A 144,179-nucleotide genomic window follows, 5' to 3' on the forward strand; every position below is an offset into this window, starting at 1 on the left:
AAAGTATATAAATTGTAACTTTTTTTTTTTTTTTTTTTTAGAAAATAACCGATCGTTTTGCTAGATAAGACCCTTTTGTCATTGGCTGTGATCGTTTAAAGCCATTTGAAGCTGCATTTTAGAAGTTCAAATTTGGGGGCACCATAGAAGTCCGTTATATGGAGAGAAATCCTGAAATGTTTTCCTCAAAAAATGTAATTTCCTTATGACTGAAGAAAGAAAGACATGAACATCTTGGATGACAAGGGGGTGAGTACATTATCTGTAATTTTAACTCAGAAGTTAACTAATTTTTTAAGGACCCATCAGCCTGCACCATCAGAGTTTTATATTTTTTTAACAAACCAATGCTTTTAAAGGCTACCATGTTAAACACAACACCAGAATCCTACAGTTAGAGTTTCAGTAGACTTACTGATATAGTTTATGATCTGCAAACTCTAAGAGTAAACATATTTAGCTGTGGTTGTGGGGTGTGTTTGACATGGAAAGTGACTGATTGGGCAGGTGGCTGATCTGGTATAAACATTCCCCTCTGCTTAACCTCTGACCTTCACTTAATCACTTCTGCTGCTCCCTCTACTGTATAGAAGCTATAGGACTCCAACACATACCGACATGAAATATTTAAAATATACATGGCATAGAAAAGTATTCAAAAAGCTCACTTTGTTGTTAGTGTTCCTGATCCCTAAGCAGTCAAGATAAAATAGCTTAAAGAGGCTATGAGTGATGTTGATGAAAGCTGCAAATGCCTTTGAAACCAAATCCCCCAAAACACAGGCCATGAAAGGACAGAGAGTCTGGGGAAATACAGGAACGGAGCCCTCTGTTCTACCATATTTGTTTCATTCAAGTCCCTCTCTCAACTCCCACAAAATAGTATTTCTTCCACATGACTAAAGCTGTATATTGAATTTTAAATGAGCATGTCTGCAACTCCTGATGAGATGCCAAAGTCATGTCTTTAAGAAAGTGTGCTCTAAAAGTTCACTTTCATTATTTAGTGACAGTTCACCCTGCCTCCATTACATATGATTTATGGAACCAAACATAATTAACAGATTTAATATCATCGCATTTCTTGCAAACAAGTTAGGACGTTTTTTTTTTTGCTGACACTACTGTGCCAATAAAAATGTGGGCAAATATACAAGTATAATTCTGAACTAGGACAATAACGCGTGCAATTGTTTTTCATGAAGGGTTTCCTAGAGGATATCAATCATGGAGATCAATATTACTGATATAGATGATGGCATAGTATAAAAACACATTGCTGTCTCAGCATTCATAATAAGCTGCTTTGGACAGTCATACATCATTTTGTCAGGCATACTCACATTCAACCAATGCTAAAATGATCTCATCTACATGATATACAAATGAGAACCATCATGGCTTAACAGATGAGGAGGGTTGTAACACGTCTTAGAAATGTACTATATCGGACCTTCAAATATTGCACAAAATTGAACGTAGTGTAGACTGCCTTTTATGAAAAATTACTAAAAGAAATTAACGGGTAGATTTTAAACATAGTGCATTTTCTGTGTTACAACCCCGGTAGTGTGGGAGGTGTAATCACAGCACTCGACACTTTACATTCATTTACACAGTTTACACACTAAAAATGAAGGGTTAAAAACAACCCAGCGCTGGGTGAAATATGATCAAATCCAGCGATGTTTAAATGTTTAACCCAACCGTCTGGGTAGTTTTATTTAACTCAACTATTGCTTAAAGATGACTATATTTCTTGCTTAAAATGAAGCAAAAATATGTTGGAAATTAACATTTATTAATATGTTCAATAAATTAACATTTATTAATTTAAATAAATAATACACTTTTTTTTAATATTGCTTATTAATAAAAGTTCTCCTTTTGATTATTGTTGATGCCTCCAGTAATTATGTCTGATTTTTAATTTACAACCTTCTTTGGGTTCATTTTAAGCCAGCCATAGTATTTTTAAGCAATAGTTGAGTTAAATAAAACTACCCAGAAGGTTGGGTTAAACATCTAACCCAAACGCTGGATTAAAACAAACCAGTCACTGGATTTGTCCATAGTTCACACCCAGTGCTGGGTTGTATTTAACCCAGCATTTTTTAAGACTGTACACTTTAAAAAATGCTGGGTTATTTTTTTAACCCAACTGCTGGATTCAGCCTGCTGAATTTCATTGGGTTGTTTTTAATATTTTTACCCAGGTGCTGGGTACTTCTGGGTTGAGCACAAGAATTAGCACTGTTTTGGTGAAAAGTGATTACAGAGAACGGTTGAATACACTTAAATTAAAATGCTGCTTTTACTTTTTTTTCTCAAAAAATGTGTGTTAAACGAGTTTAAATGTAAGTAATATTGTAAAGTATGCTGTATTCACCCAAATAAATATCTTATATTTTGTCCATGGGTGTTCTTGCTTAATAATAAAAGTTAATCTTCTGATATTTTCTCTTGCCTCTATAACTCTGTGTGATTTTTAATTTCCAGCCCATTGTAAGCCAGCAATATAATCATTTTTAAACAATAGTTGACTTAAAACTAGGGATGCACCGAAATGAAATTTCTTGGCCGAAACCGAAAAAGAGGAAGCCAAGGCCGAATACCGTAAACCGAAACACCGAAAGAATTATGCCAATTAATAGTACCATTGCATTTATGGCTATGACTGTGTACTAATCTTACTAAAATCAAGGCATTGCAATTGCATAAATTAATATTAAAGTTTCAAAGAATAAATCAATTATATTAATTTAAACAATTACTATCAATCAAGTATTATATTACTTAAATAACATATACATATTTTACACACATTTTACTGCCTCTGTTTAAATTTTTATAACACATTATCTTGTGGATCCATCAGTTCACATTTACAACTGTATGCGTTTCTCTTCCAGCAGTAGGCGCTGCCAGAATGGTACACAAAGCAGCGCAACAAATGACTTTGAAATGTGCAGTGCTCATATTTATTCAATGGATAGCCTTTTGAAGTTTCATCGCAATTCTTGTCTTTCAGTCCCCACATTTAAGACCACCTGAAATCATAATTAAGACTTTCTTAACCCCTAATAACACTGCAGCCATCAATGAAAATTAAGAGCTTTATTTTAGACTTTCACAAAACAACCCTTACACAAAATACGTTTATTTTTATTTTTTTTTCCCACCATGTTCGGGGCACAAGCAAAATATTAGGGGACTAAATTAATATCAGCATATGAAGTATAATCGTCTCTCGTTGTCTCTGAGAGAATGCACATCAGATGCTGAAAGCACTGTCAGTTTTTACTTTCACTTTAACATATTGCGCAGTTTTCACGTTGCTTGTGTGGTATCCATTGGCTCACCTCCATGGTTTAAAACATAAATATTTATAAAAATACAGTATATAGAAAAGACATATCTTTAAAATATTGCGACGTAACACCAACGTAAAGCCATTGTTTTTCACTCACTGAAAGCTACATCTGTGTCGATCTCTGCTCTCATCACTGAATGCACGACTGCAGACAACCCCTCTTGAAATTTCGGCATTACAAGTTTTTCAAGTCGCTATCCGTGGGTCTTTCTCAGATATACTGAAATACGTCCACACCGCAGACGTGTTGCTTCAGACAAGCACGTGCAGGCTGCGGTTTCTGTTTGCGTCAACATACTGTTTCGGCCCTGTTGTTTCGGTGATAAAAATCTTTTGGCCGAAAACCGAAAATGCACTTTTGGGCCATTTTCGGCTGAAAATTTTCAGTGGCAGAATATTCGGTGCATCCCTACTTAAAACAACCCAGCATGTTGGGTAAAAACATTTAACCCAATTAGCTGGGTCAAAATAACCCAGCATGTGTTCAGTCTAATGTGTTCAGTTTGCCAAATAACCCAAATAAATAATAAATAGCACAATGTTTAGCAGTTTCCTCTAATCATCAAAACCATATCAAACCAGCAAACATACCACATAGGCTAATAAGAAAATGAAGGGAAAATATGTATTTCATTATTATTAATATTTTATTTGGACTTTAAGACTCATTTACTCTTCATTATTGGTTATTTTTTTATGCTTAACAAATGGACCCTCATTAAAACAAAACATCTTAAACCAGCTTGCTGCTTGTTCAAACTGGTGCCCAACTGGTTTAAACGTTAGTCTCTCAGTCTGACCCAAAAAGTGCCCCAAATTCTTTTAAAACCAGCCAAAAGAGCAGCCTAGGAAACCCCTACAATAGCTTAGATCTTTTTTTTTTCCATCAGCAGGAGAGGGGGAATGTTTCAACCCATAGAGTAAACAATATCAGCTTTTTGTTAATATCCCTATTCTGTCACGTTATTCATTAATTCTACTAAGCACTATCCACCTTATTTTTCCAGTAAGAGCAGGCACGGCCATTTCTACATTTTATGGGTCTGGCTTCTGGTCTCTTCTGCGTCCAGCTATTATTGCTGCTTGATATTGCAAATTGGTATGTTACCATATTATTTTAATGTATTACCTTAATTATGAACACACTGGTACTGTTTACCGCACGTTGTTATTCTTTGTTACTTTCCTATAGCCGGAAGTCTTGCCCATAATTTATGCGTTAAAGAATAAGGTGTAAGTTCACATTGGAATGACACAACATTACAGACAGCAACTTATTTATAGACCAACGTGTAGCACCCACAAATAGAAACACCTGAGCTGGCAAATGTCTACATGATTTCTGTGCACTGCTTAATGTGTTTGTAAACCACATCAATCCTGTTCTGCAATGTAAGCGCGTGCTCGTCAGACAGAGAGCCCAGTTCGCGCGCCAACGGTTCCCTCGCGCGGTACAGTTCATACAGCAGCTTCGCGCTGTTCCCCGAGCGCTTCATCTCGGAAATACGCCGGACGGTACTTCTCCGAAATACACACGACCAACTCAGAAGTAGTCTGTGATATCGCTCCCAGAGGTCAAGCACTCTGTATCCGTGAACAAGCCCTGCCTCGTTGTCAATAAAAAGCAAATGTCCATTAATTGTTTTAAGAAGGTTATTAGTGGTCCTCTCCATCACGCGGGCGTCCCACTGGAGACTGAAAATGTGACTGACGATTCGGTCAAAGTTGGCTGTTAAATAATCAAATATGATTAGATCACTCCACTGCATTAATTCAACCAGATATGTCACAGTCATGTTGGATATAGCCTCAGCAGAGAGTTGCAGACCTCCTCCTTGCTGTTTCCGCAAATGTAATGGGATAAACACTCCAGTGACATTTGGGATGAACTCAGTGAGAGACACAATGGCATTTGGCGACCATTCTAACGCCTCGATGCTTTCCCGCACACTTGCCCACTGCTCACTGGACAGATTGAGCTTGGAAAGCGCCAAGGGCGGAAGGTTGGAAATCCCAAGCAGTTCCGCTAGATAATACGAGAGCGTTTCGCCCAGCACTTGATCCGCGTCTATGCCATATCGCACACATGCTCTTGTGCCGTCGGCGAAGGTCGCCAGACGGTTTGTGGGTCTGCCGCAGCCCGCTTCCAGTACAACCACCCGAGCGTCCCGAACCTGCTCTCTCCACTTCCTCTCATGCTCCACGCCAAAAACACGAGTGGAGAAACCGTCCAGCCATGCGCTCCAAAAGACCCGGTGCTCGATCACGTTATCCAAAATGACCGGGGAGCGAATATTAAAAGTTTTCCCATCGCGCAATCCCGCGTTTTCTGAAGCATGCCTTTTAGAAATATTTACCTGCTCGTTTGCAACAGAAAAAGCAATGTCTCGTTCGGTGTATTGTTGGACAAATACGGACCAGAGATGCAACTTCACATTTCCTATCCAGGTAACTATTCCAAGCCACATACAAAGTGACGCGCATAATTTCACCTTGCCGGGGTTCATGATTTCAAAACGCATTTTAGTCCATTTCGCTTTCCACGTACATGGGTCTTCTATGGCTGAAATATAATCATTATGAATTCTCCTCTCCTACGCGATGTTTCCTGCCTCTCCTCCCAAACTCTTTCAGCTTTCAGTACAGCTACAATCGCATGGACGCAAATCACGTGACCAAAATCAGATCATGAGACTTGACAAACAAATGTGGTCTCATATTTCTTCAGGGGGAATGCGAATGACGAAAATGTTAGGCGAGGATGTTTAGACTTTTCTGGAAATGCTTAGGAAACTATTCGGATTTGATATATTTACAAACACGTCTATCAACAGTAACTATTTATTTCTATAGTAAGTAAACGCGTTAGACCGAGATCTCTGGCGACCTATCAGATGGCGTGATGAGTTGGCTGGTTGTTATACTTAAAGGTGCACTAAGTAACTTTACTAACAGAGAAATGAACAGCACTTAAATAAATAAGCGGATGTACGTTCACATGAGCTGAAGGTTCCTATCAGAACCTATGAAAAAAGGATATTTTATTTAATATAAAGTGGGTTATTTCTCTTAAATGTGCCACCATATTCTCCTGACAACCACCAATGGAGTTTTGTCCTCTGTAGAGGATATTTCTTTCAGGGAATTTCTCAGATTTTACATGTCACAGTTTTAAGTCTGGACATCCTGTAAAGTGCACATCTATCTAACGTTATTTTTGTCACACTGTACAAGAATAATACTATTTTTGTATTATAGTAAGGGCTAAGTTAAGGGTTGGGGTAGGTGTAGACGTTAATAAAACAATCTAATAGGTAGAAAAATTAATTTTATTTTTAGTTTCCCTTCAGAGCTGTATCCCTTCTAGCCACAACTCATTTAGGGCGTTTTAGAGATACAGAGATTTGGTCTTTAAAAATGGCTGACATTAATTTTGTGATCAAATTTAACACCCTTATAGAAATATGATGATATTTTGTGATTATATCATTTAAATCTGACTAATTTTCCAATTGTTTGTCATAAATCGGCTTCTCGGGAAAATGTTATTGGGTTTCAAATCAAAGTATGACTATGAAAGATTACATGTCTACTATAGAGGACACTTAAAGCATGTTTGTTACACATTTTGGGAAACACGACAAGTAAATAGGGAAATAAATTATATATCAATATTCCTATGAAATATTACATATTATTATGAAAATCTTGCCAGTAATTATTCTCATTATTCATCACAAAGATATTGATGCCATATTACAGTGCCATTTAATTAAAAAAAATTGTGCTCTGCAGGTGGAGCCAGAAATATCATAATTGTGAGTTGCTAGAACATGAACAACCATGCAAAGTCATATTTACAGGTGGGAGACTCAGAATTCTAGGTTATGCGAATTGGAAAGCAAGCCTATGGTATATGGTGTAAAGTGAATCACTTAACTTTAAAAGTTTGCTTTATGCAACAAAAATGTTTAGTTGTGATAACAGGTCAGAAGTTTAATAGAGACTCATGAACAACTATCAAAGCTGTGGATTATTCAGGTAACAACACAGTATTGAGAATCAAGTGTATGTAAACTTTTGAACGGGGTTATTTTTATAAATTTAATTGTTATTTTCTCTTGTGGACTATATGTAAACATCTTTTATGTGAAATATCTTATTTAAAATCATACTACTACTACTTAGAATAAAGCATAAACATATAAAATAATCTAAAAAGTCATCAGATAAAATAATAAAGTATAAAATGTACATACAACTGACACATTATTGAGTCATCAGGATAGTCCAGAGTAATATGGATTGGTAAATGTGCAATCCACCAGATAGCCCAAACACAATGATTTTGTAAGAAAAATTAAACATCCAAACAAGCAGTCCCTACTGGAGTCATGAAACAAACTGCAATGATCTGCAGCTCTCACACCACAGATTGGGAATAAATGAGGGGACAACAAGCGCCAACCATAAACATGATGGTCACAGCTGCCGCACTGCAAAATGCATCCAACACAGCCACTGCAGAGAGACAACTCACAGCAGACCAGTAACAAAACATTTATTTATCTACAGCAGCACATTTAAAAAATTCACCTTTAAACAATGCATTTTATTCACCAATGGCATTTTCAACATTCATCTGCTGAATATTGGTTTGGTGTGGTAATATCACAACATTATGAGTTGTTTTGTCATGTGTGACCAGATCCTACTGTCATTCTGTTTTGACTTGTTACTTATTACTTGAATGCACTGCCAGACATACAGCTGGTCAGCCAGTGTTCCCAAAATGTCTGGCCAGGAGCATGAAAAAGCTGCAGGTGTTGTGCCTAAATCCTCCCCCTGCCACCATTCTGTCAATCTTCACATGAATACGCACACACTGATTTTGGAGCTTTGCACCTGCTGAGAAGACTAGGATATGTTGTGGTTTGGGTGATAGATGCAAGTTTGGTGGTCTCCAAAATGGGATGTTGGCATAGCAGAGGAGTCGGAGCTGGAGGTGGGAAATTAGCTATTAAGCAGCGCGAAGCTGGTGATAATACTGAAGGACCTTATATATATATGAGTGCTGTAATAGGTGTCACATCCCTATAGGTAGATGTAGATCAACTGAGTCAGCTTATGCGATCTTGACTAACATGACCTGCCAGAACTGACGCTAGATTTTAAACAGACATGTGGACTTAAAAAATGAAAGCATTTTTCGCAGTAAGCACCATGTGTGCATAAATGTGTAAGGGAACCCAGGAGTGTCACATGAACAACCTGATCTCATGACAAAAACATACCTGTAGAAACTTTTTCACAAGATGCGGAAAACGTGTACCATGTACATTTCGTGACATATTCAATGTGAAATATCCACTAAGTGGTGCTAAAAGAGATTTTATTTAAGAGAACAACACGGTCTGAAGTACTGTAGCTGCTAAATTAAACAATCTAACTGTAGACTACAAGGTACACTATTCATGCTATCTAAACATACAAGGAGTGATCAAAAGTTCAGAGACTATACCAATGATAAACAACAGAAAACAGACGCCTATTTGTGTAATGATGCAATATTAGCGCTCCTGACTTGACACACAGCTCTCATTAAACCCGTGAAGTGAAGGTAAAACCCGTCTCACTTTAAACATGTTTTTTTCTCAAAATTCTATTCCTGAAACTCATAGCTATCAGCCAACTTAAGATAACCATAACTTTTGTGTACGAAAATATAACTGTGTACGAAAATGATTACAAGTGCTCGCTGTTTTATCGCCTCTAGTGTTCGTTTCTGTTGGAAACTGCAGTAATATGTACTTACTGGTACATATTTTGCGAAGTTCCCACAAGTGCAATTTCGTCATGAGATCAGGTAGGACATAAAAGGGAAACCAGCTTGAATCAAACATCAAATAAAGCAAAATGACAAAGAACAAAAAATAATGAAGTAGTTATCAGCTGCCATGTTTGTTACAACAGCATCTCAGAGATATCAAATTGATGAATTAGTAGAAGCTATTACTCAGTCCTATATTGTTGAACCAACGTGGAATCGTACTGTGGTGTTTAAGCAGGGATTTACAACATTGTATGAGAAAACCCACCCCAGATCAAAATCTCAGAACTGTTACTTGTGTGAAGTTCTGCAAAAAATGAGTTTTTGAAATACATGAAATGTCCAGATCTTATATTTAATGAATATAGACTAACTGCAGATTTGTGAGAAAAAAAAGCTATAGCTTTGATTCTATGCCTTCAAGATAGCAAGTCTGCACTGAAATGTGCTGAAGTTAAGGTCAAAGAAAGCCAATTAAGCCTATCTGTTATGGAGATGTTGTGATGTTTTATGGCTGGAAGGGTTGACAAGGAGGCATGTCTTTGTTAGGTTGGGTTACAGGTGTTGTTCTTTCATCCTGGCCAATTTGTCTGAAAAGAGATCGGTGCATGCAGGGACGGTGAGCTGGTCTTTAAGAACAGGTTCTGTCTTGCTGAAGTTGCTGTATAAGCTCTGTGTCATTACATTAAAATGAATCAGACAAGTCCAGTAGAATGAGGACGGTTAATCTGGGGGCAGCTTAATTTCTTAATTTCTAATGTCTACTTTTGAACCCTGATGCAGGTTATTCTGTGGAAGAAAGATCTCAAAAATAAACCTGAATAAAATATTTAAAAGATTGTTTGTCTGCTCCAGGTGCTTCATCACAGACAATGGGCCTGCTCAAACATAACCAGCAGAATTACATTAATCACTAAGACAGGTATTCTAATTATGATTTAGCATAGCAAATAATATGAGGCTTATTGTAGTTTATTTTGGCAATTACTCTAAAAAACAATATACATCAATTTGTCATATATTAAAACTATTACTTCACTTTTTGTACACAAAACCTCACGTTATGCATACACTTCACTTCGCTTTCCATTCTGCTCTATTCAAATGCATTCAATGGTCCATTAATCTTTTACTTTGTGAATGCAACTAAGAATAGTGAAGCAGGTGGTATAAAAAAGGAGCAACATTAAAATACAGCGAGCAAATGTTGCAAAGCCGAACAGAGTGTCTGCCAAAGTGGCAAAGTACCAAAGTATCTGTTCCCTCGACGTTCCTTCTCATTGGAAATGCACGTTTCAGCGAACTTTGTCCAGAATGCCCATGAATATTTCAGAGAGAAGCCCTTTTTCCCCTTAGACTACCCTCGAGCAAGAGATGCTAAGTAGAACACACCATCAGCAATGGTTCTTGAATGTTTCTTACTTGCTAGTTGACTCTAACTCAAAACATCCAGAGGCAAGTCTAGGTTTTCAATAAGTGATTACAGTCTCCTGCTATCATAAGTTACACAGCTGTGCACAGATATAATCCAATATTGTTCAGACGTGATGGATTGTGACTCCCCCCAAACAGAAGTAAAAAGTTTGTGATAATCGAAACAATCGTTTATATGACTTTTTAAACTGCTGACGTGATTTATTAGTATTTGTCCAAGACAAACACTCTGTTGGAGATGTTTATTTGAAAAGATGTTTTAGTCTCTGTCTTTTCTGTGGAATGTTGTTTGTATGTAGCTGCACATCTGAAACAAATTAAATGTCAGAGTTGCATGTAAAACATCTCCGACAACCCCTTCAAAAAAAACAAAACAAACATGGATGTAGATACTTTTAGTATTATGCGTATATGCCTGGAGCTTCATTGATGCTATATGTCAATGTGAAATATGGTCGTAAAACTTCTAAACATTCTGAGGACATAAACATCTTAAAATTTGTTTTCAATATGCATTGCACACAATCATAAACATGCAAAGCTGTAGTGGTATATGCATTTGGGTTCAGATTTTACTGTTTGGAGAGAATGAAAAGAATTCCAAAAGGGTTTATATGGAAAATTAATACTGTATGGTGTAGAGAGAGTGGAAACAGGCAGTAATACAAAATCAACTGGAAAACAGTTTAAGCTTTTTGCAGAGATATTAAGATACAGAAGTTTCACTTAGACTACTTGTCTAATTATAAATATTAACAAGCGAGATCAGCTGTTGTTTACCAGCTGGATAAATATTTTAAAAAGTCATATTTTGTTCAGGTTTTAGAATGTGTTTGTGCTGTGTGTCTGACACATTTGTTAATCATCACAGTCATAAGAGCAGGGGGTTTTCTTCATTCAGACAGAATGAGTGTATTTGGGAACAGTTAAGAACATGGAAACTCAGTTTCTATGGGAACTCAAAACAAACGGGGAAATGTTTTCCTCTTTAGTTCATCCTGCTGAACCGTTCTACCAAATAACTCACATCTGTCTTTGTGACACCAGCCTAAGAAAACACAAATGTTGTTCTCATATCAAAAGTGAAAGTTGCAGCAGAAGGCCGAAAGTCAACATGTAAAGAAACTAATCCAAATGGATCAAGCAAATGGACAGACGGGGGAGGGGTTAGAGAGAGAGCAAAAAGAGAGCAAAAGAGAAAGTTCGGTCATTTGTATAATACTTCACATCTTATTATCTGCTTGAGCAGTGAAATGTTGTCTACATATTTATATATACAGTAGTCAACATTTGAAGTGGATCAAAAATGCTTACCAAAGTTGTCCTAAGACAAGAACGGGTATTGTTTTTTTGTTATAGGACAACTTTGATGAAAGGTTTTGATCCACTTCAAATGTTGACTACTGTATTTACTTCTAAAAGTGCATTGTCAATGCATAAACAAGTGCGTAGTAACCTACTGTAAATTATCATGATTAAAGACTCTACATTTACAAGTTTTTACATGTCCAATGTTTGTTCCAAGCTGCTGCAACAATTTGGCTTGTTGACAGATCATTATTAAGAGTAATATTTAGAAGTTACTTAGTAACTGTGTCTAACAAATATACAAACATGACATTGGTAGGGGAATGGGTTAAAGGCTTCCCCTTGCTCTGTATCAAACATCTTACGTCACAGCAACAGTTGAGCAGCGAAACTGCAACAGACTGTAAATTGAGGGGGAGAGAGAGAGAGGCAAGAGAATTTGTCTTGAGAGAGAGTGGGAGAGGAAAGACAGAAAGACCGGGGGGTTCTAATCACGGGCCTCATGTTGCAGGAGCTCATTTGACACAACAGAAGTCTTGGCAGAAGAATGCTCTTTCCCACAGGCCAGCTGGCTGTGAACGCAGGGATATGGATGTCCCCTATATGTGGATGCCATGCTGGTTCGCTCCCTATCTTTCTTTATCTTCTTCAGCTTTTAAGCACTGGAGCATCTTGGCCCAATGGTAAGAGTTTTGCAAGACCTTTCAAGAGTAATGGCTGTGTTTGTCTGACACAGACACTGTTATTGCAGTGAACTGTAATTTAAATACCACAGCCACTGCAAAAGTTTATATGACTGTATGTTTAGTCCTTTCACACCACTTAATGTTATTCTGCAGGTTACTGTACATTCCATTAAAGTGCATATGCTTTAAAGATCAGCAGTAGATGAGTGTTCCTTAAGTCCTAGTTGACTTTTTTCTGAGACTTGCTGAAAATTGTAAATCAGTTGCTTGTGAATTTAAGAGAGTTCTTTGCCATTGTTCAAAATACTGTATATAGAGGTTTAATTCATGGTCAGTTCTGTTTAGTGTTTTAAACCTGAATGCATGTGTTTGACGTCCATAAATCTCTTTGGACATTTTCTCACAAATGGGAAAAACAGACGTCAGATAAATGCGCCAGGAAATGACTATAGGAATTTTTTTGTAAACTCAAAGATAGCAAGACACAGATGGGAATCTTGCTGCCACAAAAACTGAAGCAGTGGGGTAGTTTATAATTATAGCACTGTTGCACAATTATCACTGTCACTCATCTTTCATCTATATTATGGTCACAGCTAAACTTTTGAGGGGCAATGAAAGCCCACAGACTATAATTACAAGACTGGTAATCAGATCTATGACAAAAGCATGACTTGAACCTGCCAGGACACGGTTGAGAACTTAAATGAATAGTTCACACTTAAAATGCAAATTTGCTGACTATGTATTTACCTCAGCCCATTTAAGATATCTACCTGATCTCAGGACGAAAACGTACCTGTGGGAACTTTTTCGCAAGATGTGAAATATGTACCATATCACTGCAGTTTCCAACATGAACACTAGAGGCAGTAAAACATCAAGCACTTGTAATCGTTTTTGTACACAGCTATGATTGCAGCTCCACATGTTTCACTTTCCGGATGTAACAAGCTTGCTCGGTAGCTCAGCTGGCACGGAATTGGCCTTAGGATGCGGGATTCTTGAGTTCACTTTAGTTCATACTATCGGGTGCAATGGCTCCTCTGTAGTGAATGGCTGCTGTAGGAGTGAAAGTTCAAACAGCTGATAAAAACTAATAACCCACAATAGTTTGCCATAACCATCCAGACCTAATGGTTAATGGTAAACAAACTTGACTTGCTGTCCTCAATGGAAGCAGAGTTCCCACTCTTTCATGGACATGGACTTTTAAGGACATTTTTAAGCACCATTTATTTTCTATCAAGCACCTATCAAATTCACACCCCAGCATATGTAGCTTACTGTACTGAACATTTCACTTGAACTTAACATTTACATTAAAAAAATGTCAGAGTAATAATGATGCTTTGAATAGGTTTCATAAATCAAGACTGTTTTAAACAGTCATGTTCAAAGGAATTTAATAAAATCCATTAAATTCAATACGGGTAATATTCAAATGCAATTATTCAAATGCATTAAACTGTTTTTTTATGTAGTTCTTGTACAAGATTTAAATGTATATATATGTGCTTTGAAGTCTTGTTCTGAATCAAATGATTTGCGATCTGACTGGAGTGCTTCAAAGCAGTGAATCACTTTGTGATGCAGTGGTTTACTGATTCGGAGTTTCAAAAAGCTCAGTTGATACTGTTCTTTGCTCGCTTTCTCAAATTATTCTTTGTTTGAAATGAAATCATTACAATTAATAGGGCTAACTTACTATGTTTTTTTATTAAATTGAGATCAAGTTAGACACATTTTAAGTCATATTAAAAACATTTCATGACATGACACTCCTTATCTGGTACTTGCCTAAAAAGATGGGTGTATAATGTGTGTTGTTAACAGATAACACTAACATTAGGTACCTAGGCTATAGCCTTACTGGAGTACGGTCAACCTCCGCCTATGGAGAGTGAAAAACATTTTTTAAAAGCACCCCCCCCCCCTCCAACATTAGAATGTTTGCGGTAACGGAGCACACACATTGTGGGAATGTCGGGAGGTAATGGTCAGAAATTCTGCGGGAGCGGGCTTAAGAAATCTGTCCCACACAGGGCTCAAGGCTGCGCAAGTGTTTTTTTCTCGCCACCCCATCTCCACCCCAAAAGCATTAGTGCTGTTTCATTCTGGTTTTGACAGCATCACACATAAGACAATTTTTAAAATAGCACCGTAAACAAAAATTATTTTAAAATTTAATTCAAGCACTTTCAAGGACCTATGTTTGTTTTTAAGTATTTCCAGGCCTTGAATCCATATGTCTGAAATTCAAGTACTTTCAAGAAGCGTGGGAACCCTGTGGAAGCTTAAACCCAAGTTCAACCCCTCCATTAAAGGTACTACATCAAGGGAGAATAACAGAAATAGAGGGGGAGATGGGGAGGTGGAGGGATGCTGGAAGAATTGACACTGGTATGGTGCAGTGGTTGCTGCTTATATAGGCTTGTAATGATGATTGACAGGACTGAATGATTAGGCTCCTCTCAAACATAACTTTGAGAATTCATTTAATCTACATGACTCTTAAATTCTTCAAGTCTATCAATTAACATCTTGTGAATAAACAAATTCATCAAGGCGATTTAACTTTAAATCTCTGCGAGTCTGTGACCTATAATAATGCTTCCTCCAGTGAGAATGTTAATCCTCTGTTGTCCTTTCACTTTAAAATCCACCAACGTATTTGTTTAGAACTGTTTTCACTTTCAAACAGTGCTTGATCTGTGCATATTTCTTTTCCAATCCAGTTTTTTACTGCAGAAATCAGTATTATGGATTATGGACACCGTTTTAAAGTTTTAAAAACATCTTGATAGGTTTGTTTATAAACACATTAAATGATGTTAAATGATGGACTGGAGTTGTGTGGATTACTATAGAGCAATGGTCTCAAACACAATTCTTGGAGGGCCACAGCTCAGCACAGTTTTGCACCAATTAAACACAACTGATCCAGCTAATCAAGGGCTTCAGAATTAGTAGGAACTTCCAAGCAGATATTGAAGCTGAAATTTAATTTGAGACCACTACTATAGAGGGTTTGCACTTACATCACAGGTTGGTCAGTTCTAACCGGCATGCATCTTGCGTTGATCACCGGTGATCGATTCTGCACAGATTTTGCCAAAGACTATAGAATACCCAAGACGTGTCACTCGTATAGTTTTGAATGGGAAAAAATGCAACGTTCATTATGGCCGCGAAGCCATAAAGACGTAAACATAAAGGCTTCTTAGTGAAAGAGCCAATCGTTGATTAGTAAAGTCAGTGCGTCACTGCAGCTGCCGTTAGAAGTCCCGGTTGCTATAGAAACAATCGACGCTCTAAGACGTTCGCTCAGTACTGCGCATGCGCACTGGCTCATTTAGCCTGAAAAATAAGCGTTTTTTAACGCTATTGGAGCACAAGGAATCATATTTATGAGGCAGTTCTTGTTGGATTTCATTGGAGATTTAAAATATGAAATTTAATCCTAAGCTTGGTGAACAGTTTTGGAGAAATTGATGTTTCCCCGTTCAAACAGATAGGAGCTGCACTTGCCTGCCCGAGTAGCGTTTCAAAGATGGCCGCCGAGTGACATGACTTGCCTTAAAGGGACTTTGATTTTGCTCATCTCAAACGAGCCTATTCTTATTCAAAAAGATACGCCTGAGCATTAGCATGACGTAATCGGTCACGAGACACACAAAAGCCAATAGAATTTCACAACCAAGGCTGACGTAATGCTTCTGCTGTCTGGCGGCATTTTTTTAATTCGCGCACGGACTGCGGCAAACAGGATGAGCTTTACAGCGGACGGAGCAGCGATCGCGTCTGTTCCTCTCACAAATCAATCGTTTTGCCTCGGAAGACTTGGAATATTCATCTTTTTTAAATAAACTGTGACTGTAGTTGTATCTGCCTGTTATATCAGTGTTTTATTGACAAATGGTTAGGTTTAGGGGCAGGGGTTGGGTTACGTGCTCGTAAATGTGTAAATAGTGTAATATAAATAAAACTGTTGTGACTGTTTGCATTGAAAAATCACACCCCAATACATATGCAATAATGGCAATATTATTACCCAATATATCATTTAATTATGACGATAAAATTCACAGTGCCTTTCGCGTCAGCTTATTGACGCTAAGGGTTTCTTATTTAAAGCAGTGGAGGACCCTGCACGTCCAAAAATGACGCTGAAGGGGTACCCTGTGGCTCAAAATGTGATGCCAAAGGGTCCTGACCAAACGTCAATATGTGACGACTTGGGAGTGAGACCGTGTTGGCCTAAACCACAGAAAAAATGTGTGGAATCTGCTAAATCATATAGAGAAGGATTTAGTAAGCAGGAAAGGGTGCTAAAACTAAAGTTAATAGGTGGTAAAAATACATACGAGCAGTATTAATTAAGATATCAGCCTAATATTTTACCTACCTGACCGGAAATGATAAGAACAAACACGAATGTTGTCAAGATTCTTGCCCTGGAAATCCTGGTTCAGTTTGGCCAACCACAAATGCCTTTTGATCCTCAGACAGTTTCTTGCACTCCATGATTTGTTATAACTTTTGGCAGTCTGTAGTACTTCAAATGTTCTTCCTGGTCCAACCGATTAGTACAGCCCAAAACATGACAATAATGAATCATTTTCAGCAGTAAAAATCAGCAAAATATGCGAGTTTCATTTGGTTCTGTGGCACTGTTTACGTTCAGTGCCGCCAATATGGCCGGTTGATTATGCGCCATGAAAACACTCTATTGTGATATTTTTATCAGCTGTTTAAACTCTAATTCTGACGGCACCCATTCACTGCAGAGGAACCGTTGGTGAGCAAGTTATGTAATGCTACATTTCAATTCTGTTTTGATTAAAAAAAAACTTATTTACATCTTGGATGGCCTGATGGTAAGTACATTTTTAGCAAATTTCAGTGTGGGTGAACTATCCCTTTAAAGATTTGTAACAGCTTTGTAACATTTGATATTTCTCTGCCACAATATTCCTTCACGAACCATCACATCAGCTTTCGCTGACTGTAAAAAATAATGATTTTTTTTCCTGACTGAATTGGAAGAAAAATTGACCTACTTTTCCTCTAAAATACCAAATGGAACACTTTATCTGAAGAAGGCACTATTCACTTAACATACGTCACATGAATTCTAGAAAACCATGCAAGGCATTACATCTCTGACTTGTAGTCGGCTTGATTTAGTTTATAGGTCGCAGGAGGATAAGTGTCCCGGCCCACAGTGGAACGCCATGTGCCGTACCTGCTGTGAGTATGAGCAGATTTCATGTAAGTGCCCATCTCAGGGAACGAAAGTGGGCTACGCTGTACCCTGCTGTCGAAACGTTCTGGATGAGTGTGACCCCTGCATCCTTCACCAGGGTAAGAGGGAACATAACTTTGTTATAAGTTCTGAACTTTAGATAACCTGCAAGTGTATTTTTTCAACTTGAGCAGTTCACAGTATGGATTTATATTGCATACACGTGTTAAATAGGTTTTAAAAAAAATATATGAGCATTCAGCATAATTCATTTGCCTATTAGTTATTTATGCTTGCCATTTGCAGTTTTCATAAACTTATAATTTCTGTATCTACTAAGGTTGCAACATTTTTGACAACTGCAAGACTTGCAACAATGGCACCTGGCAGGCCAAGGATGATTTCTACATCAGAGGCAGGTACTGCACATCATGTCGTCGTGGCTGGTCTGGTGGAGACTGTCTCAGTGAGTCTTTTCATCTTCCCTACACCTTTTAATACATGGCATTTAACTTAATTGCTTTTTATTGTCACAAATATATAAATAATTTTAGATACACATTTTTTTTAGCATGTGGAGAAGTTATACAGAGACCACATGGTCATGTGACTTTAGAAGGTTATCCAATCAATGCCAAATGTGAATGGACACTACAAGTTGGCAGAGGAGCAACAATGGAAGTCAGGTATCAATGCTACAAAGCTGATAATAATAATTCTTAGTTTAATCATTTCTCAATTGAATTAGCTTGAAGAATTTCTTATATTGCAAATGTTTTCTCAATACAATCTCTCAATGTTCACATGTGTTCAGGTTCTCAACTATTAGTCTGGAATCTGACCATAGTTGTCGATATGACTATGTAGAGGTGCGGGATGGAGACAGTCCAAAGTCGCCTGTGATTGGCAGATACTGTGGGGATGAAAGCCCTTCACCAATCAGAAGTTCTGGAAATTCGCTGCATATTCGTTTTGTGTCTGATGGATACAACAACTATGATGGGTTTTTTGCTACATTCCAGGAAGTCTCAGGTACAATCTCAAACAATTATTTTCCTTTATTTATTATAAATTATTTATATTATTTATTTAGGTTTTATTTATTATTTTATTTAGTATATTTTATTAGCAGTTCAATCATTTATAATAATTTGGTTATCAGATCCTGATAAAAATAATTTTATTTGTAAATGTATTTGTAAATGTTTTATTTGTATAATTTTGCATTTATTTGATATTTTTTAGGTATATTTTATTATCTATTTATCTGTGAGGATATTTTATTAGCAGTTCAATGATTTATAATAATTTAGTTATCAGATCCTAAAGCATACAGTTTACTTTATTAATTTATCTTACATTTAATTAATTAATTAATGTTTTTTATTGCATTATTTATTGTATTTATAATTTTATTTTTACATTTATTTATTTTATTTTGTATATATTATATTAGCAGTTCAATAATTTATAATAATTTAGTTATCAGATCCTGAAGCATACAGCTTAATTAATTAATTAATTGGTGTTTTATTTAAATTTATTTTTATTAGTACATTTTAATTGATTATTTATTTAAGAATATTTAATTTTTATTTTTATAAGTACAGTTAATTTAGTATTTTTGTAATTTTTATGTGCATTTTATTTATTTACATATTTTAATATACTGAATTAGCAGTTCAATCATTTTAATAATTTGGTTATCAGATCATGAAGCATACATCTTAGTTAATCAATTAGCATTTTATTTCAGTTGTATTTTTATATTTATATTAGTACATTTTATATATTATTTTTTTATTTTAATATATTAGATTAGCAGTTTAATCATTTTAATAATTTGGTTATAAGATCCTGATAAAAATAATTTTATTTGTACTAGGGGTGGGCATAGATTAATTTTTTTAATCTAGATTAATCTAGATTAAATCTTGGAATTAATCTAGATTAATCTAGATTAAAATGGCTAATTTGAATTCTGCTGAAGGCAATCAGAATATGCGTGCTACCCAAATAATGGAGGAATGACTAAAAGTAAGTATTCCAGAACGGGCCAGGTGGCGCATTAGACCAGGCGCTCATCTCCTGTTTCCAAAATGCATCACAAACTGCTTGACAATTGCATTTACAACATAAGTACCTATACAAACTTGTGTAACCAAGTACTTCTGCGCAAAAGGCTGCACGACGTGCACGTTGCCGTTAAATACAGACGCGCACGGGAAAGAATAGCCTATCTGCGTGCATAGTCTTCGATTAAACTGCGTTGCTTTTAGAAGCGTCAATTCAGTTGTTGCATATAGTTTAATGTCTTTATTTCGGGATTATCAAAGTAAATTATAACTCAAACTTGAGATTTTACTGGGGCACAGCAGATTTTCACTGGGGCGCGTGCCCCAGTAAAAAGGGTCTAGCAACTCACCTGCCCTGAAGCGGCTTCATAACTGCATTAGACGGTGGGCCGAGTGGAGATTTCGTGTTTTCAAACGATCTGTGGTGAGGGATAACCCAGTTTTTTATATGTAACCGCTACGCTTTTCAACAAAGTAAATAAAAATTGTTGCCACTCACACACTTTGTCCATTACTATAATATCGATAACTTTCTCTAGGTTATTTTCCCGGCGAATAGCGCAAGCAACTACGTGCGGGGTCCGACCTGCATGACGTATTTGATGCCTTCATCCAATAGCGTACATGGAAAGTGTCGGTGTTGGTGACGCGTTTGTGAACACACTGGCGCGCTTCGCGCCCAGGATTTAAGATTGTGTTATTTAAGATGAGAAATATTTTACCTAATTTTGCTACATATTCAGTTTGACACAAAATGAGTACGTAGAGGTAACGTTATCCATTTGTACTGTTTTTATTTTATGTAATCACCTTTTGTCATACGAGGTCCTGTCATTTATTTGTAATCTTTAATAAATACACCCTTCTGATTTAACACATTTGACAATGGTATTGCTTGGAAACACAACGTCATGAAAAACGAGACAGACAATACTCTTTTTCCGCCCATGTTTACTTGGAAGAAATGGCAAAACATGAAGTGCTGTATGCATATATTTGAGGGAAGTGGTGGACCCACCATTCCCTTCACAGACATAAGTTGGGAGAAATTTATTAAATCAGTGTTTCTGTGGAAAGACCTTGAGGGCAGAGAAGGTATCATTGCAGAAGAGGCAGTACAGTCGTACAAGTTACACAGCCATGAACCTACAAACCAGTTAGTCAAACCAGCTAACACTGGCTACCACAGGGAGTGCTACAGCCATTTCACAAATATCACGAAGATAAAACGAGCACAAAGGAGAAGAGAGAAGGCAGTATTAGTTGAAGAAACTGCAAAGGAAGGTTGGTATTATATTGTATAGACAGGCGGTGCAGTATTAGACACAGTACAGGTCTAAAGTTTGGAAACATTACTATTTTTAATGTTTTTGAAAGAAGTTTCTTCTGCTCATCAAGCCTGCATTTATTTGTTAAAAAAAATACAGAAAAAAATGTAACATTGTTATATATTATTACAATTTAAAATGATTGATTTTCAATTTATTATACTTTAAATTATTTCTGTGATTTAAAGCTGAATTTTTAGGATCATTATCACATGATCATTTAGAAATCATTCTAATATGATTCATTATCAAAGTTGGAAACAGTTCTGCTGCTATAAAATCAATACTTTTATTCAACAAGGATGTGTTCAATTGATAAAAAGTGATAGTAAAGATTTATATTATTAGAATTTTTTTATTTATTATTTTGAATAAATGCAGTTCTTTTTAACCTTTTATTCATCAAATATATTAGGCAGCAGAACTGTTTCCAACACTCATAATAAATCAGAATATTAGAATGATTTGTAAAGGATCATGTGATAGACTGGATGTCACATGTGACACTGAAGACTGGAGTAATTATGCTGAAAATTCAGCTTTGCATCACAGAAACAACTTTTTAAAGTATATTCAAATAGAAAACTATTATTTTAAATTGTAATAATATTTCACACTATTATTGTTTTTTCTGTATTTTTGATCAAATATATGCAGGCTTTATGAGCAGAAGAGACTTCTTTCAAAAACATTAAAAATAGTAATGTTTCCAAACTTTTGACCTGTACTGTACAGTGCAGTATGGACAGTAGTATACAGTTAAGATAGTATGGTTTACAATAATATAAATTAAATATATTATATATGAGCAAAATAGATATACAGTATGAACAACATATACAGATATATCTGTATATGTTGTTCATACTGTATATCTATTTTGCTCTTATATATAATATATTTAATTTATATTATTTTTTGTACTAATCTTATATTGTTACTGCAACTACACTGCACATATATGTGAAAAGGCCTAGCCCGAAAGTAAAATATGATAGTAAATATTAAATAGATATTAAATATGATATTCTACAACGGCTATGGCTACTACTAGTTCGCCAACTGAAACGTTACCCTACTAAAACGACACTAACGAGACGCTTACACACGTTTGAACAACACAGTGTACAAAACAAACATTTTATATAGATATCATATTCTAATTAAATGAATACTTCCAATCACACAATGAATGTCCTTGACGATGATCAATGCGCTGCTGCTTTTTTTTTTTTATTGCATTACTTGAACAATTAACATTCAATTCACAATGTATTACAATCATAAACACTGATTAATTTTTAGAAGAAAAAAAAAATTAAATGTGAAAAAAATTAACAATAATAAGAAAAAAAACAAGGGGATATACAAAATAATCATAACAAAGAGGAAGAGTTCAGTTTTTTTAAAATGGTTAAAGTTCTGATAGCTTTTCGGCTTGACAGTCCTTGAAGAGTTTCAAAATAATTTCTTAAGTCAATTTTGAAATGAGAAATACTGGGCTTAATTCCAGACCATTTACATTTGTGTATGTAAAACTTTCCCAATAATATAAGAAGATTTAACATAAAATTGTGACCGTTATCCATGTCTTTTTTATCACAAAAGAAAATAACATCTCTTTTACTTATATTAATTTTAGAACCACTCAACATTACAAGTAAACATTCAATGTCAATCCAGAAGTATTTCACATATATACATTCAAAAAAAAGATGCAAAATAGACTCAGCAGTTATTCCACAAAAAACACAAAATTCATCTAAATCATTTTTGAATCTCTTGAGAAACAGGTTAGTTGGATAAATCATGTGTATAATTTTAAAATAAGTTTCATTGACTTTGTTGGTGACACAAAATTTGTTATTATAGGTCCAAATCAGTTTCCAATTGATATTCTCAAAATGGTTATTCCAAAAGTATTTACATCGAAATGTTGCAGGACAATGAATCAAATATCTAAAAAGAGAATTATTGCATTTTTTATCTTTAATATTAATACCATTTAGTAAAATCTCTTTTTTGAAAGTTGACTGCATGGATTCATTACAACCTTGTAAAAGTCTCGTAAATCCCGCTGGTATTGCATCAATTACAATGCTATATTCACGAGGAGGGATTGGAATACCAAATTTCTTTAAAAATTCGCTATATGTAAGAAGATATCTTTCATTATTAAACAGCTGTGAAACCAACAGAATACCATTTTCAATCCAATTATTATAAAAAATGGTTTTGTTCTTATATTTAATATATTTATTATTCCATATTATCTGTCTATGGGGAGAAAAATTGTGTTTGTATATGCAATGCGCTGCTGCTGCTCGTGTCTGATAGCTAAATCATCCGTGTAACAGCTGTTCTAAATAAACTACATCTGATTGGTTAATAATAATCCCGTGTCAATATCTTGCCGCGCTATTGGCTCAACTGATATAGTAGGCAACCGCGTTTGCCTGCATATTTACGGGTCGCGAATTATGATTTCGTGGAAAATGTGCAATAAATGGGAGTGGCAACACTTTTCATATCGTTGAGAATAAAACAACCGTCCCAACTTTACAAATCCAGGTTCTCCCTCCATGGGGATCATCCATTTCGAAAAGTAAAGCAGATACGGACCCTCGGCCCACCGTCTACATCCATGTTTGCACATCTCATTTGATGTGGTAATTTCACAGAAGTTGAAGACTCGTTCTCGCCCCCTACAGTGCAATTCGACTAGGTATACGTCATCCGCGCTAAAATATCAAGGTGAAAGTCATCATATCTTGCGTAGTTTAGACCCAGCTCCCAACCCAACTTTGAGAATAGATTAGATAGATATTTTTTTTTAACGCCCGATAAGAGTCTCACGTTAACGCAGCACGTTAACGCCGATAACGGCCTACCACTAATTTGTACATTTTTTATTTGTAATTATTTATTATGTATTTATTTAATATTTTTTTAAGTATATTTTATTAGCAGTTCAATTATTTAAATGAAGCATACAATTTGCTTTATTTGTTTATCCTACATTTTTATTTATTTATTTACACATTGTAATTTTTTTGTATTTTATTTGTAATTTTCATTTATTTATTTGATTTATTTTGATTACTTTATTTAATTATAATTAATTAATTTTTATTGTATTTTTATATTTTTATTAATTTTATTTATTAGTACATTTAATTAATTAATATTTTTGAGTATATTTTATTAGCAGTTCAATGATTTATAATAATTTGGTTATCAGATCCTGAAGCATACAGCTTACTTTATTAATTATTCATTAATTAATTTAATTTTGAGTGTATTTTATTAGCAATTTATTTATTTATAATAATTTGGTTGGCAGATCATGAAGCATACAACTTGCTTTATTAATTTATCTTACATTTTTATTTATTTATTGTATTTTTTTGTATTCACTTTGTAATTCATTTATTTATTTAATTCATTTATTTATTTGATTTAATTGATTTAATTATAAATAATTAATTTTTTTTAATTGTATTTTCATTTTTTTGTTGTACATTTAATTAGTTAATTAATTTCGATTTTTGAGTATATTTTATTAGCAGTTCAATGATTTATAATAATTTGGTTATCAGATCCTGAAGCATACAGCTTACTTTATTTATTTATCTAATTAATAAATTAATGTAAATTAATTATTTATTAATTTTCATTTTGAGTGTATTTTATTTGCGTTTCATTCATTTATAATAACTTGGTTATCAAATCCTGAAGCACAGCTCTCTTCCTTTCCTAAACGCAGGTGTATGTTTTCTCTAATTTTATGGACCTCTTTGTATAGCTTTTTGTCATTCTTGCTGAGTGGGCTTCATGCATTCATGCTTACAGAGAGATTACTTTAAAACTCGTAAAATGTTGTTTAATTTTTAAGGCTTACATATTGCATCATAATATTTTACTGCCTTTCACAAGAACAAGCACCTTTCTGTGCAACCCCCAAGAAGCCTGCACACGGAGATCTCTTCCTGCGCTACAAGGAAGGTGACATCCTCACCTCGGTTCAGTATCTTTGCTATAAACCATACAAGCTCAAGGGAGCATCTCAGCGGGCATGCCTTCCCAATGGCACTTGGAATGGAAGTGCTCCTGTATGCATAAAGGGTACGCTGACACTTATGCAGTCATGACAACTACTTTCTGTATAACACCCTTTGAGACTGACAAAGCTGCTTACAATCAAAGTCAGGTATGCATGTATGCCTGGGAGTCATATTTCTTTGAACGCGAGATCACAGAACATCAGCTTTTATTGAGATTTTTCAGCATTTGGATGAAAAAGATATTTATTTTAAATGGAAACAATGCTCTAAAAATCTGTGTTGTTAGTAAAAAGGTTGTTGGATAAAATTTTAGTGACCTGTTCTACTATTTGAATTACAGAAGTGATCATAAAAGACTGTCCACCACCTCCACAACTCCACAATGGATACGCCACTGAGGTTTCAAGCTCTGATGGCAGAATAAAATATGTTGAATATTTCTGCAACAATACATATATTCTCAGTGGAGACTCAAAAAGAACATGCCAGAAGAATGGGACCTGGAGTGGCAGTCAGCCATTGTGTGTCAGAGGTACGTCTCTACTTCAAGTTTGAAACCAATTGACCCTTCGCAAAGACTCACCCCCCCTGTGTTACTGTTGCTACAGTTGTCAAAAGTTGCAGAATCTGCAACATGTTAATTATTTAACCCAAAAAAAAAAGATCATACAAAAATGCATGTTGCATTTTTTATTTAATACTGACCTGAATAAGATATTTTACATAAAAGACATTAACATATAGTCTACAAGAGAAAATAATAGTTGAATTTATAAAAATGACCCTGTTCAAAAGTTTTCATACACTTGATTCTTAATGCTGTGTTGTTACCTGAATGATCCACAGCTGTGTTCTTTTATTTAGTGATAGTTGTCCTGAACAGTTAAACTGCCCACTGTTCTTCAGAAAGTCCTTCAGGTCCCACAAATTCTTTGGTTTTTGAGCATTTGTGTGTAGTTAAGTCCTTTCCAACAATGACACTAGGATTTTGAGATCCATCTTTTCACACTGAGGACAACTGAGGGACTCATATGCAACTATTACAGAAGGTTCAAACACTCGCTGATGCTCTAGAAGGAAACACAATGCATTAAGAGTCAGGGAGTGAAAAATTTTAGAATTTGAAGATAAGGTTAAATTTTACTTATTTTGTCTTCTGGAAAACATGTAAGTAGCTTCTAAAGGCCAACACTAAATAAAAAAAAAATGATATTTAGGCAAAATAGAATCCTCATTCTGTTTAAAAGTTTCCACCCCTGGCTTTTTGTTTCATTCTGAAGCATCTGTGAGCATTTGAACCTTCTGTTTAGTGAACAATTATCACAAAAAAACAAAACCACAGCTGTGGATCATTAAGGTAACATACAGTATTAAGAATCAAGTGTATGCTAAACTTTTGAAAAGGGTAATTTTTATAAATTCATCTATTATTTTGTCTTGTGGACTATATGTTATATATCTATAATATCTTATTCAGATCACTACTAAATAAAAAACATCATGCAATTTGTATGATCCCTATTATTTTGGTAAAATAATTAAGATTTTGCAGATTCTGCAAGGTGTAAACTTTTGACTTCATCTGTATGCCACACATAAAAATACTTCGCATAGCAAAGGGGAAACTGACAACATGCCGACAGAGCAGATTACTTTAGGTATGAAACTAAAGCAAAATGCCGTTTTGTGGCTCTTTATTGTATCGTGACAGAGCCTCAGCCTCAGTTCAAGCAACACGTGAACCGGTCATCTCTTCCTCTTTACTATTTACAGAATAAATTAAACATGAATTTACAGGTAAAGGTACCTTGTTTTAACTGCGGAAAGACGTCAATACACACCATTTTTCACTCCAAATTCAACTCCACCGATGTAAGGTTAATCTGATCTCACATCTGCAAAATGGAAGATTCTGCGTTGTGATTGGTCAAATCGCCTGTCACTCAAACTCCGCAAACGGTAAATTATAAAAAACTAATTGTAAACACACTGTGGATTTGAACACCTAATCTGTTTTACAGCTTGTAGAGAACCTAAAGTTTCAAAACTTGTGCGGCAGAAGGTTTTGAAAAACCAACCACCTTCCAGGTAGACGTTTTTACATTTCTTTGTGACAGTGTGGTATTAAACTCGTAAAGTTGGATCCTCATTTTATCCCTGTTAATGCTAGGAAAAGTCCAGTTCACAAGCTGTACTCGGCATCCATTCAAAGAGGGACTGAAGCAGACACACTGGAGAAAGCCTTTCCTGTTTTTGGAGACTTGCCACCAACTTTCCACCATGTGTACACCAGCATAGAATATGAGTGTGTTTCAGCGCTTTACAAGCATTCTGGTAGTCCACGCCGCACATGCCTAAAGACTGGAAAGTGGAGTGGTCGTCATTTCTCCTGTTCACCAGGTGGGGGAAGCACTGACACATTTACAGCATGTTGTGGATCCTGTTTTCTTATTTACAAATACAGTCAAACCAAAATCTATTCAGACACCTTCAACATTTCTTACATTATCCCAGCTTATTCGCTATTTATTAGAAAGTGGCAATAAAATATAAAAATAATCTTGATAATGTCAGATCTTTGACAGAAAGGCATGTAATGGATTATAATCAACCAAAAATTTAGACAACTGTTTATGACAATATTTACACATCTATCAATACTTTGTTGACCAATTACCAAGAAATACTAAATTCTGTTCAGTCTGTGGTGTAAAAAGGTTGCATTAGCCATTAAAGAAAAAACATGGTCAGGTCCAAGTGTCGGAATAATTTTTGGTCACAGATTTTGATCAATTTTACTGGTATTGTATAAAGAATTTGTGTGTATAACATGTCACAGTTTACTATTTTGCTATCCTCACATACAAAAATCAACTATAGTGTCCTGCACTCATTAGTAAAAAAATATAAAAAATGATCTGGTGTCTGAATAATTTTTGGTTTGGCTGTATTCTGTGCACTAATAACCCTGAGAGCTATAGGCTGACAAAGCAGACTTACATTATAATTCCAATAATCGGTAACACCCATATTAAAATGTTTTTTAAGATCTTTTTTATTATTATTTAATGATAGTAATAATTATTTTATTTTCAAAGCTAGCACTTATTAATAATCTAATATAATTAGACATTTGTGCCAGACCTCACTCACTCACTCACTCACTCACTCACTCACTCACAGAACTGCCATTGATTCTCTTCCAGTATGTGGTAAATTGCCAGCTGCCAGCCCCCAAAATTTCACAGAGATTCACTGGCCATGGCATGCTGCCATATACACCCGTCTGTACAATGACAGCCCTTTTATGGCAAGGACCAAAAGACGGGGAGACACATTTGCTGTAGATGAGGAAGATGAGGGAGAAGAAGATAAAGAATGGATTACGAAGGACCAGAGATGGCAGCTCGTCTGCAGCGGGGCTCTGGTCAACCAGCACTGGGTCGTAGTGGCCGCTCATTGTGTGACGGAGCCCGGACGGACTGAAGCGCTTGGTTTAGATGATCTAAATGTAGTGATGGGAAAACATTACCTCAAAGATGTTAGAGAAAACAAGAGAGTACAGCACATACAGGTAAGAGCTTCCAGACTGCAGTGAAAGTAAAATATGTCTTGGATTAGTTCACTCCAGAATTCAAATTTCCTGATGATTGACTCATGTCTTTATTTAGCCGAAAAAAGAAATGAAGGTTTCTGAGGAAAATACTCCAGGATTTTTCTCCATATAGTGGACTTCAAAGGAAATCAACAGGTTGAAGGTCCAAACTTCAGTTTCAATGCAGCTTCAAATGGCTATACATGATCTCAGACAAAAAAAAAAAAAAGGTCTTATCTAGCGAAATGATTGGTCATTTTCTAAAAAAATACAAATTTCAGGGTTCGTACCGGTGCTTGAATTCCTTGAAAATGCTTGAATTTTAATGTAGTGTTTTCAAGGTTTGAAAAATGCTTGGATTTTGGATGAAGTGCTTGAAAGTGCTTGAATATGCAGTTGCATCAGTTTCATATTAATTCGCTTTCATACTAAATAGTTATTTTTTTGTTAGGCTTATAATATGTAAAAGAAAAGAAAAAAACAAACAGCTCCGCTGGAGTCTGCAGGTGTGGCTGTAGCGTGATCCGCCGGCCTTTCTTGATGCGCGCCCTCTGATGGAACAGAGCGGGAGATAAAACATGCCGGGAGGTTGTTGCATCAGTCCACGATGGCTTGAAAATAGTCTCGCGTAGCCAGACCTTCAGACTGACGGCTGAAGGTCTGGAATTCATGGCAGCGTTCATTGGCCAAGTCCCGCCCATAAGACCGTTTGATCGACATGTCAAACCACCAATCACAGTTTGTTTCGTTCAGCATCACGTTTCGGTGCGTGGAAATGCCTCCACAACAACAGACTGGCGTGCAACAAGTCAGTCATTGAAATAACCAGCATTGAAAGATAACGAATAAGAGGGAGCACAAGCAGTAAGTCAGTAATTTGTTCCCGAACGTCGCAAATGTGTATAACAACAATGGCGTCTGCATAAGCACCTTTTAGCAAAACGCCGAGTAAATCAGTCTGCGCTTTGTTTCCCGGCGGACCGAAAATAAAGTCCCGGAAATCCGGTCAAATTCAACTAATCAGATGATGACTTCGACATTCCTGAAGTGTTTCGAGTTAAGTGTACCATATGCATCAGACGTTTAGCCAACGTTCCTTGGGCGTGACGTCTGAGGCTGAGACTAGCTTGAAAACGACAAATACGAATTATGTTTAAAACGAGAATTTGGGGCTCGCAAAGTCGCCAGCCCGACGTCCCGGGCTATTGTGTTTTCCAGTCGGGCTACCAAAATGTTTCACTGGACTATTACAAAGTAGAGAGCTCCTGCGGGTCCTTAAAAACTCCTCCATTTAGTTATATCAAATTTAAGGCCATAAAAAGTTTTAAATATATTAAATCGTATAAGAAAAGGCTTAATTATAAGTTTAAGAGGTCTTACAGTTGGGGACTGAAAGACGAGAGTCGAGATAGGGATGGATTAAACTTCAAAAGGCAATGATGTCACGGAATAAATATGCATACTGCAGGTTTCAAAGTCAAAACGCGGCACGGATGTCTTTATATGAATGTTTCTGAAGGAAACCGACTATCCTCAGAAACGTGTGTTTGGCATTTTCATTTCATGCCTGATGAAACAGCGTTTAATAATGCTTGATATTTAAAAATTGTGCAGATACACTGTAAATAGTGAAAAAAAAATAATTCCTTGATATTTGTTGTCATTTGTGAAATACACATTTAATAGCACAATAACATCTGATGTAAAATGAAGAACTCATGTATGAGAATATGTAATTTACCACAGTGCTGGAAAATTTTGAAATGCACCTTGAAAGTGCTTGAATTTTACTTTGGAAAATGTGTAAGAACCCTGAAATTTATATTCTTTTTAACTACAAATGCTCATCTTGGACAAGTTTTGCGATGCGTGTGCGCGACATTATGTAATCATGTTAGAAAGATCACGCATTGTTAGTTCTTCATCTGTACTTTGGGTTAAAAAGGTAGGGTAGGGCAAAACCCCATCTGATTTTCTCCTCCAACTTCATAAACATCCGACACTGTTGTTTTACTTTTTTTGGTAAAGGGTGTTTCAACTTCTTTGCATGTTCGCTTTGTAAACACTGGGTCGATACTTTCACCTATGTCACAAATGACCTTTCCAACATTACTGCATGAAGCCGTGGATGTAGAGCTAGTGCGGGATGAGCATTTGTGGTTAAAAATATATACATTTTATATTTTTTTGTTAGAAAATGACCAATTGTTTTGCAAGATATGATCATTATTCCTCGACTGGGATCATGTAGAGCCTTTTAGCCTCGTTCAGACTGTCAGCCCAAATCCGATTTTGTCTAGATCTGGATGGAATCAGATTTGAATAACTGACTGTCCACACAGTCATATCGCAACTGTTCAAATCCGATTTGTGTGTCCATAAACTTTCTTTCGTTTTACGGAATGTGCGTTGGTTTCTATGGCAATGCCGTTGCGTTATTATGCCAACGCTAAAAACAATAACAGCATTACAGTTTGCAATATAGATGCTGTCTTGCGATATGACAACGTTGCCGTCGCGCTGGATTATATTTCGTCTTCTAAAGCAGCGGCAGAAACGCAGGAAGCTGGAATGTGCGACTTTATTCTGTGCTGCCGTCTCTGCTGGTATCAAAACTCAAAGAGGTGCGTATACTAGCTGTATATTGTCTTTTCCCGCTTGATTTGCAGTTCGCAACAACACAAGCTTGTTTCTGCAAAGACTTTTGTTATGTTTTCCACAAAAACGTCTGACGTGTTTACGTTTTATGTGGCATGAAAACGTGAAAAAGCAGAAATCCGATTTGAATAGGATTCTAAACCACATACGAATGAAGCTCGAAACGGATTTGACCAAATCAGATTTCATGTAGTTCGTTGCTGTTCAGACTACCTAAATATGATCGGATTTCAATCGGATTTGCATACAAATCGGATTTGGGCTGACAGTCTGAACGAGGCTGAAGCTGCATTGAAACTGCAGTTTGGACCTGTTGATCCACATTGAAGTCTACTATATGGAGAAAAATCCTGGAATTAATTCTTTTTTGACTAAAAAAAGAAATACATGAACATCTCGGATAACATAGGGCTGATTAAATTATTTTCTTAAATTATTATCAGAATTTTAATTCTGGAGTGAACTAATCCTTTAGGTTAAATCACTTCAGTTACTCTAAATTATCAATGTAATTCAAACATGCAACATTTTTAAAAATGGATATACTGTATCTGTTTGTGAAATCCAAACATATTTATTGTTATATTTCTTGGAAAGCCCAAATCCACACTGAGGATACTGCAGCCTAAATATACGCATTAAAACTCAAGGCACATTCTTATCGATAATCTATGATTAGGCTTTGCCAGGTAGTCTGTAGGATTATTTGCCTCTCAAACCAACCAGCCTCTTTCAGTTCAACTCTTTCATCATCTCTGTTCCCACACAGGTTGCTCAGATCTTGATCCATCCGAACTACGACCCACACGTCTTAGACTCTGACCTAGCCATATTGAAGCTGTCGGACAAAGCTCGAATCAGTGAATACGTGTCCCCTGTGTGCTTGCCGCATCTGCAGGGTGGAGAGGTCACTGCAAAGCAGGCCTTCCTCACTGGCTGGCCCGTAGCAGGCCAACAGAGGGCAGACACAGACTCAAAGGCGACCCGGTCTGGACTGATTGAATTAGCCGATGTGGTGAAGTGCGAAAGGCAATTTAGAAGGTACGGGGTACCGATCAGTATGAGTGACAACATGCTATGTGGACGGCAACATCCACTCAGCATGTCCATGATCTGCCCTTCTGAAACTGGAGGAATTATTCTTTCACCCTCTGCTGATTCCCAACCCCCTTTTGGGCTGGAGTCTTTTCACCCCAGCAGATCAGAAGATGCTGATTCTCATCATTCTTGGGAACTGCTGGGCCTAGTGAGCTTCGGATATGATCTGCAGGGCTGTAGTCCAGATTTGTACACCGTCTACACACGGGTAGCAAACTTTAAGAACTGGATTGAAAAGAACATTACATAGAGCTTTAAACCAAATATTAAAGCACGATTGTCTGAATGGAATTTTCCATGTGAATGGGGAAAATAGAGATGATACGTGTTGCATTTGTCCTTTGAGATGAGTTTTTCTTTTTTGGCCAAAATCAAAAGAGGTCATTGATGGGAGAAAATGCAAAACTTGAGATTTCACAACTAGTTTATGGCCTTGCGTGTGTATGAGGATATGTGTTTGCATGGTAAAACGAAGAGGAAGCGTTCCATGTGAATTCAGTCACTGGGTGAGCAGGCCTTAGCTTGTCTTTGCTCTCTCTTCAAGATGTTTCACAATCCAATTTGCTCATACGTTTTCACAATCAATATGTATTTACTCTTGCCTTTAGTGCAGCCCTTGTTGACTTAAAAAGTGGGACAGTGTATTTATTATTCAAAATGCTTTTGAATAAATAACATTTTTAGAAACCCAATGTTGTATTTAGTGTTTTTATTAACAAATGTTCCCTTTTCCCCCCATTTTATCAGCTTTGTCCAAAGATTACAGTAAATTTACAAGGACAGCCCTCTTTTGGCTTCCTGAGGTTAAGTTTCCTCCTTAAGGACACACTGGTGATAACTCATGACTCATTCCTTACAGGAATCAAACCAGCAACCTAACTAGTGTTGACCACTGATGCTATTATAACTACTGTTCAAAAGTTTGGGTCAGTAAGATATTTTGTTTGATTGTTTGTTTTATTTTTCTGTTATGCTTACCTGTTCGATGAAAAAAGTAATTTTGCGAAATAATATTATTACTATTTAAAATAATTAGAATGTCATTTATTCCTTTGGTGGGAAATCTGAATTTTCAGCAGCCATTTCTTCAGTTTTCAGTGTCACATGATCCTTCAGAAATTATTATAAAATGCAAGTATTATAGAAATAATACAAAACCTAATATATATACAGTTGAGGTCAAACGTTTACATATACCTTGCAGAATCTGCAAAATTTTCATTATTTTACCAAAATTAAATGGAATCATACAAAATGCTCGTTATTTTTTTTTAGTACTGACCTAATTAATATACTTCACATAAAAGACATTTACATGTAGTCCACAAGAGAAATTAATAGTTAAATTTATAAAAAATGACCCTGTTCAAAAGTTTAAATACACTTGATTCTTAATACTGTGTTGTTACCTGAATGATCCACAGATGTGTGCTTTTTTTGTTTAGTGATAGTTGTTCATGAGTCCCTTGTTTGTCTGGAACAGCTAGGCTGACTGCTGTTGTTTAGAAAAATCCTTCAGGTCCCACAAATTCTTTGTTTTTTCAGCATTTTTGCATATCTGTACCCTTTCCAACAATGATTGTATGATTTTGAGATCCATCTTTTTACACTGAGGACAACTGAGGGACTCTATTACCAAAGGTTCAAATGCTCACTGATGCTCCAGAAGGAAAAACAATACATTAAGAACCAGTGGTGTAAACTTTTTAACAGTATGAAGATATGTACATTTTTCTTATTTTGCCTAGATATCATATTTTTTCATTTAGTACTGTCCTTCAGAAGCTACACAAATGAAAAGACGAAATAAGTTAAATTGACCATGATCTTCAAATTAAAAAAGTTTCCACCCCCCGGCATCATGTTTTAATGCATCGTATTTCCTTCTGGAGCATCAGTGAGCGTTTGAACCTTCTGTAATAGTTGCATATGATTCCCTTAGTTGTCCTCAGTGTGAAAATATGGATCTCAAAGTCATACATTGATTGTTGAAAAGTGTTCAAATATGCAGAAATGCTGAAAAACCAAAGAATTTGTGGGACCTGATGGATTTTTCTGAAAAACAGTGGGACAAACAAGGGACTCATGAACAACTACCACTAAACAAATAAATACACAAATGTGGATTATTCAGGTAACAACACAGTATTAAGAATAAAGGGGATGTAAACTTTTTACGCCTGTGGACTATATGTAAATGTCTTTTTTGTTAAATTATCCTATTCAGGTGAGTACTAAATAAAAAAATAGCATGCATTTTGTTTGATCCCTGTTATTTTGGTAAAATAATTAACATTTTGCAAATTCTGCAAAGTGTATGCAAACTGTTGACCTCAACTGTAAGTATATAAATGTCAGAAAAAAAACAGAATAATCTTTTAACATTTGAATGTAAACTCTTTAGGATGCCAAAAAAAGTTTGTAATAATAAAGAAGTGTAGCATTATGGGATTGGATATCCCTGGTGGTTGTTCGCTGTTTTCTACGCTCTTCTGTGTTGTTGTGTGTCTGAAAATAGAGGGTGTAGAAGCTAATCTGTTACTATAACCTGCAGGGTAGAATCCTGACCTTATGCTTGTGCATGTGTTTGTGTGGGTGTGGGTGTGTGTGTGCGGGGCCATCCTTAGGGTGGTGCAATTGGTACAGACCAAGGAGGACCACAATAAGTTCACAAACCGACCAAGGTGGGCCCCAATCCCTACCCTGCGCTGGGCCCTGTGCCAGCTTGTGACGGCCATGTGTGCACTGTTGGATGTTAATAGCGATATGTTTCCTGAAGTTGGGCAAGTCTAGGCAGAGCTGAATGTTTATGTCTATGGTTTCTAGGTTTGTCTGTTTATCTAACTTTTTTGCAAGTTAATCTGAGGAACAATAAGAGAGATATCGTGCTTCATCCGAAAATTCAAGTTTAAAGTCTTTCCTCTTTTGGAAACATGTGCTTCATTTATGTACTTAGTTGACTCACATTTTGCAAATAGTCTTTAAATGCATTTACTGAGACTTGTGAAAAGCGTGTTAATGTATTAAAGCCTTTCTTCTAGTAATAACAAACATTGCAGAATGCATTTATGCTGACTAAGCTTCACATGTGAAATTACTGCATTGTGGGAGGTTGTGGGAGTGGTTGCACCTAAATCCTAAGAAAGGGTAGGTAAGATTGATAAAGAAAAGTATCAGAGTTTAAGGTGAATAGCAATAAAGTCATTTACTTAAAAAAAGTACAAAAGCTGTCACTAGGGCAGTACCTTTTCAAAAGCTACACATTTGTACCCTTTTTAAAGGCTGTATTTTTGTACCTTAGAGGTACATTTTAGTGCCTATAGTGTACACTTTAGTACCTAAAAGATCCATATTTGTACCTTTTACAAGGTTTCCACCCCAGTGACAGCTTTTGTATCTTTTTTCTGAGAGTGTAGAGGCAATACTCAAAACTTATCCAGCTGTGGGTACAAAAAATGTCAACAAATTCAGTTACATTGCTGTCTATGCAGGGCCAGAATGCTCTCGCATTTCGTCAACGATATCTTAATTTGTGTTCTGAAGATAAACGAAGGTCTTACAGGTTTGGAACAAGTAATTAATGACAGAATTTTCATTTGTGGCTGAACTATTCCTTTAAGTTAATCAGATTGCTTCTTTAATAACTGTACAAAAAATAACATACAACAGTAACATATCACATCCACATATTCCTGTAACACTTGTTCAGCTTTAGGCTTCTTGCAACATGTTTGGTCCTCGTTCAGTGAGGCAAATTTATTTTGAAATTTACTTTTCACTAATGCATGATTCATGAGTAACACAGACCACTGGCTTCAGTGATGCTGTCGAGGCTGGTACAGACATGCCTGTTTTCATACAAGATCCACCATTAGCTCACCTCTGGATCCGGTGAGTCTAAATGAGTCTAACTGACCTATGTAACTGGAGACTTGATTACCTGAATCAGTTATTTGAATCATAATTTTTGTGGTTACATTTTATTTTAAGGTGTCTTGTAAAGTAGTAAAGTTAAAGGGATATTTTACCCAAAAATGAAAATGTTTACGTTGTTACAAACTAGTAAGACCTTCATTTAACTTCAGAACTCAAATTAAGATATTTTTGATGAAATCTGAGAGCTTTCTGACCCTGCATAGACAGCAACTTGACCAGAAGGGTAGTAAGGACATTGATAAAATAGTCTGTATGATATCAGTTGTTCAACCTTAACTTTATGAAGCTACGAGAATACTTCTTGTGTGCAAAGAAAACAAAAATAACAACTTTATTCAACAATTTCTTCTTTTCCGTGTCAGTTTCCGCCATGTGTTCAAGAAAGCGCACACTGCATGCTTGTGAACGTGCTGCGGAGACAGACCCGGAAGAGAAGAAATTGTTGAAAAAAGTTGTTATTTTTGTTTTGTCCTTATTACCTTTCTAGGCCTTGAAAGTGGTAGTTGCGTTGCTGTCTATGCAGGGTCAAAAAGCTTTCGGATTTCATCAAAAATTTGTGTTCCAAAGATGAACAAATGTCTTATGGTTTGGAACAACATGAGGGTGAGTAATTAATGACAGAATGTCCATTTTTGGGCCTACTTATAGGTTTACAGTTAGGAATAGAGTTTGGTTTAAGGTATGTAATTATGCATAATTTACTATTAATATATTTTAAAATATAGTTTAAATGATTTTTTTAACAAAATAAAATGAATTCATGCATTTTTTTTTATATCCATTATTAACCCTTAAATGCATACCTCGGGTCTTTAGCGACCCGGGACGTCATTTACTACCCTGTCCCTCCTTAATTTTTTGTAAGTTTGGCATCAGCTTTCTTAATATTCCCCATTCTATTCATTATGAACAATAAAACAAGGGAAAAATAATAAAATATAAAAGAATGTCTGTTTTCTGATTAATTTTCAGATTAAAAATCTGAAAAAAAAATTTTGTGTGTAGGGCCGCTAGAGACCCTAGGTGTGTAATAATGTATGTATATTTTTTGTGCGCAAAAATATGTAAATATCTGATGACTAAATACATGCAATTTACCTTTAGTCATCGAGGTGGCACTGTTTAATAGACAATAATGACGTCATGTTTCACTCTTAACTATCGCAGGCATAAAACAAAAGAATATCATCAGCAAAATTTGAATTGATTTGAATGGATTTACTGCAGAGCAATTACTGTACGCAATAAAATATCGCTGTCATCAAAACGATATTGCAGTCATTGAAAGTCATAGTTTTGAATGCAAATATGGTTGAGATCGTGAATATGAGCCAGATGCTGAATGTAAATTGAACCCTTTTAACTTTCAAAACGTGACAAAATATGCTCTGTTTTATTCTTCTGTAATGGCTCTTAAAATATCAAGAGAGTTTTTTGCTATTGCAGCAGTTAGAGATCCATCCGTGCTTGATATATATGTCTGGGTCGCTAAAGACCCAAAAATGTAATAGTGATTGGCGAAACAGTCATGCATTTAAGGGTTAACTTTTATCTTTTTTAATTTTAAGGTGCTGTGCACGTTTTGTTGTACCTTAAGTCAAATATCCGCATCAGGTGGACAACACGCAGACATCACACATGTGATGCACCACATGCTGCAGTTACTTAATCAAGCTGCATGACCCTTGAGAGCTGTAGTAATTGTAGTTAACCTTTCCTAATGGGCAGTGCCATCTGCCACATAACATATTCAGGGAAAATCTGATTTTGCCAATAGATTATTTGTTAATCATGTAATTCAATATCAGTTTCAGATTCCTAGAGGCGTATATCACTGCACACCAACACAAGACAACATAATCAAGGTAATTTGAAACCCTTAGTTTTGCAATGCAATTATGCATAGTAATTTACCTGTATAATATAATGCATGTATGTGAGGTTTTAAAAGTGACACTGTGTACATGCAGTACTTTCACCTGAGAGTGTATGTGTGTGTGAATGTCTATGTATGAGGGATTAGAGAGGTTTGGAACAGATTAGTTAATTATAGACACCTGCCTGCTAAGCATGGAGACTGGAGTCAGGTGGATGAGATTGAAGAGTGTGTTGGACAGCATTCACCGTGGTGCAACACAGGTGGGGGGCAGACAGCAGATGTGAGACCATGTGCCTGTGCACACTCCTTGCATGTGGCCTAGGTCCAGCCTCTCCACTTGCATGAAATGAGTGTTTCACACTCTGGTGGGACTTGCAGACTCACTACAAACAGATTAAAGCAGTGCCAGTTTTTTTTTTAAGTTTTAAAGAACAAACTTTTAATGTCTTATGTATTTAGTCATCATTTTTTAGAATAATATATTGTAGAGTAATTCTGTAAAAATACAGAAAATGTCAACTTGTTTGCAAATAACCAAAATAACTATAATATTACAGGTAAAAACCTGGTTAACCGGTTCAAAAACTGGTAAATCTAACAGTCCTTTTCTGCTGAATTAGCAAGGCCCCGCTGCTACCATCGGTGGTAAATACAAAGCGACATGCTGAAGCAAACTTTAGTAGTTTTTGCCATAAGCTGAGATATATATATATGAATATATAGAATATACCCAAATATACATAATGATAACATATTAGGAAACACAGGGAATTCTGGGAATGCTACTTTACGGTTTTCACTGTATTTTTCATTTTTACTTCCAAAAATGCACAGTTAACAGTATTATACTGTAAAATACACAGTATTACAAGTGTAAGAGCTATTATGGTTTTTCAAGGTACATAGTACTGGAACTTAGCATTAACAGGTTTTTACTGTCGCATTTTTATAGTTAAAATTACAAAACCACACTGTAAAAAGTTTTCACCAGATTCAACTTAAAAACCTGAAATCAACAGCTGCCTTAAGTTTTTAAGTTAAATCAGCTTAAAACTACAAGTCATTTTAACTTATTACAATAAAAATGAGTTGATATAACTTGTTTAAATGACTTAAGTTGATTTAACTTACAATCTTAAGGCAGCTGCTAAACTTTTTTTTTTAAAGTTTTTAAGTTTTAAGTTGCAGTCATGAATAACACAGCTATATTTGTAGCAATAGCCAAAAATACATTTTGTACCGGTCAAAATAATAAATTTTTCTGTAATGCCAAAAACCATTAGGATATTAAGTAAAGATCATGGTCCATTAAAATATTTTGTCAATTTCCTACCATAAATATATCAAAAACTCATTTTTATTTAGTAATATGCATTGCTAAGAACTTAGTTTGGACAAATTTAAAGGCGATTTTCTCAATATTTTTTTTTTTTTTTTGCACCCTCGGATTCCAGATTTTTTAATAGTTGTTTCTCTGCCAGATATTGTCCTAACAAACCATACATCGATAGAAAACTTATTTATTCAGCTTTCATATTATGTATAAATCTCAATGAAAAATAAATTGGCCCTTAATATTGGTTTTGTGATCCAGGGTCACATTTATAAGGAAAATCTATAAGCAACCAGAAGTTTGGGGCTCTCAGAGCTTACTGTTCTCATGCACTACTAATTGTTTGATCTGATAGTGTCTGTGCTTAGAAGTGATGAGAAGCCCCTGTTTATTTCTGTCATGTTAAGCCTGAATCTGCATGGAACTTAAAGGTCAACACAGGTCAAGATTGTTTTTCTTTAAATAATGCAAAGTTTAGGCTTTAATGTCTTTATGGAAAGAACCAAGCAGTTCATATAAATTTATACCACATTTTTGCCATGGTCTTACTTGTAAATAATCACACACACAGTACGACTAATCATCTTGTTTTGTTTGCAGACTTTGAATCTATTCTGCATTAAAGTTATAGGTATGTATTGCCATGTATCACTCTTTGATTCCATTCATTCATATCAGAGATCATTAGAGAAGATCAGACCTGGGGAGTGAGATGGAGGAGGTGAAACAAGGAGGTGAGAGAGAGAGGACAAGGAGTCTCAAGCATATTAACTGCTACTTACACATAATCTGGGTGCTAGACTCCTCCTCCGTGTTGCCCCACGGAGCCCTGAGCAGCACCTCTTTGCCCATTTCTCTAGTACTAATGGTGGGATAAGATCAATTCGAAGATAGAGGATTGTGCATGGAATCTCCTATCCGGCATTTTCATTGATCTTGCAAGGAAGTGTTGCTGATTGCATTAGAGCAATCACTTAGTACATCGCTGTTCACCTGGTGCTTGGAGATTTGACTGACATTTCTAATGACCTGGACCGGATTTCCTGATGGATAAATTGTAGATTGACAGCATTTCATTCAAAGCCATTTCTATAGCCCATGGCTGTCTAACAAACTGCTGTGAAACGCTTCCTTTTCAGTAACTGCACTACAACAGGTAAGATGGGTTATTCTTGCATATCCGTATTTTCATTTAGCAATTTTAGAATTGAATAAACCTGATAAATATTCTGAGATTTATCATAACATCTAGTCTGCAAGGCTAGCATTTATAGAGGAATCTACAGCAAATCAAAATGAATTCGAGTCTGGAAATGCCTGTACAATAATTGCCTCAAATGAACTGATTTCCAAAAAGATCCAAAGGACAAGCAGTTAATCTGTAAATAACCTGCAGACAAACTCTTGTCGCTCACCTCAGACTTCATGTCAATGAGATAGAGCTAATGTACTCCCTAATAAGATTGGACTCAACGGTTTTGTATAAATGGACAATCTTCGCAATAAATGTATGTGCTGTTTTCAGAATTAATAATTACTGATCGAATCTTCTGGGCTTGTTTTACATCATTTAAGTTAGCCAAATGTTATTATTTACTATTTGAAACCAAAACACTCATTGGCACCTTGACTTTTCCTACATGCTCAATACTCAACTGTTGTGCAACACAATTACTTCTGCGCTCAATGACTAAAATTAACCAGTTACCAAGCTTTCATCTCATTAGGACTGGAGCTGTGTGTATCAGACAGTCTCTGATTTCCTTGGCATCATTCAGCTTTTTAATCTTGTTCAGATGAGCCTGAGTCCAGCTACTCGGAGAGTTCACAATGTACACAAACACTAAAGGATCTACAATCTGTTGTGTTGATTTTCTATGTATTTTGTTGGCAGCTGTTATTGTTATCTTTTCATTTTGCTTTGCAGGTATTATTAGATAGTGCTGGTCCAAAAAAAAGGTCTGCAAAATACATATATCAACTGTAATCCCGTTGCACCGCTGCAAGAAAGACATACAACTTGATAGAAACTGGATGTAATAAAACCAATGTTGCCAAGTCTGTGGTTTTCCAGCAGAACTGGGCTACTTTAACACAGTTGCAGCGGGTTGTTTTCATGTCCATGGTTTGAAGCGACCCCAATAATGTAATATTTATACCCTGGAATGCTAATTTTACCAGGGGAACCCCGCCAAAAAACAAGTTTTTTTACCCTCCCGGAATCTGACTGGGATACTTTTGGGCTAGTTAGGCGGGTTTTGTTGTGAAAACCTGGCAACCCTGAATAAAACATACTGTTGCATGCATGTGCCTAATTACTGCAAGACTACACGTTATGTAACCAAACAAGGTTATCTGTGTTGACCGAGGGGGTTGACTTTTAAGAACCTTTTAATCCAGGCCACAGTAAAGCCGAACAACTCTCGTGTCATGTGACACGACATGACTGCCTGTAGTAGTTGATATACAGCTGGTAGACAAAAGTAAAGAAACAACCACAGGTTGAAGTTAAAGTTTTGCCAGTATTATTTCTGATCTTTCCTAGACTTCCATAAGATTCGCAAAAAGTCCATTACAGTAAAACTAGTATGATATATTAGTGTAGTACTTAAAGAAGTCATTGTGTAAAATATGTGTCATGGTGCTTTAGCACCTTGTGGTTACTGTTATGGTTACTGTTTCATATCAAATATACTTCGAGCCAAAATAACATTTTTTGCACGTTTTGTTCAGTGCGCATTTGCATTCCACTCTGTGGTTCACTTACTTTGATTGCATCTGTACAAAATGTGTAGATAAATACGTTAGATGTAAACGCAAGAATTGCACAACATTGTCATTCAGTGTCGATGCATTTGCAGCATGTCATACACAAATATATCTTGGTCACAGTCTTGACAATTTGTATATATGACATGAATGAATGAATGAATTTTGCATAAAGTGGTTATTTTCAGAAAGATGTTAAATGAAAGCATAGCTAGTACTGCAAGTGTTTCTTGATTAGATAATTTATATTGACATACTTTACTGTATGCTCCACTTCTTCTGCCCACCAGTGCCAACAAAATGCAAAAGCAAGTGGAGATCAGAATGCATGAGAGTCATCTGGACCCTCCTCCACCACCTGAAGAGTCCATGTGTGGAGGCTGCTGTGACAAACTCATGAAGAATCTGTTACTTACGCTCACAATTCTTGGCAAGTTCCTCAGCATTTGTTTGTGTTGTGCTTTAGTTCGTACTAAAGGTGAATGTAGCTCCCCGGTGTCTGTCACACTTGTTACTGTTGCAGTCAAATATTCATGCATATGATAATTATAACGACCTAAAAGCTTTTACATATAATATGGCAATGCAACACAGTGGCAGGAATAAATTAATAAAATACAGCCTTCCATTTATTAGAAGTTATTTCATTAAGGCACTAAGTATGTCAAAACACTATTGGTCTGCTAATATTTTTTGCATTGCACAATACTCAGTGATACTCAATATACAGTTGAAGTCACAAGAAGGTTCAGAAGGTTCAAACGCTTCAGAAGGAAACGTCATGGATTAAGAGCAGGGGGGTGAAAACTTTTTGAATTCGAAGATCAGGGTAAATTTAACTTATTGTGTCTTCTGGGAAACATGTAAGTACTTTCTGTAGCTTCTGAAAGGCAGTACTTAATGCAAAAAAATAAAAAATATTTAGGCAAGATAAGAAAAATGTACACATCTATGTTCAAAAGTTTTCATCTTAATGCATCATTTTACCTTCTGAAGCATCATTGAGCATTAAAACCTTCTGTAATAGTCCCATATGAGTCCCTCAGCTGTCCTCAGTGTGAAAAGATGGATCTCAAAATCATACAGTCATTATTGGAAAGGGTTCAAATACACAAAAATGCTAGAAACCCAAAGCATTTGTGGGACCCGAAAGATTTTTCTGAAGAACAGCAGGCAGCTAATATCTATATCTTACTGAAGTCAGTACTAAATAAAAAAATAACATGCATTTTGTTCTTCTTATTTTGGTCAAATAATTAACATTTTGCAGGTTCTGCAGGGAGTATGTAAACTTTTGACTTCAGCTGTATGCATCACTCTTTTAATATTTATATAAATACATATTCTTTGAAAATAAGTTTTTCCTTCAGCTGGTTCATCCTTTCTGACCCATGCATCTTTAAACATGACCTAAAGACAGACTTCTATCCACAATGGGCGAGACTTTTGGTTCATTAGCTGCTATAGGGAAATAACTAGAAGAATAACAATGTGAGGTAACAGTAAAACTGCTTGCACCACAAACCAGTACTCATAATTAAGATAATACATTAAAATAATATGGTAAGACACACCAAAGATGTTTTGTACAGCTAAAAATAGCTGGAGGCAGTTTGGACCGGAAGCCAAACCCTTAAAATTTACAAATGGCCGCGCCCGCTCTTAAGGGGAAAATAAGGTGGATATCATGCTTATTAAGTACCATTTTGGCACCATTGTTGATTACAGTGGTTAATATATGCCTATAGAGGAGGAAATTCATTCTGTTTAATCCTACTCCTCAGCTTTTGAGGTCCATATGAAATATATAAAAATCTATCTATTTTCTAAGCTCTTAAAAGTGTACAAATTTTACATGCATGTATCAGAGTACACTCACAATAGTATAGTTTAAATGCTCCTACATACTGGTGCTTTTATAAGTGCGTTGCGTTTTATGATTGTTACACTTCACAGAAGCTTCAATATTACTTCTCAGTGAAAAGTCTCATTCCTGTACCCTTGATGTTCACTGTAACTCTCTGTGTCTATTTCAGGTGTAATCACTGGTTCAGCAGCTGGTGTTCTACTGCGATACGCATCTCCACTCCCCGCTGACGTCATTATGGTCATTGCCTTCCCGGGTGATATTCTCATGAGGATGTTAAAAATGGTGATTTTGCCTCTGATCGTCTCAAGTTTGATCACAGGTACTGTTATACGCTTTGCTGAACACCTCTAGTGCTATTCACATTTTTTTTCTATGTATATGCTGGTACACCCACATAAATAAATCTTCATCAACAATGCAAGAAAAAAAAAAGTCTGCAATGACCTCAGAGTCAAAGTTATTACCAGAGCTCTTATATTTGAAACATGGAATAACAACAGAAACAATGATTTAGTAATGATTAAGCTAATGTTTGTCCTTTTAACTTTGTCTTTGTAATCCAGTATAAGATAAAAAGCATGCCTTTCAAATGTAGGGTGGATCACTAGCAGCTCATAAGAAGAACATGTCTAAACATGTTATCAAAAAAGAAATGGAATTAGAAATTCAAAACGTTCCAAATTCATTACTCACAGTAATCACAGCAATAATTATGGAACTTAACCCTGAGAATTACCTTTTGTGTGTTACCTTTAGTGCACAGTGTTATAGTAGTTCAAAAAAAGGAGTAATGCCAATGCAGTGATATGTAATTAGTTTAAATGCCATTTTTTAGGATTAGCAGGGTTGGATGCCAAGTCAAGTGGTCGTCTGGGCACAAGGGCCATGGTGTATTACATGTCGACCACCGTCATCGCAGCTGTGTTGGGGGTGATCTTGGTGCTCCTCATCCACCCTGGTAACCCCAAACTGAAGGCCAACCTGGGCGAGGGCAAAAAGAATGACGAAGTGTCCAGTTTAGATGCCCTCTTTGATCTCATCAGAAATCTCTTTCCAGAAAATCTCGTTCAGGCTTGTTTTCAGCAGGTGTGTACGTCCAATGTGCTTTTGATTTTAGATAATTGCATTCATTTAATCTCAACCATAAGTTAATTTCTGATCTTTCATCTGCTAATTTTGAGTTCATTAACAGTTCGTCTGTCTCCTCAAGTAGATCCAGACAGTTACTAACAAGGTAGAAGTAGCTCCTCCTCCACCTCCGACTCGCTTTGGACGGAATGCTACCAAGGGCGCAGCGAAATATGTCATCAAGAAGTCTCTTCAATTCAAAAGCGGCATGAATGTTTTAGGTACTAAATGGCTTTGATCACATAGTATATGCATGAAATTGTCATTTACGTACTTCAAATTAACATGGCGGTGATGTGTGTCTCTGTAGGTATCATTGGGTTCTTTGTGGCATTCGGGATATGCATGGGAAAGATGGGAGAAAAGGCCAAGCTGATGCTTGAGTTCTTCAACGTTCTCAACGAGATCGTTATGAGGCTTGTCGGCATGATCATGTGGTCAGCTTTTATGATTGTTAATGACTAGTAAAGTTTACATGAATTCCATTTCCATTACATTAGTAATCTGTACTTCAACGGATTTGTTAACTGCAACAATGTACACTACTACTCAAAGGTTTGGGGTCAGTAAGAAAATATAAGTCTTTTATTGCATTTATTTGATCAAAAATCCACAAGATGTTATAACAGTTTAAAAGATTTGTTATTTTAATGTATATTTTAATATTTTTGTGGTAACCATAATAGATTTTTAAGGATTTTTTAGAATAGAAACATTGTTTTTTATCATTATAAATATCTGTACTGTCATTGTTTAGTTGTGCTGTTAAATTTAATCCTTCCTTGCTGAATTAAACTCTTACTGAACCCAAACTTCTCAACAGTAGTGTGATGTTGGTGACTTTAACAGTTTAACTGCCTTTAACTGTATTTAAATGTCTGATTAACCTGTTCGTTGACTTTGCCACACATCTCCGTCCCATAACAGGTATTCCCCCATTGGTATTGCATGTCTGATCTGTGGAAAGATCATCTCAATTAATGATTTGGAAGTTGTGGCCAAGCAGCTGGGAATGTACATGGTCACTGTCATCATTGGACTTATTATTCACGGAGCCATGTTCCTTCCCTTAATATATTTTGTTATTGTTCGGAAAAACCCATTCAAATTCTTCATGGGAGTTTTCCAGGCATGGGTCACTGCTTTAGGAACAGCTTCAAGGTAATTAGCAACAGTGACTGTGCCTTGTTTTTTATAAACCTTTGAAAATTAGGCAATTGTTTCATTTGGCAAGTTTGGAAGTTATGAAAAATGACAAGAATGGGTTCTGAAATATTGATATGCGTCTTTTGCAGTGCTGGGACATTACCTGTTACTTTCCGCTGTCTGGAGGAAAATCTGGGCATTGACAAGAGAGTGACTAGATTTGTATTACCTGTTGGAGCAACGATCAACATGGATGGTACAGCACTTTATGAGGCCGTAGCGGCCATCTTTATTGCCCAGATGAATGGAATAGAACTTGATCCTGGTCAGATTGTGACAGTCAGGTAAGACCAAATGTTTGGACGCAGAAATTTATATATATATACTTTATAAAAATGTTATTTTGATGGCATATACCTGCTGATACATTGCAGGCAGTTGCCTGGTATCTATATTAAAGGAATAGTTTACCCAAAAATGAAAATTAAGTAATTATTTACTCGTCCAAACTTGTTTAGTGTTATTTTTTCTGTTGAACAAAACTAAAAGAATCTTTACACAGTTTTCAAGCTATTATGATGATATCAAAAAAGCACCAGAGAAGTAGTCCATATGAATTGCGCTCTGTATTTATTATAGTATTCTCTGGGTACATCCAGATTATTAAATCAGAAAAGAACAGTACGATCTGGTTTATGAATTCTATTAACTGGTTCATTGAAAAGTGGTTTCTTTTATGAATTGGACTGATCTGGTTCTCGAGTTAAGCTCTTTTGATCAGGCAGCAGCAGCTAACAACTGATTCAATTTCAATGTGTTTGCCCTGTAAAGCGGTCATATAGTTTCAGAAGACTTGGAAATACAGCATTATTTCTGGCTTGATAGATATGGTAGCTATCAACAACTGCTGCTCGAAGATTCTTTGAAAGTTTTCTTTCTCAGTTCTTCAGAATAACCAAATCACAGCATATGGTTTTGGTCCGACATTAGGGTAAATAAATAATGACAAATTAGACATTTTTTGTAAAATTATTCATTTTATCATCAGAACTACACTTGTTTGAAACTAAATATTGATAAAATCACATTACACTATTTACAAAGTATGACTGATGATGAGTCATGTGATGTATTATTCTGTATAGTTTGTAGCTAATCTTATCAAATCAAATATTTACGTTTTGTTTGCAGCCTTACAGCAACTCTCGCTAGCGTAGGAGCTGCCAGTATTCCCAGTGCTGGTCTGGTGACGATGCTTCTGATTTTGACAGCTGTTGGATTACCGACTCAAGACATCAGTTTATTGGTAGCAGTCGACTGGCTACTGTAAGTTAAACCAATCTCTATCTGCATCTGTCTCAAAAAATAGTTGTCAATAAAGGATTTAATCAATTTTGCTATATTATATGAATGAGATGTGATATGTAAATGATCTCCAGTTTAAAGGGGTCATCGGATGCCCATTTTCCACAAGTTGATGTATCTTTAGGGTCTTAATGAAAAATCTATAACATACTTTGGTTAAAATTTCTCAATGGTATTGTAAAACAACACCCTTTTTACCTTGTCAAAAACAGCTCTGTTCACAGCGAGCCGTTTCGGTGCATGTCCCTTTAAATGCTAATGAGCTCTGCTTACCCCGCCCTCTCTTCCGTGGGGTGATGAGCCGTTCTTTGAGAGACTGTAAACTTTAGCTGCATTTAGCCGTGAAACTTGTTAACTAGCACATTATTAGAGACTAGACTATTTGCAAAGACTATTTGCAAAGATTTAAAAAAAACACCTTATGGTGCGTTCACACCAGTTGCGAATGATGCGATAAGCGCGAGTGATTTACATGTTAAGTCAATGTAAAGATGCGATAGACATTCTGTGGCGCGATGCGTCCAAATGATCATTTCGGGCGTTTGACGCGAGAGTTGAAAAATCTGCACTTTGGCGAAAATTCGTGCAGCGTTAACCAATCAAGAGCTTGCTCTAGTAGAGACATGATTACGATGTAGCGAGCGTAAAAATCCGAAACAACAATAGACCCAGACACGCCGCAGAACGAGTGTGGTGTGAGCGCCCCATTATACTCACTTCTTCTGTAGGTGAAGCTGGATCAGGAATGATTTGTGCGAACATAGACGCATTTAGGCAGATCGGGGGCGCATTGCCTTCAGAAACGAAAGTAATCCTATGCGTCTTCAGTGGCTCAGATGTTGGGAGTAAAAAATACATTATGTTCACAGCTCACTCAGGGCAGGTCTATGCTACAGCGGTCATGTCAATCAATAGTTGTGGGAGGGGCCTGTGCAGAACTACGTCATTCTGCCAGCAATCTTAGAACAGCCTGATCTGAGAAAGTGATCATTATTATTGGGGATTTAAAAAAAAGCACTGGGTGGATTTTTAGCATTAAAGAGTGTTTGTGTACACACACTGCCAACACATTTATGTTCAAACGACATGTAAAAGTAAATTTTGCATCCGATGACCCCTTTAAGATTTGTCATTAAAGCAAATGTAATGGCATGTTTATGCATTCGCTTTGCATGTTAGTACAAGCACTAATGGCATTTGAAGTCGTTTAGCCTTAAGAGATGTGGCACCTTTCTTTGTATCCTTCTGTTTTACCGAACAGGGACCGCTTCCGAACATCAGTCAATGTCGTTGGTGACTCGTATGGGGCGGGAATCGTGTACCACCTCTCTAAAGATGAGCTTGACCTGTTCGATGCGCAGCAGATAAGGCCAGATGACTTTGAGATGGCCAAGAAACAATCCTTTTTTGAGAATAACACTAACCACGGTGTATATGCATCTCACAACTCCTGTCAGCCGGTCCAAATAGATGAATGCAAGGTACATTTTACTCTCACAGACATAGAAACCTGTATGTAGATGCTTTTATTTCTTTCCCCGACATTGTATGTACCATTGTGATTTTTTTTTACACTTTTGTATTTTTTTGGTCATTCCTGATGCGAATGCATAAAACATTAAACAGAATGAAGGAATAAATATATACTAAAAACTAAAATATTTATTTATTTGTTCTGGTACTAGGTGAAATAGCAGGTTTTGATTTATATCAGTGTCTGGATCTGGCAATTATACATATGTGCACAGTAAATCATTTAAATGTTTGTATAGTACTAATGCCAAGATGCCTTTGGCTGTTCTCGACTAAAAACAAAAGTGAAACAAAGCAGTGCATTAATGCACACCTTATTTTTACAATCCACATTTTGAAACAACAAAGGCTGCTATTTCATTTCTTTAATTTCTTTTAAACTTGATTTCCGTCTCTGCAGTTGTTTTCTTTCTTATTTTTGTGAATTTTATGCCTCTTTTGACCCTGTGTTTCACAAATGCATAGGTTTGTGTGGTAGCTCGCGTGACACTTTTTAACAACCCCTTTATTAGATTAGCTTTGGGCAGAGATTCGCTGTAATTAGAACAAAAATACAGTTTATATTTAAAAAATATAACAATTTAAATAATTTTCTCTATCTGTATTCAGTCTTTCAGCATTCTGTAAGGAATCCCGCTGCAGCTAATTATTATCTGTCTTGTGGTGGGTACATTTCTGTGAATTTGGATATAAACTGTGCTGTTGAAATATCAAACTACCTGGATTCTCTGCTCCAAACCGTAAACAGTTTAGTTAGCACCGGTTAATGCATTTTGACTGTGCCTTGGTCCAACAGTTAGTTGTCCCTGATAATTGCTTTCAGGTAACCTTGGCCTCAAATGGCTCCCCTGCGGACTTCTCACTTGTTGAGGAGGAACCATGGATACGCGAGTAACACAGCACACAGATCCAGCTCCGCCTTATCCTGAGTCAAGCTTATCCTTTCTGGTGAAAACCAAATGCTAATTTTGTACATATCAACAGCCGGAAGTTACCACAGAACGTTTCATATGCACAAGCATTGACTTTTTTATGATCTCAGTACATGTGACACACAAAGGGAAGAAAATATAGCTCGAAGTAGCAGGTGGTTCAGTTGAGCAGGATTACGATTAGTTAGAATTCTAGGCCTTGGGTTTGAGGATCCGTCTGAAACCTGCTGCCTTAAGGCTAGCGCATAGAAAGATCGCAATGGTTTGTCCAGCCCCAGATTGACCCTAAAGTACTACTAGTGGCAGGAGGAGAGAAGTGCAGCTTGTTTGCTGAAGATACCTTTGACTGGCTTGGCTTAGGTAGATTAACCCTTGGTGGCGGCACTCCAGATCAGCCTCTTATAAGAGCTTACCAATGTACTTAGAGGTTCTGAAATAGTGGTTTGCCTCCAAATGCTGGTACTTATTTTTAGCCGCTGCCCGACGTAAATGCCACGTCAGGAATTACAGAGCAATCAGACATGAAGTATGACATTGAGTCGACTGACGTTATCTGCAAGGACTGAATACGTGTTTGAGGGAAGGGACTTGCATGTGAGTAGGTTTTGTATGCATCTGTGTGCTTTGTTAAGTTGTCGATTTCTTTATGTATTTATTTGCTAAGTTACAATCTTGCCTTGAAGATATCCACTGCAAACTGCAGACAGAAGACTTTATGACATTAATATTAAATGCAATCCCGTTTTCTTGCATCATTTTAGATCGCTAATAGTGTTTGATTCTCTGAGGAGCCTTCTTGGATACTCAGATATTAAGTCCAGTTAAATGGATTCGATATTCACGCTGGTGAGAGAAGCCCTCAAGTTATTTGGTGCTCAGGTTGTTAGCATGTAAGAGAAAAGAGATGACAGAATTGAGATCTATCATTATATCTGTACTATTTATTTCACAGCATTCCTCTTTTGCACCAGAATCTTAAAATGTTTCCATTAAAGTGCCTCCTTGCACTTTCTGTATATAAATAAATACAAATATGTATGCGGTTATATTTTAGATATATTTTTCATGCAAATTAAAGTATAGAAATTCATTGCTTTTTGCCTATTGTTTTATTAAAACAACGGCAATTCATGTATTCAATTCAGTATTTTAATAGATAGGTTGTTTTAAGTAGTTATTGCTATAATACAGTACAAATCACAGGGAACAGGTGGCTGTGAAACATTGACTGATGAGTAAATAAATGCATGTATAAATGTAAGCATATTTTTCACTGTTACAACTCATGATGATACTTTGTCTCAAATATTGTGTATTGTTTAACATTTTGGTAGGAATAATGACACTAGGGGAAAAAGTCAAATTACTAATCATTATAAACCAGGCTTGCTACAGATTTAACAACCTTGTAGAGTGCAGAGATCTTGACTATCGATCTTAAGGAAATTATGCACAACCTAGATACAGTATCTATAATGTAAAAGTGTGCACTGTTGGAATATCTGTTCAGGCAGGGCCTGACACATTTGTAGAGGTACAGTGATGTATATTAACAAATATTGTATGATCATCCTGCTATTTTTATTTGTGCAGCCCTGTTTGGTTTCAAAGACATTGTATTACTTGTCTAACCAAACTTGATTTTGCATCCACTTTTTAAATTTGTCTTTTTCCTCTATTTTTCTATGAAACACCTATAACAAATTGTAAATAAAGGCAATGCTTCTTGTCTCAGTGGTGTTTTTCTTTTTCTTCCTTTTTTCAAGTCTTTAGGCAGCGATGCAAAATATTGAATAAATAAATAAATGTACAGTAAACTGTATTTATCATACAATTTTACTCATGCATTTAACTGAACAAATTAACTACAGTTGAGGTCAAAAGTTTGAGTCTCTTGTTTGTCCTGAACAGTTAAACTGCCTGCTGTTCTTCAGAAAATTCCTACAGGTGTATTTGAACCTATTCCAACAATGACTGTATGATTTTGAGATCCATCTTTTCACACTGAGGACAACTGAGGGACTCATATGCAACTATTACAGAAGGTTCAAATGCTCACTGATGCTGCAGAAGGAAAAAAACATGCATTAAGAGCTGGGCGTGAAAACTTTTGAACAGAATGGAGATGTGTAAATTTTTCTTATTTTGCCTAAATATCATATTTTTTCAATTAGTACTGCTTTTCAGAGGCTATAGAAGATGGTTACATTTGACAATGGTTACATTACATTTTACTTTCCCAAAAGACAAAATAAGTTTAATTTACCCTTGCTCTTAATGAAAAGATAGATATAAAAATCATACAGTTATTGTTGGAAATGGTTCAAATACACAAAAATGCTGGAAAACCAAAGAATTTGTGGGACCTGAAGGAAGAACATCAGGCAGTCATGAACAACTATAGCTAAAAAAAAAACACAGCTGTGGATCATTCAGATAAAAACACAGTATTAAGAATCAAGGGAATGTAAACTTTTGAATGGGGTCATTTTTACACATTCAACTATTATTTTCTCTTGTGGACTATGTAAACACATTTTATGTGAAATATGTTATTCACTTTTGTAAAATAACTAACATTTAGCAGATTCTGAAAGGGGGGTGTAAACTTTTGACCTCAACTGTAATGAGTTTGTTAGTTAGTTAAAATTCCCATACCTTGTTCAAATTTCATGTTTTATTGAAAGACTCATCCCACCATAAATGTGCTCTGAGAGCTGACAAAAATACATCTTTATGGGTAATTTAATAAATTGAAAGATTTACAATTGCTTCATTGTATTACAAACTGCATAGGGTTTCTCTATTTAAAAAGACAGGGCGATGTCTAACATTCAAAACTGCATCATATCTCACACAGTACATAGTACTTACAAACAGATGAAAACCAGTGTAAAAATGTTTTCTCACCGTATCATTATTAACCATCATTCAATAAGAGATAATAAGCATTTTTTATTAGTGAGAAAAAAATAATACTTTAGATTAAAAAAAAGAAATGTAAAATACAAGAAGCATTTTTTAATTCTGAAGCAACAAACCCAAGCAAATTGCATTAAAAATCGGGCTCTGAGCAGAAAAAAAACATCACTAGTGCAAATAAGAAGTACAGAAGAGTTGAAACCTGTTAATACACAATACACAGAATTTAAAATATTACATTAAATACTCTTTCTCACATTCACCCAGAGAAGCAGAAATGTCCTCCTTTTGACCATTGGGCAGCTTCGTGACACTCATCAGTGCAACTATCTCCTGTTCTTTTTGTGACAGTGGCAGTGTTTCTGATTTACTGTAGTCTTCCTTGTGCGGTTCAGTTGTGATGTTTCTGCTCTGTCTCGGTCCGTACCACCTAGGTAAAGACTTACATTCAGTAAACTGAAGCTGGACTGCAATGTCTGATGATTGTGGTGAATTCACTCAATAAAAAAAAATCTAACAAGCAAACTTACTTGTCTCTAGTAGCAATAGCAGCAAGTATGCACACAATGGCTCCAACAACGACACAGAAGGCAAAGATTATCAGCCAAGCTGTAGAAGAGAGAAAATTGTAGTTTTAATTGGCAGATTTATGCTGTCAATTGAATGAAAAGTCAAGCAACTGGTGGTATCTGCAATGCAGTCACAGGAACTTACTAGATGGTCCATTCTCCTCTTGAATGGGTGCAGATGGAGGTAATTCTGCCACTTTCGCTGCGTCTGAAGAATATACATTTGTAATGAGACTTGATGACTTAACATATTGTATTATGTATTAACACCATTATAAAATTTACATAAACATACCACATGATTATATTAAATGTTAATATTAATTAAAATGTATCTCATTTATGTAACTACTGTCAGCTCCTATGGAAGCATGTTTTTGGCTAAAGGCTTGAGCTTGTTACAGCAGGATTATGGAAGCCCATTTCTGCCACTAAGTAAAATAATGACTTTTTAATCTCACAATTCTGACTTTATAACACGCAATTGTGAGTTATAAGTCAGAATTGTGAGATATAAACTTGCAATTAGCCCCTCCCCCCCTCAAAATTGGACTTTATAACTTGCATTTACAAAAAAAAGTTTTTATTTCGCAATTCTGACTTTATTTCGCGCAACTGTTTATATCATGCAATTTTGAGAAAAAAAAGTCCGAATTGTGAGTTTATATCTCGGAATTCTGACTTTATATCACGCACTTCTGACTTTATAACTCACAATTTTAAGTTTATATCACAATTCTGAGAAGAAAAAGTCAGAATTATGAACTGAAGAGTCTGCAAGAAAAAAGTTATCTGGCAATTGTGAGTTTAGGTCTTGTAATTTTGACTTACATGTAATTCTGACTTTACAACTCACAACTGCGAGTTTATATTATGCAATTCTAAGAAAAAAGTCAGAAAAAAAGTCAGAATTGTAAGATACAAACTTGCATTTCCGAGAAAAAGTTTTTTATCTCGCAATTTTGACTTTATTTCTTGCAATTGTGAGTTTATATCATGCAATTCTGTGAAAAAAGTTAGAATTGTGAGTTTACATCTCAAAATTTTTACCTTATAACTCACAATTTTGAGTTTATGTAACGCAATTCTAAGAAAAAAAGTCAGAAGCAATTCTGACTTCATAACTCTAAATTTTGAGTTTCTATCACGCAGTTCTGAGAAAAAAAAAATTGACTTTATATTACGCATTTCTGACAATATAACTCACAATTGCGATTTAATTTCACGTAATTCTCCGAAAAATTGTTCTTACTTTATATCATGCAATTCTGACTTTATAACACAATTTCGAGTTTACATCTCGCAATTCTGACTTTATAACACGCAATGGTGAGTTGTAAGTCAGAATTGTGAGATATAAACTCGCAATTAGTCCCCCCCCATCAAAACTGGACTTTATAACTCACATTTACAAGAAAAAAAGTTCTGACAGAATTGTGAGTTTATATTATATCACACAATTCTGACATTATAATCATGCAATTCTGACTTTATAACTCACAATTTCAAGTTTACATCACATTTCTAAAAAAAAAGTCTGAATTAGGAACAGAAGAGTCCGCAAGAAAAAAGTTATCTTGCGAATTGTAAGTTTATGTCTCGCAAATTTTGACTTTATATCATGTAATTCTGACTTTATAACTCGCAATTGCGAGTTTATATTTCAAAATTCTTACCTTATAACTCACAATTTCGAGTTCATATAACGCAATTCTGACTTAACTCGCAAATGTGAGTTTATATCATGCAATTATGAGAAAACAAGTCAGAATTGCGAGATACAAACTCGCATTTTCTCGCAATTGTTTATATCACGCAATTTTGACATAACTCGCAATTGTGAGTTTATGTCAAGCAATTCTGACTATATATCACATAATTCTGACTTTATAACTTGCATTTGCGAGTTTGTATCACAACTCTGACTTCATTTCTCAAAATTGTGAGTTTATATCTTGCAATTCTGACTTTATTTACATCTCACAAGTTAAAATTTGAAATATAGTCATGAAATATTAAGTCAGAATTATGAGAAATATCATTGTGTGATATATAGTTGCAATTACTTCCATATAAACCAGGCACATATCTGCCACACAATTCTCATTGACACTATGGCCTTTATGATCCCCATCCAACCCCCAACAATATCCAACATTTAAGGGTCAGGATTTGTAAGGATATTTACCTTCAGGATTGATTTCCAATAATCGAGTTTTCTTTCCATTAATTGGAGTCTTCTCAATTTCATCTGGCATGGATGTACTCTGAGCTGCCTCTGTGGCAATGGCTGTTGTTGTGAATTGACTAGGCTCAGGATGTGCAAACAATCTCTCATTATCTGATCCCGATCCACTGCCCTCTGTATCAAAGAACAAAACACTGGGAGTAACAGAGGATGAGCTCTTTCCAAAACGGGGCTTGCTTGTTGGGACTTTGCTGTCTTCATTGTGTGTCACTGTAGAGGGTTCATCAAAAGCAGGCACAGGGGGTTTCTCATCAGCGTTGGCCTCGTCAGTTTTGGGGACAGAGGTATCTCTTTTTACTTTTCCCATTATCTCCTCCACATCTAGTAGAAAACCTTCAGTCTCAACCTCCGTAAGAATGTCTTCATGTGTTTTTTCACCTTCGTGAGAAAACAGATAAAGGATTAATGTGAATAAGCATAAATGTGTAGAGGATACATCAGTGTTCTGCATTTCTGTGCTGATGCCAAAGCAAAATAATGTAGTGGAATGTTGAACCATGCAGATACTTTTCAACTGTGGTAGAGTGAATGGTTAAACAAGAAACGATAATGATGAAAGAATCGCTTCCAGAGTATTCAAATAAAATCAGCAACTTTTTTGTTCTTTCTTCATTGTGGTACTGCAGGTGCGTAAAAAATGCGTGAGGTCACAGAGATATGACTAATGCTTTGGGATAGGTGTGGTTGGATAATGAACAATGAAGTGTATGTCTGCCGCATGTCTTGCTTCTTCAGAATACACACCCCTCAACTCAAAAAGTAACGCGATTGCAGGGAATAGAGGGAACATACTTGCTGTGGCTGTGTTTTCATTGGTTAGGCCCTCAGAGTTCGTTTTACCAGTATCTTCACAGTTTAGTGATGCATCTTTAATGGAGGGGAAAAAAAAGTCAGTAAGACAAAACCAGTTTATGGTATTTCTCAGTAAGAGAAACCCCATTTTCTTTCTACTCTCACCTGACGGGTTAAAGCAGTAGACATCAGAAAGATATTCTGCCGCTTCAGAACGAAAGGTGATCTCGGTGGAACTGGAGTCACAATTTGGACCATTAACGTGTGGGAGGAACATGACATTTTGTCCATCTATCCAGCCGTATCTAAACAAAGGTGTGGGGTTCATTTAAAAATTAAGTACTGCCATTAGGTAATATCAAAAGAAGTGCATTTATGTCTGAACACGTTATTTAGCTCCAGGCTAAGGCTATTGTGCACAGCCTGCTTTCTTTACCTGCACGTTCTCAAGCCTTTTTTATAAGCGTCATTGACCTGTTCCTGTGTTGCGAGTTTGTAACCTAAACTCTGACACAATTCCAAACCCTGTTGGAAAGTAAAAGAGTAACGGCTGGTTCCCTCAAAATGGAAAACACCGGCAAAGCCACATCTGTCACCGGAACCTGTCAAAAGGAAAAAATAATGTGAATATTCAAAGTCAGACGTTGTGTTTCTTGTATAATCACACTAATGATTCGTTTTCAAAATGAGGGCCAGATGTGTGTGTAACGGATGAGCAATTTAGCATGAGGTATCATTAGATAAATCTCTTAATGATTCATTGCATGTGCAGACGCACATCTGTAACACATCTAGGACATCTGTAATCCACTGACTTTGTAAATCACCTCTCCGTTTTGTCTTAAAATAACATGTTTAGACCAGCATGTGATTTAAAAGACATCAATTAGTGGAACAAGTGATATAAAGTGCACAGAAGAGGGAAAAAGTTAGTTTAATGTGACTATAAACTGCCACTAAATGGATTGAGACACTATTATAGCCTTGATTTCCAGACTGTCTTGAAATCCAAATACATTACTAAGTTTTACTAGGTTTTTCTTCCTAAAAATGATCAAAGAAACTTACTTCAAACTAAATGAGTTTACTTTTTTTTAATTTTTCATATGCAAGAGAGTTAATTTTGTATCTTGATTTAAGAATGTTTAGATATTTGTACTGGAAAACATAAGAAAATACTAAGACATAAGCCATTTGCAGTGAAGTTAAAGTCTGAGAGAGGAGTCACACGAGGTTAAATAATTTAAGGAACTGATTGAAAGTATTATGTGTACAATAAACTTAAGCCATGGGTTGTACTGCAGAAAGTTCATTACTCCGGAATGCTATCTTATCTGTAGCCATACTCATATCAGTTAACACCTGTCAGATCTTAATTCCGTTCATAAAGATATGACGTTTATGTAATACAGCCTTAGGCCTTTATCTTAGGTTATATCATCTGAAATTTATCTACAGAGAGCATCGTCAATGCACTAAAAGTAAATGGGGAAAAAAATGTATTCGCATTGAGCTGATCCTTATGATTACGTTTGCTATTATCTAACAGTCACTTAAAGTTCATTTTTAATAACACTAATAATTTAATAAAACTGTTAAAGATAATTGTAGCCAATCTAAATTTAACTATACATTTTTGTGTATTACAATGATGTGAGGTGTAAATTCACTTGTAGCATTTATAATGATTAGAAAGTTTATTAGAGGAAATGTGTGGGAACTTTTTGTTTTCCTCTATGAATCATTTCCCCTATCTCTAAAATCTCACAGATAACAGCAGAGGTCAGCTGAAATGGTCTCTTCAGATAAATCATGCGGTTTATAAACAGTCTTTGTTGGAGTCTCACAACTACCGTCATATCAGTATCACAAGTATGACCTCACCTCATTGTAAATGCACTTGACAAAGACTATACAGTAGGTAAAGGCACCCGCCACCAAAAGAAACTTTGAGATAAATAAGTAACACATTCACCATCACTCACCCTGAACCGGGGCTGCCTGAAGTAGAGCTGGTGATCCAGTAGCAAATACTGCAAGTAACAAAGTCCACATGTTCAGTGCTGTCTCATGTGCTGGATAAAGGGAAGTATATCTGGCCCTGAACCGGTATGGTCCTTAGAATGCTATGATCCTCCTTGAGTTTTTGTGATTTTCTGAACTCTAGAGATGTGCCTCACCTTTTTTATACTCTCAGACTAAAGTACTTGCTGACACACTCTGCGCAATGATGGGTGGTGCTTTGAAGAACACACCCTCGTCATTGTCTATCACACTTCCTCTCTATCTGCGTCTGTGCAGCCAGCATTAACATGTCAGACACCTTTGCATAAATCACTTCAGAGAAAACCACAGTTTTGGTGACTTTCATGGAGTTACAGAGATTAGTCTGTTTATGTATACTGCAATTTTAGTATTGCTGCAAGTACATGTGTAGTAATTTGGCACTGTACTGCACAGTTTGCAACATTTCTGTGATCTAAATAAAATGATTCATGTTTTCAACTGGAGGAAGTCATTTACAGACAAAACATTGTATAAAATACTGGAACAACGTATTAAGTGCCTTTAGCTACTATGTACTAACATTTAAATTAATTGTTTGATACAATTCACTTTTTTGTTTTACTTATATTCTAAGAAAATCATATTTTATACATTAGGAGAATACTTACTATAATCTCACATATATTTTGTGCACTCTGTTTGCTTCAAAATGTCTTCATGTCTCTTAAATAAAATTTCTTTTGCAGTTGACTTTTTTTGGCATTTTTGCCTTTATTATGATAGAACAGATCAGACATGACAGGAAGCGAAGTGGGAGAGAGATGGGGGCGGGATGGGGAAAGGTCCTCGAGGCGGGATTCAAACACTGGACGCCTGGAGTGCAACGGCGCTGCATGTCGACGCACTGCCCACAAGGCTATCGGCGCCGACTGTAGTTGACTTTCTGAATGGAGTAAGTCTTGAGTTCAAAATAATGAATAAAAAAATGTCAAGATTATCTATATTTCTACAACCTAAATACCTTAGAAAAAATAGGTTCAAATAAGAAACATATTTTGATTAGATAATCACAAATGTTCTAGAATAGGAGCGGTTAAATTGTGAAAGTGCACAGAATCCATATGTATGTAATTTCAATACCGTGGCCTTTGTGTAAATATTTAAAGATGGCCATCTTTAGCTTGACTGTTGATGTAACACTTTACAATATAGGTCCATTTGTAACATTAAGATTGATAAATCTGTAGAATAGAAGTATTGTTCCTTGTTGGAGTGTTAATTTCTTTAAAAAAAATTGCTTTTGTTAACAATAATGAACTGTGAACTAACTGTAATGATCAATATATAATTAATATTAATATTTTTATTCATTTACAAAATATGGTTTAGTAGGCTACTTTTTATTTAAATAGTACAACACTATTTATTTTCCATTCAGTAGCTATTTTAAAAGCTATCGGTTGATTAATCGGTATCGGCCAGTGTGGGCCAACCTAGCTATCGGTATCGGTAAAATCCAATATTAGTAGACCTCTGGTTCTGTTCCTGTTGTGCCAGCCTGAGTTCTCTATTTACTTTCTATGGCTGTACAGTCCCCACATGTTCTGTTTCTCCTTACATATTTAGGCCCTGAGATTTCCTTTGTTTATTGTACGGCATTGGTTGTGTTAAGCTGGTTGTTTCCAGAAGTTATCTCCTAGTGTTTCCTCAGTGCTCAGTGTTTTTAATATATCCTCAGGCTTATGTATCTAACACATAACAAAACACCTCTTTTCCCTTCTTCAACCATGGACCTACCCGTTGTCCAACTCCTCTACCTCAAGCGTTATGGATTTGGCATGCCAAACATACAATCTGGACCATGCCTCACAGGGAACGATCGCCAGGAGAATTTTCCCCGCATTCGTGGAGTGGGTGCTGGTGAACAATTCAGCGTTCACCATCAGCCTTGCGGAGAAGGATTTGACCAGCCCCACTCCAAATCCAGAGCCCACCCAGCTGGCTTCCCTGCACCTCACGAAGCTGTTATTTAAACCAATCATCGCGCCAGAGCTTAGCGGAGAGCCTGAGCAAGTGCGCAAGCCTATAACTTCGCCTATCCCCGAGGGAGTACTGGTGGAGTACAAGGGCATGGAGGGAAGCCCTCCCCACACTCCTGACAGTGAGTTGATTCTAGCCTCTGAACTATTATTTAATATACTGAAAGATTTTGATCCCTCATTTCTCTCATCTCCTCTGGTTCCGAACAGCTTAGTCCTGTGTCTCCTAAATCTCCAGCATCTCCTGTGTACCCGCTGGTTCCGCCCAACTTATTATCTACTACATCTCCTCAAACTCCAGTGTATCCTGAATCTCCTGCATCCCGGCTGGTTCCCCCTGCTCAGAATCTCCTGTGTAAGCCCCCCTTTCCTGCCTCCTCTTCCAGACACTGCGTGTATCTTAGCCTTGCATCCTCTGGTTCCTTTCAGTCCCTCAGTTCATTCTCTGTCAGCTCCATCCGAGTGCTCTGATACCCCTTTTCCACCAGCATGAACTGGGTGCTAATTCAGAGCCAGTGCTATTGCTGGTTCAGAGTTGGTTCGACTGGCAAGCCTTTTAAGAACTGGTTTGCCTTACCACAGGCTAGAGAGCCACCACAGAGCCAAGCCTTACATCACTGAATATGTCTCATCTTTCCTAGCAATGCTAGCATGGCAGCACCAAACACAAACTCACCAGACTTGCTTATGATACATCACCACACCATGACCGACACATCCTAAACAAGCCTAACATCAACAATGGCGGACATCGTGTTGCTACAGTGGGAAAAATAATTATTTGATCCCCTGCTGATTTTGTACGTTTGCCCACTGACAAAAAAAATTATCAGTCTATAATTTTAATCGTAGGTTTATTTTAACAGTGAGAGACAAAATAACAACAACGCATCCAGAAAAACGCATTTCAAAAAAGTTCTAAATTGATTTATATTTTAATGAGTGAAATGAGTGAAAAGTATTTTAACCCCTATCAGTCAGCAAGATTTCTGGCTCCCAGGTGTCTTTTATACAGGTAACAAGGTGAGATTAGGGGCACTCTCTTAAGACCAAAGAGCTGTCCAAGGATGTCAGGGACAAGATTTGTAGACCTACACAAGGCTAGAATGGGCTACAAGACCATCGCCAAGCAGCTTGGTGAGAAGGTGACAACAGTTGGTGCGATTATTTGCAAACTAACTGTCGATCTCCCTCGGTCTGGGGCTTTGTGCAAGATCTCACCTTGTGGAGTTTCAATGATCATGGTAATGGTGAGGAATCGGCCCAGAACTACATGGGAGGATCTTGTGAATGATCTCAAGGCAGCTGGGACTATAGAAAAGAAAACAATTTGTAACACACTACGCAGTGAAGAACTAAAATCCTGCAGCGCCTGCAAGATTCCCCTGTTCAAGAAAGCACAAAAAAGTGTTGTGGTCAGATGAGACCAAAATCAAGCTCTTTAGCATCAGCTCAACTCGCCGTGTTTAGAGGAGGAGGAATGCTGGCTATGACCACAAGAACACCATCCCCACTGTCAAACATGGAGGTGGAAACATTATGCTTTGGGGGTGTTTTTCTGCTAAGGGGACAGGACAACTTCACCGCATCAAAGGGACAATGGACGGGGCCATGTATCGTCAAATCTTGGGTAAGAACCTCCTTTCCTCAGCCAGGGCATTGAAAATGAGTCGTGGATTGGTATTCCAGCATGACAATGACACAAAACACACAGGCTCAAGAAGAAGCACATTGAGGTCCTGGAGTGGCCTGTCATCCCACTGGCTCTGCCAGGCTCCCTTATCCCTCTGGCTGTGCCTTGGTCAGTCGTTGACCTGCCTCTGGTACAGGATTTCACTCCGTTAGTTTTGCCGTCTCTCTGTTCCTCTTGCTCCGTTGGACTCCTGATTCCCTCTGGCTCTGCCTTTGTCCTCTGTCACTCCGGCTCCACTGCAGTCTTTCGGACTCTTGTCTCCACCTTGTTAACATGAGCCGTCAGCTCCATCGTGGCCCTTCAGGCCTGTGGTGTCACCCTGGCTCCTGCTCCTGGCTCTTTCCACTGCTACCTCCACTCTGGTCTTTCAACCCATCATCTCCCTTGGTTTCCTGCCCTCTGCCTGTTCTGCATCCTCCTCCAGAACCACCACCCTCCCATCTGTGTTGGACTGTTCTACAGCACAAGGACGCGCCTTCTGGGCGGGGGGAGTTTTGTCACATGTATATCTGGTTATGTTTTGTTTTGGTTTAGTTTGGTTTACTGTTCTGTTCCTGCCTTGCCTGGGTTCTCTAGTTAGTTTAATGGTTGTTAATTATTCTCCACACCTGTTCCGTTTCTCCTCACATATTTAAGCCCTGAATTTTCCTCAAGTATTGGTTGTGTTAAGTGTGTTATTTCTAGAAGTTATTTCCTAGTGCTTGTTCAGTGTTTAAATAATCCTTGTGCTTGTGTATCTAACATGTTACATCTATTGTCAAGGAGAGTATATTAATATCCCCTCAACTTTTGTGTATATTATTATGGTATTATGATTTTTTTTCTGATTTTAATTCAAATAAACATTACAGTTTGAGTCCTTTCTCAAAAAAATAATATTTGGTTGGCCAGACATGGTCTGCCATTGAAGTGAGTCAAAATGGTAAAATTGTCAACTATGTTGTCTATTGAGAAAGCATATTGTTTTTTAATTTTCTTCCTGATGTGAAATGTACCATAAATATGCCTGCATGTAATTTCATGCATCCCTTATCCCAACTTTAAACCTAACTATACCATGAAACCTTTCCCTAACCTTACCTGTACTGCATCTCAATAGCAGCAAAAGTGTTTTGTAATACATGAATAGAGTAAGTACATTTTATTAAAAAAATGTAAAGAGGCTACATACTAAAGACAGCTAATATAAAGCAGAATGTATGTATACATTTGAATAAATATATTGTCTTTATCTTCTAAAATGAAAAAGGTAAGTATTAGGAGTAAATAGACTAGTTTGTAGTGAGGAGGGTGGCTTCAAATATTATGGTGAGTCAGTATGATCATGCTGTGGTGTGGCTGACTCAGGTGTGTGAAAAATTGCCTCGCCCTCATGTCTGCTGATACACGTTCACTTCCTGATTCAAGCAAGAGAAGAAAGTGAAGGTGGCTTGTAGGAGGTTATAACTTTTTTTCTCATGTTGGATCTTGTGGAACTTAAATAATAAACTATTGCATAACTTGGCAATTTCCTTAGCATTCTACCTATGACGTTTATCCAAAGCAGCATGAGTTTCAGTCACTGGAGGTCAATTCAATCTATGACGTTTGAACATATTGAGAAAGGGGGAATAGAATTTTTTTATCGTTCCAGGATGAAAAAAGGATATTTGTTTTTCTGGAGTTATCATTACATTATTAGTTAATGAAAGACCATGAGCTGCATGATTCTGCAAGTGGCCAATATCAAAATTGTGCAGAATAGGATTTAAAAAATCCCATTCTTGGGCTCAGTGTTAAGGCTGTGAACTACAAGTCCTCCGGATATAGTGCAGTCATGTTTTTACAAAAACACACTAATTTCTCTATTATATTTCTTAATGCACATAAAGTTCACTAAATGGATTTCCTAACAAAACGATCATGTAAACAATTCATATATAATAATAATTATCCAACAACCCGTTTCATTGAAATCTTACGTAATGTTACACAGAAATTACAGCTCTGCTGTATACCAGAAAGTGCCATCCATCAATTATAGCATCCGTGTTAGATAATTTATGTCTAAGTGTACAGTAGTGAACTGTATTACATTGTAATTTTGTTTCAACCTTAACAACACACATTTTTAATGCTACTCTGAACACAGCTGCACCAAAACAATGCATTAGGCTAGATACACAAGATTATTTTTCGGAAAACCGGAAAGCGCAATTGTGGCACGTGTATCATTGTGTGACATGTGACGCACATGTACTCACTTTCACACTGTGACACTGGAATACTAGATAGTGCTTGTCCAATAAAACAATTTTGGTAATCCCTACAAGGACAGCATAAACTGAAACTCTTGTGAGGACATAAATCACACTTTTTTATTGTATAAGCCCTGTTTATACCCTGTTTTGTACAATAAAATTGTGCATACCAACAGAAAGATAGAAAGAAAGAAAGAAAGAAAGAAAGAAAGAAAGAAAGAAAGAAAGAAAGAAAGAAAGAAAGAAAGAAAGAAAGAAAGAAAGAACAATGCATTAAAAGCCAGGGAGAGAAAACTTTAAATTTAATGTAAGTATGTAATGTAATACATGTAAGTATCCTCCGTAGATTTTGAAGGGCAGTACAAAAAAAAAAAAAAAAGATACTTAGGCAAAATAAGAAAAATGTACACATCCTCATTCCGTTCAAAAGTTTACACTCCCGGCTCTTAATGCATCGGTTTTCCTTCTGGAGCATCAGTAAGCTTTTGAACCCTCTGTAATAGTTGCATATGAGTCTCTCAGTTGTCCTCAGAGTGAAAAGATGGATCTCAAAATCATATGGTCATTGTTGGAAAGAGTTCATACACAAAATGCAGAAAAAAAAAAAATCTGAAGGATTTTTCTGAAGCACAATGGGCAGTTTAACTGTTCAGGACAAACAAGGGACTCATGAACAACTAAACAACTAAAACAACTAAAAAAAAAAAAAAAAATGTGGATCATTTAGGTAGCAACACAGTATTAAGAATCAAGTGTATGTAAACTTTTGAACAGGGTCATTTTTATAAATGTAACTATTTTTTGTGGACTATATGTAAAGATTGTTTATGTAAAATATCTTATTCAGGTCAGTGCTAAATAACAAAATAACATGCATTTGGTATGATCCCTCTTAATTCTGTTAAAATAATTAACATTTTGCAGATTCTGCAAGGTGTATGTAAACTTTTGACCTGAACTGTATCTTTTGCACTGTTACATTTGGGACAAACACCTGTTATGTTGCTATTAATTATGTTTAACCATATGTGTGTACCTGTTTGACCATATTTTAACAGTTAACAGTTTGTATAGCTGTATATAAAAAACAACAACAAAAGTCTATGTTCATATTTAGCGAACTAAGCAAACCATAGACTGTTAAAAAAAAGCAAGCGTTTGTGTGTGTTTTTACATTTTTGACATGTACCTACCTTCTTTTTGTTGGGGGTCTTTTATCTTTTACAGATCTGCACTTCCGTCTTCCGCTGCAGCGCTTGCTGTTTGATCACGTGTTGGTTTGAGTTGTTTTGTGCCTCGAAACTAACTGGAATGTTAATTATAAAAGCTTGAGCCTTTTTCAGCATTGTTTTACCGTCTTTTTTCAGCGTGTTAACAATGTCGTCGATCGTGAGCACTGTACACACGGAGTGCAACGGAAAGGAAACTGGGGTAAAACTATAAATGTAACGTCCCAGTGCCTGGTGTTGTGGAGTCTCTAAAATACTCGATATTGTTTGTTTCTCAGAATCGAGACAGCAGCATTACAAATCTGATCAGGAGTGTGTGTTATGTGGGTAATCACTCAGTAACATATCTTATATTGTTGTTTAAGGATAAGGAACATCCTCGTGTGCTGATCCCAGAGCTCTGCAGACTCTTCTATCAGTTGGGCTGGGTGACAGGAACCGGGGGAGGAATAAGCCTGCGGCATGGGTTAGTCAAGGCGCTTTGTTTGCACCATCAATAAAATCTACCTTGTTCTGCAATATTCACTTCATACATAGATTTTTGTTTCCTGCATAATGGTTAGAGCAATGAATCATAAAAGATTATGCCAAACAACTTATATTTGATCTTTTCTTGAATTTCAACATTTTAATGTTTTTCTTTTTTATTGTTAGTATTTTATAATAACATGTATAAATGGATGGTTGTGACAGAAACTTAAAATAAATTAAAAACAAATCTGTTTTAATTACTTACCCTCATTTTGTAAAAAAAAAAAAAAAAAAACCTGTTAGACTTTCTTTCTCAAAACACACATTAAAAGGTTTCTGATTCAAATAAAAGCTCAAGTAACCAAATCTTAAAATGTTCAAAAAAAATGACACATGCCCAAGCTTTTTTGTGTACTATACATACTATATGTATGTGGATTGACCATTGCTTAGATTCAAATAAAAGCCTAAATTAAATCTGTTCATCGTATAAAGCGATTGTAAACTTGTCACATTTGATTCAAAGTATAGCAAAAACAGTACAATTTTAAAATATTTTTACTATTTAAAATAACTTTTCTATTTAAATATTTTTTAAATGTAATTTATTCCTGTGATGATATTATTAATATTATCAATAAACAGTTGAGTAATTTTTTTTCAGGATTCTTTGATTAATAGAAAGATCAAAAGACCAGCATTTATCTGAAATAAAAAGCTTTTGTAACATTTTACACTATACCATTCAACAGCTTGGAGTCAGTATATAAAGGATGCTTTAAATTGATCAGAAGTGATGATAAAGACTTTTTATAACATTTATAATGTTACATAAGATTTCTATTTCAGATAAATGCTGTTCTTCTGAACTTTCTATTCATCAAGGAAACCTGAAAAAAATCTACTCAGCTGTTTTCAACAATGTTTTTCGAGTAGCAAATCAGAATATTAGAATGATTTCTGAAGGATCATGTTACTGGAATAATGATGCTAAAAATCAGCTTTGAAATCACAGGAATAAATGATGAAAATGTTAAAATATATTCAATAGACAACAGTTATTTTAAATCGTAAAAAAATATTTCAAAATCGTTCTATTTTTGCAAATAAATGCAGGCTTGGTGAGCCGTAGAGACTTAAAAAACATAAAAAAATCTTACAGTTCAATAGTGTTTGACTGGTAGTGTACTTCTTCACAAGTTTTGGATTAAACCACTTGATTCATATGAATTCTTTATAAGATGCATTTATAACCTTTTTGGCTACCTGGATTTTCAATAGAGGGACAGAAACCTCTTAGGTTTCAATAAAAATATTTTAATTTGTGTATTAGAGATGAATAAGTCATACAGGTTTGGAACAACATGAAGAAGAGTAAATGATGATAGATTTCTAGGTGAATTTCCACTTTAATTCCCATATTTTTTTTTTATTTGATTTAATTTAAAACATCCATGTACCATGTCCTTGCAAATGTATAAAATGTAATGTCATGTAGAATTATTTCTTCTTCCAGTGAGCACATTTATATAGCTCCCTCAGGTGTTCAGAAGGAGAGAATACAAGTAAGTTTTATTTATTTATTTATTTTATTGTCATATGCACCACACAGCACTAGCTTATTGCTGCGTGTAATGAAATAACACCATCAAACTATCATTCCACTCCTGTTTATAGCCAGAGGACATGTTTGTGTGTGACATTGATGAGAAGGACATCAGTTGTCCACCTCCACAGAAGAAGCTGAAGAAAAGCCAATGCACGCCCCTCTTCATGAACGCCTACACAATGAGAGGTACCTGTCCATACACAATGAGAGGTACCTGTCCACACACAGTGGGTTGCTTCTGTTCTCTACTGTATTTACAATGGTTGTTCTTTCTTTTCTTTTTCTTTTTTACAGGAGCTCAGGCAGTTATCCATACACACTCGAAGTCTGCTGTCATGGCAACTCTCTTGTTTCCTGGCAAGGAATTCCGCATCACGCATCAAGAGATGATCAAGGGGATTCGAAAAGGAAACTCTGGTACAAACTACAGGTTGTACTTGGTGTTAAAATGCTTAACTTATGTCATAGTATTTCATCCAAAAACAGAACAGTTCTAATGATAATGCGTTTACTTTACTCTTTGCATGTGTTTTGACTCAGGTATGATGACACTCTAGTTGTTCCAATTATTGAGAACACACCAGAGGAAAAAGACTTGAAAGAGCGCATGGCTCGAGCCATGGAGATGTACCCCGACTCCTGCGCTGTTCTCGTCCGCAGACATGGGGTCTACGTCTGGGGAGAGACCTGGGAGAAAGCAAAAACAATGTGAGCTGTAGGAAATGAAATCAAAGATAGGCTCATTGGAAATACGTGGCTCTATATACATTTCTGTAAAACTGAACGTCAGGGGTGCAAACTTGTCACTTTTCGGTGAAATTCACCATTTTCACCTGGAAATAGGTCATTCGAAAATCATATTCATATTTTGTAAATTTTCTAATGTAAATATATCTGAATTACTGTAAATAAACTCAATTTTTGATTAGTAATATACATTATTAAGAACTTCATTTGGTCAACTTTAAAGGAGTAGTTCACTTTCAGAACAAAAATGTACAGATAATGTACTCACCCCCTTGTCATCCAAGATGTTCATGTCTTTCTTCCTTCAGTCGTAAGGAAATTATGTTTTTTGAGGAAAACATTTCAGCATTTCTCTCCATATAATGGACTTCTATGGTGCCCCCGAGTTTGAACTTCCGAAATGCAGCTTCAAAGGGCTCTAAACGATCACAGCCGAGGAAAGAAGGGTCTTATCTATCAAAACGATCGGTTATTTTCTAAAAAAAAAAAAAAAAATACAATTTATATACTTTTTAACCTTAAAGGCTCATCTTGTCTAGCTCTGTGTGTACTCTGTTTAGAGATTAAAAAGTATATAAATTGTAAATGTTTTTTAGAAAATAACCAATCGTTCCGCTAGATAAGACACTTCTTTCTCGGCTGGGATCATTTAGAGCCCTTTGAAGCTGCATTTAAATTGCATTTTGTAAGTTCAAACTCTGGGGCACCAAAGAAGTCCATTATATTGAGAGAAATCCTGAAATGTTTTCCTCAAAAAACATGAACATCTTTGATGACAAGGGGGTGAGTACATTATCTGAACATTTTTGTTCTGAAAGTGAACTACTCCTTTAAAGGCAATTTTCTTTTTAAATATTTTGGGTTGGTTTAGTTTGTCACCTTTTTCACCCCTGAGTTTGCACCCCTGCAATCACTGCAGTTTCCAGTTGAAATGAACACGATAGGCAGCAAAACTCCAACAACTTTTATTCCTTTTCACACAAAGTATGATTTACAGGTACAGAGTTTTGATTAATTAAGCCAAATGTTCCAATATTATGCAATGACTACAAAACAATTCTAACATTCTGCGCAATTTGAAAAGTGATACTTTTACACGTTGTCGACACATACAGCTTTATATGCATGACTTTTCTAATTCAGTAGGTTTGTTTGGTAGCTAAATGAAAAGCTCTAGTACAAACCCCATGAAACTACGGTCGACAAAACAGCTCAAATCCGCATAAGGAAGTTAAATTGCACAGCTGCATCAGCAAATGTGTTTTAATATCGCTTTTGCATTTGTTAGCATTATCGGGTAGGTTTAGGGTTGGGTTTGGTGTAGAGGATATTTCCAACGTGATTAAACTTTAGCGACACTCTCAGATATTTGAATTTTAAACAACCGCAATACGTACCTCAAGCAGCGTGATAAAAACGCCAGTACCAACGTAACAAATGTGTCAGGGTCACGTATTGATTGTGTGTTTAGTGCCACTCTGTGGACATTGCACTTTGAAACTACTGTGAAACATGCAGTAAGGTATGTAATCACGGTGTTGCAGAAATTTATATAGAGGCATGTTTTTTCATGAGCCTGGGTTGAATGAAGTTTACACCTCATGGCTGTATTTTGTTAATGTATACATTATTTAATCATCTTTTAAATCTGTATTATGTTTCAGGTGTGAATGTTATGACTACTTATTTGACATAGCTGTGCAGATGAAACAAAGCGGCCTGGACCCTTCTGCTCTTCCCACTGAAGAAAAAGGCATTGTTTGATACATTTCAGTCTGTAAAATTATTAAATGATACTACTATTTTTAAAATAATACATGCTTATTGCGCTTTGTTTTTGAAAATGTACAGTTCAGTATTTGCAATTAAATGTTTTGATGTTCACAACAGTATTCTTTTCAATGTTTTTACAAAGTTAAATGTCAATTACCTGCAGACGGAATGAAATGTAAGAATGCTGATTAGAATGGCAGTCTACAACATTCTGAAACTAATTAATGCCATTCTTCTTTTCGTGTGGATGTTTTGATGCTTAGCAACAATGGCATCATAATGTCATGATTAGCATTTGTTGACTAGTTCGGCAGCTGCTTTTATTAAAATGAAGTAGCTTTAAAATAAATGTGCTGATAAGCTTAAAGTGTTTATAAAAACACAGTTATAACTGTATATTGAAAGAAAAAACTACAATAATAATTCAGCATTTCTAAGCTATATCCAGTTAAAGAATTATAAATACTGTTTTTATCTTTCATTATTATATACAGTACCTTCAAAGTGTGGGGTTGTTAAGATTTGTACATTTTTTGACAGAATTGCTCTAAGGCTGCATTTATTTGATTAAAAATACAGGAAAACAGTAATATTGTGAAATATTACTATAATTTAAAATAGCTGTTTTTTGTAATATATTTTAAAATGTAATAAATGTACTTTCCAGCAGCCATTACTCCAGTCTCCAATGTCACATAGTCCTTCAGAAACTATTTTAATATCCTGATCTATTTATCCTGATCTATTGCTCAAGAAACATTTCTTATCATTCATGTTGAAAACAGTTATGCTAAGTTTCTTTAGGAAGTTCAAAGTAATTTGTTTTCAACATTATAAGTATCCTTACTGTCACTGAATTGAATTTATCCTTTAATATGCTTAAAGTATATTAAAGTATAGTTTGTGACCCTGGACCACATAAGGGTCAGTTTTTTTAAATTGAGATTCATATATCATCTGAAAGCTAAATAAGCTTTCCATTGATGTATGGTTCGTTAGGATATGACAAACTATTTGAAAATCTGGAATCTGAGGGTGCAAAAAAATCTAAATATTGAGAAAATTGCCTTTTGTCCAAGTGAAAAAAGTTGTCCAAATGAAGCATATTACGAAGAAAAAAATAAGTTTTGATATATTTACGGTAGGACATTTACAAAATATATTCCTGAAACATCATCTTTACTTAATACCCTAATGATTTTTGGCATAAAAGAAAAATTCAATAGTTTTGACCCATACAATATATTGTTGGCTATTGCCACAAATATACCTGTGCTACTTATGACTGGTTTTGTGGTCCAGGGTTACATATGTATATGAATATTAATAGAATGCTAATAGAACTATATTGTTGCTGAACTCATCAGAAGGCGATTTCACAGAGCATTAAAATGATCATGTTGATGCTTTTAATGACTTCTGTTGGATCTGCTTAACTCTTAGCTTTAGCTTAAGTTCTTAGTATCGTTTGTTAATATTATGCTTTCGATTTATGGTACTATTGACCCTGGAACTGTGTGTACTAGGCACTTGAGATTCAAACCATATATACAGCATTATGTACATTCATGAAATGCAGCCAGGAGATGGCACTGTTGTCTCAATGGCCTTTTTGTACTTCGCCAGAATTGTTGTGTGCGGATGTGCCCTCTGCAACTTCAAACATGTTTGTATTAGTCATTTTTAGTACGTCTGTGCTTAACAGCTTGAGTGTCAGTGGAATGGGAAAACAACTGTGTTGTGCCAGAGTCAGGACTAAGAGAAAGACTCTATCAAATGGTATTCGAGGGGAATCCGTATAGCCATGTTTTACTGCCATCCATTTTGTACTGCTTCTGCCTGCCCATCCATTTGAATGAACATTATTCTCAAAGGCCCTGTAATTCACAAGCTGCCCATGCCTGCTAGAAGCTACAGGGCTGGTCTGAACTGAGCTTGGGTGATTCAAACCCCTTCAGAGGCTGGTCTCATCATCCCTCCATATGCTGTTGCAGTTAACATCTCTGAGGCAATGCCTCTTGTTGTCGAGCAAGTTTCATCAGCTTACTCTGTGCAATCAAAATATGATCAAATCTGATGCACCCTCCTTTCAAAACTGCTCCAGACCATCAGGCAGAGATCTAAATGCAGCTGATGCTGAATGAAGAATGTCCATAATGTTCAGTAGACCCACAGAATACAATATGACCTTGTCTTATTTTATTGCGACGTCTTTTAAAATTGACACAAGATCATTAAAGATGTCAGATATAACATTAAGGCAAATAGATTCCATTTATTTGAAGAGTTTGACTGAGTACAATCCATTACATCAGTGTCTATGAATGAAGTATGTCATCTCTGAGTGAAACCCAGGCATAACATTCATATATAATGTTCAGGCTGTGTTTCAGTAAATGGAGATATTGGGCCTGTTTGTTTAATATATTTTTGATATTTTGGTGTTTACTACAGAATTTTGGTTTTGCAGGGAGGGAACCGCTGTGCAGCCTTCATATTGGAAATAGCCTGTATATTGCTTTATTTATTAAATGACACAATCTGATATTTGTTTCCTGTATGGACTAAGACTAAGGACATTTGTTTGGTTCAGGAATTAGACAACAATGATTGCAGTTCATGTTTGTGATTAACGTTTGTGAATCGGACTGCTATGTTTGGGTTTTTTTTGCGTGCAGCTCACAAAGACAACACAACAGAAAGCTTGCTCTTCTTTTTGCGGTAGACTACTGTTTTATTTATTTCATTGTATTCAACAGAGATCCAAACTATACGTAAACATGGCTTGCACAAACTTGTTCTCATTGCTTCTATTTTTAGGAATAGTGAGAATTAAGTAGAATTCAGAAAGCCTTGTTATTAGCGACACCGGTGGACGTGAACTGCAGCCAGCAACCTATGCTATGTGCTTGTGCTCACACTCTTGCAGAGGCGGACTTACCCATTAGGCAAAGTAGGTGACTCCCTTGAGCTCCTAAAAGCCAAAGGCCCACTAAAAAGCTTTTCATATATGAGATGTGCATTAAGCGCAGATACGCGAAGGGTTGCTGTTTACGACGTTTAGGACCACAACAGCAGTCTGCGTGTCAAAGGTCAAAGTAGATTGTGCTTCTTGTAGGCTTATCCTGCTTAGAGCAAATGCAAATATAATGCATCTGAAGCTGTAATTAAATATTGAGCAACACTGTCTATTATATTTTTGTTGTTTTAAATGCCGCTTTCTTATGAGAGCCAAGTAGAGGACGGATACACAGTTACTTTTTTGGTTGATATAATCCTTATGTATAAATGTATAGTTTCCTTTTCTTTCTTTTTTTTAGTTTCATTTAAATTTTTAGTTAAAATAACTAAAAATAAATGTATTTTAAATTTAGTATTGGGCAGGCACATACACTCTTAAAAAAATGCTGGGTTAAAAACAACCCAACTTGGGTTATTTGGCAACCCAGCGCTGGGTAAATTTTGGACAGAACACATGCTTGGTTATTTTGACCCAGCTGGTTGGGTTAAATTTTTTAACCCAACATGCTGGGTTGTTTTATTTAAGTCAACTATTGTTTAAAAATTAATATGTTGCTGGCTTAAAATGGGATGAAAATTGAAAATCACACTTAGAATTATGGAGGCAACAGCAATAATCAAAAGATAAACTTTTACTATTAGGCCAAAACACGCATGGACAAAAATATAAGACAAATTGTATTTATTTGGGGGAATACAGCATAGTTTGCAATATGTGACACTGAACCACAAAACCAGTTTTAAGTAGTATGGGTATATTTGTAGCAATAGCCAAAAATACATTGTATGGGTAAAAATGATTGATTTTTCTTTTAAGCCAAAACTCATTAGGATAATAAGTAAAGATCGTGTTCCATTAAGATATTTTGTAAATTTCTTACCGTAAATATATCTAAATTTAATTTTTGATTTGAAAGTCAGTGAAAGTGATTTTGTGCCTCTTTGGGATGACACAATAATATGCCGTTCACTTGCAGAACGCAAGCTTCTAGAGCAGGGATGGGGAACCTTGATCCTCGAGGTCCGGTGTCCCTGCACAGTTTAGCTCCAACCCCAATCAAACACACCTGAACAAGCTAATCAAGGTCTTCAGGATACAGGTTGGTATTTTTTTTTTTTTTGGTTAGAGCTAAACTCTGCAGGGACACCGGGCCTCGAGGATCAAGGTTCCCCAACCCTGTTCTAGAGGGCACATAAGTCTGAAGTAATGAATTAATATGCATTGCTAAGAATTACATTTGGACAACTTAAAGCCGATTTTCTCAATATTTTGCTTTTTATGCACCCTGATTCCAGATTTTCAAATAGTTGTATCTTGGCCAAATATTGTCCTATCCTAACAAACCATACTTCAATGGAAAGCATCATAGGATGTATAAATCTCAATTTAAAAAAAACTGACCCTTATGACTGGCTTTATGGTCCAGGGTCATATATTACATTGATTATTACATACAGCATTAAAAATGACCCAGCACCTGGGTAAAAAATATTAAAAATAACCCAATAAAATTACCCAACAAGCTAAACCCAGCATTAGGGTTAAAAATATCAACCCAGCATTTTTTAGAGTGCAGAAAAAGTACCCCCAGCACCTGGGTAAAAAATATTAAAAACAACCCAATAAAATGACCTAACTGGCTGAACTCATCAGTGGACTTTCCTTGGCAATGTAGGCTATATTTTTCACACATTTCTCATTCTCTTTATACGAATGAATCTGTAAAGGAAACTGACTGTCTTCCAAAAAGTTTTGATGGGATTTTCATTTCATCCCATTATGAGCAGAGCGCTCCTTTGTTTACTGGAGAAACCACTATATTTCTGCCGTTCCAAAAGCGCCTTCTACTGGTAGAGAATTAATGTGCATTTTCAACAATCCCATCTGCAGTTCAGACCAATGCGAAAATCCACCCACATATAACCCTATTTTAAATTAATATAATCATTTATACTTCTGACTTTTCTTAAAAAAATGATTTAAAGGCTCAATTGTGAGGTTTATCATTTTAGAATTAATTTTTTTTGGGGGAAAATCTGTATTTTAGTTGCAATTTTGTGGTCTGCAACATGAAAGAAAGTCAATATAATATGTACATGAAAAATGTAGAAACATTGGGCACAATTCACTGAATCTACAGTGCCCTTGCTTATAAGAGACTAAACTGATTCGGTTCCCCAATAAACTCACAGTAAGGTTTTTTTCCGTTCTTTGCTTAGAAGTAAAAAGAAGTTGGAATACATTCCATATTCTGTTTACAAACATCCAGACACCATTCACACTGATGACCAGTGCTTAGATGAATATGTAAATATGTGCTGTGCATTTCCTCTCAATACCAAAGTAAAAACAACAAAAATGACAGCGGTGAGAAAGCAGGAGTTAAGAAAAATATTGTTTCATAAAATCTCAAGATTGTTTTTTGGTCTATGCAGCTTTCTGTTGATGCGTAAACAAATTCAACGGCTGCAGAGAGCCTATTACTAGCCTATAGCCCTGTTTAAATATAAATAGCAATAAAAATGTTAATGTTTTGTTGTTAAATTGGCTCTGTTGTTAATTTTAACTTTAATATATTACAGTATTGTAAGTTCATTCCTTATACTGCCCTCCAAAGACAAAGTGCAGTAACTACGCCAACACAGAAACTGAGAAAAATGCCTTTAAAGTTTTTAACGCCAGCTAGTCAAACATGTTGACACTCTTTCTCTGAAACACTCTCGTTTCTCTGGGACAAAATTGAACCAGGAGACTTTGCCACAAGACAAAACAGTTGTCACAAAGTCCATTTTAAGCCTTAAAGGAGAACTCCGGTGTGATATTGACCTAAAGTGTATTGAATCATGATACCGAGTGTGAACGTACCTTGCATATCTCATCTCGGTTTGTGTCCAGCTGTCCGAAATCTGGGGTCAGTTAGCCGATGCTCACAACAGGTTGTCAATGAAAGTCAACAGGGCATCGGAATAGCCATGTAAATAAATCACTGTTTTACGCCATTTACGAGACACAAAGTAGCTCCACACTTCATTGGTAGACTTCCAAGGGCCCTGACATTTAAAACGAGACATTGAGAACTCAGAAAAAGCACCGGTAGTTTATTTACAAGAAGATTTATACAGACAGTACCTGGGAAAGAAAATCCGGTAGCCGCCATCCTGAACTTAGTCACGATAAGTCGAGTGTCGAGCACCAAGGAATTTATCAGGTTATCAACGTATCAGGTTGTAGTTTCCTTCGTGCTCGACACTCGACTTATCGTGACTACATTTAAGATGGCGGTGACCGGTCTGTTCCTGGTGGAACATGTCTGTATAAATCTACTTGTAAATAAACTACCGGTGCTTTTTCTGAGTTCTCAATGTCTCGTTTTAAATGTCGGGGCCCTTGGAAGTCTACCAATGAAGTGTGGAGCTACTTTGTGCCTCGTAAATGGCGTAAAACAGTGATTTATTTACGTGGCTATTCCGATGCCCTGTTGACTTTCATTGACAGCCTGTTGTTAGCATCGGCTAACTGACCCCAGATTTCGGACAGCTGGACACAAACCGAGATGAGATATGCAAGGTACGTTCACACTCGGTATCATGATTCAATACACTTTAGGTCAATATCACACCGAAGTTCTCCTTTAACTCAATTTTGACCAAATGCGTAGTTACTGCACTTTGCCTTTGGAGGGCAATAGGCTACAGAAGTAGTTACAGAATTATTTCTAAGAAATTAAAATGTACCTTTATTGAATCAAATGTATTGAATATTGAATCAAAAGACTTATTGAAGAATTAATTACCCTCAGGCATGTTTTGTCAATCAGAATCAAATCAAATGCTGAAATCTGTATTTTTCATATTTGTTCTTCTATTTGACTCATCTTATACAGATATCTACATATGAATCCAAGCTAAAAATTTAGATTCTGCCTGCATAGAGGTCCCATAGTCTTATACAGACAAGTCTATGTATGGATCCGAGCTAAAAATTTTGATTCTGCCTGCATAGAGGTCCCAAACTCTAGAGATGAAGGAAAATGTTGGCTACTTGTTGAAAACAGCAGGGCTGTATTGCAGGCAATCAGGGGTCAAGCGTAATTTGCTGTCTTTGTGCGTAGCTCCCACTGAGCACCATCTATCAAGATGGACAACTAATTCTCTCTCTCTCTTTTCTCTCTTTCTCTCTTTCTATAAGGGACAATTGCACTGTTGAATGAATCCAAGAGAACGGAATGTGGCTAATGACCTGAATATCCTGGCGAGGAGGTTATGAGACCACCAAACCTGTTTATCAAAAGGCTGAAAATGTCTGCTGTGGGCTGAAATGAATCTGTTAGTGCAGGAGCGCAGTAACCCAAAGCCACCTAAATTGACTATGTGTGTATGCAGGTACTTTGAACATAAGTTGCTCTTATCGATTTCAAGCACATAACCTTCTCTGACAGGTTTTAGAGGATTCAGAGTGGGCGCATATGAAGAGTTGAGGTAACAATGCTATACAGACTCGGGTTGGCCTCTGTGTGTCCTGTGGTGCATGTGTTATGTTTTGTGCTTCACAGTTATGATTGAAGACTAGAACATCATTAAATGAGTCTGAGCAATGCTTGAAATACAACTTATTACCAGGTGCATATGACTCAGCTTCTATTATTTTCATTTGTATGGTGCTGTGAGTAAAAAACAACCTGTCTAGAATATCTAAATACAATATGAGTGATTCTTTTGGTTATAACTGAATTAGTTGCCACACTGTTTAGTTTAAATCAAGGTTATAATAAAGAGTCTTATAATAAGAATATAATATATCACACAATATAATAGTCATATTAGTAACCCCTAGTAATGCAATGTTACTTAACAAACAATGTCTTGTTTATATCCTTAATATTCCGTGAACATTTTTATCACTGAAGAAGAGAGAAGACATTCAATAGGAGAGACATTATTTGCTATAGTTTTTTAGATACACAGAGCCCAGTGCTTAATGCACAAACATCAATTACTGTGAAAATCAAAAAAACATAATTAAGTAAAATGATGCTCTGAACATCAACGCACCACAAATAACTAATAGTGACAATAAAAAACAATAACAGCAGCATAAATTAAGTCAGCAAAAAGCAAAACAATATTAGCAGTAACCAAATAATTCATTCATGCTGCAGTGCATGATGGGAGTTCCCTTGATAAATCAGGAATATTCTTGAATATGAAATGGTTTGCTCAGACATTTGAAGGAGTATTGTTGGGCTAACATGTTTTTATGTAGATTCAAAATAATTCAAGGTAATTTCTGTGACTCAACGAACCGTGTGCTGGAGAAAATCTCATTTTTATATTCTTTTTTCCCCTCCAGTTTTTCATCAACGCTGTAAAATACCTTTGAGCCACATTGAAAAGTTTTGAAATGAGTCACACAAGGTGGGCAATGAATATACAACAGGATATGTAATGTTTTTCTCCATTTGTAATGAAGGTCTGATGTGGTCATCTTCTGCATGCCTAAAAGAAAGGATACATTAAGAAGGTAATCACAATGCTTTTTTGGCTATGCTTCATCAATGCCTAGCAGTGGAAAATCAGGGTATTCAGCTCTCGCTGAGCTGCGTCTCTAGAGACATCGATCATCCCGGGTCCCTTCCACAGGCTTTGCTTGTTTTGCACACATGCTCATTTGCAGATTGATTCAGGCCCCATCGATTCAAAGCCTTGAATCAACCAGCTATGTCCTCACAATTACAAGAGTGACATCTTATATCCCTTGCCATCGCCGAGGTAAAACACAAGCTAAAGCACTGATGATTAAAGCTGTGAGACAAGTGGGCATGTGTGAATTAGCAGTGTGAAATTATTTGTGTTTGTGATTCATGTTTTTATTTATTTTAGAAGCGTATTAGCAAATAAGCTATTAGAGGTGTGTGCTATAAAAGTCCCAGCGAGTTCTTGATGGAAAATCTGTCATCTGTTTTTCAGCAAGACTTCTATTTCAAGAGTCAGGTGTGTCTGAGAGCAGTCAAATTGCAGGTAACAATGCTCACATTAGTTCGTAGAGGCAGCCATAGCAACAGAGATATGCAGCTGAGTGAACAATGACAAACCTGCATCCCAGTACTACAGTTAAATATCCTAAATTACATTGAAATCCATTTTTGAACACAGGGCCATAACTATTATAGATATTAAGGGGGACTGAATATGGCCCAATTGTCCCCCTTTGTATTTTTATTGATTTATTGATTTATTTTTGTAAGGCTGGTCTTCTTGAGTGGTTTAAAGAAACTGTCAAATTTAAAAGCCTTTTAAAAGCGATTCAAGTAAATGTCAAAATGTTTGAGATGACCAAAAAGAAAGCATGCTTTACTGTTTACTGAAGCCAACAATGAAAGTGTTCGAGGTAAGATGAAAGTAGTTAAGCTATTAATATTTGAATTGTTTAATGATATAAATGTTTGCTATATTATTTAAACCATTAAATGTAATTCATAATTTAATGTGAGAAACAAACATTAACAGAGCTGTTAAGGCATAGACATACAATTTAAATTCAGTGTGGACATTTTAGAATAAAAATGTAGTTTACAAACAGTTTAAATGTATTCTGAAAAGTCTTTTAAAATTTAATGCCAAGGTTAACACAAATTATAGTGTTGAAAGTTTACATTCTTTTTTAGAATGGTAATTCACAAAAAAATAGCTAGGCTTATGATGTTAACTGTGGAAACGTATCATCACAGTCTGTAAAAAGGTTTCATAGATTAAATCCTTTATTTTAATTAGTTTAAAGGGTATCTATTATTCTCTTTTTACAAGATGTAATATAAGTTTCAGGTGTCCCCAGAATGTGTCTGTGAAGTTTCCAACCTGATCTCACATATTCAATGTGAAATGGTTTTGTGCGTGTCACCGCAGTTCTTAAAAATGTCTTTTGAGTGGCACTATAACTGTAATGCTCTGTGACATTTTAAAATAACGTACCATCTGCACTAAACCTACCTGCTAGTATGAAAAAAAAGGGACTGTGATGTAAAAACGCCATTGCAAGCATGCCGTTTTAGCTTGTTTTTTTATCTTTCAGCTCGAATAATCGAATAATGTTTTTTCCTGGAATCGTACCCAAGGATTACGCATCCTAAGTCAAATTCTGTGCTGGCTGAGCTACCGGGCAAGCTTGTTATATCCGGAAAGTGAAACATAAGGAGCTGTAATCATAACTGTGTACAAAAACAATAACAAATGCTCGCTGTTTTACCCTCTCTAGTGTTCATTTCTGTTGGAAACTGCAGTGATACACTATATTGCCAAAAGTATTCGCTCACCCATCCAAATAATCAGAATCAGGTGTTCCAACCACTTCCATGGCCACAGGTGTATAAAATCAAGCACCTAGGCATGCAGACTGTTTTTACAAACATTTGTGAAAGAATGGGTCGCTCTCAGGAGCTCAGTGAATTCCAGCGTGGAACTGTGATAGGATGCCACCTGTGCAGTCCAGTCGTGAAATTTCCTTGGTCCTAAATATTCCACAGTCAACTGTCAGCTGTATTATAAGAACCTGGAAGCGTTTGGTAAGGACAGCAACTCAGCCACAAAGTGGTAGGCCACGTAAACTGATGGAGCGGGGTCAGCGGATGCTGAGGCGCATAGTGCGAAGAGGTCACAAACTTTCTGCAGAGTCAATCACTACAGAACTCCAAACTTCATGTGGCCTTCAGATTAGCTCAAGAACAGTGCGAAGAGAGCTTCATGGAATGGGTTTCCATGGCCGAGCAGCTATATCCAAGCCATACATACACCAAGTGCAATGCAACGCGTCGGATGCAGTGGTGTAAAGCACGCCACCACTGGAGACACGTTCTCTGGAGACACGTTCTCTGGAGACACGTTCTCTGAAGTGACGAATCACGCTTCTCTATCTGGCAATCTGATGGATGAGTCTGGGTTTGGGGGATTATGGTGTGGGGTTGTTTTTCAGCAGCTGGGCTTGGCCCCTTAGTTCCAGTGAAAGCTTCAGCATACCAAGACATTTTGGACAATTCCATGCTCCCAACTTTGTGGGAACAGATTGGAGTTGGCCCCTTCCTCTTTCAACATGACTGTGCACCAGTGCACAAAGCAAGGTCCATAAAGACATGGATGACAGAGTCTGGTGTGAATGAACTTGACTGGCCCGCACAGAGTCCTGAACTCAACCCAATAGAACACCTTTGGGATGAATTTGAGCGGAGACTGAGAGCCAGGCCTTCTCGTCAGTGTGTGACCTCACAAATGCGCTCTTGGATGAATGGTCAAAAATTCCCATAAACACACTCCTTAACCTTGTGGACAGCCTTCCCAGGAGAGTTAAAGCTGTTATAGCTGCTCAGGGTCGACCGATGTCATATTAAACCCTATGGATTAGGAATGGGATGTCACTTAAGTTCATATGCGAGTCAAGGCAATAAGGCGAATACTTTTGGCAATATAGTGTATGTACTTATTGGTATGTATTATGCCTCTTGCGAAAAAGTTCCCACAGATACGTTTTCATCATGAGATCAGGTGCAACACTGCTTGTGTTCCATGCCACCTTAATCAAACACATCTAACTCAGATCATCAGCTTACTAGTAGAGACCTGAAATTAGACAAAGGAGAGATGCAAAATGTGCAGTGCTGAAGGGCCTCTAGGATCATGGCTGGGAACCACTGACTTAAGTTGCACATAAAGACCGGGACACACCAAGCCGATTTCAAAGAACTAGCAACGTCAAAACCTGGCGTGGTTGTCACCTCCCGTTGGTAGCGTCTGGACCAAAAAGCTGCGTTTGGACACACCACACAGACTACAGCCGACTGCAAACTAATACATCTGTTTGTGTTCCGAAGATGAACGAAGCTTTTACGTGTTTGTAACGACATGGGAGTAAGTGATTAATGACAAAATTATCATTTTGGGGTGGAGTAACCCTTTAAGCAGCTCATATAAAAATGAAAATATTTGTATATTGGAATGCTTGAGTTAAACCATGTAATATTAAAACAAAACTGTTTGTGTCGCCTTCACTTACTTGCTCATTTTCATCACTTTTGCTGTAATTCTCAGGCACTGACTTGTTCACTTAACTGAACATCCAGAGTTCTCACTTTCTCCACTGGCCATCACACAATGAGGCAAACTGTCGGCGATGTGAACCGTCGAGTAGGACACACCAAACAAACTAGCCCAACGCTGATTGACGGCCAACCGTCAGCTAGGTGTGTCCCGGCCTAAACTTACAAAAACAGTCGGTTATGTCTGCAAAGGCAAACAGCTGGAAAAGAAATCGCATGTTTGTATTAGATCTGTGTATTAAGTGACAGTATGTAATATACAGTGTCTATACTGCTGTCTATGCTGTAAATATGACCCAAACTAAGGTGACCATATTTTAGTTTTCAAAAAAGAGGGCAGTGGGAGTAGGAAGTGGGCTGGGAGGGGGGTTTGAGTCCCCATAGTAGCGCAATGACCATATGCCATATCAAAACTCAAAATATGTCATTTCCAAATTTACAAAAAAAACAACCTATAGGCTTATGATGTTGTTCCGTAAAACATACCTGTGATAACTTTTTCACAAGACGCAAAATTTGTGATGTGAAATGTCCACTGAGTGGCTCAAAAAGTATGAAAACAATAGTCAAAATAGTCCACCTGCCATTAGTGGTTCTAAATTTGAATTTTATGAAGTGAAGAGAATATTTTTTTTACGCAAAGAAAATAAAAATCCCGACTTTATTCAAGTATTCGTCTCATCTGCATCACCGTAGCGCCATTTTGGAGAATATCCGCAACCTGTGTATGCTGTTTTCGTTCAAATCAAAGCATAAAGAATGTAGAAGACGTATCGGCTGACAGAGAACAGCGTGCGCAGGTTGGGTCCAGCGGATATTCTCCAAAATGGCTCTATGGTGATGCAGATAAGACGAATACTTGAATAAAGTCGGGATTTTTATTTTCTTTGCTTACAAAAAGTATTCTCGTGTGAAGCCTCCCTGTTTTCATCCAAAATATCTTAAATTGTGTTCGGAAGATGAACAAAGCTTTTACGGGTTTGGAAAGACATGATGTTTTATTAACAAGGTTCGGGATGAGCACGATCAGATAATCAACCAATTCGGCACAGGTGTAATTCGTTTAGCCAATCATCCTAATCAGCACAACACATATATAAACAGACCGCCTTCTTACCTCCATCCTGCGACAGTTTCTTGGCATGCCTCCTCCACCCCAACTCCCCACTTCTAGTCTGTTTTTATCCCATACTAGGGATAGGGGGAGTTCTCTGGGTTCATCCTGTATTCCGGGCCCGGAGCCCTCCCCCAGGACAGCACCCAAAATATGCTTTCTATATGCTCAAGCAGATTAGATGTAAGGGCGAACTCGTGAAATGGGGGTAAGTGATTAATGACAAAATTTTCATCTTGGGGTGGAGTATAAAGCGGCTCATATAAAAATGAAAATGTTTGTATATTGGAATGCTTGAGTAAAATCATGTAACATTAGAACAGACTTTTGTTTGTGCCGCCTTCATTTACTCGCTCGTTTTCATCACTTTTGCTTTAATTCTCAGGCACTGACTCGTTCATTACACTGAACATCCAGTCAGTGTTCTCACTTTCTTCAACACGTTCTCACTTTCTCCAACATGTTGAATCAGGCAAACTGCTGCCGATGTGAGCCCAATGAGAGACGTTGAGTGGGACACACCAAACAGACTTGCCAAACGCTGACCGTCAGCCGACTGTCAGCTAGGTGTGTCCCGGCCTTAACTTACAAAAACAGTCGGTTATGTCTGTGACGGCAAACAGCTGGGAAAGAAAATTGCATGTTTGTATTAGATCTGTGTATTAAATGACAGTATGCTATACTGCTGTCTATGCTGTAAATACTGTATGACCATATTTTAGTTTTCCAAAAAAAAAAGGACAGTGGGGGCAGGAAGTTGAGGAAGTGGGGGCATAGTAGCGCAATGACCATATACCATATCAAAACTCAAAAATGTCATTTCCATACCTAAAATATATATTTTACAGTCACACTTATGCAGACTGATCCTAAACAGCTGAAAGGCTTCCTGCCAGTGGCCATCCTTCACAAAACTTTACATCTTGTACAGTTTTATCATAGATAGAATACAAAATGTTTCAATACAAGCGTTTCATTCAAATGTGAATTATGCAATATTTTAAACATTTAAAAATGATATGCAATTCATTCAGCAGGAACAGGATTAAGAAAACAGTCCAACGCATGGCTTTAATACAAAACCGCACACAATGAATGCCGATTGTAGAAAGGAAAAGCTGAATCCAGGACATTTTGGGTGATTTAGAAAGCCTGGCAGGACACATTTTGTAGGTCCAAAAAGAGGACATGTCCGGGGAAAAGAGGGTGAATGGTCAAACAATAAAAACAGAAAATCCCCCACTGCTCTTGACTGAATAATTTCTGTAGTTTTAATAAAAAGACCTTTCCTAGTTGAATTGCTGTAGAGTGAAGATAAAAATGGCGGATTGTGTGTGGTTTACTCAAAGCATGGTCTCTGCTAATACAGCTGTGTCTGTCAACAGTCACAGATGGGGCTTGTAAAATGTGATGTCACATTTGACAGATTCTGCAAACGGCTTGTTCTAAACACTGCTTATGATTTAAGGGGATTTAAAAAAAAGGGGCAGGTGGATTTTATCATTATAGGGTGGTGTTTAAACAACATGTAAAAGTGAATTTTGCATAATACTGTAGCTGCCCTTTAAATAAATAAAATAACCTACATTTGTGACAGCATCTGCACCCAAGAGAAGGTTATGGCCTTGCCTGAACAATATGATGAGTATTTGTATTTGAACATATGTTTATATTTTTCTGGTTCGAGATTTTCCCTGGTCTGAGGGACAATGAAGTAGCTAAAAATGTCAGGTCTGTTCCATTACTTTACCATATCTGATGGAGTGTTTATTGCGAAAACAACAATTTTGCAAGGTGTCAGTAGGCACAACAGACGTGTGAGTCATCTTAATATTACTTCAAGCTTTGCAAATGGTTGCGAGAGGGTTTTTTGCTCTCTAATCCAAATTTGATCTCCTTATTTTTGATGAGTCACTGCATGAAACCATGCAACATGTGACGCTTTGCCTTATGTCAAGATGATCCGAATCAGTTCCATCAAGCAAAATGGCTCATATATTGTGTTTTAAAGGGATTGTTCACCCCCACCGCCACACCAAATAAAAATTCTGCCTTTATTTATGGCCCATCATGTTCTGTGGAAGAAGATATTTTAAATGTGTCACAAAGTCCATAGGTTCAATGTTGTTTTGACATCAACATTCTACAAAATATCTTTAAAAAAAATATAACAGAATTTTCAGTTTTAAATGAATAATTCCGTAAACAACTTAAAGCCAAAAAGATTATATGTGAACCTGGACCACAAAACCAATCTTAAGTAGCACGGGTATATTTATCAAAAGCAATGGCAAAAAATACAATGTATGGGTCAAAATAATAGATTAAATCATTAGGATATTAAGTAAAGATCATGTTCCATGCAGATATGTTGTACGTTTCCTACCTCAAATATATCGAAACCCAATTTTTGATTAGTATTATGCATTGCTAAGAACTTCATTTGGACAACTTTAAAGGCGATTTTCTCAATATTTTGATTTTTTTGCACCCTCAGATTCCAGATGCATGGTTTGTCCCAACAAACTATACATCAGTGGAAAGCTTATTTATTCAGCTTTTAGATGTATAATCTTAATTTTTTATTTTTTATTTTTTTTATTATTACCCTTATGACTGGTTTTGTGGTCCAGGGTCACATATAACCTGCACGTCTGCTACTAATTGACAGTAATGAACTTCTGTAAACCAGATATTTTATAAAAGCTGATATATAATTTGACAAGAAAACTAGGTGCTTTGATGGCCATTTTCTCTCTCTCTCTGTCCTCACTCACTCTTTTTTTCATCCTCCTCTCTTTTTCCTGCCCACTGCTCTTCTCGCCGCTCCCTTTGTATTTCTTTGAAATTGCTGGCTATTGCTGGGAGATTCCTATCAGAACAGGTTTTGAACTGAGGGGAGACACAGAGCACTTGTAGAATAACAATGAGGCCATGGCTTCAGCTCTAATATTAACTTATTGAAAGAGTCCCCAGGAATTGTGTTGTCATTGCTGTCTTTAGGATATGTCAGCATGAATATTAGTCTTTTGAAGCTATTAATAAAGGCCATGGAAAGGTTAGTCCATCAGAAGAGGCAATGAGTAACATTCAGGAGTCTCAGATGTTTCAATTTCGTGTTATAAAGATAACATCTTTAAACTCTGAATTTGATGTGGGATGTTTTTTTTTTCTGCAGAACTCGGTGAAAGTATTTTATTATCCTTCGTTTTATTCAATAAACTGTCGTTGCGTCACATATAACTGCAGGGAATTGTGTTCACACAGTTTTCTGTTATGCAGCACAAGCCAGTTGCTGGTGCTTAGATACACCACTCTCATTTTGCAGAGAGTTTTTCCAGACACAAAAATAAACCAGGATTGAAATAAACCCAGTGTTACATAACATCAGACAAATAACTCTCGCAGTCTCTCAGTCTGTGCCTGCCTTCCAATTTGTTGTTCATGATGTTCTGTTAGTTTTGCTATTCGCTTTTTAACAAGGACGCAGGTGCCTTGACGGAAATTCAATTTGATACCATTAATGAGAAGATTCCCTTTGTATGAAGTGCTTAGGGGAATTTTTTTTTTGTGTGTAGGCTTTGTGCTAGAGTCTATAAATGAAACATTATGCACATTGCAGAGCCATGCTAGGATAGAAGTAACCCTAAAGTGGGCATCCCTTAGCCAAAAACCCTTAGAGAAGAAGGACTACCTAGTTGTGTAAGCCAACAGCGAGGCACTTGAACATAAATCACACTCTTTAGATTCTAAGCCTTCCAGTTAGTGAGGTGCCTGTGTGATTTGTTTCCCATTAAGCCTAGTTTCTTGTGTCTATTCGGGCTTAATTCAGGAATTTAGAGGGTTTTAAAGGTAATAATGTATTGATCTGAAGACTGCATGCTGATGTTTTCAATTTTACAAACTTAAAGACATCCCCTCGAAAGAAAACTCGAGAGAAATGATGCAAAGGTGCATGTTTCATAACAATCCTTTAATGCTAATTATGGGATGGTGACAGCATTCCACAGTCAAATCATTACAGAAGCATTGAGAGAACTCCACATAGCGGCAGAGATGAAGGTATTGTGACTTTCCTAGTAGTGACAATGTTTGCCAAGTATAGTCATTGCCTGCGGCAAACTGCACCAGCAGGTTGTGAAGACGGGGAGCTCATTGAGTGATAGGAGGGTGACGTCAATTTGTGGGTCCTTTGGGAGCTATTCTCCTGAGCTCCTTATTTTTAACATTCCATATAGTGCCGTAAGTCTTCTGACGGGTCGGTTTGTACTTATTTCGAGAGGGATAGGTATCAAGTGTGAGGAGTCGGGCGATAGAGAGATGGGTCCCCTTTTGCTAAGCAGATAAAACACCGTTGTCGACATTGCCGGTTTCTTTTTTCAAGACTCTCCTCCCTCATACGATCTTTGCAGAGAACAGGAGAATAGATGGTCCTACATCCTGCAATTTGCAGAGTCTTAATCAGACTAAACAGAGACGCCTTGGGAAGTCATTACCCTTCTATTATTTGAAAGGACATGAAGGAATGGCTACATGGGCAAAGCTCCTGCAGAGAGCCCTTCCATTCAGCCTTGTAAATCAGACAATCCATAGAGGAAGTGTCACAGGAGCATTGAAATACTCTGCCTGTGATTAGCCTTTGACCATGTGGCCACATATTTGCTTAAAAACCACTCTGGGCCATTATATTTCACAGCTCTTCAAAAACACTCTACCATCCCGAATGCAAGATGGTGCTTAGATTCAAGCAGAGTATTAAAGATGAAATGTATTTGTTCCAGTCCGAAATGCTCTGATCAGCATGACATCTCAGTAAACTGCCCAAGAGAGAAATAAATTGAAATGCAAATACAGAACGACATGATGGTGTCCTTGAAGTCAATGGCTTTTTTTTTTTCTAATAACATATCATGCATGTTTTAGATGAGGAACGAGATGACTCAGCGATTTAATTAATGAGCCATCCCATTTCATTGTTGGCACCGGCATTTTGAGCATATACAGGCTTATAGTTAAATATCCGGTAGGATGACTTCCTTGACTTTGGTTCCAGCCCAGGAGACGATTCGTTACATGTGTTTTCGTAGGTTTAAAAAGGGAGCACAAGCGAAAATAAACATGTCTCCTCAAGATGAATTACAAGCCCAGATCATTTTTCCTCTCAAGCCCCTTGAGATAGCGCTTGCTGACAGTATAAAGGAGTTTTTGTACTTATTGTTATTGTTATGTCCACTTCATGTGTAGTTATTTTTTGCTTTTGCTTACCATGGGACTCATTCTTTTAATCTTACCCAAATATTGCCAGAGCAAATACATTTCTCTCCTGCATGCTATACTTTAGTGCTTCTTATCACAACTTAAAAAATGTCTCAGCTGTGGTTTGCGGTTAGTGAGATAAAAGGTATTTTAATGCCATTTAGCTGAATTAAATAAGAAGGAACTAGGCTCTGTAGGAAAGTTGTGTTTTTTTGATTCATGATGCAACTTGGCACATCGATTTCCGGGCATCGCTTGCAACCGTCCCACCAGCCGTCATCTTCTTCTGGCTTAGCACTTAAAGCTAGAGAGGAGCAAACGCATAAGATAATACGCATGAATCTATTTCCTTTGCTTGATGAGCCTGCCATAATTTTCAATCTGTTGTAAATAATGGCGCTCAGATACACATTATAAAAAGTCACGATGCAAATGAAAACAAAGCAGCAGCTAACGCTGAAAGTGAACTGAATAAAAATGACTGCTCCATATTTGCTTTCTCAGCTTGATAAACACCCTGAATGCTAATAAACGCAGTCTTTCATTTGGCTAATGACAGGCATATTGTTCCCGACACTGGCACATGAATATTGACTCTGTTCCATCTTTGTATTTTGAACCCTTGCTCCTCTTTCAACGTGAGCTCGACCGGCGTCTCCCGTTCGCGATGGTTGGGTAGCTTTCTCTGTAGGAGGGGAAATGAGGACAGTTTGTCATTATCAGAGCAGGCTTGAGAGGAATTTAATCACAACTGCACATTCAGCAAGTCTCTGACATTATTGAAAGGGAAAAAAATGCTTTAAAAAAAGAAAGCAAGAGAAATATTAATACGGAGAAGCTGACAGATCACTCTCATTAATCAGAAAGCAGTGTGCCTTCGTCCAAATGCATGCTGTGCACGCTGCAGGTTCACAGGCCTGTACTGCTGTTAGTGTCCTTCCCATTCAGTGAGGTGAGACTAGCCACATGAAAATAGCTTGTGGATTTAGGACCGGTGCCATCCTTGGACTTGTGACATATTCTCTGTTTCAGATAATGAATTGGATTCAATTTGTTCCAATTTATAGAGAGCGGATCAAAAGGTGCAGAGTAAGTAGGAGAATTAATAAATAAGGATGGAGTCATGCGAGGAAATGTGTGTGTAGAGGGATGATATGTGACTCAGAGACAACGATAAGCAGTTTTAGCCCTTATAATCATTTAACAGGAGCGATTTAATAATGTTTGACATTTTCTTTTTTCTTTTTTTTTTTATCTGGATTTGATTTCAGGCAATTGCCTGTACTGCAATTTGCTATCAAACTGGAACAAGCCCTTCCTTGTAGGAAGGAGAGAGGATATTTCTAATTCCAGTAATTCCATCTTGGAGTATTATGCTGCCACACCTCTTCCTTTTGCCACAGAATGTGAGATACTGAAACACAGCCCAGAGACAGTTGAATAAAAGCAGTCTTCTGGTATTTTTCTTTAATCTTTGTCTAGCTCTCGGTATGCAGTCTGCATTAAACACTAAATCTTAAATCCTCATAGTTCCTCCAACAATCTGTTACATTTCAGAGAAGTGATGTTCATAAGGTCAATGAAATGTGTTTCCAACATGTAATTCATATGGAGGTTCATGCTGTTTTCCTCATGACTTTGGATTGTAAGTCATAAAGAAAAAAAAGTCAGTTCAAGGGATAAATACAAGTGGTAACTCAGTACTGTCACTTAAGAGACATTAACATGTTCAAAACCTTTGCAACAGATTTTTTTGACAGATGGTTGGTTACTAGACATTCCTATTAATTACCCTTGTTAGTGTGGTCAATGACTCCCAATAGCTTCATCTTCTGTTTGTGTACGTTTTTTCATGCTGCTTTCATGATGACTTGAGGAAATAACGATGTTAAAGCAGGAGGGGTGAATGGAGTTAGATGAGCCATTTTTTACATTTTTTATCGTCACCTTGGAATTATAAGGTTCTATCTGACATTTTTGTCAAAATTGAGTTATTCACATATTCTTATTCTGTGACAACTTATTTACATTATGCAATGTTTTTTTTTTTTTTTTTTTAAAGTTGTGTACATTTTAGGACGTTTTATTAAGAAAACAAAAAGGTTCTATCTACAGAGTCGGACTCTAACTTGGTTCTATAGACGTTTTTCCTGAACACAGAAGTAAGTCCGACTCTTAACTGAAAGAATGCTTTGCATTTCCGGTCTGCATTGTTTTTAGTCAAATTAGGGTATATTCCGAGCTAATAAACTAATGTTAAACCTATTAAAATGTTTTTAAAAAGCACATGGCTCAATAGCGCCATCACTTGGCAATGTCGCAATGACCGTCATTTGTCAGTGCCTCACTTTAATGAGTGTGTAGATGACACGAAGCAGCGGACTTTATCTACATTAAAAACAGATGGACGCTATTTGAATGGGTTCCTATGGAAACCGGAACAGAAAAGCATTCAATCTGACGTTAGAATTCGTAATTGCGGCGCTCATCGTTTACTCAGGAAAAAGGTCTATAAGGTTCTATCTGTGAGCCAATCAGCACTTCAAATGCAAACAAGAGGACCAATCAGGATCAACGTTCTTTGTCATGTCGCCAGACTGCTCCGTTACGGGATGCACTTTTTTTTTCCAGGGGTTTCAGTACAGCGATACTGCGTCACCAGGCAGGCGTGGCCTATTTGAGAATTTGCATTGGTCACTGATCATGCGCAGTTAGGGAAAAGCCATTTGTACGGTGGCCGACAGAGGCCAACGCGCTGCAAACTTAAGAAAACACATGCAAACAGAAAAAACGACAACAAATTAAGAAAACATCTTCATCCGTTTGACAACACAGGCGCTGCAAATCCTCGCAACGCAAACACAAATACGGAAACGCGCTGCAAATTCTCACAACACAACCAAACTCAGAAACGCGCTGCGAACACACGGAGGCGCTACAAACTAACAAACGCGCTGCATATAGCTCGGACCACAACGGAAATGTTTCAGGGGGACCTGAAAAAGTGACGAACCTATCTGGGACCTGATTATTTATTCAGTGGCTGTTGGTCAGAGCAGAGGTGTTATCGGTGAACTATCACCTTTTAGTGATAGTATAGTATCACTTAAAGGTGATAGTGATATAAATAATCAGGTAATATAGTGATAAAAATAATCAGGTCCCAGATGAGTTCGTCACTTTTTGAGGTCCCCCTGAAACATTTCCGTTGTGGACTGAGCTATATGCAGCGCGTTTGTTAGTTTGCAGCGCCCTCGTGTGTTCGCAGCGCGTTTCTGAGTTTGGTTGTGTTGTGAGAATTTGCAGCGCGTTTCCGTATTTGTGTTTGCGTTGCGAGGATTTGCAGCGCCTGTGTTGTCAAACTGATGAAGATGTTTTCTTAATTTGTTGTCGTTTTTTCTGTTTGCATGTGTTTTCTTGTTTGCAGCGCGTTGGCCTCTGTCGGCCACCGTACATTTGCTTCAGATACCTCCACTATTGCAGGGGTTTCATGCCCTTCATATTTATATTCATATACAGTATCATGAAATACCTGGCCACGATCGCAGGGGTTTCGTGCCTTTCATATTTATATTCATATACAGTATCATGAAATACCTGGCCACGATCGCAGGGGTTTCGTGCCTTTCATATTTATATTCATATACAGTATCATGAAATACCTGGCCACGATCGCAGGGGTTTCGTGCCTTTCATATTTATATTCATATACAGTATCATGAAATACCTGGCCACGATCGCAGGGGTTTCGTGCCTTTCATATTTATATTCATATACAGTATCATGAAATACCTGGCCACGATCGCAGGGGTTTCGTGCCCTTCATATTTATATTCATATACAGTATCATGAAATACCTGGCCACGATCGCAGGGGTTTCGTGCCGTTCATATTTATATTCATATACAGTATCATGAAATACCTGGCCACGATCGCAGGGGTTTCGTGCCCTTCATATTTATATTCATATACAGTATCATGAAATACCTCAAAAATGCTGCAGTAAAAAGGTTTCATATGAGTTGTGCATATAATATGGGATGTCCTGAATAAGAACTGATCATTGTTTTTTTTTCTACTTTTTAGAAATGGGGTCTATATACCCCGTTAAAATGTAATCATGTCCCATATCTCAAAAATGCTGCAGTAAAAAGGTTTCATATGAGTTTTGCATATAATATGGGACATCCTGAATAAGAACTGGTCATTGTTTTTTTTCTACTTTTTAGAAATGGGGTCTGTATACCCCGTTAAAATGTAATAATGTCCCATATCTCAAAAATGCTGCAGTAAAAAGGTTTCATATGAGTTTTGCATATAATATGGGACGTCCTGAATAAGAACTGGTCATTGTTTTTTTCTACTTTTTAGAAATGGGGTCTATATACCCCGTTAAAATGTAATAATGTCCCATATCTCAAAAATGCTGCAGTAAAAAGGTTTCATATGAGTTTTGCATATAATATGGGCCGTCCTGAATAAGAACTGATCATTGTTTTTTTTCTACTTATTAGACTCTAAAGTCTAATAATGTCCCATTAATGTCAAGTACACCAATAAATAAAACGGATATTAAAGCAGAAATGCAAATAAATAAGTAAAAATTCATGAGCATTTTGTAGTATTATCTCTCAGTCCTGGGCGTCTAAATGAAAAGCGCTCTGCAAGCGCGTTCTCTCTGTGTTGTTCCTGAAACTACCGTAATCACTGTAATATGCGCGCACACTTAAAATCAATCGCAGCTGGCTTGACCGTGTTTTTCTGAACCGCGGCTGGCTTTACCGCAGTGATTATTTGCATTAGACGCTGCTTTAAAAAAAATTTATAAAAGATACGGGACAAAACCCGTCCCGTATTGATTCAAAACGGGACGCGCAATTTCATTCTCAAATACGGGACGATTCCGTATTTTAAGGGACGGGTGGCAACCCTAGTGTTGTCCTTCATTATCCATCAGTGGTTTTGAAATGCCCGCGCAAAAAAAAAAATGACTTACTGCACATGATCGGTGACCTCTCTTAATATTTTTTTTTTTTTTTTTTTTTTTTTTTTTTTTAGAAAGGGGCGTTTTCCTAACGCCCCCAGAAACACCCATTTTACGTCGTGGTAATGAAACCCCTGGAAATTAGTGAGTGCCCCGTTGGGACAGCAAAGATTAGCGTTAAACAACAATTACATGTCTGCAGAATCAAGTGCAATTCACCTTTATTCCTCAAAGCGGCACTGTTTAAAATATAATGATGACGCAATTGTTTTTAACTTATAATTACCGCAGACATAAAACAAATAATATTATCTGATGATGGCAGTTATGGTAAAATCAGCTGCTCAAATCGAACCATTATAAGTTTTATAAAGGTAAGGAATGCATTTTTAATTCTTTTGTAACTGTTCTTAAAATATCAAGAGAGTTTTTTTTTTCCCTATTGCAGTAGTTTATATGTCCATCCATGTCAGATTCATATGGTGATTGGCGAAACATTTATGCAGTTTAAAGTCTTAAAATATCTTAAATATGACAATATTAAGATTTAAAGTCTTAATTACAATAACAAAAAAACATCAGCATGTTGTCCCGACCATACCGATCTAGAGACAGACATTTTCCCTGTCCCACTTTTTAAGGAATAAAGTCCCAGTCAGATGAATTAGGAGTAGGTGCTTTAACTGTTTTTGCAATAATGTGTAATTACCTACTATAATCCTACCTAAAATTAACAGCTGCTATGGACAAAATTATTTTGCATATTTTATGCCTAACTTAAAACAAGAAAAAAAAAAGTTAATACTAAAATATGAAATACATGTGAAAAGCATTAAATTTACCTTTCTCATACATGTTGACACATTGTTACAACACTAATTTATGTTTTAAAACAAATTATAAGTAAACTAAAACTAAAAATTAAAAGTATTTACAAGTATTTCTTGAAAACAGTTGCTTTAATTAATGTTTTGCAAGATAGAACCTTATAGTTCCAAGCGGAAAATTACTTTTTAGAATTAGAAGGTTCTATCTGCATTTGACCTTTTCCTAAAATCCCCATTTTAAAATTTAAGAGGATTTTGATATTGTACATTTAGAATACATTTAGGGTCCCTGTCATTTTCATGTAGTAAAGAAATTTGTTCCCTATATCGTTTTTGCTATATGAAATGCAAAATCTTTAAAGCTCAATTTCTCAAAACCACTTAGAACGCAGATAGAACCTTCTAATTCTAAGGTGACGTTATGTGGTCCTCAAGATAAGGAAAATTTCTAAAGTAATTTCAGGATGTTTCCTATCATTTTAAATGATCAGAATTTATCTATGACAAAGGGTTCTAAAAATATGGCTTCTTATAAAAAAAAGTGTTCCTGTGGCCCAATTTGCCCCAGGTTAAGGGTACGTTGACCCAAGTAAGGGGGGTAAGATGAGTGAATCTGATTCAAGCTAATTCATTTTTTTAAAGACTTCTTTTAAAAACTAACTTAATAATTGACCAAATTTTTACATTTTACAAACAGTCATATTTCTTTTCTTAAAGCTAACTTAAAATAGAACCAATCAAATGAAGAATTTTTAATCTTTAACTGCATTTCTAAAACAATGTGTTGAACACCAAAGTTTGTTGAGTAAAATTAAATAAAAACTGGATTACAATGAAGGATTAAATATTACTGAAACTAATAAATATTTTAGTCAAAAGATTATTGGCATTATAGCTTTTCTGCAATATCAAACCGGCCATTAGGGACTACAGGTGGAAAGATACATTTGATTATAATGTGATGAAAAGCATCTTCTGGTTTTTGATGCACTTGTAAACTGTCCCTATCAAATAAACTACAAATAATATATATAGATGATAAACTAGTTGCGTAATATCACATTAAAATACCAGTTTTTACTTCAGAGATCTAACTTAACTACAGTGCCACATTGTGGGGGTAAGTTCAAGTGCTGGCTCAACTTACCCCACAGATTTGGCTCACTTTGCCCCATAGCTGGCATTTTGGAAAAAAAAATAGCTAGCTTACCAACTCAGGCTAAAATTTAGCTAAACGATTTGCATGGTTTTATTGATAAATCACCTATATGCATCATACATTTTTTTAGACCTGGATACATTTATTTTGATGTAACAGCCATTGCATCTTTTATGCTAAAATTTTAGTTTGACAAGCCAAAAACGTTTTGTTAGAGTAAATGGGTGCCTTCCACTTCTCCCATGTGTTTCTTCTTTTCACAGTCTAGCAGAAATAATATGTGATTTCCAGAGTTGTGTACTCGAGTCGCATGACTCGAGACTTGACTCGGACTCGAGTCCCAAATTTGATGACTTTTAGACATGTAAATTACACATAATCACTATAAACTACTTATAATAATAAGAAGAAGAAACAGCAATGTATATTGAAACAGCAGTAGCCTAATAATTGGTTAAACCTTTCAAATATAATTAGATTTTTTTTCACGTCAAACATGTGAAATATGTAGCCTACATATAAAGTTCATTCTATTCTTCCTGTTTACTAGCCACTCACTTTCATGTCAGAAATTGATGGATTCACGATAAATTAACATTTGTATTAAATATTAGCAAGTTATTAAATATTTGACTCAACTGATTCATCAAAATCCTTAACAAATGAAAGTGGGCTAGAATTATGTGGGCTAGAATTCAATTAGGCCTATATTTGTTCACAAACAATAAATAATTCCTCAATGAAATGACACTAATTATTGTAGCCTATCTTTTATAATTATACCTACTATAGACTATTATTGACTTTAAATTTACTGTAGTAATTAATACAGAAAAACTAATTTGGGTAAACAGCACTAATGACTTGTTTAGGACTTGAAGCTTAAAGTTGAGGACTTGCAACTTGACTTGGACTTGCCCGTCTTGACTTGTGACTTGTCTGTCTTGACTCGGGACTTGACTCGAGACTTACTTGTGACTTGCAAAACAATGACTTGTTCCCACCTCTGGTGATTTCAAAATACATGGTCACATGACAGTAAAAGTGTACAGTTGCCAGGATACAGGGGATATCTATATGATTAAATTGGTTAATAAGGGTTAAAATGCACTCTATGTACAGTATACATACATATATAGGGGTGAGCGGGGCACAACCTAACGCAGGGTTAATTGTAACACATGTGGTTCAAATATTTCCACACATGTTAGCATAACCAAATTTACGGTATTTACTAGTTGCCATAGCAACACTATGCAGAGAAAAAAGAGCGCCAAAATTCAAAAGCATTTTGAAGATATTGCTGAATATTTATTTTACCATAGTAAAAGTACATTTCTGGCTGAAGTAAACTTTTCATTTCAGTTTTTAGTATTCATTTAAAATTATACAAAACTGCTATTATTTTAATCTCCAGTTTGTCATTTATCAGTTTAGATAGTTTATTAATGCTTCGCAAACTAGCAGAAGACACTAACCTGTTTTAAACTCCAGTGGCGCAGATGGGGAACGTTGTAACACTGTGTGACAATATGCCCCACTGTTATTAAACTATGCTATTCTGTGACATTAGCGACGCAATTTACACTATTTACTTCTAAGGATTTTGATAAGAAACCACAAGAAACAGGTAAGTAAAGGCTGACAATCAATGTTAAATGTTCAGATGTTATTATTTCAAGAAATATAAAGCATTTTGGCTTGTATATGTGTGTCGTGTTCTATGAGAGCTGTGTGTGGAGGGAGGGGAGTGTTTTTCTGAATGTCTAAATGTGTTTCATCTATTTGTCCACATTGTTTTGAACTACTGTACAGCTGTGTGTTGCGATTCAGGGCCGTTCAAAGCATTGTTGCGATGTGTTCATTGTCAAACTCATTTTTTTTAAAAACGTCATTACTTCATTTGAGAAAGTTAACACATGTATTTTACTGACAAAATATTTTAGTTTGTTGTGTATATTTTTTCATTCGATCAGATAACATTTTAAGATGTCATATGGTCGTGTTACAACGTACCCCTCCGATGTTACAATGTACCCCACCTACGAGGCATGCTGTCACGTTTCACTTCCTTTGTTTTGAGGTAAATAACGAAAAACGTATACGCTGTAAATATGAAACAAAGCGATATATTTGTACTAGACAAGTGTGAAAATAATGTGGATAAAAATTGTACTCTGAACCCCACGTGGATTTACATAAACCGCGAAATTCAAAAAGTGTTAGATTGTGCCCTGCTCTCCCCTACAGATATATTAAAGTAAAACTGATGTGTGTGTGTTTGTACTGGTATTCACTTGATTATGAAGACCATAATATAGTAATACCAGTAAATGTTGACCTTGTGGGGAGATTTTTGTAGTCCCCATGAGTAAACAAGCTTATAAATCATATAGAACGAAGTGGTAGGTTAAGGTGTAGGGTTAGGGTAAGGGGATAGAAAATACAGTTTGTACAGTATAAAAACAATTATGTGTGTGTGTGTGTGTGTGTATATAATGTGTGTGTGTATATAATATAATATATATATATATATATATATATATGAAATGATGCCATAAAGCATTAGTTATTGGTAGTCACTGGGTTAACTGTACCTCTTGGTTCTTCTCCCAGAGGATTCACTAATCTCACTATCTGCTGTGGGAAGACAGCTTTAAAGATACACCATCCACACACTACTCATAGCCACAGAGATTCTCCTCCATTGTGCTTCCATTTCTGCTGTAGGATTGAGGTGAATCAGGCAGACCATGTGCTGGGGTCTCACAGGATCCACTGGTGCATAACATTGTTGACTGGCTGGTTTTAAGCAAGAAAATCTGTTGCGGAGGAGGATGTTTTAAAGGAAAATAAGACTGAGTCTCCAGCAGTGTGTGTTTTGTTACACTTGTGGATGTGAATTAATGTCATTTGTAGATGAAGGGACAGTGAACTTAGGATGACAAGCAGCAGACAAGCCTTGCGAATTCTTTTTGCACAATTTTCAAGAACATGAAGGACCTGGTTTAATATTAATGGTTTAGGATTTGGGCTACCTGCATAAAAGCAGCTCAGACTCTCTAATTATAGCTGACACGGTTCCTCTGCTCATAATACACATGCGTGTTCGCCGCACACTCCTCCTTCATGAATATTCATTCCTGTGATATTATCATACTCTGAGCGGTGACTCATTGTGCTTCACATCTGACTGACATGAACAAGATTGAAAGTGAGGGCCCTCATGAATATTCATATAGCCCTAACAAAAAAGTAATTATGCATAATGTCAGATGGAGTATTTCGTAAATGTGAATGTAAAACGAAGGGAAAAAACGCAGTCATAATAACTTCAATTTGCTTCTCTAATGATGGAGCACATTTAGCCTTCAAATAACCTCCAAACAAAAATATACATAAACATATTTCTATATAATCAAGTGTAATTATATATATACACACACACACACACACACACACACAATATACAATATACACTAAATATATATATATATCTAGGCTACACACACACACATTTTGCTGGACAAGAAAAAGGATAAGAAAAAGCGGTTGCCATGCTTACATATCAAACAGTATGGCAATATCTGCAGTGCAGCATTTACCCTGCTGTATTAGATTTACAGCAACAGTGTCTGACATGGAACATGGTGAGACTAGGAAATAACAGTGTTCCATCAAAGCTGTATCTTTGGGGTGCTTAAAAAGCATGTGCCTTGCAGAGACACACACATCCTGGCAAAAATGTAGACAGCTTCTGCCCTCCTTTGCTCTTTTTTGTTCTCTTTTTATCTCCTTGTGTCCTTACTCCTTTCCAAATCTATTATTCATTCAAGCAAGTTTTTCAGCTGTTATGATTAAGCCATTATCAGATACTCTGAACAAACTTTTCAGTTTTGCCTGCGGTGTTTTCTATGAACCCACACTCTTTCATTCATTATGGATTGAATTTGAACTTTTTTAAAGGATGAACCACTACAATTTCATTCACTCATGGCTTATTTAGATTCTCTGACTTTTATCTGGTAGTGTATGCAAATACCACCATAATAAATGTGTCTCCAGAAAACATATAAATCTGATCTATATTCCTGCCCAGTATGCAAATATTCACTTCCGCGATGATGCTAATAGCGAGCAGCATAATTTTGCTGCACTTAATGTGGCTCATTAAAACTAAAAACAGCAGGGGGCTAAAATTGTTTATACATGATTGCATGCTCACATGTGGAACACAAGGCCTCCAAACGTCCATATGTGCTGAGACAGGTCTGTTTGGGAGAAGTGAAGGTTATGCCTTGAACAACCAGATGCATTTCAAGGGTGTTTTCTTCGAGAAACCAAGGGAGGCAGTGCACTACAAAAAATTTGTAGTACAAAAATCTAATATAACACCGAACAGTGTATAAATCACTCATTTTTCTAAAGAAACATTGTCAGCGACACCAGCAGGGAAAATTACAGCAGGAATCTGCATCTGTCACGCCTCCCCTGAGCCCACTGAGTTTTAACAGAGCCTCTAAAGCATGTGGTGAGTTTTGTGGGGCGTTATTAAGAATGAATGGAGAAAAATCATGTGAGAGGAGGCAATGTCTTCATTGCGATATGATCGGATATGATTATCATGTGATAAATCCTGCCTTTTGTATTATTGTGTATTCCGAGTCTGGAATGAATGGAAAGACTAATTTAAAGGTCCACTGAAGTGCCTTGAAACATGCAGTGTTATTCTATGTGGTGACATAATTTTAACTGAAACAGGAAAACAGGGTGGGACATATCGCGCAGCCCCACCTACTTTTTAAATAGCCAATAGCGTTCCATTTATGTCTGCTCGGGCCAGAGCCGTTGAGTTTGGTAAAGCCGCATTTGTAAGCTTATGACAGCCACAGTCTAATAGATTACCTTTACTAAAACAAAACTGATCATAATCATGCTGAGGCTGTGTAGTTTAATACAGGCCGACTTGCGCATATGATCTGCTCCGTGTTATCGCGTCTCTGGACCGAAGTCTGGAGTAGACTGTGTGCGCTGCCACAGCTTGCGTGACACAACGTGAAACCAGACCTCATGTGCCCCAATGGAAAGCAAATTTACACTGTCTGAGTCGTTCCCTATCGCCTACATTGTGCACTACATGCCATTCACCATACAGAAAACACTAACACTGTGAACAGGTGACCGATCTCAGTCGCAGCTTCAACGTCTATTTATAGTGTAAGGGCGGGATGCTATGGACTCTAGAGAGCATTTGATTGGACAGAATGTTTTGAATGATCATATCTTGTAAATGTGAATTTTGTCCTTGTTTTGGAGCTTATAAATAACCTTAAGGCTAACATATTCATACTAAAAGCCAAAAAACTTTAATTTTGATTTCATGGGGACTTTAAAAAGAAAGTAAACAAATCACTTAACACAAAACACTTAGATATAAGCAGATATAAGTAACATGCGTAACATGGCAAGATATGGGACTTATAATACGATAATACAATGAGGAGGTAATCAAACAAATACATTAAAACTGTTCTTATAAATACTCATACGTAGATATAAGGTCTTTTAAAATTGCATTATACATTCATTATAATGCCTTAAGAATACCCTTATAATGTATTATAAATACAGGCTTCATAGAAAGTGTTACCGATAGGGTAAGTAATGTTTATTTAACCAAGAAAATGTGACATTTGATTAAAAAAAGGACTTTGCCTTCTCATTTCAGAACACCACCGCACACCACTGATGCATTTACACTTTTGCATCTTGTATGCATCTCAAACCACCTCCTGAGGTTATTGAGCGACTGGATTGCTATCAATCTTGAATGCTTCTCTGAGGGCATTTACGTTTTTTTTCCCTTCATGATGAGATAGTTATTCAACCAGTAAAAACAGTATAAATACCAGCTCTGAAAAAATGCTTGAAAGCCAAAATACTGCATCCTTTCCTAGGAAAAATTAACATGTAAATCACATGCACACATATTAAACCACCAAATCATGACAAGTGGAGAAAACTGATTGTCCTTGAAGGTTTTTATTTACCAGAGTACTGATAAATGGCTCAATATGTTCTGAGCATCAGGCTGGTTAAAAGCATTTCGACAGGCCAAATCGTCAAGTACGTATTCATGTAAATCCAAAATCAAGCCTATTTTCAGCCAGACTTTAATGAAAATGTTTGCTGCAGCAGATGCTGGCAGACTGGAACAGAAAACAAAGCCTGTTGTTAAAAGAACTGTGCAAAGGGAAGCCAGGAACAATAGCTGGGTGCCCTAAAGTCTACTGAACATGTATCTAACAAGAAACCAATTTATACTGCTCCCAGCTTCTCCAATATTTTCTTTTGTCTACAAAATGTAGCCCAGGCTTTCTGCACTGTAAATACCAAGATAGAGAGAATCCAAGTTTATAAAGGGTATCGTTGTACGAACAACATAGAGAGGTCTTTAAATGACTATAAAATGTAAACAGCTATAAAGTGAATCTTTTCAATACTCATAAAACATGAGCTCTCAACTGCGCTCTTATAAAGTGAACAACAGGAAGGAATGTTTTTACAGTTTTGTTTGCATAATTCCATAGGAAAATGTTTCCTTCTTAATGGAATCCTAAACTAGCCAATGCCCATATGCACATGACATATGCACGCTTGAGAAATCAAAGCCAATGATGTCATCAAAAAGCTCCCAGCTGGCGACTGTTTCTCTCATTACGCTCAGCTGTAAAAGCTTGCCACTCTCAGACAAGCATCAAAGCATTTGTTCTCCTTACTCTCTCCACTGGCATTCTCTTTTAATTATCGGTTAATGAGACAAATGCTTTGTCAGATATAGTTGGGATCAAATCATGACACGGGGCGTAGTGCACAAGTGACCGTCCTAGACCGCATGATACCTGCTTAACCCTAAGACAGACAGGCTGTGCTCTTCTCTGCTGGCTTGCTGAGTGGATTAGCCCTCAGACAAGCTCCTAAAATTAGCCTTCTGTCCAGTCCATCAGCCGTTGGATAAACAGGTTTAATTTTGTTTGGCAACATAATCCAAAACATAGCTTTAATTGATGGAAAATGAACACAGCTTTAGCGAAAGTAGGCTTTTGTGCATTTGCAGCATGGTAAATGTAGTATCTTTAAATTCATAAGCTGCGTGTTTATCTTAAACTATTTATATTGTGCTTTGGGGTGTTGCAATATACCAGTATTGCTCAGAAATGAAATAAAGCCAATAAAGCTGAAAATTGTATAGTGAAAATCTGCTGTCACAATATATCAGTACTAACAATAACTGTGATTTTTTTTTTAAGAAATAAAAGAAAGCATATGATTGTTTCAGATAATCCAATCATTGTCAGTGATAGCGGGCATTGCTATTTGAGCTGTGTGAGCTAAAGCTGGAGGGTGAATAAACAACAGTGAAGAGCTTTGATAGCAGTTACTTAACTGCATCCAACACATTCAAATGTATCCAGCATTAGTAATTCACAAGATACATAATTATTTATATAGCATTATGACTGATAGCATTATTATTAGCAGTGACATTTTCAAAATGATTATTTGATTATTGTTGTGATTTTTTAGGCCATGATAATCTTGCACTGAAAACTTTTTTATGGGTTAAATCAGGTGAAAATTGTAATTGTGCTTTAATAATCTATGTAAAACCTACAAAGTTGCCTTAAAGAGGACACCGGATGCAAAAATCACTTTTACATGGTGTTTGCATATACAGTGGTGTGAAAAACTGTTGGCCCCTCTTAATGATTTTTTGCATGTTTGTCACAAACATGCATGTTTAATTTTGTTTCAGATAATCAAACTAATTTAAATATTAATCAAAGATAACACAAGTAAACACAACATGCAGTTTTTAAATGAAGGGGTTTTTATGAAGGGGGAAAAAAAACCACATGGCCCTGTGTGAAAAAGTGTGTGTTATTGTTAAAATATAACTGTGGTTTATCACACCTGAATTCAGTTTCTCTAGACACACCCAGGCCTGATTACTGCCACACCTATTCGCAATCAAGAAATCACTTAAATAGGACCTGCCTGACAAAGTGAAGTAGACCAAAAGATCCTCAAAAGCTACACATCATGTTGAGATCCAAAGAAATTCAGGAACAAATGAGAAAGAAAGTAATTGAGATCTATCAGTCTGGAAAAGGTTATAAAGCCATTTCTAAAACTTTGGGACTCCACAGTGAGAGCCATTATTGATAAATGGTGAAAACATAGAACAGTGGTGAACCTTTCCAGGAGTGGCCGGCCGACCAAAATGACCCCAAGAGCACAGCAACGACTCATTCAGGGGGCACAAAAGACCCCACAACAACATCTAAAGAACTGCAGGCTCTCTTGCCTCAGTTAAGGTCAGTGTTCATGACTCCACCGTAAGAAAGAGCAAAAATGGCCCACATGACAGAGTTCCAAGAAGAAAAGCAAAAAGAACATAAAGGCTCATCTCAGTTTTCCCAGAACACATCTTGATGATCCCCAAGACTTTTGGGAAAATACTCTGTGGACTGACAAGACAAAAGTGTGTGTCCCATTACATCTGGTTTAAAAGTAACACAGCATTTCAGAAAAAGAACATCATACCAACAGTAAAATATGATGAGGACCTGGAAGACTTGCTGTGATAAATGGAACCATGAATTCTGCTGTCTACCAAAAAATCCTGAAGGAAAATTTCCAGCCATCTGTTCGTGACCTCAAGCTGAAGCGAACTTGGGTTCTGCAGCAGGACAATGATCCAAACACCCCAGCAAATCCACCTCTGAATGGCTGAAGAAAAAAAAAAAGAAGACTTTGGAGTGGCCTAGTCAAAGTCCTGACCTGAAACCTATTGAGATAAAAAAAAGGCGGTTCATGCTCAAAAACCCTCCAGGGTGGCTGAATTACAACAATTCTGCCAAGATGAGTGGGCCAAAATTCCTGCACAGCGCTGTAACAGACTCATTGCAAGTTATCGCAAATGCTTGATTGCAGTTGTTGCTGCTAAGGGTGGCCCAACCAGTTATTAAGTTAAGGGGGCAAACACTTTTCTACGCAGGGCCATGTGGGTTTGGATTTTGTTTTCCCTTCATAATAAAAAAAACTTTATTCAAAGTGTGCCAAACATGCACCAGATATAATTTTTTGCTATTTCTTTACAAGTGGGTGCAAGACACTACAGTTCAGTTGTGTAAGTGAGGATAGCAAAATAAAGTAAACTGTGACATATTATACCCAAATATTTCATGCAGTGGACTACCAGTAATATTGACACAAATTTGGGGCAAAAATTATTCAGAAACATTGACCTGATCATGTTTTGCTTAAGTGTTTTTTCTTTAATTGCTAATATGACAGACTGAACAAAATTAGGCATTGCTTGGTATTGCAAAGTATTGATAGTTGTGTAAATATTGTCATACTAACTGTCTGAATTTTTGGTAAATTGTAATCCATTACATACCTTTCAATCAAAGTTATATGACATTATCAAGATGAGTTCTTGTCATATTTTATTACCATTTTCTAAACTATAGCGAATAAACTGTGATAATGTGAGAAATGTTAAAGGGGTCTGAATAAAGTTCAGTTTGACTGTAAATGTGTCTTAGCAGTGTGCGGACACAACCACCCTACGAATGATAAAAATCCATTCTCTCATTGTTTTGAATCCCCAAAAAACCTAAACAGTCTTGATTATCAAGCCGTTTTGATTTTCTGAGCAATATGATATCATATTGCTTAGGCCCCGCCCATGACCACTGACGGCCTGTCCCGTATTTGCATATTTCCACCCTCAGCCAGTTGTACACTGTCCGCCACTTTCTCCACGCTTGAGCAGCTGTAGCAACAACAATGTCTTGTAAGCAATGCAGGTGTTTTGTAGTTTGGTGTAAAAGTGAACATAAGAGTCTGCATTCTTTCCCGACATTAGAGCCACTGAGGACGCAGTGGATTAGTTTTGTTTTTAATTATAACATGCCACCAAATACACAAAAAAGAAAGAGTGGGGTGGAGTGAACAGGAGCTCATTATCATTTAAAGAGACATGCGCCGAAACGGGTTGCTGTGAGCAGAGCTGTTTTGACTAGGTGAAAAGGTTCCATTCAGGAATTTTAACCAAAGTATGTTGCAGACATTTCATGAAGACCCTAAAGAATCATACCAACTTGTGGAAAACAGGCATCTGGAGCCTCATTTCTAAAATGTTGCGCAGAAACCATCCTAAATTTGATCTTTATGATAATTTCTCAAATATGCGTATGTGTGATTCATAGAATGAACGTACGTACAGAAAACGCAGGTACGTGTCTATTTCATATGTGAAATCTATGAATCATAAACGATCTTGAAATTGCGCGCAACGTTATAGTTTCAGCTCTCTGCCTTGTAAACAACTCCTAATTAATGTCACTAACATATAAAAGATCACCATTATCATCAAAATCCTTTCATTTAGAACAGCAAGCTGCAAGAACTTACAGTTTTTACAAATATGAGCGTAAGCGTGGATTTAAACGTACGCACACTCTAAGATCAAATATGAGTGTACGCACGCTTTATAAATGAGGCCCCAGATATCCTCTTTAAATGTACTAATTGATAGATTCTTTCCCAACAAACACACAACGTTGCCTCAACGTAGCCAACCTTTTAGCAACGTTGTAACAACATGGCTAAAAGGTTGTTGGTTCTACGTTGTGTTGTCAGGTTGTTACTACGTTGTCACAATGTTGCCATTCTACTACGGTTCAGGGCCATCTCTGAAAGTTGTGCTTAGGCTGTCTGGACAACCACTGTACGACATTTACTCGTCACTGTTCCGAAGCGCTTTTTAAATTTTAACAGACCGTTGGGCCGTTATTATTCTTCAAGCCAGGATAACGTTATGTGAGTATTGCTTTTTGATTTCTCTCAGATAAATATAAATATCCAAACAAATCCTTTAATTTTCGTGTCCAATGAGACATTTATTTATTTATTTTCTGTTAATGGAACAGAATATCTGATAATTCACATACCGAGTGTGAGTTTGCGGTCGGGTGTTAATGCGAACTATATTTCTTTCAATATTCAGATGTCCTTCCTGGTGTTTGGTGTTGACCTGTGCCTGCCTACTGGATTCTGCGTTTGCCTCTGCCCTCTGGATTTGTTCATCTTTCTCGCACTCTTTTCTCCCTACCGCCTGCCTTTGACGATCACCTGGCCTCCGTATTCTCCATCCAGAGTCCACCTCATCGGCCGGTGACCGCTGTTTTGTTGTTTTACTTTTGTTTAATAAACGTTCTCAGATGCCTTTGCTTTTTATTTGTAATTTAATATAATTAAACGGTAACACTTTACAATAAGGGTACATGAATAATCATGTACTAATGCCTAAATTAATACTTAATTCATCACCTACTAATGATTATTCAAGGAATTAACTAATTATGAACTAACAAAGGGCTATCCTTAACTACAACTGGAGTCATACGGATTCATGGATGAATAACGGCAGCCTTAACTACATGTTAGTACATGTTTGATAGTTAATGCATTTATTAACATTTATGGGTAAACTAAATCTTTAGGAAAGAATGAGAAATACTCTGGCTTTGAAATTAATTTAAGTTATTTAATACTATCATAATTTGAGCATTTGACATCTTCAGCTTTGTCTTAAACATTATTGGGTGTCAAAGGATTAGTTGATCCTCTTCATCAAGTGTAGAAAATACTAAAAACACTAATGACTGATCTTGTCTGTTTTATGTTCTCCTCTTTCCCTTTAAACTCACCCTATTGATTTATACACAGAATAATTAAAAATAAAAACCCAAAACCCACAAAGAACATTTGTAGAACAATTCCTAAAGAAATGCTCAAACTAGAAAGAGTTCACTCTCCATCCAGACAGAGCCGTGAAGATCCTGCACCTCCGCTCTCTGACTTCTTGAAAATCCACACGGCATCTTGGCACAGCATAACCAGGCTGATACTCACTGTGTTAGTACATGTGTATTTGATAGGAAGTATATCATAAATCATGAGCTGAGTTTAGTGAGTAGTTAAGAGTGAATTCATTATGATTGGGCCCTCTCAAGTAAAGTCATGTCAAAATCAACCTTAACTAGCCATTAGTTAATGTTAGTGCATGGGTAGTTAAGAGTGAATTCATTATGATTGGGCCCTCTCAAGTAAAGTCATGTCAAAATCAACCTTAACTAGCCATTAGTTAATGTTAGTGCATGGGTAGTTAAGAGTGAATTCATTATGATTGGGCCCTCTCAAGTAAAGTCATGTCAAAATCAACCTTAACTAGCCATTAGTTAATGTTAGTGCATGGGTAGTTAAGAGTGAATTCATTATGATTGGGCCCTCTCAAGTAAAGTCATGTCAAAATCAACCTTAACTAGCCATTAGTTAATGTTAGTGCATGGGTAGTTAAGAGTGAATTCATTATGATTGGGCCCTCTCAAGTAAAGTCATGTCAAAATCAACCTTAACTAGCCATTAGTTAATGTTAGTGCATGGGTAGTTAAGAGTGAATTCATTATGATTGGGCCCTCTCAAGTAAAGTCATGTCAAAATCAACCTTAACTAGCCATTAGTTAATGTTAGTGCATGGGTAGTTAAGAGTGAATTCATTATGATTGGGCCCTCTCAAGTAAAGTCATGTCAAAATCAACCTTAACTAGCCATTAGTTAATGTTAGTGCATGGGTAGTTAAGAGTGAATTCATTATGATTGGGCCCTCTCAAGTAAAGTCATGTCAAAATCAACCTTAACTAGCCATTAGTTAATGTTAGTGCATGGGTAGTTAAGAGTGAATTCATTATGATTGGGCCCTCTCAAGTAAAGTCATGTCAAAATCAACATAAACAAGCCATTAGTTAATGTTAGTGCATGGGTAGTAAATAATGAGTTAGTAATGAAGTGACACATTAACAAATCATCAAATTACATACCAAATTAAAATTTTATTTGTCACATACACAGTCATACACAGTATCATATAAAGTGATATAAAATGCTTATACGACTGCTAATAACCCATACATTTTATAAGGAAGTTTTAGTATAGAATGAGAAATAAGATAATTAAACAAATTAGAATATAATAAGATTAACTTTAGTTGTAAAAAGAAATTTGCATTATGTACAAATATACAATAAAAAATAACCGTAAAATATTAGAAATAGGAATAGAATATAATAAATATTTAAAAAAAATGGAATGTGCAGTTATGGGCAAGACAATGTGCAGATGAATAAATATTAAACATTAAACATGCAGTAAGAGTGTCCTCCTTGTTCATTTACACCACCAGTACAACTAACAATTTACATAATTTCACATATATGGACTCAAAAGAAAGTCCAAACATAATGTTACCTCTAAAGACACACAGAAGGTCAAATATTTTATGTCCAGAAGCTCAAAACCATGCTGTTATTTAATGTGCCTAACTTTCCACACAAAAGAAATGCAGATGCAGATGCAGATCCAAACATAACTTTGATTTGGTTTACAAAAGCAGACGACATTAATTAAATTAAAATGGCATTACCGAAACAAACCTTACGCACCGAGCGAGTGCCTAGAGTGCGCCACTAATGAGTGTCCCTCCAGAAACAACCTTACATACTGTAGTTCCGTTTATTTGAAATGGTTTAATTATTGATCATTGAAAGTATTAGCTATTGGTCTATTTTCTAAATTTGGTTTAATATATCTGTCTAATTAATGGCACTAATACTTTCAACGAACAATAATTTTAATAATTTCAAATAAAGGGGACTACAGAATGTAAGGTTTGTTTCAAGTGGGACACTAATTAGTGGCGTACTCTAGGCACTCGCTCAGCGGGGACTCACTAAATTCCAGGGGTTTCATTACCACGACGTAAAATGGGCGTCCCTGGGGGCGTTGGGAAAACGCCCCTTTCTAAAAAAAAAATTATTAAGAGAGGTCACCGATCATGCGCAGTAAGTCAGTTTTTTTGCGCGGGCATTTCAAAACCTAGGATCAGCACTGATGGATAATGAAGGACAACACAGTCATACAGGTTATTTTTATGTTTTAAAATCTTAAATTTAAACGATTTTCGAAAACAAATAAACAGCCGTTATAGAAATGTAAAACGTGTAGCGTCTATTTACGAAAATAAATCATGGTTTACAACGGTATCGTGGCCAGGTAACGTTATTTCAAGACACTGTAATGTTATATGAATATAATTATGAAGGGCACTGGAACCCCTGTGATTGTGGACAGGTATTTCAAAATACTGTATATGAATATAATTATGAAGTGCACGAAAACCCTGCGATCTTGGACAGGTATTTCAAGATATTGTATATGAATATAATTATGAAGTGCACGAAACCCCTGCGTTCGTGGACAGGTATTTCAAGACACTGTATGCATATAATTATGAAGTGCACGAAACCCCTGCGTTCGTGGACAGGTATTTCAAGATATTATATGAATATAATTATGAAGTGCACGAAACCCCTGCGATCGTGGACAGGTATTTCAAGACACTGTATGCATATAATTATGAAGTGCACGAAACCCCTGCGAACGTGGACAGGTATTTCAAGACACTGTATGCATATAATTATGAAGTGCACGAAACCCCTGCGAACGTGGACAGGTATTTCAAGACACTGTATGCATATAATTATGAAGTGCACGAAACCCCTGCGATCTTGGACAGGTATTTCAAGATATTATATGAATATAATTATGAAGTGCACGAAACCCCTGCGAACGTGGACAGGTATTTCAAGACACTGTATGCATATAATTATGAAGTGCACGAAACCCCTGCGATCGTGGACAGGTATTTCAAGACACTGTATGAATATAATTATGAAGTGCACGAAACCCCTGCGAACGTGGACAGGTATTTCAAGACACTGTATGCATATAATTATGAAGTGCACGAAACCCCTGCGTTCTTGGACAGGTATTTCAAGATATTATATGAATATAATTATGAAGTGCACGAAACCCCTGCGATCGTGGACAGGTATTTCAAGACACTGTATGAATATAATTATGAAGTGCACGAAACCCCTGCGAACGTGGACAGGTATTTCAAGACACTGTATGCATATAATTATGAAGTGCACGAAACCCCTGCGTTCTTGGACAGGTATTTCAAGATATTATATGAATATAATTATGAAGTGCACGAAACCCCTGCGAACGTGGACAGGTATTTCAAGACACTGTATGCATATAATTATGAAGTGCACGAAACCCCTGCGATCTTGGACAGGTATTTCAAGATATTATATGAATATAATTATGAAGTGCACGAAACCCCTGCGAACATGGACAGGTATTTCAAGACACTGTATGCATATAATTATGAAGTGCACGAAACCCCTGCGATCTTGGACAGGTATTTCAAGATATTATATGAATATAATTATGAAGTGCACGAAACCCCTGCGAACGTGGACAGGTATTTCAAGACACTGTATGCATATAATTATGAAGTGCACGAAACCCCTGCGATCTTGGACAGGTATTTCAAGATATTATATGAATATAATTATGAAGTGCACGAAACCCCTGCGAACGTGGACAGGTATTTCAAGACACTGTATGCATATAATTATGAAGTGCACGAAACCCCTGCGATCTTGGACAGGTATTTCAAGATATTATATGAATATAATTATGAAGTGCACGAAACCCCTGCGAACGTGGACAGGTATTTCAAGACACTGTATGCATATAATTATGAAGTGCACGAAACCCCTGCGTTCTTGGACAGGTATTTCAAGATATTATATGAATATAATTATGAAGTGCACGAAACCCCTGCGAACGTGGACAGGTATTTCAAGACACTGTATGCATATAATTATGAAGTGCACGAAACCCCTGCGATCTTGGACAGGTATTTCAAGATATTATATGAATATAATTATGAAGTGCACGAAACCCCTGCGAACATGGACAGGTATTTCAAGACACTGTATGCATATAATTATGAAGTGCACGAAACCCCTGCGATCTTGGACAGGTATTTCAAGATATTATATGAATATAATTATGAAGTGCACGAAACCCCTGCGTTCGTGGACAGGTATTTCAAGACACTGTATGCATATAATTATGAAGTGCACGAAACCCCTGCGATCTTGGACAGGTATTTCAAGATATTATATGAATATAATTATGAAGTGCACGAAACCCCTGCGAACATGGACAGGTATTTCAAGACACTGTATGCATATAATTATGAAGTGCACGAAACCCCTGCGATCTTGGACAGGTATTTCAAGATATTATATGAATATAATTATGAAGTGCACGAACCCCTGCGAACGTGGACAGGTATTTCAAGACACTGTATGCATATAATTATGAAGTGCACGAAACCCCTGCGATCGTGGACAGGTATTTCAAGATATTGTATGAATATAATTATGAAGTGCACGAAACCCTTGCGTTCGTGGACAGGTATTTCAAGACACTGTATGCATATAATTATGAAGTGCACGAAACCCCTGCCATGGTGGACAGGTATTTCAAGATATTGTATATGAATATAATTATGAAGTGCACGAAACCCCTGCGATCGTGGACAGGTATTTCAAGACACTGTATGCATATAATTATGAAGTGCAGGAAACCCCTGCGTTCGTGGACAGGTATTTCATTATACTGTATATGAATATGAAGTGCACGAAAGCCCTGCAATAGTGGAGGTATTTGAAGCAAATTGCTTTTCCCTAACTGCGCATGATCGGTGACCTATGCAAATTCTCAAATAGGCCACGCCTGCCTGGTGACGCAATATCGATTACGCTGTACTGAAACCCCTGGAAAAAAGTGCATCCCCGCTCAGCGCGTAAGGTTTGTTGTTTCGGTAATGTCGATTTTTTTTTAATCTGCTTTTGTAAACCGGATTAAAGGCATGTTTGCATCTGCGTTTTTTATTATTATTTATTTATACACGTTAATTAAACGTTTTTGGTAGCTAAATATTTAACCTTCTGTGTGTCTTTAGAAGTAACATTATGTTTGGACTTTCTTTTGAGTCCATATATGTGAAATTATGTCAATGAAAAATAAAGTGACTTAAAAAAACACTGTTTGTTGTACTGGTGGTATAAATGAACAGGGACACTCTTACAGCATGTTTAATGTTATGTAATTTGATGATTTGTTAATGTGTCATTGTGTCACTTCATCATTAATAACTTATTATTAACTACCCATGCACTAACATTAACTAATGGCTAGTTAAGGTTGATTTTGACATGACTTTACTTGAGAGGGCCCAATCATAATGAATTCACTCTTAACTACCCATGCACTACCATTAACTAATGGCTTGTTTATGTTGATTTTGACATGACTTTACTTGAGAAGGCCCAATCATAATGAATTCACTCTTAACTACCCATGCACTAACATTAACTAATGGCTTGTTTATGTTGATTTTGACATGACTTTACTTGAGAGGGCCCAATCATAATGAATTCACTCTTAACTACTCACTAAACTCAGCTCATGATTTATGATATACTTCCTATCAAATACACATGTACTAACACAGTGAGTATCAGCCTGGTTATGCTGTGCCAAGATGCCGTGTGGATTTTCAAGAAGTCAGAGAGCGGAGGTGCAGGATCTTCACGGCTCTGTCTGGATGGAGAGTGAACTCTTTCTAGTTTGAGCATTTCTTTAGGAATTGTTCTACAAATGTTCTTTGTGGGTTTTGGGTTTTTATTTTTAATTATTCTGTGTATAAATCAATAGGGTGAGTTTAAAGGGAAAGAGGAGAACATAAAACAGACAAGATCAGTCATTAGTGTTTTTAGTATTTTCTACATGATGAAGAGGATCAACTAATCCTTTGACACCCAATAATGTTTAAGACAAAGCTGAAGATGTCAAATGCTCAAATTATGATAGTATTAAATAACTTAAATTAATTTCAAAGCCAGAGTATTTCTCATTCTTTCCTAAAGATTTAGTTTACCCATAAATGTTAATTAATGCATTAACTATCAAACATGTACTAACATGTAGTTAAGGCTGCCGTTTTTCATCCATGAATCCGTATGACTCCAGTTGTAGTTATGGATAGCCCTCTGTTAGTTCATAATTAGTTAATTCCTTGAATAATCATTAGTAGGTGATGAATTAAGTATTAATTTAGGCATTAGTACATGATTATTCATGTACCCTTATTGTAAAGTGTTACCAATTAAACTAACTGACTTAATATATTTAGATACGTAAAATATAATCTATATTGCATTTTCCTCCAAATGTAGCTATACCTAACGTACTTATCCTTGATATGTATGAAATGTTTGGTTTGAAATAAAGTTTGATTATATGAATTTGTATGGCATTTTTACTCAAAGTTTTATTCAAAGTTTATTCAAAGATGTTAAGTCAAAAAGAGCAATATTATTGGACGATTTTTAATATTAAACCGTATTTAAAAGATTTATAAACCTATCCCGTGCCTGATATAACACGCAGAATAGGCAATATTTATAATCTGGCATGAAAAAATACATGTAGTAAAAACGTTGCCTCCTGGTTGATGAATGTCGCCCAACAACGTTGCCACAGCCTTTTCGCGTCTTACATTTCCACGTTGTTACAACGTTGCGAGCACGTTGACGGCGACGTTGCCATTATAAAAATGGAACGTTGCACAGATGTTACCACAACGTAAATGTGTTTGCTGGGTTTGCTCGTTTTATCAGCTGATACAGTGGAGCTTTGTATTCAACTAAAGGTTCAGGAAAGCTCAGCTCAGCCTAGGAAATTGTTTAACATCAGCCATTGGAGCAGACCCAGTGCGTTTTACATATTTAATTTAAGAGAGCCCTGCAGGCATAACATGGTCTCCAGACAGCATCGACTATTGTGCTATCCACTGAAAGGCAGTGCTTCTGCAAATGACAACTGCTAGTTTCAAGACATCTTAATACACGCAGTCAAACTTGGAAGCATCACTGCAATACGGATTCAGAGGCAGCACACACAATCCATTACTATCCATCTTCGCATGTCTTTTGCCAGGCAGAGGATATATCTATGTTGTATCATCGCTGAGGTCTGTCAATGCTGCTGTGTGATTTGGTGGAAATCCTTCTGTGCTCTTGCTGTTTTGGTACAGTGAAACTCTCCCGTCTGCCAAAGCTATGACTTCAAGTCGGCTCTTAACACAATTGTCGTCTCAAAGACAAAAGGTTCTTGTCACAGCCGTGAGATGCAGTCACATCGTAATTCAGTCACAGAGGCGCAGTTGCATCCACAACCTGATCTCTGCTTTCAACAACTTGTGTCCTTGAGAGGCGGATGTGCTCTTCTTAAATTTTCTCTTTTCTATTCAAGACCACCATTTTGTCAGTCCTCAGCAGGTCAGATGTTTTTTTCTTTTATTCTTTTGCCATCATTGTTGCTCTATTTTGTTTGTGTGGATAGTGAATCCGTTTGCATATTTTGCATTTACATTTTTGTTATCTGTAATTTTCCCAAATACTATAAACACACACACTTGTCAGGACAACACAGTTGCAGGATGACAGTGAACCCAATCGCAGGGACTTTATTGCAGGTTTGGAAAATTATACAGGTGAGTAAACAGATCAACAATGGTACTGGAAATGACTTGGCTAGATGAATAACCCCATCTCTTTGCAGCCACCACAGAGCCAGGTCTTACGTCACTGAAAACGTCTCAGCTTTCCCAGCAATGCTAGAGCGGCAGTGCCAAACACGAATTCACGGCAGCACCAACGCATCCCAAACAAGCCTAATATCAACAATGGCGGACATTGTGTTGATATTAAATAGTAGGTCATATGGGTTTTTAAAAAATATATTTTTTGCAGTTATAATGTAGCTATCCTTCGGGATAAACAGTCTGCAAAATTGTTAATCAAAAAAGTGCATTGTATATAAAGATATTGTCTCTCAAAAGAAATAGTCGACTCAGAAACGCCTTAATGAGCCGTCACATTTTTGAATATTCTGCCAGTTACCAATCTACGTCAGTGGGCAACACATTAACATAATCTCCGCCTGCCCACGAAATACCAACAGTCTGACCTGCCCACAAACATTTCCGCTAGGTAGTGTGTTTACATCATGTTAAGAAGATGCTGTGTTTTGCACTGTAAAAGCAAGTTTGTTTTATTTTCATTGCCAAAAGAAGATGATGTAGCAAAGGTGGTTAAATAATTTTTTCCCATACCACAGCAATACTAGTCTAACCTTTTGTGTGCTTGTCATTTTCCGAGGACTTCTTCTCTAACCTTGGCTTCTAATCTTCTTTATTTGGACCAACAAGGGTCTCTGAACCACAACCTGTAAGTACAATTGATACGTTATGTGTACATTTTCAAGTGAGTACTCAAAATATCTAGTTTTTGTGCTAATATGTGATGTATACCTACTGCAGCTTTAGGTTTCCAGGTAAACCACAATATTTCATCAGTTAGTCACGTTAGCACTTGGCTAACATATCCACCATTTTTGTTTTGTTATGTGTTTACAGTTTAGCAGCTAAATAATTGCTGTGGGCACCATTCGCATACATAAGTGTTAAACAAAATATCATTATTTTTAGAACGAATTGGAGCAGTATATTATTGTTTTATGTGAAGGTTCATCAGGGTTGCCAGGTTGTCACAACAAAACCGGCTCAATTACTACTTAAAACCAGCCCAATCGCGTTTCGAGGGGGGTTCCCCATTAAAAAACGCATTCCGGGGTGTAAAATACATGCTTTTTGTCTGGGTTCCCCTGGTAAATTCGCATTCCAGGGGCTAAATATGACATTACTGGGGTCACTTCATCCTGCGGACTTCAAAAAAATCCATGGACTTGGCAACACAGATGGTAGCACTCGCTAATTTGCTCAAATATCCCTCCCTGTGCCAATCACAACAGGTTTGTCCAGCTGACCAATCAGAGCAGAGTAGGCTTATGGAAGGTTTACAGACATTACACTCAAAGATGCTTTGAACAAACTATTTTAAAATCATTGACAAATGACTCTATAAATGTGTATTCTGAACTTAGATGCATTTAAACCTGTTGTAGGGGACTCCAACACAATATTAGGACTCTTAAATATATATATATATATATATATATATGACCTGCTCTTTAATGTTCATGGCTTTGCGAACCTACATCGGCATCCAAACATGGCAAATCGTGTTTGTGTTTAGCTGCCATTTTAAAAAATGGCACTTAAATGTTTCTTGTTGGTCATGGTAACCCCGTCCCCAGCCTCTGACGCAATTGGTTCTTACTTGTAGTGCACTAGTGTTGTAATGCAATGTTTTGGTGCTACAAAAAAAAAAAAAAAAAAAAAAAAAATTCTTGATAGGACAGTGAAGATATGGCAGGAAGCAAGTGGGAGGGAGAGAGACAGGATTCGAACTCGGGACACTCAAAGCATAACTGCACCACATGTCAATGCACTGCCCATGAGGCCATCAGTGCCAGCAAAATAGCAGTCTTTGACCTCATTTATCATGACTTGTGCTTCACAGGACTTGCACTGTACCAGGTGAGCTCCTGAGCAAGTTTACTATGAGACAATTGTCAAAATGTATTTGTTTGCAAATGCAAGGAACTGTGTTTTGCTGTCACAAGTGGTCATTTCAACTAGAAACTGTAGTGAATTTTATAGGTACGTTTTAGGAGTTTTTCAAAAACGTAAGTAGATGCACATTTTGCATTTTGTGTGTTGCCAGAATCATAATTTTAAGGGTAGGGATACAAACAACTTATTTGTTTAAAACACTCACAACAACAGAGACAATCAGAACTAAATTACTCAAATTGTACAATATTTGTGCAATATCCAGCTGTTCAACTGGCCTCTGGTGGTAAACACCAACTGGTAATTTTAGCTTAAAGTAATTTAGGTAATTTTAACCACTTTCATCAAATATATTGCTATTAAAATGAAATTACATAACAATTACGAACACAGAAGTAAAGAGAGCTAATTAAAACGAGTTATTGCATAATATTTAATATTGCAACTCTCCTTGTGTATTTTGGGGTGTAAGCAAAGAGTCAGACCAATCAGAGCAGAGTAGGCTTATAGAAGGGAGGGGTTTACAGAGATATGTTCAAAGCTGCTTTGAACAAACTGTTTCAAAATCATTGACAAATGGCTCTACGTATAAATGTATATTCTGAGAAAATTACAATGTTTTTTGACCTTAGATGCATATACATTAAACTTGTTGTAGGGGACTCCAACACATTAGGACACTGTAAAAAACCATATGACCTGCTCTTTAATGTTCATGGCTTTGAGAACCTGCATTGGCATCTAAACATGGCAAATCCAACATGTTCATGTTTAGCTGCTATTTCAAAAATGGTGGTCGAAATTTCATAGGTTTTTGGAGTTTTGCAAAAATGTAAGTAGACGCACATTTTTCCAACGTGCCTGTTGCCAAAATCATAATTTTAAGGGTTGGGATACAAACAACTTATTTGTTTTTAAACTCTCACAAAACAGAGACAATCTGAACTAAATCACTCAAATTGTACTATATTTGTGCAATATCCAACTGTTCAACTAGCCTCTGGTGGTAAACACCAACTGGTCATTTTAGCTTGAAGTAATTTAGGCAATTTTAACAACTGTTTCATATTAAACACCCTCTTTCATCAACTGTATTGCCATTAATATGAAATTACAAAACAATTATGAACACAGAACAAAATGAATTTCCCTTAAACTGAATATCCCAACCCAGGCTCATTGGCAATACGTGACTCTGCCTACATTTCTGCAGAACCTGAAATACGTATCTCCAGGTACATTTGGCTGCACTTTTCGGGTGAACCGTCCACTAGAGGCGCTAATGTGTATTTTTTTCCTCCGTTTTAAATACACGTTTATTAAAGGTTAGAAAGCAAATTAAACAGTGCTCTGTCTTCTCAGCATACAAAACGTTTGTATTAAACTTGTTAATTCCACATTTTTAAGGTGCCAAAGACACACGTCTCGTCTGGATGGATTTATCCTTTAACTTCGATGGAGAGCAGTTGCGTACAAATACCACGCAGCATCTTCTACGGCAATTACGTCACCAGCCAGGCTCAGTTCGACCAGTTCACCTGATACGTGTACACCTTCAAGCAGGTAAGTGACCGCGACAATCTTTTCATTATTTTAATTATTTCGGTGTTTCTGCATCACTTCCATGGGGTCATGTGTTAAAACGGAAGCTTAGTGGAATAGTTAGCACGGCTGCTAACGTTAGCCTACGATTGACATTAGCCTAAGCATTACCACTGTAACTGTAGTTTTACTATAGTATTTATAGTATATGCACACTAACCACTAGCTTACTATGGTTTTACCACTGTAACCGTAGTTTTACTGTGGTATTTGTAGTATAAGCACACTAACCACTAGCTTACTATGGTTTTACCACTGTAACCGTAGTTTTACTGTGGTATTTGTAGTATAAGCACACTAACCACAAAGCTTACTATGGTTTTACCACTGTAACTGTAGTTTTACTGTGGTATTTGTAGGATATGCACACTAACCACTAGCTTACTATGGTTTTACCACTGTAATTGTAGTTTTACTATAGTATTTGTAGTATATGCACACTAACCACTAGCTTACTATGGTTTTACCACTGTAATTGTAGTTTTACTATAGTATTTGTAGTATATGCACACTAACCACTAGCTTACTATAGTTTTACCACTGTAACTGTAGTTTTACTGTGGTATTTGTAGTATAAGCACAGTAAACACAATGCTTACTATGGTTTTACCACTGTAACTGTAGTTTTACTATAGTATTTGTAGTATATGCACACTAACCACTAGCTTACTATGGTTTTACCACTGTAACTGTAGTTTTACTGTGGTATTTGTAGTATAAGCACAGTAAACACAATGCTTACTATGGTTTTACCACTGTAACTGTAGTTTTACTATAGTATTTGTAGTATATCTGCACACTAACCACTAGCTTACTATGGTTTTACCACTGTAACCGTAATTTTACTATAGTATTTGTAGTATATGCACACTAACCACTAGCTTACTATAGTTTTACCACTGTAACCATAGTTTTACTGTGGTATTTGTAGTATAAGCACAGTAAACACAATGCTTACTATGGTTTTACCACTGTAACTGTAGTTTTACTATAGTATTTGTAGGATATGCACACTAACCACTAGCTTACTATGGTTTTACCACTGTAACTGTAGTTTTACTGTGGTATTTGTAGTATATGCACAGTAAACACAACTCTTACTATGGTTTTACCACTGTAACTGTAGTTTTACTGTGGTATTTTTAGTATAAGCACAGTAAACACAACGCTTACTATGGTTTTACCACTGTAACTGTAGTTTTACTATAGTATTTGTAGTATATGCACAGTAAACACAACTCTTACTATGGTTTTACCACTGTTACCGTAGTTTTACTATAGTATTTTTAGTATAAGCACAGTAAACACAACGCTTACTATGGTTTTACCACTGTAACCATAGTTTTACTATAGTATTTGTAGGATATGCACACTTACCACTAGCTTACTATGGTTTTACCACTGTAACTGTAGTCTTACTGTGGTATTTGTAGTATAAGCACACTAACCACTAGCTTACTATGGTTTTACCACTGTAACTGTAGTTTTACTGTGGTATTTGTAGTATATGCACAGTAAACACAACTCTTACTATGGTTTTACCACTGTAACTGTAGTTTTACTGTGGTATTTTTAGTATAAGCACAGTAAACACAACGCTTACTATGGTTTTACCACTGTAACTGTAGTTTTACTATAGTATTTGTAGTATATGCACAGTAAACACAACTCTTACTATGGTTTTACCACTGTTACCGTAGTTTTACTATAGTATTTTTAGTATAAGCACAGTAAACACAACGCTTACTATGGTTTTACCACTGTAACCATAGTTTTACTATAGTATTTGTAGGATATGCACACTTACCACTAGCTTACTATGGTTTTACCACTGTAACCGTAGTTTTACTGTGGTATTTGTAGTATAAGCACAGTAAACACAATGCTTACTATGGTTTTACCACTGTAACTGTAGTTTTACCATAGTAACTTCGATTTTACGGTGTACTATTTGTAAAGCACAGTAACCACAATGCCTACCACACTTTTAAATGTTTTTTGTGAAGTAATTGTAATTCAGTATTTTTTTTTCTGTCTTGCAGTTATGTCAGATCACCTTCTCCAGCAGCTCTTTTAAGAAGCAATCTCTGGTAAAAGCCATCGCTGTATGAACTGTAATCCATAATTAATTTACACATAGTTTTGCTCTCTCTCTCTTTCTTTGGTTCATCATGACATTTTTAAAATCTCATAATTTTGACCAATTCTGTTAGAAAGCTGCTAGAATTAACAGGGAACTTGAACTCAAAGCTCCCAATGCTGATCTTGAAGAAGCTGTCAAAGAGGCTAAACAAGTCCTTCAATGATTCAATCTTTCACAGTAATGTTGAAGACATTTAGCTATAACTGATTTGCTTTAATCAATGCATAATAATACCTTTCCTTACAGTCCTTCCTCTCAAATATTTTGGTCACAGATTTTGTTTAGCACATTGTCTCAACATGTGTGTATTTCTCTTTGTTTCAGGGTAAAGGGAAGACCAAAGGAAGGCCTGTCATTGGATTTGAATTGGGCCATGTTGTGCATTTCTGGAAAAGACCAAAAGCAAAGGCAAACATTCCAATGGTATGTCAATGTTGGTCTGAGCACCTGGACTGAACTGTACTGCAGTTACATTTTGCACAGCATCTGTACATCTGTACAACAACCAACAAAGTGTCATGTCGAAGTATTAATAATTCATACAATTTACCAAGCCTTGCATGTCTACTGATTATTTTTTTTATTTCTCTTCTAGTCAACACTCACTCCCATCTCTAACTTGTCATGTGAGAAATCAGACCTTCAGTTAATTTGGCCAAATCAGATCACTTAAAGCTGTTCACACCAAGAGCAAGAATTATAATGACTATTTTAATTGTTTATTTTTCACACTAACAGAAAATAACATTTTTTTTATCATAAGCGTGTGCTGCAGTTATGTTGTCTGCATTTAAATGCTCAGGCTATTTGTGTGGTGGTTTTTGATTGGCTGTCAATGTTTTCATTGTTCAAAATCTGGAAAAAAAAATTCTGAAAGAGATTCCAACCATATTGTTTCTGTGTCATTTTATGTCAAATAGCTGCGGTGTGGACTCATCCTTGGTGTGAAGAGGCCTTTAAACTGCTTACAACAAAACCATCAGCAGGTAATTATATTTAAAATAATTCATTTTAGTTTGCTGTTAAATATTTATTTATTTTTCTAATGCTGCTTGCTTCTCATTCTGTTAAACTTACACAATTCTGCCTATTTCTCTTCATCTTATTTCTTTACTCCCTCACTTAACACATTATTTTGTGCTCTGTTGAAAAATAGAAGCTTAGAGTTTGCATGATGGCCTTTTCTCAGACTCTGAATCTGATACATACAGATGAACTCAGGAGACTGCTAGAGTTGCCAGGGAACTTGAGTTTGAAGTATATAATTATAACTGCTTAATTTATATGTTTAAACAACAATAATAATTAAAAATTGGGTCAATAAATATTGTATTGTTTTAAAGATGAAGACCAAAAAAAGCAAAGAAAATCAGTCCCGGCAAGCCAGTCCTGATGAATGAGGAATGAACATGGTCTTCTTGTGCCCAAACACAGAGCTGAAAATTTGCACATTTCTACTGGTATGTATGTATTCAAGCAATGTAGTTATACGGGTTGGGGTTAGGGTTATATGGGGTATAGCAATGGATGTTAATCTCTCAAAAGACAGCCGTTACCATTTTTCACATGCACTTTTTATTTTATTTTTATAGCTCCTAGAATTGGCAAATCAACTGCTATCATCTCTGGAATTTGGGCAGGATTGGCCAAATATGGTGAGTACTGACACCTGCACCTATTCATCAACACTATTTCTCTGGAATTATTGTTGACTTATTGTTTTGTTTGTTTGAAGGAGGGTGAAGCCAGTTGACCATATCAATTCAATGGCCACCAGATGCAGCATTGCAGCCTGAAACCGCCAGTAAACTGCGATGAAGACTGCATTCCTGAACAATTCTACTGTGACAGCTCAGATGTTACGGCCCGTAAAAGTAAACTTCACAAATGACAACTGCAAAATAGTTGTGAAGGGATCCATTTGGCTCATATCTCTAACAAGAATCAATGGTAAGTCCAATGCAACAATTAAAAATAAAGATATATATTGTTTATTAATTTACAACACCCTAAATACATGTTATGTCCCTCCAGGATATTTACATCAGTTGGTGTGTGAGGAAAGCATAGAGGACCATCAGAGACTCCAGCCACCAGAGCCATGGATTACTCTCATCGTTACCATCAGGCAGAAGTTATTGCAGAACCTGCACCAGCAGACACATTTTTCCACAGGCAATTAGACTGCACTGAACTTGTACCAGAAACAATACACAGCACATCAAGCTCATATGCACTGCTCTCTATCAGTTGCACTGTCTGGACTCTAACTCGCTATTATTCTGCACCATGACATTCTGTTTGAACTGATTCATTCCACACTGCACTGCAAAGGTATGCGTACTGTGATTATTGTTTTAATTTCATGCTCTCTGTATAGCATACTATTTACCTTATTGTTCTCTACCTGTATTGAGTCCCTTATATGTGTGTGTTGCCTGATTTGAGCATTTGTTGTCTATACTTTCATGCTGCAGTTTTCACAAAAAAATGTCACCACCTGTACACTTGTGATCATGGTATTGTGACAATAAAGTGATATGATTTAAATTGGTCACATGTCTTTTGTCCGTCAGTTGTACTGTAGTGTGCTGGATAACAACTTCAAATTGTTCATGACATGGAAGGAGATTATTAAGATAGGGATATGGATAAGCAAGCAAGAGGAAGAAAACCAAGAGAGCTCTGATGATGAGCAGGAAACTGAATGTGATTCTATGATGCTCAAGACATTTAACCATGCATGCATTTGGGAGGCTTCATCTGGTTAAAATAATATGGTTTTAACATAACCCATTTTTATTTCTCTTGAATATCATTTGTCTTAATAGGCTACTTTAGCTGTCTTTATGATGTAGCACAAAGTATTGGATAATAAAGTATGGTAAATATTCTTTATTAGGAATGTTTGGTAAATACACCATTTAATTGTGTAAACAATACACATAATTACCATGAGTGTTTTAATCAAGATGCGACATTTGGTCATATTAATGACATTCAATACATGAAGGGAAGGCTGAAAGATTCATTAGAAGAGACTGCATGGACTACAGTATATTGCTACAGGCACTTTATGCACAGCTGAGGGTGATGGACCAGAGAAAGATCAACATCAATCCTGTACTGTATAATAAATAAGATGAGCATGCACATTACTGATGTTTTGCAAAGATGGACAAAGATGAGGAATATTTGACAAAGATACAAATGATGTCTTTTATATTATGATCCTTTGCATTGCATGAATTGTATAGCTTTTGCATAAACCACACGGTCTGTACCTTGTCTTACTGAATGACACACTGACATTGTGTGATAGTACAAAGAAGTGTCACAATATGTATTGATTGTTTAAACTGGTGTCTTCATTTCCTGTCATCACTCAATTCTTGCTCCTGATCTAATGAAATAAATGGAGCGCAATTCAACTAGGAAATGTCTATTCTTATTCTAAGATAACTATGACTTGCAACTTACATATTGGCAAATTGTTGAAAAGACAATCTAAAAAATATGACTCAGCACAGTGTGTTGTCCATGATGAGAATAGATTTGTGTGTTTTGACTGCCCTTCAATCCCCAGGGGCCCAGTAGAGTCCCATGGAAGAGCAAAAAAATGAACATTTCAAATGGCTGTAAATCAGTGTCTGATTATAATGTCAAAGAGAAAATTGGCAGGACAACTACTTATGCTATGTTAATTACATATTGTTGGACACAGTTTTCAAACATTCATGGAAAGGTGGTATAAAGGTGTTTTAAAAAATGATCTTAGTAAAAAACCAAATTTCAGCATGCCTCTTAAATATGTCATAGATATTTGCACAGTGTACTTGTTTAGATAAACCTTTGTTCAAAAAAGATTGCATTTTCCACTATTTTAATAATAAACATTTTAAACTACATTACCCACAAACCTCTGCCATTCTATCTATAGAACACGAAAAAAATGGCGCTGTTATTTGTAGTTTAATTAAGATCTGCTTAGGGTTAGGGTTACGATCTCGGTAAATTAGGAAGTTCTCACAACATAGCAACACTTCGTTGTTAACTGAAGGTATTACTGATGTAATAAGAGCAACACGGACTTTGTAACATTAAGCGTTGTTTTTCATTTGGATTAAAAGATAGTCCAATCACAGCGAGTTCCAAATGGCAACCAAATTGAACAGAGTCGTCTCGTTTGCTTGTCCAAATATGGTCATTTATGACATGATCTTCCGGGTTCTTGTGGCAAATACAGATAATCAGTTCAATATTTATTTGTCCCCACTCAACATAAAACTGGAACAACAGATTGGATAGTTTGGTTAACTTGATGCAGCAATAGATTTATTGATTACCAGGATTATTTTATTTTATTTTTTAAAATAAGGGCATAATGGTTCCCATAGTAAATTATGTTCACACTAATATAAATTTATGTACAATATTTAAACTCAAAACTTTGATATAAATTGCTGTGAACAATAATTCAAAATGTTTCATTTGCTTTCAAAACAAAAAACATGCACCTCTAATGATTAAACATGAAGCTTTTTTCTACTGTTTAATTGTGCTTCTGTAACATTTACAGTGTATTAAGGGTAAACAATTAATCACTTCTGTTTCCTGGAAATGGACCTTACAAAATTGCAATTCTTAGACCTGCCAGATGAACTATAAGAATAATAAAAAATAATGAATCACACATTTTGTAGTCATTTCCCAATGTTTATTGACATATCAAACTTTTCACAGATAAAAAGTTCCCAGAAGAAGCATTCTCTCTCTCCAGTTTGTGCCATTACGGAAAAAAAAAGACAAAACAAGCAGTTGATTGTATTTGAAATGCATTTGCATAGAGGTAATTAAGAAATAGGCAATAGAAAACCCCTTAAAAAGATTGTCTAATAGTCAAAAACAAAAAGAGAATTTGTTTGCAGAAAATGTTAAGATGCCAAATAATATTCAATGCTTCTGTTTAACAAACTAATAGGCAAACAATGATTAGAACAATATTTCAATATTTTACAATTATTACCTTTAAAATATATCTCTCCTGTAATCGTTGTTTGCTTCTATTGTGACTAAATGCAAGACAAATTACTGGTTAATAACAATTATAATATTATTATTATTTGACTTTCTCCTCTACAGTCAACACTCCCATCTCTACTGTGGTCACTCCTGTCACTATCACTGGATATGTATATACATAAGTAGTCTTCAAGAAATCCTGCAAGACAGGAAGAAAGAGAATTTATCACATGATGAACAACAAAAACATTGACAACAGATGGCAGATGACTGTAGCATGTATAATAGTAAACAGAACGCTATCGTCCGTTGGTGTGGATGCTAAAATAGTTCTTATTGTTGTTCTTGCTCTTGGTAAGGACAGCTTTAAGCAATCTGATTTGGCCAAATTTACTAATGATCTGATTTGTGTCAAGATAAACTAGCATTTCCAGACTTGTGCTTCTTAGACAGATGTGTTAAATAAAAATCAACATAGAAAGAAAGGCAGACTCTGAGGTGTGGGCAGATATCATGTACTGTTAGAACAGGAAGAGGCAGTGAAAATTTGTAAAGGTTAATGTAGAGAGAATATGATGGACTTAATATAAACTGGATTGGTATAAACACTCTGACTACTTACAATGGACACAATTAACATTAGAGTTGAGGCAATGGCCAATGACACAAGTACAAGTGAAAAATCATAGAATTTTATATGAGTACACTTGTACAATATCATATACATTTGCTGGCTTGGTAAATTGTATGAATTATTAATACTTCGACATGACACTTTGTTGATTGTTGTTTCTGATGGGGCTGTAGGGTATGTACAGATGCTGTGCAAAATGTAACTGCAGTACAGTTCAGTCCAGGTGCTCAGACCAACATTGACATACCATTGGAATGTTTGCCTTTGCTTTTGGTCTTTTCCAGAAATGCACAACATGGCCCAATTCAAATCCCATGACAGGCCTTCCTTTGGTCTTCCCTTTACCCTGAAACAAAGAGAAATACACACATGTTGAGACAATGTGCTAAACAAAATCTGTGACCAAAATATTTGAGAGGAAGGACTGTAAGGAAAGGTATTATTAACACTAACAATAAGGATGCGTTGATTAAAGCAAATCAGTTATAGCTAAATGTCTTCAACATTACTGTGAAAGATTGAATCATAGAAGGACTTTTCAGCCTCTTTCACAGCTTCTTCAAGATCAGCATTGGGAGCTTTGAGTTCAAGTTCCCTGTTCATTCTAGCAGCTTTCTGACAGAATTGGTCAAAATTATGAGATTTTAAAAATGTCATGATGAACCACAGAAAGAGAGAGAGAGCAAAACTATGTGTACATTAATTATGGATTACAGTTCATACAGTGATGGCTTTTACCAGAGATGGCTTCTTAAAAGAGCTGCTGGAGTAGGTGATCTGACATAACTGCAAGACAGAAACAAATACTGAATTACAATTCACAAAAAACATTTAAAAGTGTGGTAGGCATTGTGGTTACTGTGCTTTACAAATAGTACACCGTAAAATCACAGTTACAATAGTAAAACTACGGTTACAGTGGTAAAACCATAGTAAGAGTTGTGTTTACTGTGCTTATACTAATAATAATATAGTAAAACTACAGTCACAGTGGTAAAACCATAGTAAGAGTTGTGTTTACTGTGTTTATACTAAAAATACTATAGTAAAACTACAGTCACAGTGGTAAAACCATAGTAAGTGTTGTGTTTACTGTGTTTATACTAAAAATACTATAGTAAAACTACAGTTACAGTGGTAAAACCATAGTAAGAGTTGTGTTTACTGTGCTTATACTAAAAATACTATAGTAAAACTACAGTCACAGTGGTAAAACCATAGTTAGAGTTGTGTTTACTGTGTTTATACTAAAAATACTATAGTAAAACTACAGTCACAGTGGTAAAACCATAGTTAGAGTTGTGTTTACTGTGTTTATACTAAAAATACTATAGTAAAACTACAGTTACAGTGGTAAAACCATAGTTAGAGTTGTGTTTACTGTGCATATACTACAAATACTATAGTAAAACTACAGTCACAGTGGTAAAACCATAGTAAGTGTTGTGTTTACTGTGCTTATACTAAAAATACTATAGTAAAACTACGGTTACAGTGGTAAAACCATAGTAAGTGTTGTGTTTACTGTGTTTATACTAAAAATACTATAGTAAAACTACAGTTACAGTGGTAAAACCATAGTAAGTGTTGTGTTTACTGTGCTTATACTACAAATACTATAGTAAAACTACGGTTACAGTGGTAAAACCATAGTAAGTTAGTGGTTAGTGTGCATATCCTACAAATACTATAGTAAAACTACGGTTACAGTGGTAAAACCATAGTAAGTGTTGTGTTTACTGTGCTTATACTAGAAATACTATTGTAAAACTACGGTTACAGTGGTAAAACCATAGTAAGTTAGTGGTTAGTGTGCATATCCTACAAATACTATAGTAAAACTACGGTTACAGTGGTAAAACCATAGTAAGTGTTGTGTTTACTGTGCTTATACTACAAATACTATAGTAAAACTACGGTTACAGTGGTAAAACCATAGTAAGTTAGTGGTTAGTGTGCATATCCTACAAATACTATAGTAAAACTACGGTTACAGTGGTAAAACCATAGTAAGTTAGTGGTTAGTGTGCATATCCTACAAATACTATAGTAAAACTACGGTTACAGTGGTAAAACCATAGTAAGTTAGTGGTTAGTGTGCATATCCTACAAATACTATAGTAAAACTACAGTTACAGTGGTAATGCTTAGGCTAATGTCAATCGTAGGCTAACGTTAGCAGCCGTGCTAACTATTCCACTAAGCTTCCGTTTTAACACATGACCCCATGAAAGTGATGTAGAAACACTGAAATAATTAAAATAATGAAAAGATTGTCGCGGTCACTTACCTGTTTGAAGGTGTACACGTATCAGGTGAACTGGTCGAACTGAGCCTCGCTGGTGACGTAATTGCCGTAGAAGATGCTGCGTGGTATTTGTACGCAACTGCTCTCCATCGAAGTTAAAGGATAAATCCAGACGAGACGTGTGTCTTTGGCACCTTAAAAATGTGGAATTAACAAGTTTAATACAAACGTTTTGTATGCTGAGAAGACCGAGCACTGTTTAATTTGCTTTCTAACCTTTAATAAACGTGTATTTAAAACGGAGGAAAACAATACACATTAGCGCCTCTAGTGGACGGTTCACCCGAAAAGTGCAGCCAAATGTACCTGGAGATACGTATTTCAGGTTCTGCAGAAATGTAGGCAGAGTCACGTATTGCCAATGAGCCTGGGTTGGAATATCCTCAGTTTGGAGTAACAAGAGAGCTAATTAAAATTAGTTTTTGCATACTATTTTAATACTGTAACTCTCTTTGTGTTTTTTGGGGTGTAAGCAAAGAGTCAGACCAATCAGAGTAGAGTAGGCTTATAGAAGGGAGGGGTTTACAGACATATGCTCAAAGCTGCTTCGAATGAACCGTTTCAAAATCATTGACAAATGACTATGTTTAAATGTATATTCTGAGAAAATTACAATGTTTTCTGACCTTAGATGCATTTAAACCTTATAGGGGACTCCAACACATTGGGACACTGTAAAAAAAACATATGACCTGCTCTTTAATCTTCATAGCTTTGCAAACCTACATCGGTGAATCAAACATGTTCATGTTTAGCTGCTATTTCAAAAATGGTGGTCCAAATTTGATAGGTTTTTGGAGTTTTGCAAAAATGTAAGTAGACGGATATTTTCCAATGTGTCTGTTGCCAAAATCATAATTTTAAAGGTAGGGATACAAACAACTGATGTGTTTAAAACTCTCACAAAACAGAGACAATCAGAACTAAATCACTCAAATTGTACTATATTTGTGCAATATCCAGCTGTTCAACTGGCCTCTGGTGGTAAACACCAACTGGTAATTTTAGCTTGAAGTAATTTAGGTAATTTTAACCACTGTTTCATATTAAACACCCCCTTTCATCAAATGTATTGCCATTGATATGAAATTACAAAACAATTACGAACACAGGACAAAATGAATTTCATTTAAACTGAATATCCTCAGTTTGGAGTAACAAGAGAGCTAATTACAATGAGTTATTGCATAATCTTTTAATATTATAACTCTCTTTGTGTATTCTGGGGTGTAAGCAAAGAGTCAGACCAATTAGAGCAGAGTAAGCTTATAGAAGGGAGGGGTTTACAGACATTATGCTCAAAGCTGCTTTGAATAAACCGTTTTAAAATCATTGACAAATGACTCTATGTATAAATTCTGAGAAAATTACAATGTTTTTGACCTTAGATGCATTTAAACCTGTTTTAGGGGACTTCAACACATTAGAACACTGTAAAAAACCATAAGACCTGCTCTTTAATGTTCACGGCTTTGTGAACCTACATCGACATCTAAACACGGCGAATCCAACATGTTCGTGTTTAGCTGCTTTTTTTATAAATGGTGGTCAAATGTTTTGCAAAAATGTAAGTAGAGATGCATTTTTCCAATGTGTTTGTTGCCAAAATCATAATTTTAAGGGTAGGGATAGAAACAACTGATGTGTATAAAACTCTCACAACAACAGAGACAATCAGAACTAAATCACTCAAATTGTACTATATTTGTGCAATATCCAACTGTTCAACTGGCCTCTGGTGGTAAACACCAACTGGTAATTTTAGCTTGAAGTAATTTAGGTAATTTTAACCACTGTTTCATATTAAACACCCCCTTTCGTCAAATGTATTGGCATAAATATGAAATTACAAAACAATTACGAACATGAAGTAAATGTATTTCATTTAAACTGAATATCCTCAGTTTGGAGTATAGCAAGAGAGCTAATTAAAATAAGTTATTGCATAATATTTTAATATTGTAACTCTCCTTGTGTATTCTGGGGTGTAAGCAAAGAGTCAGAGCAAATAAGACAAAATAATGTGGAGGCTTATATAACATGTGATATAATTCAGCATTTCTTTGAAGTCTGCAGATTCATCTGATAGCTGTCTGTTATCAGCAGTCTGGTTGAGCTGAAGCTTCATGGGTAAATTCATCGCTCCGTTTGGATCTTGATTCAACTCTCAGGTGAGAGGTCCTGATGGGCTCCTCCAGTGCCTTATTTAGAAGTTTTAACATTGCTTTAGGGTAAAGAAACACAGACAGAGATAAAGAGAGAAAGACACATCTCTGTTTTCCCACCACAGAGACATGTTGTCTTTTTAAGCAGCTTGCATTGAAATTCCTTTCAAAACAGTGGAGAGAAATTGATAGTTGTTGTTTTTTTTCTTGCAAATGATTATTCACTGTATTTAAAAGATTGTTTGTTATTCTGCCATTGTAGCATTTATGTTATAAACTGTTTTAGAATCAGATCTGGAATTGCTGGATTTCCATTTTTGGGGGGTTTTGCTATATCAAGCATAAAATTCACAAGCTGGTCAGATTTGGAGTTCAGCAGTAGACCATTTGGTTGGTTTGACTTTTGACTTCTGGGGCTCCATTTTCGAGGATGCAGGTTGAGTCTGTCTTTTCTACTGTATCTACCGAAAACAAGGCCAAATGCAGATGAACAAATCTTTTAAAAAGAAAAGTACAAACGTACAAACAAATGGTGAGTGATTTAAAATTCTGTTAAATGGCTTACATGAAAACAGAGCAGTGAGCGTTAACATAAAACAGATTGGTCCTGGGGAGTGCTAGTGGTCGTTGACTGTAAAGCTGCTTTTATACATAATTTAATCCTACATTGACTGTTTTTTATTGCTCTGCTTGTCAAACAAGTTGTCATAAATATTTCACATTGGTCTGTTCTTTAGCCAAAACTGTGAGGCGGTATATATTGAGGACTTCAGAGATATATCAGTAGTGATATTACTCTTGAAAGAGTAACTGAGTAATTGCCTGGCACACTCTCCATTGGTTTTAGTGCTAATTATTTCAGCTTGAAGAATGAAGCTCCAGAGGATAAGCGCAAGCACAATGAGCAAATGTTGGTGAAAAACAGAAAATGTCTGCATTTATAATACTGTGAGCAGGGATGCAATCGCTCAGCTAAACTCATTTGTGCTTTATACACAGGGCTGGTAATGGGAAATGAGCTGAGATAGTGCAAACATCTTGCATAAATCTTATGAACCAGACATTTTGTGCAACATATTGTCTCAGGGGTGATTTCCCTCTAATGTTTGATTTCCCTTAAAATGCAGTTTTATCCAAATGAAAATCCAATTGCTTAAACATAACAGGTTCCTAAGTGCCATTTGGGGCTAAATGTAATCTAGGGTGTAAAGATGTATTGTGTGTCGACACGTCTCTCAGTAAGCCCTCTGACATGCTGTCGATTGCATGCTGTCAAAAGATTATCTATTTGTCAAGGTGGAGCCAAGGTCAAGACAGCACACATGTTCACAGGAGGTTGAACAAACATGACAGGACCAAGGGGACTTTCCATGATTGCTTTGCATGTGAAGAAACAGAGTGTCATGCCCTGAGAGCCATCATGTCCATCTGTGACACACAGACCTTCATTTGGCAACTCCCTTTCACACTCTTGTGTCTCTGAACAACAGCCAGAGGAGTTGGACAGGTTAGCTGTGAATTGGATGCTTCAAAAATTCAGCTTGACCTTTTGCTTAGGTAAATTGTGTTACATTAGTCAGGTGATGCTGTTCTGCCTGCAAAAGATATAGCAATAGCATTTGTTATAATAAGTGGGTTTATTATACATCTCTCTATAGACCAATTCAGTGTTTGCAAAGAGTGCTGACGGTTTTTGTTGGGGGCGGAGTCTATCTAGTGGCAAAAAAATGACAGTTTTAAGTAGCAGTCTATGGAAGCCATGGAATAAAAGGTAAATTTGACTTAATATTTCAAAATTCTGACTTTATTCTTGCAATTCTGAGATTATATCTCACAATTCTGATAAGAAAAATAAACTTGCCATCTCTTATTTCCCCTTGCATCAGAATCATGAGTTTATCCCACACTTCTGGCTTTTTTCCTCTCAGAATTGATAAACTCGCAATTGTTGAGTTAAATCAAGTTATAAAGTCCGAAATACAAAATCTAAACTTGCATTTGTGAGACAAAAAAAGGTGTGAGATAAAATCAGTTAACTGCAACTATAGGGCTAATATAATATGTAATACAATTAACTGCATGTGGGAATATTATGTAGACCTATTGTTTAAATCAAATTTATGCTTTAAAAGTAGAGTAATCATAGCAGGTTTTATCCATTAGTCTGTCCTTCTTAAAAGTCTGCATTTAGCTTCAAATTACATCTTTGATTTGCATTCTGATTCTGACATCCAAAGGCACAACGATATATTTTTCTCTTATTCCATGGATTTTACGCATTTCTCTCCACTTGTTACCAGTGTTTTTCTGTCACCATAATGCACATGCAGCTGCAAGTGATGTAACTGTGATGTCTACTCCAAATTGGTCTATTGATTCTAATTGGTCAATTGCACCATTTGCTGGTTAGATATTTCCTTATATTCTTAAACTTATAGCAATGCTGTATATCAGTCTGTTCATCCAGGTAACTGAAATCAGTGCTACTTTCATGTCTCATGTACAGTGAAGAAAAACATAATTTGATCCTCTGCTGATTTTGAAAGTTTGCCCACTGACAAAGTAATGAGCAGTCTATAATTTTAATGGTTTATTTAAACAAGGAGAGACACAATAAAAAAAATAAATAAATAAATAAAAAAAATCCAGAAAAATGCATTTAAAAAAAGTAAATTGATTTGCATTTTAATGAGTGAAATAATTATTTGACCCCTTCGCAAAATGTGACTTAGTACTTAGTATCACAGAGGTCAGACATTTCTTATAATTGGCCACCAGGTTTGCACACATCTCAGGAGAGATTTTGTCCCACTCCTCTTTGCAGATCCTCTCCAAGTCATTAAGGTTTCGAAGCTGACATTAGGCAACTCAAACCTTTATGTCCACCCACATATTTTATATGGGATTAAGGTCTGGAGACTGGCTAGCCACATCAGGACCTTAATGTGCATCTTCTTAATGAGCCTCTCCTTTGTTGTCTTGTCTGTGTGTTTTGGGTCATTGTCATGCTGGAATACCCATCCATGACCCATTTTCAATGCCCTGGCTGAGGTTCACACCCAAGACTTGACAGTATATGGCCCTGTTCATCGTCCCTTTGATGCGGTGCAGTTGTCCTCAGCAGAAAAACACCCCCAAAGCATAATGTTTCCATGTTTGATGGTAGGGATGGTGTTCTTGGGGTCATAGGCAGCATTCTTCCTCCTCCAAACATGGCAAGTTGAGTTGATGCCAAAGAGCTTGATTTTTGTCTCATCTGACTACAACACTTTCACACAGTTCTCCTCTAAATCATTCAGATGTTCAATGGCAAACTTCAGACAGGCCTGTAAATGTGCTTTCTTGAGCAAAGAGACCTGCGGGCACTGCAGGATTTCAGTCCTTCATGGCGTAGTGTGTTACCAATTGTTTTCTTGGTGACTATGGTCCCATCTGCCTTGAGATCATTGACAAGATCCTCTCGTGTGGTTCTGGGCTGATTCCTCACTGTTCTCATGATCATTAAAACTCCACCTGGTGATATCGTGCGTGGGGCCCCAGACCGAGGGAGATTGACACTTATTTTGTGTTTCTTTTATTTGTGAATATTCGCACTAACTGTTGTGACCTTCTCGCCAAGCTGCTTGGCGATGGTCTTGTAGCCCATTCTAGTCTACAATCTTGTCCTTGACATCCTTGGACAGCTCTTTGGTCTTGGCCATGCATCTGCGGACAGGTGTCTATTATACAGGTAACAAACTGAGATTAGGATAACTCCCTTTAAAAGAGTGCTCCTAATCTCATTTTATTACCTGTATAAAAGACACCTGGGAGCCAGAAATCTTGCTGATAGATAGGGGATCAAATACTTATTTGACTCATTAAAATGCAAATCAATTATAACTTTTTTGAAGATGTCCCTTTAAGGCAGGCACTGCAGGCAAAAATGCTGTTTTTTCATGCACCTGTCAAATTTGAGATTTTGGGCTTTATGGTTTTTCATGAAGTGTTTTTTTAGGCTAGTGGAAAGAAAACCTCCAGAAGACACTGTTAAGTGTTTCTTTTATAGCACTTTATCTTTTTTGCCAATAGATTTCAATTACAATACATATTTTTAAAGGTCGTTTTCTCAAAATGAGTTTTTTCTCCTACACTGAGCCATAAATCTCCACTTCAGTAACACTTACACACACCAAACTTTACATTATTATTCCAGTCCATATCCTGAATGTTTTTACAGAGGTATTTGTTCATATATAATTTGCTTGTTTTTTTACACATTTTATTCCTCAAAAAATGGTAAAAAAGTATAGTGTTTCCTGTCTGTTTTAAGTTTTTTCTGAATTATGGAGTGACAAAATGAGATACCCAAAATCCCCTCTGTAAAAACTTTTGACTCTAATATGTCAAAAAATTAAACAAGAATTTTAAAACTGACTTCATCCAGTGTTTAGATTTTTGTTCTAGAAATGTATGCAAATTAGCGCATATTTAATTAAATAATGCCTCATTTGCATATTTAACCGTAACATTTTAGAAAACTTGTAATACAAAAAATGTTTGCAAGTATCAATGTAATCAATCAACTGGGTAAATAAGGTCATAACTATTAGTTTTTTTTTTTTACCCTATTCACCTGCAGTGTCTCGCCTTAAGGTAATAACTATTTATTCATTTGTTTTGTTTGATTTGTATTTGTCTGGTGGTTTTGATCACCCTGTTGGGTTCATTTTGCGAAAAAAATAAGCAGACTGTACATTATCCATATGTACTAGTGGATATCAGTTTTAGACTGTTTACAGTAAAGCAAATAAATATGCTGTCCCTATTGTTGTACTGGAAAAAGACTTGGAGCTTCCTATTTTGATCAGTTACAGCCATATAACAGCTCCCTCTGTGCTGCCTACAATTCTATACTCTATATCCGTTCCTCTTCCAACTATCTGTTTCTGCAGAATAGTCACTAATCTACTAAACTTCTACATTTAATACCTCATTCAGCTAGTCAGTCATTTCAAGGCTGTCTGGTTCCATGTCACCACGATTCAGTACATAGGGTATTCCCTCAGCTATAATGAAAGGAGGGGCCCAGAGCATGAATTAGTTGTTAATAATAAATCTTGTCACTCTCTGTGTCATGCATGGCCTCATGGGTCTGTATGTCACTTATGAGTGACACAATGAATCATGCTATTGAATTTCTTGCTTGCAACAAACTGCTACTACTGTATATGTGGGTTTTTATTTTTTGTGCTCCGCATACTCAGCATGGAGGAAGACAAAGATCTTAAAGGAAGTGAATGTTTGACACTATATTAAAGGGATAGTTCACCCAAAAATAAAAAATTCTCACCTTCAAGTAATTCCAAACATGTAAGACCTTTGTTCATTTTCGGAACACAAATTAAGATATTTTTGCATGTGAATTCCTCTGCTTTCCTCTGAATTCAAGTTATTTTTGTTTTCTTTGCACACAAAAAGTATTCTTGTAGCTTAATAAATTCTAAACTTGAGATTTAATTTTTCACCTTGTATTTTTGTCACCCACATTTACACAGACTTATCTGTATGCCAAGGATAGGTCCTAATCTCAAGACGTATATTTATTGGCACCGTTTCAAATTTAAAAGAGACGTATGCCAAAGCACAGGTAAAAGCCTTCTTGAAAATGTTCCAGTTTTGCTCTCTGTATTGAGAACGCTGAACAAATAGAGCCTCTACAGAGTTCATTAAGATTGCCTCACAACAATAACTTCCTATCAGGCTTTACTACAAAACACAAATCGGCTTTTCCACATTTCTATGGGGTTTGAGAGCAGCTATATAAATAGAGGTGACTGCTGAGCAATGGGTCTGTGATTTGACCTGGTTTACTTGTGTTCAGGCTAAATAGTGCAGTTATCTTCTGCCTGCACCATATGATGGCCATATGCTTTTCTATGAGAAGCCATGCCAAGAACCCTACAGCTTCGCCCTAGAGGTTGTGCTTTTTGCTGGCCTACTTCACATATTTTAATTGCTTAAATCATATATTTAAATGAGTATACTCTGACTGGACATAAGGAATATTATGGATTATAACAGTGTATGTGCAATTCTGCTGTCCCACAACCAATTTAAAACACATTTAAAAAGCAATTAAGTATTCAAATCTTAGATCCTTTTAATTTATGTTTTGAAACCCACAAAAATATTTAAAATATCAGAAAGCTTAATATCATTTAGTGGGTACTTTTAATTGGGTGGCTGTCTTGAACCCTAACCCCTAGATTTCAACGTATGAAAATTATATTAAAATAATTTTGCATTTTATTCCATTATTGTTTTTAAAAATATCTTTTTTTTTAAGTGAAGATATATATATATATATATATGCAAAATATATGTAATATATGTATATATGTAGTGACAAAAGGGAACACATAATTCTTTATTTGGGGAAAATAAACAAAATTTTGCACAGTCATGCAAATATGTTGTATTTTAGTATGTTTTAGTAGTGTTTTAGTATGTGGGTTAAAATTCTGTAATGTGATGTCACATTATTGTCACTACCGAAAATGTGCTGTCACGACCGAAACATAGGATGTTTTGTCAGAAATAAAGTATACTGAATTAAGATGTTATGACAGTTTTTGGTTCAATGAAGACAAATATGCCAAAACTTTTGAAAATACAATATGAGAATTGACTGCACAATTACTAGAAATGTGTGTATATTATGCAAATTGCACACATTACAACTCTGACTTTGAATATACAGTATATTGTGCTCAAATAATCTTTTATTGGCCATTATTCCAGGCAACGAACTTACATTTCACAAGCATCTCACATTTAAAGAGTTATTATTGAAGTTGTGAATGTAAATGACTGAACAGCAGAAAATGAGGCAAAGCAATGCCAAGGCCATGGATACAATTCCCAGGGAATGTATGAATTAATAACTGTGACTACTGAATGCAATGAATAAAAATTGAACAATTGAATAATTGTTTCTGCCAAATGCATAAATGTAAATATAAGTATTTAAATATCTCAATAGGCTCTCTTTGTTCAATTATATAGACGTGGAAGCTATATTAAACCACCTACACACTGTCTGTCTGAATGATGCTGTTAGTTGTCACTCACTATATTTGCAATTTAAAATCACTGTTTTCTATGTTAATACATTTTAAAATGTAATTCATTCCTGTAATAGCAAAGCTGGATGCTTCAAGTGTTTTCAGCATTGATAATGATATGAAATGATTCTTGAGAGCAAATCAGCATATTGCAATGATTTCTGAAGGATCATGTGATACTTCCTTGCCAACACAGGAATAACTTACTTACATTTTAAAACATATTAAAATGGCAAAATGCGTGTGTGTGTGTGTGTGTGTGTGTGTGTGTGTGTGTGTGTGTACCTGGTATTCATCACGTTATGGGGACCAAATATCCCCACAAGGATAGGAATACCAGTAAATTTTGACCTTGTGGGGACATTTCTCAGGTCCCCATGAGGAAACAGGCTTATAAATCATGCACAATGAGTTTTTTTGAGGAAGTAAAAGTGTGCACAATCTCCTGTGAGGGCTAGATTTAGGTGTAGGGTAGGGTTAGGGCGATAGAAAATACGGTTTGTACAGTATAAAAACCATTACGCCTATGGAATGTCCCCATAAAACATGTAAACCAGTGTGTGTGTGTGTGTGTGTGTGTGTGTGTGTGTGTGTGTGTGTGTGTGTGTGTGTGTGTGCGTGTGTGTGTGTGAGAGAGAGAGAGAGAGAGAGAGAGAGAGAGATGATCATAGTAGGCCAGTTAACCAAATAAGTGGGATTTGTTTTAAAACATTTGGGATGTTAAGAAATTTGAACATTTACAGCTATGTTAAATTAATATTTTCTGTAGTTTGATCTTTATATATACAGTCAAGCCCAAAATGATTCATACCCCTGGCAAATTCTGGTTAAAAGTTACTTTTAACCAGCAATAATTTGTTGATTAGAAATGACACTGACGTCTTCTAGAAGATAAGACAATGTACAAGAGGCATCATTGTGGAAAAAATGATTACTCATCTTTTATTTACATTTGAATGTATTTGGCATGTCCAAAATTATTCATACCCTTCTCAATAATCAATAGAAAAGCCTTTTTTGGCTATTACAGCAATCAAACAATTCCTATAATTGCTGACCAGCTTTTTGCATGTCTTTTATGCCCATTCATTTTTAGCGATGAGCTCCACCTCTTTCAGGTTGGAGGGTCTCCTTGCCATCACCCTGATCTTTAGCTCCCTCCACAGATTCTCAATTGGATTTAAGTCAGGACTCCGGCTGGGCCACTGCAAAACGCCAATGTTTTTGCCTGCTAACCATTTCTTCACCACGTTTGCTGTGTGTTTTGGGTCGTTGTCGTGCTGAAATGCCCACTGGTGCCCAAGGCCCAAGTTTTTCTGCAGACTGCCTGATGTTGTTGTTGAGAATTTTGATGTATTGCTCCTTTTTCATGGTGCCGTTTACTGTGATTAGGTTCCCTGGTCCACCGGCTGAAAAACACCCCCAAAACATTAGGTTCCCACCACCATGTTTGACAGTGGGGATGGTGTTCTTAGGGTTGAAGGCTTCTCCTTTTTTACACCAAATGAAGGCAACATCAATTCAATTTTTGTTTCATCTGACCATAAAACAGAAGACCAGAAGTCTTCTTTGTCCAGATGAGCATTTGCAAAGGCCAAGCGGGCTTTTGTGTGCCTTATCTGGAGAAGTGGTGTCCTCCTTGGTCTGCGTCTGTGGAACCCAGCGGTGTGCCGTGTCTGTTGGACTGTCTGCCTTGAGATGTTGCCACCAGCAGAGCCCAGATTCATCAGGATGGGCTTTTTGGTGATCCAGTGCAGAACGTCTTATTTCGTAACGTAATTATTTTTTAATAATACTTTGCACTGTAGCCACTGGAACTTCAAAACATTTAGATATGGTCTTATAGCCCTTTCCTGACTTGTGAGCAGCCACAATGCGCAGCCACAGGTCCTCAGTGAGCTCCTTTGTCTTAGCCATGACTGTCCACAAACCAACAGCAGAGAGCTTCAGTTTTTCACCTGTTGAGTTGATTAAAACAGCTGTTCCCAATTAATCAGGGTAATTAGGATGCTTTAGAACAGCTTGGACTATTTGGAATGGTATAGAACTTTGGATTTTCCCATAAACTGTGACAGTTTGCAAATGATATGAATAATTTTGGACATGCCACTTTTTGTTCAAATGTAAATAAAAGCTGAGAAATATTTTTTTCCACAATGATGCCTCTTGTACATCGTCTTATTATCTTTTGGGAGAAGCCTGTGTCATTTCCGGTCAAACCAATTTGCTGGTTAAATAAAACTAACTTTAAGTCAGAATTTGCCAGGGGTATGAATAATTTCAGGCTTGACTGTATCTTTATCTTGGACCAGATTTCACCGTACACTGTTGAAAAAGCCAGCATATGCTGGTTAGGTATGTTTTAAAGCATGACAGCTAGTTTAAGCTGGTTTAAGCTGGTTTTGAGCTGGTTTAAGCCAATCATGTGCTGGTCCTAAGAAACTAGCTCCTGCTCAGGACCAGCTGATAACCAGCCCAGGACAAGCTTAAACCAGCTCATAACCAACCAAGGACCAGCTTAAACCAGCTCAAACCAGCTGCCATACTTTAAAACATACCTAACCAGCATACATTGTTTTTTAATAGGGTGCTTTGCCAAGTAAGTCATTAAAAAGGCAAACAATAATGGTGGATGGTATGTATATACTGCAAGCATAATGATGTACATATATTGATGTGATGATGACACATTCTGCTTCTCAGCATTGACACTCATCAATCACTGTCATGGCTGGCATTTCTCACAGCCTGTCATAAACACATTTATCAGGAAAGTGAAAGGAAATGATAAATACTTGAATGTGTTTGCCTCTCTCTGCAGTCACTTTCAGCATGTGAACCAAAGGTGCTTCACCCACGACAGGGAGATATGTCTGGCGAGTTCACGTTCTGCCCATCTAGGCCTGCACTGTATTGAATGTGCATTTTTGTGAGATTTATATCAGTCTCTCTGTGAATCTCTAAGGAGGGAAAAAAAGAGTAAAGGTGCCTTTCATTCCCCAGGCAAATGGTAGGAGGGAGATTCAATGACAGATAGTTATGGTTCACAGCAGACAAGACACTAAATAGATTTATAGAAGTCTACAGATGTCAGGTTGAGCCAGACTCCTGAACATTATGATTGTGGCAATTTTGTGATGATATAGTAGATGACACCCTGATTTAATGAGTCAGATCTTATCGCTGATATCTTCATGCTTTTGTTTCAAAAGCAGACAAGACCTGAATCTAATTTTACCCATTTCACGCTCAGACTTTCATCATAAAGGCTGCTTTGACGTCTGTTTGTGTGTGCACAGATAACGCTGCGCTCAACAAAGAGTAATAAACAAAATTTATGCGACATGTTATGAATCCACCCAAATCTCTCGTAAAGTTCTGGTCAAGTTAGCATTACACAATTTCATTCATTACTGAGAAGCAATTTCGATTTTCCTCTTTTTCCTGACTGCACAAACGGCAGCCAAAACATAAAATTTGATCTCAAAGACACGGTGATTGCAAATATCCAAACAGCATCTCGAGAAAAGACAGTGATATCTATTCAGAGGTGCCTATTGCGAGCGATGCACTGGAAAGCTTGATGTGTAACAATCATTTACATCCTCGTCTCATTCAGCCCGAGGTCTGTTCTCTCCTGCTGAGAACAATGTGTTTGTCAATTAGCTTAGGAAGGTGTTTTTGCTCTGTGGGGACAATTTCTGTCTCCGGGCAGCAGACACCTTACAGAGTCCACCATAATAAGGCTGAGATAACGCAAATGAGATCACACTGCATATGATTGTAGTGATGAGTGACTGAAAGTCCCCAGGGTGTGGAAAGCCTCTGAGAGCAGTATTCCCCAGTCTCTCTTCTAAAACAAACGCTCTGTTCAGCGAGACCTTATAGAGATGTTCACACACCAAGGTAACACTGGGTAATTTCACTTGGGCACAACAGATAATGAATAACGCTCCGGTTACTCACGTAACCTCGGTTCCCTGAGATAAGGGAACGAGCATTGCGTCGCCATTTTTGACGACTGCTAATGGGGTAACTCCTGTTTACTCCGATACTGAAGCCTGATTTGTTAACGTTTGTGAAGTTGCACAAACCAATGGCGCTTTCACCCGCCAGAAAGGGCGGAGCTGACTGCTATATAAGTCGGCGAAAAGCGCCATATCATCAGAATCAAATGACTGAAGCGACAGCCATCGACTCATGTGCAACTTTAGCACGGCAGTTTACGCAATGCTCGTTCCCTTATCTCAGGGAACCAAGGTTACGTGAGTAACCGGAGCGTTCCCCTTCGAAAGGTAACTCTCGTTGCGTCGTCATTTTTGACGACTGCTAATGGGGAACCTATCCAGTCACGCAGTGCTAAAAGCAAGAACAGAACCAGCCTGCTCAGAAGCCCAGTCTAAAGGCACTTCTTGAGGGCCCTAAAGACCTGAGCTAATAAGAGACCCAAGGTCAACCTGATGTCTGCTTTAACATAACTCCACCCACTAATAAGGGGGTAAGAGAGAACTAGTGGAGTGGGCCTTCACCCCGATAGGGCACTGTAGGTCAGCCAAAGCATAAGCTAAGGCTATAGCGTCAACAATCCATCGTGACAGTCTTTGCTTTGTAACTGGCAGCCCTTTAGAGCGACCTCCGTCTTTCTGTCTGAAAGATGCAGAATGCTCAAAGTAGACTCTGAGTGTCCTGACAGGACACAGCAGGTTGGGACCCTGTTCGCCATCCGCAGTAGGGAGGGCCAGAAGGGAAATTACCTGAGCTCTAAACGGTGTTGAGAGCACTTTCGGTACATATCCACTGCGTGGCTGAAGAATGACTTTGCAGACAGGGATTGCAAGTCACTTACTCTTTTGACTGACGCTAGGGCCAAAAGCAGAGCGGTTTTCAACGTCAGGGCCCTTAAGCCGATCGAAGCGAGCGGCTCAAAGGGGGCCCCTTTAAGGGCTCTTAGGACTACAGACAAGTCCCATGTAGGTACAGTTTTAGGGCGAGGAGGGTCGAGCGCCTCTAAGAAATTTAATGACCAAGTCGTTTCTGCCAATTGAACGGTCAACTACAGGAGAATGATTCGCCAGAATAGCTGCCATATAAACTTTGAGCGGGGAACGTCCCCTGTCCAAAAGCTCTTGTAAAAAAGTCAGTACATGGGACACATCACACAATACTGGATCCTGACTACATACTGAACACCAGTCACTGAAGACTGACCACTTCAGAGCATAGAGACGT

General features: G+C 36.6%; 5 protein-coding genes across 7 annotated transcripts; 3 read left to right on the forward strand and 2 right to left on the reverse strand.

Moving 5' to 3' along the window:
• Positions 1-3,999: 3,999 nt before the first annotated feature.
• On the reverse strand, positions 4,000-5,989 carry fjx1 (four-jointed box kinase 1). The gene has a single exon (XM_073837390.1). The coding sequence runs from the start codon at positions 5,893-5,895 to the stop codon at positions 4,705-4,707; it is 1,191 nt and encodes a 396-aa protein (XP_073693491.1). The 5' UTR covers positions 5,896-5,989; the 3' UTR covers positions 4,000-4,704.
• A 6,392-nt stretch (positions 5,990-12,381) lies between these two features.
• Positions 12,382-33,380, forward strand: pamr1a (peptidase domain containing associated with muscle regeneration 1a). Its single transcript, XM_073836963.1, has 11 exons — positions 12,382-12,628; positions 17,822-17,998; positions 18,220-18,345; positions 18,451-18,565; positions 18,694-18,911; positions 25,219-25,407; positions 25,687-25,878; positions 27,368-27,434; positions 27,517-27,746; positions 28,553-28,920; positions 32,369-33,380. The coding sequence occupies exons 1-11, from the start codon at positions 12,493-12,495 to the stop codon at positions 32,945-32,947; spliced, it is 2,397 nt and encodes a 798-aa protein (XP_073693064.1). The 5' UTR covers positions 12,382-12,492; the 3' UTR covers positions 32,948-33,380.
• Positions 33,381-40,677: 7,297 nt separating this feature from the next.
• slc1a2a (solute carrier family 1 member 2a) lies at positions 40,678-51,561 on the forward strand. 3 transcript variants are annotated; one of them, XM_073835932.1, is made up of 12 exons: positions 40,678-41,001; positions 42,905-43,044; positions 44,651-44,803; positions 45,320-45,570; positions 45,698-45,833; positions 45,923-46,049; positions 46,540-46,773; positions 46,908-47,102; positions 47,950-48,084; positions 49,385-49,604; positions 50,266-50,319; positions 50,480-51,561. In XM_073835932.1, exons 2-11 carry the CDS (start codon positions 42,915-42,917, stop codon positions 50,281-50,283), a joined length of 1,599 nt encoding a protein of 532 aa, XP_073692033.1. In that variant the 5' UTR covers positions 40,678-41,001; positions 42,905-42,914; the 3' UTR covers positions 50,284-50,319; positions 50,480-51,561. The 3 variants fall into 3 exon arrangements, with proteins under 3 accessions (XP_073692033.1, XP_073692032.1, XP_073692031.1); XM_073835931.1 differs by having other exon boundaries at positions 50,266-51,561; XM_073835930.1 differs by lacking the exon at positions 50,266-50,319 and having other exon boundaries at positions 40,679-41,001.
• Positions 51,562-53,317: 1,756 nt separating this feature from the next.
• cd44a (CD44 molecule (IN blood group) a) lies at positions 53,318-59,285 on the reverse strand. The gene is made up of 8 exons (XM_073837045.1): positions 59,105-59,285; positions 57,556-57,721; positions 57,285-57,424; positions 57,120-57,194; positions 56,268-56,705; positions 54,225-54,287; positions 54,041-54,119; positions 53,318-53,940 (listed from the first exon to the last, which is right to left on the reverse strand). The coding sequence occupies exons 1-8, from the start codon at positions 59,172-59,174 to the stop codon at positions 53,745-53,747; spliced, it is 1,227 nt and encodes a 408-aa protein (XP_073693146.1). The 5' UTR covers positions 59,175-59,285; the 3' UTR covers positions 53,318-53,744.
• A 7,071-nt stretch (positions 59,286-66,356) lies between these two features.
• apip (APAF1 interacting protein) lies at positions 66,357-71,588 on the forward strand. Its single transcript, XM_073836964.1, has 7 exons — positions 66,357-66,529; positions 66,693-66,793; positions 68,315-68,363; positions 68,476-68,593; positions 68,702-68,837; positions 68,948-69,115; positions 70,819-71,588. Exons 1-7 carry the CDS (start codon positions 66,476-66,478, stop codon positions 70,916-70,918), a joined length of 726 nt encoding a protein of 241 aa, XP_073693065.1. The 5' UTR covers positions 66,357-66,475; the 3' UTR covers positions 70,919-71,588.
• The last annotated feature ends 72,591 nt before the right edge of the window (positions 71,589-144,179 follow it).

This window comes from Garra rufa, chromosome 3 (assembly GCF_049309525.1).
Source record: "Garra rufa chromosome 3, GarRuf1.0, whole genome shotgun sequence".
In the NCBI taxonomy this organism is placed as follows: Eukaryota; Metazoa; Chordata; class Actinopteri; order Cypriniformes; family Cyprinidae; genus Garra; species Garra rufa.

Bases quoted from the DNA above. Each gene is read 5' to 3' on its own strand.
- fjx1 (XM_073837390.1), bottom strand. From the start codon at position 5,895: ATGCGTTTTGAAATCATGAACCCCGGCAAGGTGAAATTATGCGCGTCA.
- slc1a2a (XM_073835930.1), top strand. From the start codon at position 42,915: ATGCAAAAGCAAGTGGAGATCAGAATGCATGAGAGTCATCTGGACCCT. The intron at 43,045-44,650 runs GCAAGTTCCTCA...TGTCTATTTCAG, and splicing joins ACTTACGCTCACAATTCTTG to GTGTAATCACTGGTTCAGCA. The intron at 49,605-50,479 runs GTACATTTTACT...AATTGCTTTCAG, and splicing joins TCCAAATAGATGAATGCAAG to GTAACCTTGGCCTCAAATGG.
- pamr1a (XM_073836963.1), top strand. From the start codon at position 12,493: ATGCTCTTTCCCACAGGCCAGCTGGCTGTGAACGCAGGGATATGGATG. The intron at 18,346-18,450 runs GTGAGTCTTTTC...CATTTTTTTTAG, and splicing joins GTCTGGTGGAGACTGTCTCA to CATGTGGAGAAGTTATACAG. The intron at 27,747-28,552 runs GTGGGGGAAGCA...ATTCTCTTCCAG, and splicing joins TCATTTCTCCTGTTCACCAG to TATGTGGTAAATTGCCAGCT.
- apip (XM_073836964.1), top strand. From the start codon at position 66,476: ATGTCGTCGATCGTGAGCACTGTACACACGGAGTGCAACGGAAAGGAA. The intron at 66,530-66,692 runs GTAAAACTATAA...TTGTTGTTTAAG, and splicing joins GCAACGGAAAGGAAACTGGG to GATAAGGAACATCCTCGTGT. The intron at 68,594-68,701 runs GTACCTGTCCAT...TCTTTTTTACAG, and splicing joins GAACGCCTACACAATGAGAG to GAGCTCAGGCAGTTATCCAT.
- cd44a (XM_073837045.1), bottom strand. From the start codon at position 59,174: ATGTGGACTTTGTTACTTGCAGTATTTGCTACTGGATCACCAGCTCTA. The intron at 57,425-57,555 runs GTAAAGAAAGCA...ACCTTTGTTTAG, and splicing joins AAAGGCTTGAGAACGTGCAG to ATACGGCTGGATAGATGGAC. The intron at 54,120-54,224 runs GTAAGTTCCTGT...TCTCTTCTACAG, and splicing joins AGAGGAGAATGGACCATCTA to CTTGGCTGATAATCTTTGCC.